The sequence below is a fragment of the Triticum urartu genome, chromosome 5A, assembly GCF_056163025.1.
Source record: "Triticum urartu cultivar PI428250 chromosome 5A, HENAU_Tu73, whole genome shotgun sequence".
NCBI classification, from domain to species: domain Eukaryota; kingdom Viridiplantae; phylum Streptophyta; class Magnoliopsida; order Poales; family Poaceae; genus Triticum; species Triticum urartu.
The window spans coordinates 565,145,855-565,290,033 of record NC_141877.1 but is presented as its reverse complement, the minus strand read 5'-3'; the positions used below and the strand labels follow the sequence as shown (position 1 = coordinate 565,290,033).

At 48.8% G+C, this 144,179-nt stretch overlaps 1 protein-coding gene across 1 annotated transcript; it reads left to right on the top strand.

The window, feature by feature from the left end:
* Positions 1-25,539: 25,539 nt before the first annotated feature.
* On the top strand, positions 25,540-109,765 carry LOC147972903 (uncharacterized). Its single transcript, XM_087524499.1, has 2 exons — positions 25,540-26,529; positions 109,259-109,765. The coding sequence occupies exons 1-2, from the start codon at positions 25,540-25,542 to the stop codon at positions 109,763-109,765; spliced, it is 1,497 nt and encodes a 498-aa protein (XP_087380625.1).
* Positions 109,766-144,179: the final 34,414 nt, after the last annotated feature.

Genomic DNA, 144,179 nt, shown 5'->3' with positions numbered 1-144,179 from the left:
AACTTGAGTTGAAAGTCTCTATCCCTAGAAAACTCTATGATGAGTGGGAACCAACTATCAAAATTAAAATTAAAGATCATGAGTTTTATGCTTTGTGTGATTTGGGTGCTAGTGTCTCCACTATCCCCAAAACTTTGTGTGATTTGCTAGATTTCCGCGATCTTGATGATTGCTCTCTAAACTTGCATCTTGCGGATTCCACTATTAAGAAACTATGGGAAGAATTAATGATGTTCTTATTGTTGCAAATAGGAATTATGTGCCCGTAGATTTCATTGTTCTTGATATAGATTGCAATCCTTCTTGCACTATTATTCTTGGTAGACCTTTCCTTAGAACGGTTGGTGCGATTATTGATATGAAGGAAGGGAATATTAGATTCCAATTTCCATTAAAAAAGGGCATGAAACACTTTCCAAGAAAGAAAATAAAATTGCCATATGAAACCATCATGAGAGCCACTTATGGATTGCCTTCCAAAGATGGCAATACCTAGATCTATCCTCGCTTTTATGCCTAGTTAGGGGCGTTAAACGATAGCGCTTGTTGGGAGGCAACCCAATTTTTTTTTGTTTTTTGTTTTTTTCTTCTGTTAGGGAATAAATAACCCATCTAACCTATGTTTGGATGTGGTTTTGTGTTTTAATTAGTGTTTGTGCCAAGCTAGACCTATTGGATCTTCTTGGATGATAGTTATTTGATCTTGCTGTAATTTCCAGAAACTTTGCGTTCAGTGCCCGAATTACTAAAAATCATCAGAACGTGATAAAATACTGATTCCAATTGCTGCTGATCAATAAACAAATTTTCTAGGTCTTCTAATTTTGGTAGATGTTTTGGAGTTCCAGAAGTTTGCGTTAGTTACAGATTACTACAGACTGTTCTGTTTTTGACAGATTCTGTTTTTCGTGTGTTGTTTGCTTATTTTGATGAATCTATGGTTAGTGAAATATTTTATAATAGAGAAGTTGGAATACAGTAGGTTTAACACCAAAATAAACAAAGAATGAGTTCATTACAGTACCTGGAAGTGGTTTTATGTTTTCTTTCTCTAACGGAGCTCACGAGATTTCTATTGAGTTTTGTGTTGTGAAGTTTTCAAGTTTTGGGAGAGTTCTTTTGATGGATTATGGAACAAGGAGTGGAAAGAGCCTAAGATTTTGGATGCCCATGGCACCCCCAAGATAATCCAAGGGCACCAAAAAGTCAAAGCTTGGGGATGCCCCGGAAGGCATCCCCTCTTTCGTCCACTTCCATCGGTAATTTACGTGGAGCTATATTTTTATTCACCAACATGATATGTGTTTTGCTTGGAGCGTCTTGTATTATTTGTGTCTTTGTTTGTTAGTATGCTACAATCATCCTTGATGTACACACCTTTTGAGAGAGCCATACTTGAATTGAAATTTGATAGAATACTCTATGTGCTTCACTTATATCTTTTGAGCTATGTAGTTTTGCTCTACGTGCTTCACTTATATCTTTTGAGCGTTATAATTTTGCTCTATGTGCTTCACTTAGATATTTTAGAGCACGGTGGTGGTTTGTTTTAAAGAAACTATTGATCTCTCATGCTTCACTTAAATTATTTTGAGAGTCTTAATAGCATGGTAATTTGCTTAATATAAATATGCTTGGTGTTCAAGATATGTGAAATTTTCTTTTGAGTGCATTGAATACTAAGAGAAGATTGAAGCATGATAATTGTTTTGAGATATGGAGGTGATAATATTAGAGTTATGCTAGTTTAGTATTTGTGAGTTTAAAGAATACTTGTGTTAAAGTTTGTGATTCCCGTAGCATGCACGTATGGTGAACCGTTATGTGATGAAGTCGGAGCATAATTTATTTATTGATTGTCTTCCTTATGAGTGGCGGTCGGGGACGAGCGATGGTCTTTTCCTACCAATCTATGCCCCTAGGAGCATGCGCGTAATACTTTGCTTTGATAACTTCTAGATTTTTCCAATAAGTATATCAGTTCTTTATGACTAATGTTGAGTCCATGGATTATATATGCACTTTTTCCCATACTTCCACCATTGCTAGCCTCTCTAATACCGCGCACCTTTTGCCGGTATCATACACCCACCATATACCTTCCTCAAAACAGCCACCATACCTACCTATCATGGCATTTCCATAGCCATTCTGAGATATATTGCCATGCAACTTTCCACCGTTCCGTTTATTATGACACACTCCATCATTGTCATATAGCTAGCATGATCATGTAGTTGACATCGTATTTGTGGCAAAGCCACCATTCATAATTCTTTCATACGTGTCACTCTTGATTCATTGCATATCCCGGTACACCGCCGGAGGCATTCATATAGAGTCATATTTGTTCTAAGTATCGAGTTGTAATTGTTGAGTTGTAAGAAACATAAAAGTGTGATGATCATCATTTTCTAGAGCATTGTCCCAAGTGAGGAAAGGATGATGGAGACTATGATTCCCCCATAAGTCGGGATGAGACTCCGGACGAAAAAAAAGAGGCCATAAAAGAGAGAGAGAGAGAAAAGGCCCAAATAAAAAAAATGAGAGAAAAAGAGAGAAGGGACAATGTTACTATCCTTTTACCACACTTGTGCTTCAAAGTAGCACCATGATCTTCATGATAGCGAGTCTCTCATTATGTCACTTTCATATACTAGTGGGAATTTTTCATTGTAGAACTTGGCTTGTATATTCCAATGATGGGCTTCCTCAAATTACCCTAGGTCTTCGTGAGCAAGCGAGTTGGATGCACACCCACTTAGTTTCTTTTGATGAGCTTTCATATACTTATAGCTCTAGTGCATCCGTTGCATGGAAATCCCTACTCACTCACATTGATATCTATTGATGGGCCTCTCCATAGCCCGTTGATACACCTAGTTGATGTGAGACTATCTTCCCCTCTTTTTGTCTTCTCCACAACCACCCTTCTATTCCACATAGTGCTATGTCCATGGCGCACACTCATGTATTTTTTTGGACAGAAAGACTGTATGGGAACCCCCTATAGTATAATTGGTGCAACAAACCCAACTTGCAAGTACCATGCCTTGAACCTGGGTGGGTGGGAAGGCATCAGCCCCTTCCCACCACTAGGCTACGCCTTAGTCTGCAAAAGAGGGGTATTGCGTGAAGATTGAAAAAGTTTTGAAAATTTAGAGTATGAAACAATTGCTTGGCTTGTCATTGGGGTTGTGCATGATTTAAATACTTTGTGTGGTGAAGATAGAGCATAGCCAGACTATATGATTTTGTAGGGATAACTTTCTTTGGCGATGTTATTTTGAGAAGACATAACTACTTTATTAGTATGCTTGAAGTGTTATTATTCTTTATGTCAATATGAACTTTTGTCTTCAATCTTTCTAATCTGAATATCCATACCACAATTAAGGAATTTTGTATTGAAATTATGCCAAGTAGCACTCTGCATCAAAAATTCTCTTTTTATCATTTACCTACTCGAGGACGAGCAGGAATTAAGCTTGGGGATGCCTGATACGTCTCCAACGTATGTACAATTTTTGATTGCTCCATGCTATATTATCTACTGTTTTGGACTATATTGGGCTTTATTTTCCACTTTTATATTATTTTTGGGACTAACCTATTAGCCGGAGGCCCAGCCCAGAATTGCTGTTTTTTTTGCCTATTTCAGTGTTTCGAAGATACATAATATCAAACGGAGTCCAAACAGAAAAATCCTTTTTGGAACGTGATTTTCTTCTCGGATAAGACCCAGGAGACTTGGACCCTACTCCAAGAAGTACCGGAGGCGGTCACGAGGGTAAGGAGTGCCCCCCCTACAGGGCGCGCCCCCTACCTCGTGGGCCCCTCGGTGCTCCACCGACGTACTCCTTCCTCCTATATATACCCACGTACCCCCAAATGATCAAAACAGGAGCCAAAAACCTAATTCCACCGCCACAACTTTCTGTATCCACGAGATCCCATCTTGGGGCCTGTTCCGGAGCTCCACCGGAGAGGGCCGTCATCACGGAGGGCTTCTACATCATCATAGCCCCTCCGATGAAGTGTGAGTAGTTTACCTCAGAGGTTCGGGTCCATAGTTAGTAGCTAGGTGGCTTCTTCTCTCTTTTTGGATCTCAATACAATGTTCTCCCCCTCTCTTGTGGAGATCTATTCGATGTAATCTTCTTATTTTGCGGTGTGCTTGTTGAGACCGATGAATTGTGGGTTTATGATCAAGTCTATCTATGAACAATATTTGAATCTTCTCTGAATTCTTTTATGTATGATTGGTTATCTTTGCAAGTCTCTTCGAATTATCCGTTTGGTTTGGCCAACTAGATTGGTAGTTCTTGCCATGGGAGAAGTGCTTAGCTTTGGGTTCGATCTTGCGGTGTTATTTCCCAGTGACAGAAGGGGCAGCAAGACACGTATTGTATCGTTGCCATCGAGGATAACAAGCTGGGGTTTATTTCATATTGCATGAATTTATCTCTCTACATCATGTCATCTTGCTTAAAGAGTTACTCTGTTTTTAACTTAATACTCTAGATGCATGCTGAATAGCGGTCGATGAGTGGAGTAATAGTAGTAGATGCAGAATCATTTCGATCTACTTGTCACGGACGTGATGCCTATATACATGATCATGCCTAGATATTCTCATAACTATGCTCAATTCTGTAATTTGCTCAACAGTAATTTGTTCACCCACCGTAGAAAACTTATGCTCTCGAGAGAAGCCACTAGTGAAACCTATGGCCCCCGGGTCTATTCTCATCATATCAATCTCCATTACTTTAGTCTTGTTTTGTTTTTACTTTGCCTTTTACTTTTCACTTTGCATCTTTATATCAAAAATACCCCGCTTCAGGATGGGTTAGCTCTGACGCTTCGATTTGGGTGGCGCTGGTCCAGGCCTCGACGGCTTGCGATGAGGAGAAACAGGTCGTTCTTGAGGTGAAGGCTGCTCGTGACGCAGCCCTGGGGGAGGCGGTCGACGCCCATGGTCACCGCAAGGCGCTGGAGGACGAGCTGCAAGGCCTGTGGGACCAGCTCGCGAAAGAGGCCCGCCTTCGCCAAGAGCAGGAAGAAGGCGTGAAGGCTCGCGAGGCGGCCGTCAAGGAGAGGGAGGCCAAGCTCAGGAAGCACCGCGACCGCCTAGGCGCGCTGGAGCAGGAGTTGAGGGCGAGGAAGGCCGAGCTGCACGACAAGGCCCTGGTTCTTGCTGAGGACCGCGTGGCCTTCACGGAGACGGAGGCGAAGGCTCGCTCCTCGCTGAGGACGCTTTACGACAGCGGCCTGGAGAGTCCGCTGGCTGGCGCCGAGGACGGCCCCGCCAAGCTGCTTCCCTTCCTGGTTCGTGCTCTCGAAGATGTCGCCCTTGGCCTTGGCCCCACGGCTGAGGCTGAGGCGCGTGTCCTGTCTTCTGACGCGGGTTCTCACCCACATCTACCTTCGCGATCCCGGCGTCGACCTCGACAGCCTGCTGGAGCCAGTAAGCGGCGAGCGTGCCGCTGCCGCTGCCGAGGCCATGAAGGATCGCGCGGAGGCTTTGCTGGGGAAGTTCCGGGCCTTCAGCACCAAACCGGAGCAAGGCGCTGCCGACCCCACTGCTCCGTAAGGCGAACCCATTCCGCGCTGCTCCTCCACCGACAAGTGACTCCGTCATGGCTCCTGTCCTGCCTTTAATTCCTGCACATGTATCATGCCTTGGGGAGGCGTTTAAACTTGCGTTTGGCATTGAGATAACAGTGTGGACTGTAACATTTGCTTTTGAATTCCTCGAAATTTGTGCTTTTCCTTCCTACTTGCTTATGTTCTACGCCGGTAGAGCTCGGCCCCGCGCATACCTCACCCAGCGTTAGTCCCGACCGGAAACCAGGACGGGGCCAAGGAGTGAGGGGCTGCGTGACAAGTTAGGCTCCTGAGTCGCGATGCTCAAGGGTCCCCCTTGGCGCACGAACGGCAAGTAGGAAGGTGTGAAGTGGGTGGATCTACCGTTCTACGTCTGCAGAGCCCGGCCGCGCGCATACCTCACCCAGCGTTAGTCCCGACCGGAAACCAGGACGGGGCCAAGGAGTGAGGGGCTACACGACCAGTTAGGCTCCTGAGTCACGATGCTCAGGAGTCCCCCTTGGCGCACGAACAACAAGTAGGGAGGTGTGAAGTGGGTGGATCTACCGTTCTACATCTGCAGAGCCCGGACGCGAGCATACCTCACCCAGCGTCAGTCCCGACCGGAAACCAGGACGGGGCCAAGGAGTGAGGGGCTACACGACCAGTTAGGCTCCTGAGTCGCGATGCTCAGGAGTCCCCCTTGACGCCCAAATGGCCTTCGTACCTTGGCTCTGCTCAGGGAGAGACACGCGACGAACCAGGCCCCGGGGGGGGGGGGGGAGGGGGGCGGCTGGGCGGCGTGCATCTGGGCGTGACCCAGTCGCAGCCCCCGTGCCCAGCCCCCTCGCGCGGCACTCCCGAGGGGAGGTGTTGTGATGAGGCTAGACACTGAGCTCTGGGCTCCCTGAGGTTGATGCGGCCCGGGGGCCACCCTCAGTTGTTTATCACCAGCGCGGAGCATAGCGCTTCCGTATGTGTACGGGCATAGCCGCTCCTCGGCAGTGTCGTCAGCCAGCGCGGAGCATGGTGCTTCCACTGGTACGTGGGAGGGGGGCCCCTTCGGGAGGAGCCCCCGGGGCGTGTACAGCCCCGCCCTGACACGTGGCTGGCACGGTAGGGCCTGGCGAGGTGTATCTGGGCACCCGTGAGCCAGTGCGGGACTCACGGGGCCCTACCTCTAGGCGGGTTCCGCCTGGCACTGGGCCTTATCTTGTGATGTGTCCCTGCAAATTCGATTAGATGTCGGCACTCTACGTCCTCGGGTCCCGGCCCTCGAGCTGGTCTCAGCCGTCGCTGGTATGCCAGGTCGCGATGTCGTGGACAAGGCCAGAGGGTGAGGGCTGGAGAGCCAATAAGAGCCCTGAGTCGCGATGCTCAGGTACCCCCCCCTTTAATGTGCAAGTGGTCGGCATGGAGAATAAGAGGTGGCGTGGACCGGCATCAAATAATCAAGCATGATGGGTATAACGCATAACCGGGAATAAGCGCAAATGGGACACACGCCGCTGGGTCTGGCCCGAGCGACTTGGGGATCATGCAGCCCGAGGCGCGCCCCCAATAAGGTAAGCTAACAACATGAAATGAAAGGGATACATGCCGCAGGGATGGACCCACGCGGCCTGGAATAATGCAGCCCTGGGGGGCGCTCCCAGCTGGAAGTGAAACTTGAAAGATGTCACCTGATGACGTTGAGGACGAAGGGGTGTTGGTGTAGCAGACTCGGTGGGCTGCGGAAGCCGATCCTCACGAGCCCCCCAGGCCCGGGGGCCTCGGGAGGCTCGGGAGGTGCTGGCGGCTCCCCACGGACCATCTCCATCTCCGCCAGGGCTGCGGAACGCCTGGCCTCTTGTGCCTCAATGATGCCCCTCATGAGGCGCTGGTACGTGGCAGCCGCGTTCGGCAAGCCGTAAGGCATGCGAACATAGCTGTGGGGTGGACCTCCGCAGCGCCCCGCACGCGAGGGCCAGAGGCGCTCCAGGGAGGCGACTCGGTTGAGCCCTGGTATGTCGATGCAGACGCGCAACCCACCATCCTCGTCTGGATGGGGAGCCACTGCTGGTAGACGGCGGCCGCCTTTCATGACTCTTGACTCCTGTAGCTCCTGAATGGCCTTGCTGATGAACTCCTGAGGGTCTGGCTCTGCTTTCCTTACTCCTTCTTGAGGGAAACGTGCTTCGAAACACGCCTCCATGTGGTGCCCAAGCGCCTCCCTCGTGACCCTAGCCAGGTCGGTGGCCCTCCAGGGGAGAGCCCCCGAGCCCTGCCTGAGGAGGGCGCCGGGCGCGCTTTCCTATGCGATGGAAGGAGGTTCCCCCTGGGTAGGCACGGGCCCTGAGGGGCCTGCTTCCTGAGGAGCCGGGCCGGACGATGTCTTCTTCTTGGGGGCGGTCTCGGGAAGCCTCCTGCTTCCGCGATCCGGGTCTTCCAGTGACGCGGCCTGAAAGGCTCGTTCCAGGGAACACACCGCATCCTTCTCTTCACAGGGCACCGTGATGACTCCGCCATTTCCTGGCATCTTGAGGACGTTGTAGCCGTGGTGAGTTACGGCCATGAACTTGGCCAGCTCTAGGTACCCGAGGATGGCATTGTACGGCAGGCGGATGTGAGCGACGTCGAAGTCGATGAGCTCGGTGCGGTAGTTGTCGCGTGCCGCGAAGGTGACAGGGAGGCGGACCTGCCCTATCGGGAGCGTGGAGCCGTCGGTGACTCCGGAGAAAGGCTTGGTTGGCTGAAGCTGGCTGTAGGGCACTTAGAGATTGTTGAATGTTTCCATGGACAGGACGCTGAGCCCTGGCCTGCCATCGATGAGGGTCCTGGTGACCACCACGTTGCTGACGATTGGGGAACAAAGCATCGGGAGGACTCCGCCTGTAGCCACACACTTGAGCTGATCTGCTGAGCTGAACGTGATGGCGCACGCCGACCACCTGAGAGGGCGCGTGGCTTCGAGCTTGGGGAGGACTGCATTCACTTCGCGGGTGAACTGCTTGAAGATGTGTTGAGAGGCTGGGGCTTGAGCCCCGCCCAAGATGCAGGCGATTGCGCGCGGCTCCTGGAAGCCCCCAGCCTCCTCGTCCTGGTGTCGGTCCTCGTTTCTCCTTGGTTGCGGCGGCAGCGGAGGGAGGCTTGCGTTGCCTTGCGGGCGATCCTCACGAGGCCGACCCCTCCAGTCTCCCTCGCGAGGCGGGTCTTGCCAGCGATCCACGTGAGGTTGATCGCGCCACCCTTGGCGCGGGCCACGGTCTTCCCAGCGTCCTGCGTTCCTTCCTCCTCCTCGACCGTAACCCCGGTCACCGCGGTCGGGGCGACGGCCGATCCTTCCTTCTCACATGGCTCGGAGCTCTTGACATTCGTTGGTGTTGTGGGTGTGGAGGTCGTGGTACACACAGTACCAGCTGCCCTTGGAAGGTTCGGGCTGATCTCTGCCCCGCTTGGTGTCTGGTTCTGCCGCAAGCACGGCAGCCCCCTTGCGCTTCACATCCTTGGCCTTGGGCATCTTCTCTTCCGGGTCTGCGGCAGGCAGCTCGAGGAGGGAGAGACGCCCTTCCTCTGCCCTGGCGCACTTGGTTGCCAAGTTGAACAGCTCCAAAGAAGTGCACAGGTCTTCATGCATCGCCAGCTCCTCCTTCATCTTGACATCGCGCATGCCGTCGGAGAAGGCTGAGATGATGGCCTCCTCAGTCACCCTGGGAATCTTGAGGTGTGTGTTGTTGAAGTGCTGGATGTACTTCTGCAGGGTCTCCCCGGGTTGTTGCTTGATGCGGCGCATGTCGCTCACGGCGGGTGGCTGGTCGCGAGTACCTTGGAAGTTGGCGATGAAGCGGGTGTGCATCTCGTCCCAGGAGGAGATCATGCCTGGAGCCAGGTTCAGGAGCCAGGTGCGGGCCCTGTCCTTGAGCGCCATGGGAAACCAGTTTGCCATGACCTTCTCGTCTCCGTTGGCAGCTTCGACGCCCAGCTCGTAGAGCTGGAGGAACTCCGCAGGGTCAGCCGTGCCGTCGTAGCGAGGAGGCAGGTCTGGCTTGAACTTGCCGGGCCACGTGACACTGCGTAGCTTGGCGGTGAAGGCACGGCAGCCTGCTGTGGCCACGGGAGGTCTTGGGTGACGGAGAGCTTGGTCTTGCATGTCCCCACGCGCTGCAGCTGGGTCTTGACGAGCGGGAGCAGGAGCATGGTCGCGACGTGCTGGAGCAGGGAGCGCCTGTGCAGCTTCTTGCGGGGGAGGGACTTCCTGGCAGCTCTGCTCTTGCCGCGCTGGCACCTGACGGAGCGGGTTCCGCCCATGGGCCACGCGCCTTGGATCCGTGGCGCCTTCTTGAGGAGGAGGCGGCCGGGGCGCCGCCGGAGCTTCGTCGCGCGCGCGGGGCGAGGTGCGGTGCAGTGAAACGGACGGCGCAGGAGAGCCCCCTGTGGCACGGACGAGCTCGGCGACGCGGTCGAGCCATTCTTCGTAGACGTCGTTGACGGGGCGATAGAGTAGGAGCTCATTTGCCACGATGAGCGCAGCTCGAGCCTCCATGGGTCTGCGGAGCGCGCGGGACGAAGAACCGGCTGGGGGGAGCGAGGGAGTTGCGGTGCGGCCATCTTGCCGCACGGACGGATGCTGAGACGATGCTTGCTGCTCGTCCCCCGCCGGGCCGGTGGTGGCGTTGACGGCAGGTTACGGGGAACGGTGTGGACGCCCGCCGACAGGAGCCATCTGGGCGACACGGGAAGCGAGAGCGGCCCGGCGCTCGGCGCAGGCCCGACGAGCGTCGGACATGGCTGCGATGGTCGGAGGAGAATGGGGCGGTGGAAGACGAATTGCGGCGCACCCCTACCTGGCGCGCCAAATGTCGGATTTCGGGTTTCGGCAGACCCTTGAGGTTCGAACACTGGGGTGCGCGTGGAGATTTCACTTCCTACCTACCTGCACCCCTCCGCCTCGCCAAAATCTAAGCTATGGAAAGAACAACACAAGGGACACAGGATTTATACTGGTTCAGGCCACCGTTGTGGTGTAATACCCTACTCCAGTTTCTGGTGTGGTGGATTGCCTCTTGGGCTGATGATGATGAATGATATAAGGAAGAACAGCCTCACGAGGGTCTGTTATTGGCTTGGGCGATGAACTGCTGGGAGGAGTTCAGCCACCCTTCTCTCTCTCTCTCTCTCTCTCTGATCGAACCCCTTCTCTCAATCCTTCCGAACCCCCTCTTCTAAAAAACCCTCTTCTCAACTCCCCTTGCTCTGTGTGTGGCTGGTCCTATTTATAGAGGCCCTGGTCGTCTTCCCAAATATCGAGCGGGAAGGGAGCCAACAATGGCGGGCTAATGTGAAGGGGGACATCTAGTACTAGCTACCCTAACAGAAGCAGTCTTCGCCTGCACAAAGCTCTAGTGGTGACGCCGTCCTGGGCTCCACGATGACCTCTGTCTTGCAGTCTTCCTGGTCTTGGTCTTGTTGCACCGAAATGGCAACCTTTGCCTGATGCCTCGGTACTCCGCGGCTGCGCTTGCCCCCTTTGCACCAAAGAGAAAAGGAGGACACTGCGTGGGATGGCACCCGCCTGGCACCCTTGGTCGTCATGGCTTGCGTCACGGGCACCTCGTGAAGTACCCCGCCTTGATCTCTCCGCCCCCTCGCAAACCAGCCTGATGAGGCCGTGCCTGAGGAAGCTCCGTGTCGTCCGCCCCGCGAGGCTTGGCCCCTCGCGAGGGTCTTGGGTCTGTGTTGATGAAGATGGGCCGTGTTGGGCCCCCCTTTGAGCCACGCCGCAGGCAGGCAAGTCTGGGGACCCCCGTTCCCAGAACGCCGATAGGCCCACCATGTCCAGCTCCCAGATAGCAAAGGGCCAACTGAGGGGGGTTGTTTTGAGTGCAGAAGCCGGCAAGTGTTGCCTGGAGCTGAAACGTTGGCATCCGTTGCACTTCTTGACCAAGTCCTTGGCGTCGTCCAAAGCAGTCGGCCAGAAGAAAATGTGGTGGAAAGCTTTGGCGATAAGGGATCTAGAGGCCGCATGGTGGCTGCACTCGCCTTGATGAATATCTTTGAGGATTGCTCTGCCCTTCTCTAGCTCTACGCAGCGCTGGAACACGCCAGCCACGCTGCGCCTGACAAGCTCTCTATTTACTATCGTGTAAGCTGCTGCCCGGCGTTGCACCTGCCGGGCCAAAATTTCGTCGGCTGGTAGCTCTCCGCTCACCAGGAAGTTAAGTATGGTTTGCGCCCATGATGGTGCTTCGATCACTGTCATCACGGCCACTAGTACCAGGGAGGTTGGGTTGGGAGGCAGGTTGGAGCCGGTCGCCGCTTGCTCATTGTTGAAGTCCCCGGGCCGCCTGCCGCAGCCCCGGGTCGGGAGTAATTCCTGCAAGCCCCGAGTCGCCTGCCAAGTTCCCCGGGCCGCCTGCTGCAGCCCTCAGGCTGGGTGCGACTACCGCAGTCCCCGAGCCGCCTGCCGAAGTCCCCGGGCCGGCTGCAGTCCCCAGGCCGGATCCCACTGTTCCGGGAGCAGCCGGCACAAAGATGGACTTTGATTCCGGTGAAGGCTTGATAGACGGCTTGTGGAGGCACTGGAGGGGGACACCGGATGGTATTGCTAGCCGGGTGGAGCCAATCCGTGCCAGGGCATCTGCTTGCTCGTTGTCGGCCGTGGAACATGAAGGAACTCACACCCGTCAAAATATCCGCTGATCCGCAGGACGAGGAAGCGGTAGCTCGCCATGTTTGCATCCTTGGTGTCCCAGTCACCAGATGACTGCTGGACCACCAAGTCCGAGTCGTCGTAGCAGAGCACTCGGCGGATGCCAATTTCTTTGGCAGTCGGAGCCTGTGGATGAGTGCTTCGTACTCAGCCACGTTGTTGGAGGCGGCAAAGTTAAATTGCAACGTGTACTTGAGCTTATCGCCTTTGGGAGAGGTGAGGACGATGCCGGCTCCCAGACCGGTGCGCATCTTCAAGCCATCAAAGTGCATCCACCAATGAGTGGAGTCCGACGCTGGCGGCAGGTACTGGGTCTTGGCCCAGTCGACGAGGAAGTCGGCCAGTGCTTGGGACTTGATGGCGGTGCGGGGCTGGTAGAGGATGGTTTAAGGAGCCATCTTGATGGCCCACTTCGCCACCCAGCTCGATGCATCTCTGTTGCCTATGATCTCGGCAAGTGGAGCGGTGCAGACGACCGTGATGGAGTGCTCTCGGAAATATTGCTTGAGCTTCTTGGCGGCAAAGTACACGTTGTAGCACATCTTATGGTAGTGGGGGTAATTCTGCTTGGTGGCGGACAATACTTCACTCAGATAGTAGACGAGCCTTTGGATCGGCTGACACTACAAAAAAAAGACACTTCCGTGATGATACGTGTTTGTCACAGTAGGTAACGTTTTCTGTCATGCATGTACATCCATGAAAAATTTATGACAGAATGAAGATAGTCATACCTGTGCTGTCGTAGAAGTGTTCCATGACATTACCAAAATTATCATTATGGAAGTGTCCACTTCCATGACGATAAATCGCGCATCATAGAAGTGCTTTCGTCAAGGGTGACCAACACGTGGCATCCACCATAACGACTCGCCGTTAAGTTATCGGGTCCGGTTTTGGTTCCGATAACCCGTTAACAGCCTGGACCAATGGTGATTTTCCACGTGTAAAATTCTCATTGGCCGAAGGAAACACGTGTCTGCTCCTCGGTGGGCCAAATGTCGCCCGTCCATTGGAGGAGACATGCCTATGATACGTCGACACGTGGCAGGGCCCAACAGAGGCCCATATAGGTTAAAAAGGCCGGCCCAGTCAAAGGCCCGTAGTACTTACTCAGGTACTAGTGGGCCAGCCCAATAACGACATGTTTAATAAAGGCCCATTTATGGCCCGAAGCCAGATCTGGCCCGTTAATTGTTCGCCAAATATTTGGGCCCAATTACAGCCCAGTGAATTTCAGCCTGTTAGAGGCCCGATGTAGACATGGACCCATTTCAGCACGGTGTGTCTTTCAGCCTGGGAATGGCCTGTGCTGCCCATGGGCCATATATGGTCCAATGCGACATTCGGCCCACTAACGGCCAGTGATAAAGGTAGCAACAGTTCAGCCCAACATGACTTTGGGCCTATTAAAGGCCTGTCGTATAATTCGGCCCGTTGATGCACGTACTAAGCTTTTGGCCCCTTAAAGGCCCATGTTATCAGTGGGCCAACTAAGGCCCAAGTTATGTTTCGGCCTAGTAATGGCCTGTCATATAACTGGGCCAAAAAAGGCCCGGTCTACATTTCAGCCTACTGAAGGCCCGTCGACGACTAGTGAAAATTGAGGCCGAACATGCATTTTGGCCTGCTAAAGGCCCATGGTTTCTTCTGGGTCGTAACAGGCTAGTAGAATATTCAGCCTGTTAAAGGCCCAATGCTACCTGGGCCAATCTAAGCGCTGGGTCCACAAGAGGCCCAACTAAAATTTGGGCTGAATATAGGCCGGAGTAAGTTGTGGGCCTGGCGCAAAGTGTGAAGGCCCCAATGGTCATTCGGGCCCAAGAAGGATGCAGGCCGGCCCAATTGTGTCCCGTTAAAAACTAGGCCCGTTAGAGGCGAATGTTTCGGCCCGGTCGACTACATTAGATTTTTTTTCAGAAAGCGAATGATGTCAGTAACTAGCAGGAATTAAGAACAAATGTACTCTATACAATAAATAAATTACGACATAGTAACTTAGAATAAACCTACACTATACAATAAAATATTTATGGTATATTACATCCACTGGGCAACGAAGTTCACCACCAGTGATCATAAAGCGCAACAAAGAAGCGGATTACAAAAACTGGGCACCATTGCAACGTAACAAAATAATATTGAACCAAGACCACTTCCAAGACAGTTCAAGAAAGGTTAGCCTTGCGCGGGAACTGCTGCGCAAGCTACTAAGCAAGACTGTGAGACTGGCCTAGCATGTCGGTCATAGCTTCCAGGTGTAGCTGTTTAGCAATGAGGTTCTCATTGGTGTTCTCTGCAATCTTTCTTAACGATAGGACTTCAAGTCGAAGTTGAGTTGCAGAATACCTTTCTGCTAGAATTTGGGACTGAAGAAGTAGAACTGATTCAGATAGCGAATTCTGTGAGCTTGTTTGACTGCTAGTCTCAAATAACTTGAACACTACATCAAGACAAGACTTTGGGGTTGTCTCGCTATCTTCAAGATGTTTTTCCTTCTTTGCTGCAATATATGTTGGGTTTGTCTCACAGCCTTCAACAGACTTATGCATGCCATCAGGCATATCACCCTGAAACAAGCAGAGAGATGACAGGTTTTCCACGTGTTTAAACAAAGATGATAAGTGTGCTGTCAATTCCATCCAATTTCAAATTAGAAAATAAAGAGTAAGTTCAAAATATCAATAGCATAATCTGGCATTGTTCATATTGTGGGGAGCTTCACCACACTATTGGATTACCATGTCAACATAACAAGCATAGATGAAGGGCAAAGACAATCATTGTATCTATTTTGGTTAATGTGCATGGCATGTTGTTCATATCATCAGCCACATCAGTAAGATAAAACAGGAGATGACAAGGTGCAAAGGTGGGCTGCTTCACCACACACTGGATTATAGATCCACAAAAACAAGCATACATATAGGGAGTAGTATTGAGTAATGTGCATGGTATGAATAAGGAATTTGGTTTTACAAGTAAAACTTGGAAATTACGGTTCTTACGAACATGCATTTTGATAGAAACAACAAACTAAACAGCAGTAAGCGATAGGGAGTATGAGCAAATTAAACAGCAGTTGAGGATAAAGGCTTTAGAAGGACTGACTTACATTAACAGTTAACACCGACTTTATAATGCCCTTGTCCATGTCAAGGGAAGGATAACTCAAGAATTTCAGCACAAAATCTTCTTCATAAGCATTGCATGTACTCTACATTTTGTAGAGAGTAATTATAGATATGATAATACTGGAAGGGATAGAGGATAATGAAGATAAGATGCAGATTCATGCTACATAATCAACTACCAATCCCTGGAAGTACAAGCGTTACAGGACAAAATGTACTGACAAGACCAATGGGCTGCACTTCTACACTGGCATTGTCTGTGTATTCAACTTTTTGGTAAGATTAAATATAGATCTGATATCTTTTAGTAAATGGTGGGCAAGGGAGATAAGATGCAGAATGCTACACAATGAACCAATCCCTCTTCCCATAATATAAGAGTGTTTTGAACACTGGTGTACTGTACAAAACATTCTTATATTATGGGACGGAGGGAGTAGCTGTTAATGTAAGTATAGTGATAGACGATGTTTAGTCCTTACAAGAGGACTACAGTGCTAAACCTCTTCAAAAGCATTGGGTTGATTCTAAATTTATGTAAGAGTCCATACTGATCTTATAATGTCCACCAAATGGACGATAACGAGGCTAACATGTGCAGTGACGCTACATAATCAAACAACTATGAAAGTAAGTATGGTCATACAGGGCAAGAGGTACTCACAAGAGCAATGCGGTGTGCAGTATAGTTGCGAGATTCTGTGGTCCCTTGAGAATGAATGTTCTTCTGCTAAAAGTTTTCGTACAAGTGAGATGTTAAGGAAAATGCAGAAATGTAGTTCAAATTGTGATGTGATATCTGTCGGATAAATGTAGCACGAGAGACTTTATAGAAATTTCGTTTAGAGGCTTGCCATCGAAGTGCGCTTGCCTCAGGTAGGAACGATACATCATCAACGAGTGCTTGAAAAGCGCAACCAACCCTTGCTCGTCTTGACAATCCAGTTTGGTCCTCGCCTATTTAAAAGAATGTAATCTTGTGTCTTCTGTCAGCAGAAACATATGCAGTAGTTACCATGAATAACATTAGTACATTACTTACGCGTAAGTTGCGGAGGAAAACTGGACATTGTTTTGTGTCTGCGGTATAATATTTCCATGAAGGAAAGATGCTCACAAAGTTCCTGACAACAATATAAGCTTCATCTTCTAAATTGGGAAGAAATGGAACAGGGGTCCTATTTGCTGCAATTGGGGCTCTCTCTGCTTTGAAAAGGGATTTGGCAACTAGATTTGGTGTATTCTTTGCTGGAATGGGGGTTTTGCGTCCTAGTGCTGGTGTTATGTCAACTGGCATCATCATACTATTTGCTGCAGTTGGGGTCTGCTAAGTTGGGGCATCAGAAATGACCAGTGTAGTAGGGCTAGAGTCTACTAGAGTTGGGGTGTTTTGTCGGTCAGGTGATATTGCACCTACACCTAATGGGCTATTTGATTTATCAGGTGTCACTACCTTTTCCAAATACTTGCGAGATTCTGTGGTCCCTTGAGAATGAATATTCTTCTGCTAACAGTTTTCGTACAAGTGAGATGTTAAGGAAAATGCAGAAATGTAGTTCAAATTGTGATGTGATATCATAGACACTACCTTACGCTGCAGACGAGACCAATGTGTGACAAGATTATTCCAGTCACTGTCGGATAAACGTAGCATGAGAGACTTTACAGAAATTTCATTTAGAGGCTTGCCATCGAAGTGCGCTTGCCTCAGGTAGGAACGATACATCATCAACGAGTGCTTGAAAAGCGCAACCAACCCTTGCTCGTCTTGACAATCCGGTTTGGTCCTCGCCTATTTAAAAGAATGTAATCTTGTGTCTTCTGTGAGCAGAAACATATGCAGTAATTACCATGAATAACATTAGTACATTACTTACGCGTAAGTTGCGGAGGAAAACTGGAAATTGTTCTGTGTCTGCGGTATAATATTTCCATGAAGGAAAGATGCGCACAAAGTTCCTGACAACAATATAAGCTTCGTATTCTAAATTGGGAAGAAATGGAACAGGGGTCCTATTTGCTGCAATTGGGGCTCTCTCTGGTTTGTAAAGGGATTTAGCAACTGAATTTGGTGCACTCTTTTCTGGAATGGGGGTTTTGCGTCCTAGAGCTGGTGTTATGTCAACTGGCATCATCATATTGTTTGCTGTAGTTGGGTCTGCTGAGTTGGGGCATCAGAAATGACCAGTGTAGTAGGGCTAGAGTCTGCTAGAGTTGGGGTGTTATGTGGGTCAGGTGTCACTACCTTTTCCAAATACTTTGCTTGTGCTCCTCCGTGATCAGCAATCGCCCTCTTCCTTTTGAACGTTTGATACACAAGAACAACATTTGAATGGATAAATATGGTATGATGACAGATGGAATATGTACTGAAAAAGGATAGGCAGGGCGTATTCACATACACGATGTGTAAACTAAGCTAATGGCAGTGCAACAAAGTAGAAGCAATGCAGAGCATCAGTTGCAAGATATGTGCGACCAATATAACCTTGGAAAGTTAGAGCAAGCACCTTGATGGGTGAATAAGATAGGGCATCTGCCTCTGACTCCTCCACTAGGGAGCTACATTGACTTAGGTCTCCCTCTAGCTCAGAATCACTATTAGGATCATATTCTGAGCATGAATCTGTAGGTGGAGAGCGTTTGGATTGCATTGCATCCAGACTTGATTTCAGTCCTGTAATGCCAAGTTTGACAGCCATGGCATTGTTCTGCTTTATTCTTTTCATGCGCGCAAGCTCATAAGCATTATGAAGCTATTCAGAATCTGAGATTCATGAAAACATAAAAAATAGTTAGATTATCTATGGAATGCATTGCGAATTCAACTCGAAGAGTGTCTCCCTATAAACCCCTGCATATGCATAGTTCACCCCCCAACCGTGCTGACCAGACCACACACAGAAATACAAACCTCTTGTGTCTCTATAACAAGCAGACACACATTTCAAAACTGAATTAGGAACATTAGAATCATATCAAATTCGTATTTGAACAAATAAACTAAGGAATTATCAATTGCATAATGTTTAGCTTCAAGGGTGGAGTGCTAGTAGTGCGACACAAAGCAAGTAGGCAAATTGTATTCCATGTAAAAGATCGTAGTCTATGTAAAAGCTGGAAATGACACTTTTTTCTATACAATGCAGTCTCGTTGCCCACACATGATGGAAGAGATAACACAGAGAAATATTATTCACTCATGTCTACGGTTCCAGTATTTTGAAACAGGGTGGTCCACCCTAAAAGAATATTGACAACAAATATGACAAGGCAAGCATAGATGTAGTGAATCAATCATTTACTTGTGAGCTTACTAGGACAGGTATGCAGAATTGTAACTGTAGTAAGAGATCGTCCAAAATCTGAATCAAGAAGTTTGTCTAGCACTTATTGTTTGCAACTAATCGACGTGAATAATTGGATATGATACCGAATGAGTAAGAAAGACAAGTAAAATTGTCAATAAACCTGGCCTGTAGTAGTAATCTGGGTCAATGTCACTTCGACCAACAATCCAAAATGACTAGTGTTTGTTCCTAGGGCTGGAATTTGAAACCCTGTGAACTTTACAGGTACTAAAGATTACTGAAATACATCTGAACCATTAAGTGTAGGTAGCACTAAGCACACAACAAACCCTAATGACAGTCCTGCCTAATGAGTAATGAATCAATTAGAAAATGGGTGATGAGGAGTGGCTGTTGAGTGTTGAGGACGTATCTCAGGATAAATCGGGTTGGCTTAGTGGGTGCTACACGCCTGAGCCCTGAATGGACTGGGAAGGTAGGCACGGTGGCGCGCCCGGGCAGTGGTGACGCTGTTGGGCGAGCGGCTCCTGACCTCCTGTTAGTCCGGCGTCTCCTCTTAGAGTCACGCCGTCTGGGGACGGCAAGTCGCCGGCGAGGCAGGCGGCTGGAGGCGAGTAGATATTGGAAGCGCGCAGCAGAACAGAGGGGAATCGGGGCCTGGGCCAACCCAAAATCACAAGGTGGGCTGTAGCCCACCGTGGGCACCCTGTAGAGATACACACCTGAGCGCGAACATGCATTTTCAAAACTAAATTAGGAACATTTAGCTGACCAATTAAATGACTCTGTTTTAATAATATCACATTTGTATTTCAACAACTAAGCTTGTTTAGCTTGATGGGTGGAGCAGTGCTATTATGACACATATAGTGATCATAAAAGGGGGAAACCCTAAGCATTTTTTGAGCAAAAGAGGGCTTCCCCTCCGATTTCTATTAAAGAAACCACCACGGACCAACACGATCAATTAAACCCTAAGCATTATCAATTAAACCCTATTATGATTGTGCCATGGCAGATTTAAAGCTGCAAACCGGGGAAATGCTATTTAGCATCCATTGTTTGCTTCGAACTAAGAACTAAATTCTAAGAGCTGAACAGAAAGTACAGTAACCAAGTTACGATCTATTTTCTGGTTGAGATAAAAAAGTTGTGGAGATATGAAGTACCACCTCTCTTGTGGTGCCGTGTAGGCATCAGGGGTGCGATGGCTGTTGGTGGCGCTGAAGCAGATCTCCGACGGTAGATGGGTGCATCGAGGGATAAGTCCCATTGCGGTGGAAGAGAAGGTCGTGTGAGCGACCCTAACAAAGAGGACAATGGCGTCGATGAAGCGAGAGGACGTGATGCAAGGCTCTTGGTCCGTCGCCATGGATGAGAAACGTCCATCTCTAGCAGTGGACGACACGGTCTTGGTAGGCGCTCTGGCATGGTGGAGGACGGTGGCGATGGATGGTGTGGAGGACGGCGGTGATGGATGGGGTGGAGGACGGCGGCGATGGATGGGGTGGCGGACGGAGGAGGCTGGTGTGGGGATGGTGTTCTAGCGCGGACGGTGTATGCATGGGAAAATGGAGGGAGAGGTATGGGGAACCATGTTTTTGGGAGGCGCCTGTCTAAAATATGGGAAAGTTATGAACTTAGCCCCTATTTAAAATTTGGACGTCTCGTCGGTTAGGGATAGGACGGTAATCTCGCATCTCGCCAATATTTGCCCAGAGCGATTTCGGGCAAGGAGAGGGTGTTTTGGCGCCCATGGTTGGCGCCCACGGTGTATGAATGGGGCTGACAGGTAGGGCAGTTGTGTCATGTCTGAGTGAAGTTACAAACCTTCCCCTATTGAAAATATTTGCCTACATGGATTTTGGCCGAGTCGAGTTTGTTTTTCCGCCCACCGTGTATGAATGGGGAAATGGAGGGAGAAACAGAGGTCTTTCGGACGATCTTGAATCAAATGTGTTTTGCCACCAATGTTTGGCGCCCACCATGTCGGAATGGGCTTAGAGGCAGTCGTGTCACGTCTAATTGAAGTTACTAACCTACCCCTATTGAAAGTAGTGGAATCGGGCTGATGGATTGTCCGTGTAATGGGTAGATAGTAATTTCCATCTCCCAAACACTTGGCTGCAGGCAGCCGACGTGGTTGTGGACATTTTGCCGCTTCTTTCAATTTTTGGGACAATAAGCATCCATGTTTACCCTGGCAACTAAATTCGAATCCATTTTGTATTCCTATACGCATCTTTATAAATCATTCTATGTGCTTTTATATATCTTCAAAAGCACGACAAAGATGTATTCCAGTGTCATATATGAATATGATTTACAAATGTCGATACTCAAATTCAGAAGCTAGAATCCAGTTTAAGGTGAATTCGAATATTTGGAACACTTTATGTCCAACTCAAATGTCACACGCAGCATAATGTGTACCCCCATTTAGATATGTACAAAAGCGATGTATCAAGATTCAAATACCGAGTCATTCGACCAAGAATGTACATAACTAACAAACATGTAAACACTTATAGAGTATATGGATCAATAATATCAACTAACATACATAAGCTAGGCCGCTGTACTTTTTTGCTAGAACAACATCCTTTTTTAGCGAAGCTACTACAACATCTTGGCCCTTTCCAATGCGTGCCACTTATGGTCCATCTACACTAACATTATTGCTGAATGCACATTCAGTCCAATTGGCATATTTGTAGGTCTGGCACAACAATCAAAATGAAATGTCTCCGAGTCTTATCAATTAATACAGACTTGTGCTCAAATAAAATTACAAACCAAAAAACAAAAAACAATTATTACATGATTTCTAAAACAAATGGTTTTATTGATTACATGAACAAACAACACAAAGATTATTCGACGATGGAAAGAACATTACACCTATGATTTACCAAGTGGGAATTTAATTTCCTTTTTTCCTTCAGGACCTTAACAATGTGGTCAGTCTCAGCTTGCTTCGTTTTGAAGTCCACCAAATAGTTAATGGTTGTCTTGAGTACTCCTTGTGATTGTGTTGTTTTCTTCCTCAACATGTCAACTTCATCTCTAAGTGCAGAAGCAGAATCTCTTTCTACCACTAGTTTAGCCTCTAGAGCATCATCAGTTGGCAATTCATGATGCATGATTGGGCCGGTGCCACTACTGTGGGATGATACAACGTCCATGAGGACCTCGCTCTTTGATCTTGGGCTAACCTGTTTTGCCCTTAAAGTTCCGATTGGATTCCAAAAAGTTGAAGTTAGCAAAACATCTCAACTGGGAGTTATAATAGAAAACGAGTTAAACAAACAAGGAATTAAAGAGTTTCAATTGGATGCTGAAAAGTAGTTATTAACATCATTGTAACCGGTTGTTGCAGCAGCAAAGTAGTTAAACAAACAAGTTTTGCAAAAGGTACCTGATGTGGCATTGGAGTTTCTGATGGATCCTGAAAAGTTGAGCAGTCAGTAACGTGATTAGAGCAACCAGTTGCAGCAGCAAAGCAGTTAAACAAACAAGTTTGCAAAAGGAACCTGTTGTGGCATTGGAGTTTCTCTTGGATCCTGAAAAGTTGAGTAGTCAGTAACTTGATTAGAGCAACAAGTTACAGCAGCAAACCTGTTACACAAATATATTTTTGAAAATGTAACTGTTGTGCAATTGGACTTCCAATTCGATCCTAAAAACTTGAAGTTGGTAAGATGATTACAGCAACAAGTTACAACAGCAAACCAGGTAAACAAGGAAGTTTCTAAAAACATACTTGTTGTGCCAACGGAGTTTCAGTTCGATCCTGCAAACTTGAATGTTAGCAATGAATAAATAAAATTTTGCAAGAGCCATAAGAAAGTAACAGCAAACTAGTAAAATTAACCGGTTTTGGCAACGTATTTAATTACACATGAGCTAGTAAAACTAACAAGTTCTTGGCAACGTATTAAAGTAACAAGTCGATACCGTTTACAAGCAACACAGACATCTGAAAATTTCTTTGATGTAAGCAAAATGATTCCAACACATATATAAGTTAAAAAGACGGTGTCCCTCATATAAACCTGACAGTTGTCTATCTATGAAGATGCAAATATTATTACTGCTACAAGTGATAACCGCAGACCATTTAAACAAACAGGGTATCAGAACGTAAATTACACATGAATTCTGCTGCACCGTAGAAGTACATATGACCAACTATCTACATGCTTAAGTAGCTATTTAAGTTCAGGCAAATAGGTAATTCTTACCAGTAAGTATCAAACAAATAGATAGGCACAGTCTATAATAGGATTAACATGCTATGGCATTATGTAATCAGTAGCAAACTAAATTAAGCCAAGAACGTAATTGAACAATTTTGCAATAAGTGGCTAACTAAAATTCCGAGAAGCAGATAACTGAACTTACGCTAGCTCTTTGTACAGGCACACTGCAACTTATTTTTCGCTTACAAGGTTTTACGAAGGAGTTCATGGCATCAATTGCTTGGATACGCAGTCCCAATACTTCTTTCTTCCCACACTGCATTGGTAAGTCGAATGGTTAATCTGGTAAGATGGTGCGTCCTTGATATGTTATATGAGGACGTGTAGTCAGACTAGTAGGAGCCATACACATCACACTGGATTTTACTGTATATTTCATGCGATTACATTTCGCATATCGAGATCTAAGCAATCTACAATAGGATGAAAAGACTGGCATCCTTTACATTATTGGCGAACTCAATTCATAGAAACAAGCAATTCAACCATTCTATGGGTAAATCAAAAGCGCCACTGGAATATTTTTGGTGGGCATCTCCATAGCCCATTGATTAGCCTCGTTGATGTGAGACTTTCTCCTTTTTTGTCTTCTCCACATAACCCCCCTCATTATATTCTATTCCACCCATAGTGCTATGTCCCTAGCTCGCGCTCATATATTGCATGAAAGTTTATAGGTTTGAGATTACTAAAGTATGAAACAATTGCTTGGCTTGTCATCGGGGTTGTGCATGATGAGAGCATTCTTGTGTGACGAAAATGAAACATGACTAAATCATATGATTTTGTAGGGATGAACTGTCGGGGGTTTGGCGCGACATATGCCAACAGATGGCTTATCATGGTGGGGGCGAGTAGAACGTTGCCGGTGCCTGGAAACAAGATGAGGCGAAGACATGCACGCCGGCGAATCTTACCCAGCCTCGGGGCTCTCCGGGGAGATAATACCCCTACTGCTGCTCTGCGGGGTCTCCGCATGATCACTATGGCCAAGTGTTTACACGGTTGCTCCTTGAGCTGTTTCTGGTGGTAGAAGAGGGCAAGGCTAGCTCTCTCCTTCTATCTGGTATGGTCTAGAACTACTAGGATCCAACCCCTTGCATGGGTGCCCTGGGGGGTTTATATAGGCCTACCCCCAGGGGTACAATGGTAATTCGACTGGGCGCGGGCCCCGCCGTCAGTGCCTCCGACCTCTGACTTCTCCGCCGACTGGTGGGCCCCGCCGACTGGTCTGGTACGGAGCCGACAGGCCGCGTCCGCCGCGGGCGGGTCTTGCCGCCCGCTGACTACTTTAGCCGTGCTTCTGATGACGCAGGCTTGGTCATGGGGTCGTGGCAACAGCCCCGCCGCCTGGCGGGCAATCATTATGGCCACTCCCCATCTCATCTTGATTAATGGCGCGTGGGCCCCGGGGGAGGGCTCGGCCGACTCCCCCGGGCCGACTCCCGACGGGTCCGCCTGGCGGTTCTCCCGCCGTCTCCCGAGGTCTTGCTGACTGGTGGGCCCCGCTGCCTCCAGGCCGTACAGGCAAGCCGTCGTGGGAGCAGGACTTGGTACTGTGGTGCTGATGTCAGGGCCGGCCGGGCAACAGTGCCACGCCGCACGGAGATCTTCCCGGGTACGGCATGCTGTGGCCATGCCTGCCCTTGGTAAGGGGCGGGGAGTGGGCTTCACTGTAGACACGCCCCCGCCCCGTCCCCTTCGATGAGGTCATGGTTTGTTGGAGTCGCCGGCCGACTCCCCAAAGTCGGCTTCTCTGGAAGTCGTCCCTGGGACTCGGCCGTGAGCGGGCAGTCGGTCGCCCTGCCGTCGACTCCTCAGGAGGCGGCTCTTCGCCCCGGGGTCTTGAGGGGTGCAGCCTGCCCCGATGTCTTGAAAGGTTATGGGACTCGGCTTGGCCTACCCGTGGCCCATTACTCCGACAGTAGTCCCCGAAGCTGGTGAGGCGCCGCGGACGATCGGCTGAGAAGCCTCAGCAGTTTCTCTTTCCGGGTGCTCAATAGATGGTCTTGATTGACTTCTGCCGGGCTGACTAGAAGGAATCGGTCTTGCTCAACTCGGATTCACTTGATTCCGGCTCGCTCAGCATCTCGAACGCCGCGGCGGGATTTAAGCGGTGTGCTAGCTAAGCCTCCAGGCCGCCGCCCGTTCTTGGCCTGTTACGCAAGGGCACGTGGCTAGGCCGTCCTGCCAGCCCACGCGCGTGACGGAATAGGCCCATAGGCGGGGCCCGCCACTACCGCGCCTCGGCGTCCGAGCGGATTCGCTGCGGCCCCGGTGGACGGTTGGGATTCCCGTGGAGTTACTGCGTGCAGTAACTTTACGTGGATCGTGGGGGTCATGGGGTTGTGGGCGCAGTAAATCCCCACGTCCGCTCCCTCGGCTTCGCAGCCCACGGGGCTATAAGTAGGGGGAAGAGGGGGGCACGCGCGCCCCTCCTTCCCACTACCCCTCGCTCTCTTCCTCCTTGCTGCTCCTCGCTCTCCTCCTTCCTCTGCTCTTCTTTGCTCCGCCGCACGCCCAAGCTCCGGCGAACGCCGCGGTGACAGCTCGCGATGAGGTCTTCCTCCACTGCCGCGCCTCCCCCAGTGCGTTCCGACACCTGGGACGGTTCTGAAGTTCATGAAGACCACATTGAGTTCCTCCGCCGGACCCGTCGGCTTCCCGATGAGGATCACGTGCAGGTGCGTCTCGCGCCGGAGCGGGAGATTTCCCCCGCCCCGCAGGAGGGCGAGCGGGTCATCTTCCGCTCGCACTGCCTGCGCGGGCTGGGGCTGCCAGCGAGCAGCTTTTTCCAGTCTTTCTTGGAGTTCTACGGCCTCCAGCCGCACCACCTCACCCCCAACACAATGGTGCTGCTGTCCGCCTTCGTGGCCTTGTGCGAAGGCTTCCTCGGAGTCCTACCCACCCTTGAGCTCTGGGGGGAGTTCTTCTTCTCCAAGCTCGGCACCCAGGCCGCAGGCATGCCGGCTCAATGCGGCGCCTTCATCGCCATGCGAAGGTCAGGAGCCGACAACCCCTTCCCCTCCATCTCACTGATAAAGTCGGTGAAGATGTGGCAGAGATCCTACTTCTACGTCAGGAACGTCGCCACGAGGGGCGACTGGGTCAACCTGCCGGCTTTCGAAGCCGGCCCGCCGGCTGGGAGACTGCCCAACTGGTCGTACCGGGCCAGGTCGCTGACGCCTGCGGGAGCCGGCGCCATCACGCGACTCCAAGTGCTGACGGAGTTGGAGGGTTTGACTGGTCCGGACCTGCTAGCCGCCTTCGTTTCGTGCCGAGTTCTCCCACTCCAAGGCCGCCCTCACATGATATGCCAGATGAGTGGGCACCGCGACCCGAGTCGGATGTGCACCAAGGACATGCCTCACGAAGAGGTGGCCCTCATGGTGAACTACCTCTCGGACAGCAAGCTCCCGGAGGACTGGCGATTCGGCAAGGAGCCGTACTCCCGCGCCAACCCCCCGCCCGTGGTGAGTAGCCTTTCTTTTCTTTCTTTAGATTGTCATGTTCTTGCCGGGTTTTGTTTTGACCAGTCGGCTTTGGTTAGAATCCCCTTCTTCACCCACCAGCCGGCACCTCGGGGCCGGCCCGTGAGTTCGTCGCCGACTGGGTGGAGAGCGACGTCAACGACCCCGATCTGGGGGCGGCGGCTCTGGAAGACGACGCCGAGGGAGGAGGAGGGACAACAGGCGACTTCAGGCCCTCGGCTACCTTCGCCGACTGGCCTGAAGACAACGCCGAGGGAGAAGTTACCCCTCGCCATCAGCCAGGAGCCAGCCAGCCTGGCGCGGGCTCTTCTGCCGTGCCGGGCGCTCCAGGCGGTGGGAAGAAGCGCAGGGCCGCGCCGACTTTGTTCAGCAGTCGGCCGAAGAAGCCCAAGGGCTCGGCTGCGGGGACCTGGCGGGACGAGGCAGCCGCGAAGGCCAACCACTTCCGTAAGGAAGTGCAGAAGCCGCCGTTGGTCTCCGTGTAAGTATTCTGTCTTCAAAGTTTTATTCTTTCTTCGCGATTTGTCTGAGTCTCTGCTTGCCCCTCTTTCTTCAGGGCTCCCCTCTCTCTTGAGCGGGTCGCCGCCACCTCCGTCATGGGGTCAGCGGAGACGTCCGCCACCACTCGACGGATTGACCCCGCTGCTGACCTCCGGGAGGCGATGGAGCGGAATGCGCAGGAGAGGCGCAACAAAGAAGAGGCCCTCCACCTGGAGAAGGCGGAGGCCGACAGGGCGGAGGCCTCCGCTAAGAAAAAACTAGCGGAGGCCGAAGCCGCCGCCGCGGCAAAGCAGCAGGCTAAGGAAGTCGTACGCCGCCAGTCAGCCTTGCTCGTCACCCCGCTGAACTCTACGCCGCCGCCTCCGGAGTTCACGGGGCCAACTAGAGAAGCCGGCAGGGAGAACCTCGTCGAGGAGAGGGAAGGCGGCGACCCGTCTACTCCGGATGCGAACGTTCCGCCACCGCCTCCGCCGCCGTCTAAAGGCGCGCAAGGCGAGAAGCCAGCGGACCCTCCGGTGCCGCCGACCGAAGACGAGGCCGTGGCGAGGCTACTCCTCCAAGTCAGCTCGCCAACGCGCCGTTGTCTGGAGAAGGCGACTTCGGCACCCCACCCCCTGGAAGCCGGCACCGCTAGCTCGGCGGCCCCAGACGTCGAAGCGACAAGCGCCGCACCTGTTTGGTGGGTGCGAGGAGGCGGCACAGGGCCGCTGAACCAGGCGCTCCTGGACGTCCAGGGAAAGCTCCGTGCTGAGGGAGACGCTCTCCAGAGTTGCACCAAGGTGTTCCTAGCGTCGCGGGCAGCCGTCTGGGTATGTTTTTTTTCCTTTGGTCTTTGTTTTCTTGCTCCTCTCTCTGGGGGCGCGCCAGCACACCCACTGGGTGTAGTCCCCGAGTTTTGGGCCGGCTGCTGAGCAGGCGGCCCGGAACTCCAATTGATGAACTTCTGGGTACTAACTTTGTCTGAAATGCTTGTCGCAGGATTACCACAACCTCCGCGTCACTGCCTTCAACCGTAACGTTGAAGAGCTGGGCAAGCGGACCGCCGACTTGGCGGAGAGCCGGAGTAAGTCCCCCTTTTTTTTCTCTGCGGGGGCACGCTAGCGCACCCGCGGGCTGTAGTCCCCGAGATTCGGGCCGGCTGCTGAGCAGCCGGGCCGGATCTCCCCGGCGACCTACTTTATTGACGACTATTGTCTTTCTTCCTTTCCTTCAGGAGCCAACGCTGCTCTTCAACAGCAGCTGAGCGAAGCCAACTCCGCCCTGCGCGCCAAAAGGGAGGAGTGCAGCACGCTCGCCATAGAGCGTGATCTGCTGGCCACTCAGTTGGCAGAGCAGAAGGAGCTGCTTGTGAAGTCGCAGAGGGAGGTGGAGGAGACGGAAACCGCCCTCTTGGCTGAGTTCGCGAGCGAGCGCTGCTCCTGGTCTGACAAGGAGGCGCTGCTGTCCTCCGGCTTCCATGAGATTGAAGACATCATTGATGGTGAGCCTCTTTATTTTCTTTCTTCGAGCTGCCGACTTAGATCATGCCGACTCCTGGTTTTTGACTTGCTTCTTCGTTTCTTCATGTCTGTGCAGACTTCTTCCCTGGGCAGTCACAGGCCGCCATCCAAGCCATCGAGGCTGACCGTGAAGGTCAGAGGGCGGAGGGCGCAGAGATCGCCGCCGATGCCACCCGAACGCTTGACGAGCACATCCTGAGCATCGAGGCTCGCCTCCGGCCGGCTCACCGGATGCTGCGCTGGCTCCAGCGCGTCGGTGCCCAGGAGATTGCCGCCCTTTGGCCGGATATGCAGTCTCCGTGCACCCCCAGCCTGACGGCCAACTGGCTGGAGGTCGCGGCTGGTCGTCTTGAGGCCTGGAAGGGCTCTTCGGCCCGGGCTGGAGCGCGTCGGGCCTTGGAGTTCGTCAAGGCATGGTACCCGGGGCTGGATCTAGACCGGTTGGCCACACTTCGGTCGGAGGCCCAGCCAGAGCTGGCGGCTGCGGAAGATGCCCTCATCAAACGTGTTGCGGCGCTCGCCGAGTACACCGACACCAGCATCTTCGTCCCCGAGCGGTCTGAAGACGGCGAGGAGGTACTGTCGGAGTGGTTTGGGATGAACCCAGACTACGGCGAAGACTCGGCGGAGGTGATTGGCTCCAGCGTCGAGGAGGAGGACGAGGCGGAGGATGGGGGCGTGGCGGAGGCACCAGAAGGCGCAGCAGACGGCCAGCCTCAGCCCGACCACGCCTCCAGCAACGAGCCGCGTGCGACCGAGTCGACTACCGCCGGAGGTGATCAAGCTGAGACTAGCTAGCCGGCTGCCCCGACGCCTGACGCTGGCGCCTCCTCCAACCCTCCGAATCCGTCTGCTGCCTCCTGAGCTGCCGCTGTATCTTTTATTTTATCTGCTTCAGTAGTCTTTGAAGAACTTGTTAATTCGCACAATTCCACCCGCGGGGTGTATTTTGAACCTCTACTCGACAATTCGGCCAAGGGCCTATGTTATGTAAATATATATATATATATATATATATCTTTTCTTGCTCATTGTTCTTTTGGCTTTTTTCCTTTGCCGCTTTCTCTTAGTTGCCTGCCTTGCCAGTCGGACAGCCGCTCTGCGGACTGTTGCTGGATCAAGTGCTAGGCTACTTTGGGAAAGCAAGTACTTAGCCGATTTCAAGAGATTTTTTTTGAGCAAGTTGGATAGGAGTCGGCAGTTCGACTATCCGAGAGTCGGTTTGCGAGAAAGGCTGGAGGCCATCTTGAGCTATGTTTTATGCTTTGAGTCCTTAGCCATTTTTCATGCGAGTGCCCATTCTACCTTAGTGCTGCCCACCGTACAGTCGCTCTGCGAGCTGCGGCTTCTGACAGGAGACGGTTTAGGCATTTACACACTACTTATACGACTGCAGGAAGCATTTCATAGTGCAAGGCGGCAAGTCCCCGGGTCAAGTTGTCGGGCCCGGTGCCAAACGGCATGACGAAGAGTAACATACTTGTAGGCATAATTTTTATCATACAGACAAAAGAGGGCAGTCCCCGAGCTCGTCTCGGGGGGCCCGTAGTCTTGGTACTTTAATACAAAAGGTAGCGTGGTACATACTGCATCAACTGTAAAATCTTCGGAGGAGATTTGCATTCCATGGCCGCTCTGTCTCCTTGCCGGAGTCGTCCCTCTTGCGTGCTCGGGGCTTCTGAGCGTCGATCAGGTAGTAGGAATCATTGCCCAGTACTTTGCTGATGATGAAAGGGCCTTCCCAAGGCGCCGACAGCATGTGCTGGCCGGCTGTTCGCTGGATCAGCCGGAGCACAGGGTCGCCTTCTTGGAAAGATCTTGGCCTGACCTTCCTGTTGTGGTATGGGCGCAGGCTCTGCTGGTAGATGCTGGACCAGCTGAGTGCCAACAGCCGGCCCTCTTCCAGCAGATTGACGTTGTCTTGTCGTGCTTCTTCTGCTTCCTCCTCGGTGTACATGGTGACTCGTGGGGAGTCAAACTCTATGTCCGTTGGGATGACGGCTTCGACACCGTAGACGAGGAAGAAGGGCGTGAAGCCGGTTGACTTGTTTAGAGTCGTGCGCAGACTCCAGAGGACGGCTGGCAGCTCGTCGAGCCAGCAGCCAGCCGAGCACTCCAAAGGCTCGATCAACCGAGGCTTGATGCCGGACAGGATGAGGCTGTTTGCTCGCTCCACTTGGCCGTTTGACTGCGGATGGGCGACGGACGCTAGGTCCAGTCGGATGCCCTGTGTTGCGTAGAAACGGGCCAGGGCGCCTTTGGCAAAATTTGTGCCGTTGTCGGTGATGATGCTGTGTGGTATGCCATACCGAATTGTGATATCGGTGATGAAGGTCACGGCAGTCGGACGGTTCAGTTTCTTAATTAACTTCGCTTCCACCCACTTGGTGAACTTGTCCACAGCGACAAGTAGGTGAGTTAAACCACCTCATGCTGTCTTGAATGGTCCCACCATGTCTAGACCCCAAACTGCGAAAGGCCAGGCAATGGGGATGGTCATGAGCGCAGAAGCCGACTGGTCCGGCTTGGAGCTGAACTCCTGGCACCCTTTGCATTTTTGGACCAACTCCTTGGCCTCTTCCAAGGCAGTCGGCCAAAAGGAACCGTGCCGAAAGGCTTTGGCGACGAGTGCTCTTGAAGCCGCATGGTGGCCGCACTCGCCTTGATGGATGACTTTGAGAATCGCCTAGCCTTGCTCTGGCTCTACGCAGCGCTGGTAGACACCAGTGACGCTGCGCCTGACCAGCTCTCTGATGACTATGGTATAGGCTTCCGCCCGGCGTTGTACTTGCCAAGCTGAGGTCTCATCAGTTGGTAGCTCTTTGTTCACCAGGAATTTGAGGATGGGCTGGGCCCATGAGGGTGCCGCTATTTCTTTGACTACCAGAACTGTGACCTGGACGAGGGTGGCTGGGCTGGGAGGCGGCGGGTTGGAGTCAACAGCCGCTTGCTGGGTTGATGAAGTCCCCAGGCCGACTGGCGCGGTCCTTGGGCCGAGTTCTGGAATCTTCGAGCCCGCCACCGCAGTCCCCGGGCCGGGCTCGACTGTGGCGGCTTTGGTGTCATCCGCCAAAGTCCCCGTTCCGTTTGCCGGAGCTCTGGGGTCGGATCCACTGTCTTCGGGAGGAGCCGGCACAAAAATGGAGTCTGATTCTGGTGAAGGCTTGACAGACGGCTTGAGGAGGCGTTGAAGGGCGACGCCAGATGGTATCGCTTGGCGGGTAGAGCCGATTCGTGCCAAGGCGTCTGCTTGGTCATTGTCGTTTCTTGGCACATGGAGGAACTAGCACCCTTCGAAATACCCGCTGAGTTGCTGCACGAGGAAACGGTAGCTCGCCATGTTTGCATCTTTCGCGTCCCAGTCACCAGATGACTGCTGGACCACTAAATCCGAGTCGCCATAACACAAGATCCGGCGGATGCCAAGTTCTTTGGCAAGCCGGACCTCGTGAATGAGCGCCTCGTACTCGGCAACGTTGTTGGAGGCGGCAAAACGGATTTGCAGTGCATATTTGAGCTTGTCGCCTTTAGGAGAGGTGAGGACGATGCCGGCTCCCAAGCTGGTGCGCATCTTGGAGCCGTCGAAGTGCATTCGCCAATGGGTGGAGTCAGGCGCTGGAGGCAGGTATTGGGTCTCGGCCCAGTCGACAAGGAAGTCGGCCAGCGCTTGTGATTTGATAGCGGTGTCGGGCTGGTAGTAGATGGTTTAAGGAGCCAGCTCTATGGCCCACTTTGCCACTCGACTAGAGGCATCTCGGCTACCGATGATCTCGGCAAGTGGGGCCGTGCAGACCACTGTGATTGGATGCTCTTGAAAGTAAGGCTTCACTTTCTTGGCAGCAAAGTGTACACCATAGCACATCTTCTGGTAGTGGGGGTAGTTCTGCTTGGAGGTCGACAATACCTCGCTCAGGTAATATACTGGTCTCTGGATAGGCAGCGCCTTGCCTTCCTCCTTGCGCTCCACTACCATCACTGTGCTGACTACTCGGCTGGTAGCGGCGATGTACAGGAGCATAGGTTCCTTGGGAGTCGGAGCCGCCAGGACGGGTGGAGTAGTCAGCATCTTCTTCAACTGGTGAAAAGCTTCGTCCGCCTTATGGTTCCACTCGAAAAAAGTGGTCTTCTTCATGAGTTGGTATAAGGGGATAGCTTTCTCGCCCAGCCGACTGATGAATCGGCTGATGGACGCTAAGCAGCCGATGAACCTCTGCACATCCAGTAGTCGGCTGGGTACCTCCATTCTCTCGATGGCCTTGATTTTTACTGGGTTGCATTCTATGCCGCGTTCAGAGACCAGGAAACCTAGCAGCTGGCCGGCTGGTACTCCAAAGACACACTTCTCGGGGTTGAGCTTGATCTGGAACCGGCGCAGGTTCTCAAAGGTCTCCTTGAGGTCTTCCAGCAGTGTTCCATGCTTTTCCGTCTTCACAACCACGTCGTCGACGTAAACGTGGGCGTTCCGGCCGAGCTGCTTGAGGAGACACTTCTGCATGCAACGCTGAAAGGTGGCGCCGGCATTCCTCAAGCCGAACGTCATGGTGAGGTAGCAGAATTCTCCAAACGGCGTGATGAAGGCGGTCTTCAATCTGTTAGCCGGGTTCAGCTTGATCTGGTGATATCCTGAGTATGCATCCAAGAAACTCAACAGCTCGCATTCGGCTGTGGAGTCTATCACCTGATCAATTCTTGGCAGAGCAAACGGGTCCTTGGGGGAGGCCTTGTTGAGGCTCGTGTAGTCAATACACATTCACCACTTCTTGTTCTTCTTTAGTACCAGGACCGGATTTGCCAGCCACTCCGGAAAGAAAACTTCCATAATGAAGCCGGCTGCTAGGAGTCGGGCTATCTCTTGCTTGTTCTTCTTTAGTACTAGGACCGGATTTGCCAGCCACTCCGGAAAGAAAACTTCCATAATGAAGCCGGCTGCTAGGAGTTGGGCTATCTCTTCTCCGACAACTCTTCTCTTCTCTTGTGATAAGCGGCGCAGGGGCTGCCTGACCGGCTTTGCATTAGATCGCACATGTAACTTGTGCTCGGCGAAATCCGTCGGTACACCTGGCATGTCTTTGTGGGACCATGCGAAGATGTCCCGATTCTCACGGAGGAAATCGACGAGCTCGCCTTCCTATTTGCTGTCGAGGTTCGCACCTATGACAACATACCTCTCCGGGTGCTCCGGATCCAAGGGTATCTTCTTTGTCTCTTTGGCCGGCTTGAACGAACCTTCGGCTTCCGACTCCTTCAGGTCGGGCGATATCTCCGGCTGCTTGCCGGCCATCGCCACAACTCGTTCAAGGAGTCGCTTCTCGGCTGCGATCACCAGGGACTCGGCCAGCCGACTGCTCTCGGTCGCGCAAGCGGACGACTTCCGGTAGTCGCCGGCCACAGTCAAAATTCCCCTGGAACTGGGCATCTTCATCTTGAGGTAGGCGTAGTGGGGGACCGCCATGAACTTGGCCAAGGCGGGTCGGCCAAGTAGCGCATGGTATGGGCTCTCAAGGTCCACCACCTCAAACCAAACAGACTCTCTTGGGAAGTGATCCTTGTCCCCAAAGAGGACGTCCATCAGGATCTTGCCGATTGGTGAGCAGGAAAGCCCAGGAACAATGCCGTGGAACACAGTCCGGCTGTTCTGAAGTTGTCTTTGCTTGATTCCTAACTTCTCCATGGTGTCCTTGTATAGGATATTGATGATGCAGCCCCCGTCTATCAGAACTCGCGAGAAACGCGTGGCCCATTTGTCTGTAGCAAAGGTGGCGTCCAGGACCAAGGCGTAGGAGCCCGGACTCGGCATCACTTCTGGGTAGTCAGCCCTGCTCCAGCTGATGGGCTTCTCAAACCAGTGCATGAACTCTGGCGTCTCTAAGGCTACTGCGTTCACCTCTTGTCGCTGCAGCCGCCTGCTGCGTCGATCATCAGCCACACTGGTGAACACCACATAGGCTCCATGCTCTTCAGGGCATTCGTCTTGTACTGCGCCGACTGGCCTGACTGCCAGCTGTTGGGGTGGAGGCGGAGGCGGCTGCCCAGCAGGCGGGGGTGGTAGGAGGCCGTCTCCCTTGGCGATCCTGGTGAGCCAGTGGCACTTCCGGGTGGTGGATTCGACGGCTTCGCACCACTGTGGAACTTGCAAGGTCCACCCAAGGTCTGCTCATAGGAGAAGGCCGGCAACCAGTTTGGCTTGCCGCCTTTCTGTCGCTTGGGCGGAGGTTGCTCTTCTGGCTGCTGGGCATCAACGGTCGCAACTTGCCGGCTGCCGGAAGCCGGCTGCGGGGCCTTGCGCTTGTTGTCGCCCTGCTGTTGTTGCCGGCCGGCATCTGCCGCCGGAGTTCTTGGAGCCTGAGGAGCTACTTTGCCAGTCGTGCTGATTTGAATTTCCTCCTTCATCGAGGAGTCGGCCATGGCGTACTTGTCCGCTATGATCAGCAGCTCGTCGAGGGTTTCTGGCTCGTCGCAGAGGAGCTTGTGCTTAAGGAGGGTGCCTTCTTGGCACCCGGCTGTGAAGTACTCGATGGCCTGCACCTCGTGCACGCCCTCGCAGGAATTCCGGAGCTCAGCCCAACGCATGAGGTAGTCGCGAGTCGACTCGTCAGGACCTTGTACGCACAAGGAGAGCTGACGAGGCTTGGGAGGACGCTTGTACGTGCTGGTGAAGTTGCGTATGAACGCTTCAGTGAAGTCGACCCAGCTGTTGATGCTGCGGGGCTTTAGGCTATTCAGCCATGTCCGGGCCGTGCCCTGGAGCATGAGCGGAACGTACTTTACGGTGACACGCTTGTTGCCGTTTGCTATGCAGACAGCCGTGGAGTAGTCGACTAGCCAGTCTTCCGGCTTCACGGAGCCGGTATACTTGGGCGTGTCTCTTGGGAGAGTGAACCCTCTGGGAAAGGGCTCGTCCCGAATGCGAGGCCCGAAACAAGGCGGACCCAGCTCGTCTTCTTCTTCCAGCGCCAGGGACCGGTGAAGTCGGTCGATCCGGTGGCGGGCGTCATTCTCTCCAACTCCCTCTCGGCGGCCAAGGCAGTCATCGAGAGTCGGATGGTCAACAGGCGGCGGGGACACTCACCTCTCCTTGCAGGCGGACAGTTGTCCTGTCGTTCCACTACTCTCGGGCGGCCATCTTGGTCGCGCTCTATGGTAATGCGAGTCCGACTGTGGCTGACAGTCGGCTCCTTGTACTTTCTTCCTCGGGCGCTGCCAGTCGGCGTCCGAGACGTCGCACCTTGATCTCGATGCGGGTCGTCGTTTGGCCGCTGCGGCGCCTCCGTGCGGCAGCCGGCCTCATTCTGCGCGGCGGCCGCAAAGAGGAGCCGCTAGACTTGCTCCATCATGAGGCGGCGTTCTTCGCCCTCGAAATTGTCCAGCTCATCCGCCGCTGCCTGGGCGGCTCGGATGTTCTCCGCCGGTGTAGCGTACACGGGGCGGATAGCCCCAAATAGGCTGGCGATGGCTACGCCGCGCTGCTGGACCGCGCCAAGGCGGCTGGGCCCTGCCGGGGCCGGCGAGCCGCCAACGGTGCGATCCATCCCCCGCTGGTAAGCTTCTGACAAGCGTCTCATGCTGGCCAGCTTCTTCGCGCCTTCAACGAGCCGAAGGCAGTGCGCTTCTAGCTTCTCTGCGTCAGCACCTTCCGGAATGGGCGCAGCTTGGTCTTGCAGCGCCGCGCCGAGTGAGTCGGGCGCTCCTCCGCCAGGGAACTTGTCATGACTGATGACTAGCACCTCAGTGACGGTGCTTCCATCGCTCTCTGCGTGGGGGAGAGGTTCGTCATAGACCACCACGCTGGTGGGGAACGCGTCGATCGACGCGGTGTCGGAGTCGACCAGCATCGGGTCGATGGAGCCTACGGACTCCAAGTCTATGGCGGGCTCGCTGGAAACGTGGAGTTGATCGAGGAGGCCCGCGAGGAGGTTCTCGATGCCGCCCGCGCCTGCGTCGGACGCAGGTTCGTCGAAGAGGCGGACCTCGCTGACAAGTTCAGCCAAGGAGCTAGCTGCGCAGGCGATCTCAATGCCGCGCAGCGCGTCGATGCAAACTTCGCCTGGCGTGCCTGGCTGGCTGCGCTCGCCAGGGAGGAAAAGGGTACCCATCCAGAACAGATTTCCGGACGGCGGTACACCAGGCCCCATGGTGGGCGCCAAATGTCGGGGTTTGGTGCGACATATGCCAACGGATGGCTTATCATGGTGGGGGCGAGTAGAACGTCGTCGGTGCCTGGAAACGGGATGAGGCGAAGACATGCACACCGACAAATCTTACCTAGCTTCGGGGCTCTCCGGGGAGATAATACCCCTACTGCTGCTCTGCGCGGTCTCCGCATGATCACTATGGCCAAGTGCCGGGGTACTAATCCACGAGCACCTATGGGACCGGCGGACCGAGTCCCTTGCGGTTCGGCGGGGGCGAGGGTCGCACGAAGAGCGGATCGAGGCGAAGCACACGAGCAGTTTACCCAGGTTCGGGCCGCATGGATGCGTAAAACCCTACTCCTGCTTTGTGGTTTGTATTGAGTTCTTGCTCGGGAGCGCGGAGTGCTATAGTACACCCCAGCAGCTAACGAGACCGAGCGTGAGTCTTCCCCCCTCCCCCTCTACGTTGCGCATGGGCCTCCTTTTATATGCTCAAGGGGTCACCGACAGGTGGCAACGTAGACAAGGGTAAAAATGGAAAGGTGCTGCGGTTGGTACAGCTACCTGCTACAGTGTATCATACCTAACCCTGACGGCAGGGGACAACGGCATTAAATGCCCGTCTGCGTCGCCTAAATAGTGTAAAAGGGACCGTCAGGGACGCCACCGCTCACCATGATGGCAATCTTGTCAGTGCCGCCTGCCACCGCGCACTGCCGGCTGCACAGCTTCCCGCCACGTACGCCTGGAAGGGTCCCAGAGCGACACGTTGGTGGATGTGCTGGAGCGCGGACACAGAGAAGTGGCTTGCCGTGGCAAGCGCCTTGCCGCAGTCGTTGTCTTGTCGCGCCCGGGAACTTGTCGGTCACCGGGCCTTGCCGGGACGCGTGGCGCGTCGCGGCATGTTCCTTGAGATGCCTTGGTTGGCCTTCCCGGCAAGCTCCTCTTGCCGGGGTCTTGTCTCCTTGGCTTGGATACTTTGTTCTTGAATGGCTCCAAAGGAACCACGGAGGACCTTGGCGGTCACCCGGCAAGCCTTGCCGCGGGATGCTGCGACTGCCCGTGCACAAGTTCGGGATACTAGGGTACCCCTACTCTAGTACACCGACAGGAGCCCCCGGGCCTGGGCCATACACGGTGCCGAGCGCTGTTGGGCCAGGCCCAAAACAGGGCACGGGCACGCGCGGCCTGGGTTACGCCGTATCTCTCCCCATATCCACCGCGCCCTCCCCGAACGGCACGCGTTGAATGCGGCGTCGTGGGAGAGATCGTGGGTGGTTTCTTTATTCAGAAAGGCGGAACGTCCGCCCCCTTCCTCTTTATAAGCACGGGAAACAGGGGTAGTTCGCCCATTCGCCAGTTGCTACTCCAATCTCGGAAACCTCCGCCGCTCCCTTGTCTTCCCAAAGCTGAAAGAGAGCAGCGCCCCGCCCCCCATCGCCACCAGCACCACCAACGCCGTCGACCTCCTCCACCACTTCCGCCATGGCTCCGAGAGCCGACAAAGGGAAGGTTGTGAACTCGACTGAGGCGCAGCGGCTTGCGGCGCTGCGGAAGGAGCGGGCAATCTTCCCCCCCAAGCTCGTCGCGAGGGAGCTGAGGGAGAATTACTACCTCTTGCCGTGCGTGAGCAGAAATTTGGCGGAGCCCTTAAGCAAGCAGAGGATGCTGCCGCAGTTGCCGAGGCCGCCAAGAAGGAGCTGGAGATGAAGGTGGCGCAGCTGGAGGCCGATCTCAAGGCGAGTGGTGAAGAGCTTAGCGCCGCCAAGGACTCCAACGCAGATCTTGAGTTGAAGCTGACCACTTTGACCAAGACGCTGGACGGCGCTAGGGAGCAGGAGGTGGCCTTGAAGGAGGAGATCAAGGACGACAAGGTGCTGCTGGCGAGTGCTGCCGCCGCCCAGAATGCTTTTAGGGAGAATGTGGAGCGCTGGACGGAGGGTCTCGTGAATGCTGCCGCAGATATCGACAGGGAGCTGGCGCAGCTGGGGGTGGAGGATCTCGGGTATCCCTCTGATGAGAACCTCCAACCCAGCGCCAAGCTCACCTTGTTCTTTAAAGGCGTGGCGACGGCCCTCCAGCGGCTCCGGGAGAAGACCCCAAAGCAGCTGGCCGACGAATCGCGCAAGATCTACGCGGGAGCTCTTCAAAAGGTGTTGGTGAAGGTGGCCTTCCGCAACCCGGGCCTCAACCTCACCAACGTCCTCAAGACCTTGCCGCCGGATGCTGATCTGGAGGCGCTCAACAACCGCACCCATTGTGGACAAGGTGAGCGGGATCAAGAGGATTGAGGGCGATCGCGTAGACTAGGCCGCCCATTTTCTTCTTTTCTTGTCACTGCTGGTCATGTTATGAGAACAATCTGTTAGAGCTGCGACAAGCTACCTTGTAATATAACTCTATTCTGGGTAATGATTGCAATGTTATTCCCTTTACTTGATTCCTCCCTTTGTATGTTTTTGCCCTACGCTTTTAGGGAACTTGCCGGTGCAGGCACCTTAGCTGCGAGTGCTGAGTGCGGGACGTCAGCAGCCTGCTGGCGGTGCCGCTACCGACAAGAAACCTTGTCGCAACTAGTCGCAGCTCACTTAAGTTGTTGAGCGGACTCGAAAAAAGGTAAGGGCGCAACTAGCTACGAGTTGGTTCCTCCGCGCACAGGTTTTCCATACAAAGTGCGGTCGTTCAAGGGAGATAACTTAAAAAATTTAAAAAATCTGATTGCTCAAACTTTGGCAACTTAGCTTTTCTGTTGTTTGCTTCCCGGTAAGGCGAAACTTTCTTGAACGACGCCCGGTCCATACCATTATCTTCTCCTTTCCCCCCGGCAAACTTGTGGGCGAGGGAACCTTCCTTTCCTTGAGAAAAAAGAAAGAGGAGAAAATAAAGATATGGAGCCTTACGGCTTGTTATTACTTACCGGGGAGTAGGTGCTGCACAAAATATCAGATCTCATATGCAAAAAATAGAAATCATGAAATTGACAAGATGTGCGGAGCACATGAGCTTTACTTATGCACGGGGTCTGCGCCCGGCTTTGTACAAAGGATTACATGCAACAGCGTCAAGACTTGTACAAAAGGTGGTTGCCGGAAAAGGTTCCGGCAACCGCGCCTTACGGGAAAAACTTACGAAGATGCTCAATGTTCCAGGAATTGCTCACCGGAATGCTATCTTCGGTCTCAAGGCGGACAGCGCCAGGCCTAGTGACTCGTTTCACCCGGTAAGGGCCTTCCCACTTCGGCGTCAACTTGTTTGAATTCTTGGCGGACTGAACACGCTGAAGAACAAGGTCGCCTTCCTCGAGACTTCTGGCGTTAACTTTGCGGCTATGGTAGCGGCGCAAAGCTTGCTGGTAGCGAGCAGCTCGTACAGCAGCCTGAAGACGGTCTTCCTCAAGGAGTAGCCCGTCATCTTGTCGCAGCTGCTCTTGCTCAAGCTCATCATAAGCGAGCACTCGAGGTGACCCGTATACGAGTTCCATGGGGAGAACTGCCTCTGCTCCATAGACTAGAGCGAAAGGTGTCTGGCCAGTGGCTCGATTTGGCGTCGTCCTGATCGACCAAAGAACCACCGGCAGCTCCTCGATCCAGTTTCTTCCGCACTTGTGCAGCCTGTCAAAAGTCCTGGTCTTGAGCCCACGCAGCACTTCAGCATTTGCCCTCTCCGCTTGACCGTTGCTTCTCGGGTGAGCAACAAAAGCGAAGCAGACCTTGGCGCCAAGATCTTGGACGTACTGCATGAAGGTGTGGCTCGTGAATTGCGTACCATTGTCGATGATTATCCTGTTAGGGATCCCGAAGCGGCAAACAATCGACCTGAAGAACTTGACTGCTGACTGTGCTGTCACCTTCCTCACTGCTTCCACTTCCGGCCACTTTGTGAACTTGTCGATTGCAACGTACAAGTACTCAAAGCCCTCGACTGCTCGGGGAAAGGGGCCGAGGATGTCGAGCCCCCAGACCAAAAATGGCCAGGATAAAGGGATCGTCTGGAGAGCTTGAGCTGGTTGGTGTATCTGCATGGAATGGAACCGGCACGCTTCACACTTGGTTACTTGTGCAGTTGCATCCTGGAGGGCTGTCGGCCAAAAGAAACCTTGCCGGAATGCTTTGCCGGCAAGTGCTCTTGCGCCAATGTGGTGACCACATATGCCTCCATGTATCTCTACCAACAGCTTTTGTCCGTCTTCCCGGCGAATACACTTCAATTTCACACCGTTGAGTCTTCTTCTGTACAGTGTGTTGTCGACAAACTGGTACATACTTGACTGCCGGGCTACTCTTTCCGCTTCTTCTTGCTCTTCGGGAAGTTCTCCTGTCTGAAGGAAACGGACAATCTGCTGTGCCCATGCTGGAGCTTGTGGCTCGACAACAAGGACTAAAGGCAAATCTGCTGCTACGGGAACATCCGCTTCTACGGTGAGAAGCTGCGGTTCTGCCGGAGCTTGACGTTCCCCGGCAAGCTTGCCGGAGCAAAACTTGTCGGGAGCTTCTGCTTCAACGGAAGAAACCCTAGGGCTTGCCGGAGCAGACTGCTCCTCAGCGCTCTTGGCGTTGATCTTGGGGACCTTTTTGGCGGCGGCTTCGGGAAGCTCTGCCGGAAAATAGTCACCAGAAATCAACTTCCTCTTCTTGCTCTGTCCAGTTGATGGCGTTACAGACGGTTGAGTCAGCTTGAGCACAAAGATCCCTGGTTCCACAGGTAACTTAAGTGCGGCGCACTTTGATAGGCCATCGGCAATGGCGTTCTGAGCTCTTGGAACATGCTCCATCTGTAGGCCGTCAAAGTGCTCTTCTAGCTTTCTCACTTCGTCGACGTAGGCTTCCATCAACGGACTCTGATAGCTCTTGTTCACTTGGCGGACGACAAGCTGCGAGTCACCCCTGACAATGAGCTTCTTGATCCCAAGGTCTGCCGCGATCCTGAGACCGGCAAGCAAGCCTTCATACTCTGCAGTATTGTTTGTTGCTTGCTCCTTGGGAAAGTGCATCTGGACTACGTACTTGAGGTGCTCTCCGGTGGGTGCGACAAGTAGCATGCCAGCACCGGCGCCTTGCAGCGAAAAGGCACCATCAAAGTACATCAGCCACTCTTTGCTTGCTTCCTCGACGGGGATGCTCGTTTCTGGAATTTCTTCATCTGGTGTTGGCGTCCATTCTGCTATGAATTCTGCCAATGCTCTGCTTTAGATAGTTGAAGTACTCTCAAACTTGAGGCCAAAGCTTGACAGTTCCAGTGCCCACTCAACAATCCTGCCTATCGCTTCTGGATTCTGTAGTATCCTCTTCGGCGGAAAACGAGTGACAACTGTGATCTCATGTGCTTGGAAGTAATGGCGCAGCTTTCTCGAGGCCATGAGAAGGCCGAAAAGCAATTTCTACATGCCAGAGTACCTTGACCTAGCCCCCTGCAGAAGGGAGCTGACAAAGTAAACTGGGCGCTGTACCATTCTCTTCTGTATCTCCTCGCGCGTCTGCGCAGATCCATCCTTGTCGGGACCAGAGCTTGTCAGGGAAGCCCCCTGCTTGTCGCTAGATGCGCCTGCCGTGGTTGCTAGCTCGTCATCTGCCTCCCTCTCTGCTACTAACGCAGTACTAACCACTTGATTGGTTGCCGCTATATACAGCAGCAACTTCTCTTGTGGCTTAGGTGTGACAAGTGTTGGAGGGGAGGACAGGTATCTCTTCAAGTCTTGCAGCGCAGCCTCCGCTTCCGGAGTCCATTTCATTGGACCTTCCTTTTTCAATATTTTGAAAAACGGCAGGGCGCGCTCAGCAGACCTAGAGATAAACCTGCTGAGAGCAGCCACGCAACCGGCAAGTCTTTGTACATCCTTGACGCGCTTTGGTGCTTCAATCTACTCAATCGCCTTGATCTTGTTGGGATTGGCTTCAATTCCCCGCTGAGACACGAAGAACCCGAGAAGCTTGCCAGAGGGGACTCCAAACACACACTTCTCGGGGTTGAGCTTGAGGCTGATCTTGCGCAGATTTGCAAAGGTCTCGTCTAAATCTTGAATCAGAGTTGCCTTGTCCTTGCTCTTGACCACTATGTCATCCATGTAGGCTTCCACATTTCTGTGTATTTGTGGCTCAAGAGCGACATGGACTACCCTTGCAAATGTTGAACCAGCATTTTTTAAACCAAAAGGCATCCGTATGAAACAGTACATGCCACATGGAGTGATGAATGTGGTCTTCTCCTCATCCTCTTCTGCCATGAAGATCTGATGGTATCCTGAGTATGCGTCAAGAAATGAAAGCAAGTCACATCCGGCCGTGGAGTCGACAATCTGGTCAATGCGCGGCAAAGGAAATGGGTCTTTGGGACAAGCTTTGTTAACATCGGTAAAGTCGATACAAAGTCTCCATTTCCCATTCGCCTTGCGCACGACTACAGGATTGGCCAACCACGTGGGATGGAGCACTCCTCTAACAAGGCCTACTGCTTCCAACTTCTTGATCTCTTCTGCGATGAATTCTTGGCGCTCCACTGCTTGCTTCCTGACCTTCTGCTTGACGGGCCGCGCATGAGGACAAACGGCAAGATGGTGCTCAATTACTTTCCTGGGAACACCGGGGATGTCAGACGGTTGCCACGCAAACACGTCGACGTTCGCCCGCAGGAAAGCAATGAGCGTGCTTTCCTATTTAGGGTCGAGAGTGGCACTGATGGTGAAGGTACCACCAGTGTCCTCCTCCTTGGCGGACACCTTCTTGGTCTCTGGCGGAGCTACCATTGTCTTCTTACACTTGCCGGTGGAGCTCGATGGTGCGTCCTCGACGGTAGCGCAACACTCCGAAGAGGTGCGTTTGCTGCCAAATGTTACTGGCAACGTGACCTTCCCCTTCGGCTTGCTCCTTCCCGGGTTGATTCCTTGGAATGTGCCGGTCTCTTCAAGCTCGCTGTCAGGGATCTGGAGTTTGTGGAGTACAGCGGAGGAGATCAGGTTCAAGCCGGCCCCACCGTCAACTAGCATCTTAGTGACCTTGAGGTTGCGGATAGTTGGTGAAACCAACATCGGCAAGCACCCGACCGCAGTTGTGCGATCAGGGTGGTCCTCAATATCAAAGATGATAGGCGTGCTGGACCATTTCAGAAGCTTGCGTGACTCGACAGGTGGTTCCGCCGCGTTGACTTCCCGCACCCACTGCTTGAGTTGGCGGTGCGAAGTATGCAGAGAAGCACCGCCGTCAACGCACAAGACCTCTGTGGCATTCTGGAACTCCTGCTCACTGGTCTCGACACCATCCATGTCTTCGTCGTCGTCGTCATCTTCATCCTTGTTGCGGCCGCGGGGAGGTCTGTCTCCTTGCCGCTGCTTGGCCTTGCCACGGCGTCCTCCCCGGCCGGCACGCTTCCTGCCGGATTCTCCAGCGCCTCCTTGGGCCCTCTCCTTGTCGCGTTGCTCGTATTCAGCCTTTTGCTGCTGGAAAAGCTGCTCAACCTTCTTGCAGCTCTGGAGGTCATGGCCTTTGGTGCGGTGGATCTTGCAGTACTGCTTGTCGGTGCCGTCCTGCTTGTCGGCGAGGATATGGAGTTGTCCGGCAAGTGCATGAGCCAGGACCTGACGTTGGGCTTGAGCACCAGCGGGAAGTAGTTGGCAAGGATCTTGTCGTCCCGCCCCCCGGCAGCCTGCACCGCAATGGTGTAGATGCTGAGGAACTCCAACGGATGCGACTTGCCGTCGTACTTCTCTGGTATGTCTGGCTTGAAATTCTTCGTGCTGGGCCACTAGACTAGCCGCAGCTCACGAGTAAACGCAGGGCAACCTACCACGTACGGCAAGTCGCCTGGTTCCCCTGGCGCATGCATGTCGACAGAGGGCCTAGCGCGCTGGTCCGATTGACGTCGCGCTTCTCTTCGGCGCTCGATGCGAGTACGATCGTCTTCTTGCTGTCGTTCGTGAAGAACTTGGCGCTGATTGCGATGAGCTCGTGGATCTGATGACGTGGTGGAGTCGCTGTCGAGGTGGATCCGGCGAGTCGGCGATCTTGGCCTTCGGGGCGGAGAGTGCACAGTGGTTGCACCCCCACCGGTCTTGTCGCCACCGGCTCGTGCCTGGCTGACTTGCCGCGGCTGCAACGTGCTCGGCTGCCGTTGAGTGTCGCCGTTGGCGAAGCCGATGAGACTCTGAATGGTGGCCCTCCATTCGTCAATCTTGCCTGCCGTTGGAGGGTAGTCCAGGAGCAGTTGAGCTCGTGCCAAAGCTTCTGCTGTAGTGGCGGGTGGCGGTGGCGAACGGTGCGAGGAGCGGGATATGCTCGGACTTCTAACTACGTTAGAAGGAGCAGTATCCCGTCCAGGCGACCGTGCCTCACTCGTGCCAGCATGTTGGCGTTCATGCTGCTCTTGAACACTCCGAGATCCACCAGCTCGATCTTGGTCCAGCAAACGCATGGTACCGTGAGTACCATGACGCTGCCGGTCTCGCGCCTCCTGAGATGGGCGCGGTGCATGTACGGACGCCGAGGTCTTGGAGTGCGCCCGGTCATTGTGGGAGCCGGCTACGCCACCGATGGGCAACGCAGCCTTGTCCTTGGACCTGGCAGCACCGTGAGCTCCCTCGTCGACGCCCGTTCTTCCGCCGGCGTCTGCCCCATCAGCCGTTTGCTCCGGCGGTGGTGGGTTCGGCGCGGACGGAGCAGCCGCCTCCGAAGCCTTCTTCTTCGGCGGCATGTCGATGAAGATGATGAAGATCTGGCTCGTGTGAACGCCGGATCTGGTTCACACAACCTCGAGCCCCCCTACCTGGCGCGCCAAAGATGCCGGGGGACTAATCCACGAGCACCTATGGGACCGGCGGACCGAGTCCCTTTCGGTTCGGCGGGGGCGAGGGTCGCGCGAAGAGCGGATCGAGGCGAAGCACACGAGCAGTTTACCTAGGTTCAGGCCGCACGGATGTGTAAAACCCTACTCCTGCTTTGTGGTTTGTATTGAGTTCTTTCTCGGGAGCGCGGAGTGCTACAATACAACCCCAGCAGCTAACGAGACCGAGCGTGAGTATTCCCCCCTCCCCCTCTACGTTGAGCATGGGCCTCCTTTTATATGCTCAAGGGGTCACCGACAGGTGGCAACGTAGACAAGGGTAAAAATGGAAAGGTGCTGCGGTTGGTATAGCTACCTACTACAGTGTATCATACCTAACCCTGACGGCAGGGGACAAGGGCATTAAATGCCCGTCTGCGTCGCCTAAACAGTGCAAAAGGGACCGTCAGGGACGCCAACGCTCGCCACGATGGCAATCTTGTCAGCGCCGCCTGCCACGCGCACCGCCGGCTGCACAGCTTCCCGCCATGTATGCCTGGAAGGGTCCCAGAGCGACACGTTGGTGGATGTGCTGGAGCACGGACACAGAGAGGTGGCTTGCCGCGGCAAGCGCCTTGCCGCAGTCGTTGTCTTGTCGCGCCCGGGAGCTTGTCGGTCACCGGGCCTTGCCGGGACGCGTGGCGCGTCGCGGCAAGTTCCTTGAGATGCCTTGGTTGGCCTTCCAGGCAAGCTCCTCTTGCCGGGGTCTTGTCTCCTTGGCTTGGATACTTTGTTCTTGAATGGCTCCAAAGGAACCACAGAGGACCTTGGCGGTCACCCGGCAAGCCTTGCCGCGGGATGCTGCAACTGCCCATGCACAAGTTCGGGATACTAGGGAACCCCTACTCTAGTACACCGACACCAAGTGTTTACACGGTTGCTCCTTGAGTTGTTTCTGGTGGTAGAAGAGGGCAAGGCTAGCTCTCTCCTTCTATCTGGTATGGTCTAGAACTACTGGGATCCAACCCCTTGCATGGGTGCCCTGGGGGGTTTATATAGGCCTACCCCCCAGGGGTACAATGGTAATTCGACTGGGCGCGGGCCCCGCCGTCAGTGCCTCCGACCTCTGACTTCTCCGCCGACTGTTGGGGCCCGCCGACTGGTGGGCCCCGCCGACTGGTCTGGTACGGAGCCGACAGGCCGCGTCCGCCGCGGGCGGGCCTTGCCGGCCACTGATTACTATAGCCGTGCTTCTGATGACGCAGGCTTAGTCATGGGGTCGTGGCAACAGCCCCGCCGCCTGGCGGGCGATCACTGTGGCCACTCCCCATCTCATCTTGATTAATGGCGCGTGGGCCTCGGGGGAGGGCTCGGCCGACTCCCCCGGGCCGACTCCCGACGGGTCCGACTGGTGGTTCTCCCGCCGTCTCCCGAGGTCTCGCTGACTGGTGGGCCCCGCTGCCTCCAGGCCGTATAGACAAGCCGTCGTGGGAGCAGGACTTGGTACTGTGGTGCTGATGTCAGGGCCGGCCGGGCAACAGTGCCATGCCGCACGGAGATCTTCCCGGGTACGGCGTGCTGTGGCCATGCCTGCCCTTGGTAAGGGGCGGGGAGTGGGCTTCACTGTAGCCATGCCCCCGCCCCGTCCCCTTCGATGAGGTCATGGTTTGTTGGAGTCGTCGGCCGACTCCCCAAAGCTGGCTTCTCTGGAAGTCGTCCCTGGGACTTGGCCATGAGCGGGCAGTCGGCCGCCCTGCCGTCGACTCCTCAGGAGGCGGCTCTTCGCCCCGGGATCTTGAGGGGCGCAGCCTGCCCGGATGTCTTGAAAGGTTATGGGACTCGGCTTGGCCTACCCGTGGACCATTACTCCGACATGAACTTTCTTTGGCCATGTTATTTTGAGAAGACATAATTGCTTAGTTAGTATGCTCGAAGTATTATTATTTTTATGTCAATATGAACTTTTGTCTTGAATCTTTCAGATCTGAATATTCATACCACAATTAAGAAGAATTACCTTAAAATTATGCCAAATAGCACTCCGCATCAAAAATTCTGTTTTTATCATTTACCTACTCGAGGATGAGCATGAATTAAGCTTGGGGATGCTTGATACGTCTCCAACGTATCTATAATTTTTGATTGCTCCATGCTATATTATCTATTGTTTTGGACATTATTGGGCTTTATTATCCACTTTTATATTATTTTTGGTACTAACCTATTAACCGGAGGCCCAACCCAGAATTGCTGTTTTTTGCCTGTTTTAGGGTTTCGAAGAAAAGGAATATCAAACGGACTCCAAACGGAATGAAACCTTCGGGAACGTGATTTTCTCACCGAATACAACTCAGGAGACTTGGACCCTACGGCAAGCCAACTAACAGGAGGCCACGAGGTCGGGGGGCGCGCCTGCCCCCCCCAAGCGCGCCCTCCACCCTCGTGGGCCCCCTATTGCTCCACCGACATACTCCTTCCTCATATATATATATATATATATATATATATATCCACGTACCCCCAAACGATCAAATACGGAGCCAAAACCCTAATTCCACCGTCGTAACTTTCTGTATCCACGAGATCCCATCTTGGGGCCTGTTCCGGAGCTCCGCTGGAGGGGGCATCGATCACGGAGGGCTTCTACATCAACACCATAGCCTCTCCGATGAAGTGTGAGTAGTTTACTTCAGACCTACGGGTCCATAGTTAGTAGCTAGATGGCTTCTTCTCTCTTTTTGGATCTCAATACAATGTTCTCCCCCTCTCTTGTGGAGATCTATTCGATGTAATCTTCTTTTTGCGGTGTGTTTGTTGAGACCGATGAATTGTGGGTTTATGATCAAGTCTATCTATGAATAATATTTGAATCTTCTCTGAATTCTTTTATGTATGATTGGTTATCTTTGCAAGTCTCTTCGAATTATCAGTTTGGTTTGGCCTACTAGATTGATCTTTCTTGCAATGGGAGAAGTGCTTAGTTTTGGGTTCAATCTTGCGGTGTCCTTTCCCGGTGACAGTAAGGGCAGCAAGGCACATATTGTATTGTTGCCATCGAGGATAACAAGATGGGGTTTTATTCATATTGCATGAGTCTATCCCTCTACATCATGTCATCTTGCTTAAGGCATTACTCTGTTTTTAACTTAATACTCTAGATGCATGCTGGATAGTGGTCGATGAGTGGAGTAATAGTAGTAGATGCAGGCAGGAGTTGGTCTACTTGTATCGGACGTGATGCCTATATACATGATCATACCTAGATATTCTCATAACTATGCTCAATTATGTCAATTTCTCAACAGTAATTTGTTCACCCGCCGTAGAATACTTATGCTCTCGAGAGAAGCCACTAGTGAAACCTATGGCCCCCGGGTCTATCTTTATCATATCAATCTCCTACTAATTAGTTATTTACTTTGCTATTTACTTTGCCTTTATTTTACTTTGCATCTTTATCATAAAAATACCAAAAATATTATCTTTATCATATCTATCAGATCTCACTCTCGTAAGTGGCCCTATAGGGATTGACAACCCCTATTTGCGTTGGTTGCGAGGATTTATTTGTTTGTGTAGGTACGAGGGACTTGTGTGTAGCCTCCTGCTGGATTGATACCTTGGTTCTCAAAAATTGAGGGAAATACTTACGCTACTTTGCTGCATCATCCTTTCCTCTTCGGGGAAAACCAACGCAGTGCTAAAAGAGGCAGCAGCAGCGGCGGCAGCACGGGCATGGCATCGAGCTTGTGCAAACGGATAGTCACAGCTTGGAAGAGTAGTGTGCGCAACGAGCAGGTACATCACATCCCTGATTATATCTAATTCAACTGTTCAATTTCTGGCCAATAGTTAAAGCTGACGGTGTTGTAAAGCTGCTTGTATGTAGGGAATCTATGAGAAAATGAAACCAATTTCTGTTTATTGTCCTTGAACTGACTGAATCAATACTGAACTGACTGAATCTTATGTATCTAATCAAGTTTCCGGTGCAAACATACAAGCTCATGTTGTCCTTGAGCCTAAAGTGTCTAATGAACAGACTGCTAATGAAGGATTTGATGCAAACATTTTACATGCTCCTGGTGATGAACATATAGTGTCTAATGAGGGATCTAATGCAAGTATTTTGCAAGCTCCCATTGAAGGATTTACTGTCTAATGATGATCTGCTATGTTGAAAGAGACATAGAGATTTGCAGACATTGATGACAAGCAAATAATAGTACGTTTTCATGGCTTGAGGAAACATCGAGGCCATCTACCAGAAAGTCCCCGTATCATGACAACTTAGCATAAATACTTTTCTAATATGTTGTTTGAAACTATTGGCATACTTGTGCAGGATAGATATATTGATATGCAGTTTGTGCACTGGTTATAGGTGCAATTACACTTCGATATTTTCAGCCAGAGAACGAATAATTCAAGCAGGTACAGACAATGTTAGTAGTCCTTGTACACCATGTTGCATTTCTCTGTTTTTTGGTGGTTGCATCATTTAGTGTTTTATAATCTGAACTACTTTGGATCATTAGCTGGTTTTCAAAGTGCATGTAGCTTCACATTTCTCAAGTTATGTTGATTTCCGGAGTGCAAGTGTCTTCGTATTTTTTAAGTTAAATGTTCGCCCTGGTAACTTGAATTCGTGGATCCACCACTGCACAAAAATCATACACGCATGCCAGTGCGAATTAAATGAAATGCAGGGACTTACGCTAGCTCGTTATACAGGCTCACTGCAGCTCTGCTTGCGCTTCGGGTGTTCCACGTACAAGTCCATGTTACCACTTTCTTGGATGTGCAGGCCTTGTGCTCCTTGCATTCCAATCTGCATTTTTGACACAGCGAATGATTGATCAAATAAGAGGAATTGACCCTGCTGTTGTACCGGAGGACAAATACTTACAAGGTTATACGGGTGTGTAGGATGTGTACTAGATCCTGTAGCGCCGTCATACTTTGCTAAAAATGGTTTTTCTTGGTTCAGATGATATCTACAGAAGAAATAAGAGTTAAAGTCAGAGTTCCATAGGCGTGTAAGCTAAGAGAGCAGTGAAAGGATATCCGAACATCATCGGAAAAGTGCACAAGGGAGTGATGTGTGGATACCTAGTTCGGGCAGGCGTTTGGGCATGCTCGCCTAGCTAGAGTGCGGGTCACTTCAGAGCCATTGAGGGTGATGCGCTGGCGTTGGCTGGCCGCGCACGGATGCAGATCTTGTGTGGCAGCGGATCGCTATGATGCGGTGGACAAGACCGTTGGTGAAGCCCCAACAGCTTCGGGGGCGGAGGTGCGATGATGTGCTCGGTGAAGTAGCCCCGGTGGGGTGGGAGACGGCATCGGTGAAGCACACCTGATGCGGTGGAAGTCGGTGTATGTGAGGCACGTCGGATGCGGCGGCCGATGTTGTCGGTGGACTACCCGGTGCGGTGGACGAGGGCGTAGATGAGGTAGCTCCGGTGCGGTGGTGAAGCGCGACCGTCGTCTTCGTCGTCGTCGTCCGACATAGAGGTGGGGAAAGAGACGAGACGAGGGGCGATTCGAACTTTGCTTGGGTTGGCGGCGAATTGGGGATTTGAGCAATCTGGGCACAAAAGGGGACGGTGGAGAAGGGAGATTTTGTAGGGCTGGAATTGGGGCCGCCAGATATTTCAATACGAAACGTGGAAGCGCGAACTTCTTTTGTTGTCATCCTTTTGGGGGGGGGGGGGGTAGTCTATAGAGGGGGTGGGTGGCTGGGTGCTAAGCATCCGTACGACACACGCGACCACCACTACACGACCTTGGTCTGCCTGGTGCGCCTACATTTGAGAGGAGATTTGGGAATGCAAACGAATCTTCTTTCATTTGCAAACGAATCTGTATGTATTACCATGCCCATGTTTTCCTTGCAAATAATTAGTCATTCGAAACAAGATACTATAAATTAATTAATGAGGAGTTATTTGAAAAAAATGAAAGGTATCCACGGTATCCATGCAAATGTCGATTAGAGTGTGTGTCACATAATTAGTTATTTCAATTAGAGTGTGTGTCACATAGCGATCTCCAATTTTAACGTGGATTTCGCATTTCACTGTATCCACGCTACCTTTTTAATACAAATTCATATGTATATGATGAACACCATGGTAGTGAGAAAACTTTTGGATGTATTCAAACATATGACCTACAAAAATAGCACAACAATCGAGTCAATGTCAACTTTTCCAAACCTAGTATGGCACGAATTCGAAATAATTACCCATATGCATGGTCCTCAGTTCAAATCTTACAATGTACACCGAATTGAAACATCGATATTAAGTCTAGTACTATCTACATTCAAATGTTATTTTTATCCCCCCCCTCGGCACACATGCTACATACTTCCTGTATCGGTCAATCTACCTCTCCTAACCATCTTAGAAAGCTATCGGTTCCGACACACATTCATTCTTTCTCTTCATGTTTCGATCTCTAACTCTCTCAACTATACAACCCCCTTTTTCCACTCTGTTACCAAATGTATTTACCTCACACACCCGCCATTGCACCCCATGCCGAGCTCTCTCTCTCTCTCCCTCTCCCTCCCTCCCACCCTCTCTCGCTAGATACATGCATTGCCTATCTAGCCCCCAATCTCTCGTGCGCACGCATGCACGTTGTCTATCTAGGTCACTCCCCCGAGACCGTCTCACTCTTTCTTTCGCACGGTGGGCCACACTCGCTCAATCTCGCTCTCTTTATCTGAGTCTCGATGAACCTCGTTTTCTTTCACACACAAATGATATATCTCCTTGTTAGGGCCTCGATCGACACACTTTATACTTTCTCACGCAGATTGTCTACCTGTAACATCCCAAAATTCTAAATTTTGGAATGTTATATGAAATAAATAGTTTTGATTGATTGTTTGATTTGTGGTGTGGTTGCTTGATTGCAATTGAGTGAAATTTGAAACTTTTGAAAGTTAAATGAGAGGGAATAAAAGGACTTTCCCAAACTTTCACTTTGCATTTTGATCTCCATGAATTGAAATTCTTTTCATCACAAAACCCTGGGGAGAAGATGACATGACTTCTTCCATTTAAATAAATGTAAGGGGTTTTGAAAAGATTTGAATTTTTATTTGGAAATATTTTTTCAGTTCAGAAACTTTAAGCAACTCAATGATTTCCATGAGAGAAGATAAAATGACTTCTTCAAATCATATGAAATATGAGTTGGGAGTATAAAAGAATCAAATTGAAAGTCCCTTTTGAAACTATTCTCATTTTGGAGTTATTTGGATTTTATTCAAATATTTTTATCTAGAAATAAAATATATGGAAATTAGGGTAAACTGATTCCCTACATTAGAAAATTTGAGAGAAATGAATTTGAATTTATTTTGGTATTTTTAAAATGATTTTTATGAGGATTTATTGCAGTGGTAGCACTGTTTGCTTTATTTTATTATTTTTTAAATTTATTTGCCACTGAAAATATGTTCACCATTTAGAAAATCTTTTTCTTAAAATTTTCATATATAATATGCCTTTGTACAATTTTATTTTATTTTCGTTATTCAGTTTTTCCTTTCTGATTCTATTAAAAAATGCATGTGCGCATGAAACTAACTGTCACCGACATGCGCAGCATAGTGGCATCGGGCGCCCCATTATTTTATTTTTTTTTCTTCTCTCCTACATGGGCCAGGCCCAACCAGCCATTTTTCATTTTGACCAAATATTGTTTTAAAAAACTACAGCTCGTGGGGCCGGGCCGAACTTTTAGCCCATGATCTTTCTCAAATTTCATCTACGTACGTATATGTTTAGTCCCACATTGCCTAGCTTTTGATCCCTAAACCTTTTTTCACCTATAAATATAGAATCATAAAGCCTCCAAAAATCATGCGATTCGGGTTAAATCAATATTTTGGTTTGACTAGATTTATTAAAAAAAAATATTTTTCTCCTCTCCGTCGGGACTTTTGGTCTCCTCTCTCCGAAGTCTTCTTTTCTCTACCTTATAAAGGTATCTTTTTTTCTTTTTATACTTTTGTAGTTTATTATTTCTAAAGTGGTACGGTAGAATAATTAGATTTTCAATTAGTCTTTGTATTTATACATTAGACCTAAAATTCTTTTAGCGTAGCTATTTTTCTTCTGTAAAACAACTTGGTCCTGATTTTTTAAATAGCCATAACTTTTTCGGATATCTAATTCGGTGTCGAGGCTCATCTGCTCCTGCTCAGAAACAAAATCAAAATAAATACTAGAAAAATTCCAAAAAAAATTGTGTGATGGATAATTTGTCCCGTGAGGTCCGCTCCAAATGTCAACTTATTTGGACATCTGAGTAGATCTCGGCAAAAAAGACAAATCGGGTTAGAACAGTGCGTGAACAGTGAACATTTTTACAGACCTCGATTTTGTCTTTTTTGCCGAGAGCTGCTCAGATGCTCAAATGAGTTGAAATTTGGAGCAGACCTCACGCGTCAAATTATCTACTACCAAATTTTTTTTTTGAATTTTTCTAGTATTTATTTTGATTTTTTTTCTGAGCGTGGGTGCAGATGAGCTCGGGAGCCAAAACTCCGCGTCCTAACTTTTACTCATTCATCCAAATTAGATGAGACCAGCGCATATAGTTTTGTCTTGTTTTCACCTATCTAGTGAATGTGTCACATCAACTTTTTGAAATTTTCAAATTTCAAAATTTGTTCAGATTCATATTCAAACTTCTTTTGATCATAACTTGAGTTTCATAACTCCGATTTAGTTGATTCTTTTTGCAAATCAAAGCTCTGGACCTAAACTTTCTGATAAGACCAAATCCACCCAATTTTGGTACTGTTAGAAATTGTTTTCTGTTGCAGGAGTTAATTGCTTGTTTTCGAAGTTTTCTAAAGTCTTTTCTTTGATTCTTTTGCATGAGTGCTTATGTATGCAATTGCTTATTCACGATAGATTGAATGGAGTGTGACGTGTAGAACTATCAGGAGTTATGAGTGCGAATCATCTTCATCAACAGTACAAGGCAAGTTCACACTTTGATCATACTTTTCATACCCAGTTTTATGCATTAGTTTTACCCTCAAACATTGCATGAGTAGGATTGATAACATGTGGGTATTAGGAAATAGTTGATGAGGTAGGAACCTATTGTCTTGCATTTCAAACCCAGGGTGCTACTACGTTATGCTTATACTGCTATGCTATGCTTGTAGATGTGGATTGGTTTGTGAGATTCATGAAAGATGTGAGAGTTATTTATATCTAAGGGTTAACTTAAGGTGGCTACTTTAATACACATCTGGGTGGAATGGTTGGGGCACCCTGGAGCACCCAGTGGTTTGCCCGGGCACCTAGAGAACCCAGTGCTTGCCCAAGGGAATCCCGGAGTACCCGTGTGATCACCCTATGGAATGCCAACCAGGTTCAAAGGGATCATAAGATTATTCATGCTAGAAACTTCTATGTGCAGCCACAAGCCATTATGGGCTCTAGCATAGTTGAGTATGTTGTGTGACCTCTTTCAGTTGTAGGCTAGCAAATGTAGGGGATTGTAGGTGTACCGGCCTATCTATCGGTTAAGGGGACCTCTTCGGAAAGACTGTGTTTCGATCATCCATTTTTCAAACATCATGTAGTGCAAGAAATACAACGGAGGAGATTGAGTCTTGTGGGTAAAAGTGCGCAAACCTCTGCAGAGTGTACAGACTAATCATGGTTAGCTGTGTCCCCGGTTATGGACATCTTGACTATCTGGTACTTGAATTATTGGTTTGATCTCATCACTTTAGTTAATAAATTTGAGAGGTTAAAATTGTTATTTTGGGATTGAGTTGGAGGAAACTTCTCAATAATTTTTCAACCAACTTTGTAGTTAAATAAAATACATTCCTTTGTTGTAGGGAAAATTAGCTTTATGAAAAATTAAACTTTGAGCCTCCACCAGCCCAATATGCATATAGATATAGCCATTCTCATTTTTACCCTATGGTGTGGATTTGCCAGTACATTCAATGTACTGACCCTTTGTGGCTGCAACATCTCATGTTGTTGGGTTATCTTACGACGAGTAAGTGATACGTTAGGGTTACGATTTCTACACTCAACTTTGTCGTTGGTGTTGATGGGAATCCACAACCTTGTTGTTACTTCTGCTATTTGGATTGAGGTAATAGTATTTACGTTACTTTATACATGTGATTTACCTCTGTTATAAATCCTTGAGTACTGTGTGTGTCAGCATACCGATCCAGGGATGACACTTAAGCATGGAGACTTGATCCATTAGGGTCGGGTCGCTACAAGATGGTATCTGAGCACATGTTGACTGTAGGACGTGAGCCCTAGAAACTGGCAAGCCCGTATGAGAGATTTTCTCTAAAACCTTATTTTCAAAAAGATCTTCTACCTCTCTTCTTTTCTGAGCTTTATCAAATATTCCCTTTTAGTTAGACTATTCCCCTTTCCCCTTTTGACCATACGAACATTCGACTGATGAGATCACTCCAAGAAGTACAAGATATCAGACAACTAAAACCACTTTGGAATGAAGAGGATTTTACCGAGCATTATAATAACGAAACTACGACGGTTGAAGACTCCGAAGACTAGGAGAATTTGAAGGCTCTGGCGAATTTCCAGATTAGTATCACCTAGGAAGGCTACCCCTATGGAACTTATTAGACTATTGAAGTTGTCAAAATACCCAAGATCAAGGTGTGTCGGAGAAAGACTGGAACATGGAGCGTTAAAACTCAAAGTTTTGTCAAGAAAACACTAAGGCAGGAGATATCAACTATGGACTGATAGCTCATGGCAGAGACATGGGCATAGACACAACTATCCCTAATGTTATCACCCGCTTATGCTATTTGTCACCGTGCTGAGTTAAGCATGCATTTCTTCGAAAGGATTGGATGAAAAAGGGCTAATGGAGCAGCTATCAGCAAAAGACGAAGTTTTAACCTTAGCTGGTGTATCACAAGGATCTGGAGTATTACATCAAGAATTTTAAGATGGACCTTCAGGAAGCTGTATTTGATAAGGAAACAGTTCATGAAGAACTTAGGACCCAAAAGCTGAAAGTAGCCAAGCTGGAGGAGCAAAACCTCGAGATACCGTAGATTCGTCAGGAACTGAAGGACAGTAGGACCATGGTTCATGACAAGGAAGTTGAAACCCAAAAGTTTGGAACGCAATTCCAGAAATATTAAAGGACGCCACGAGAGACTTCACATCAATAGAGTTGATCTGGCAAAAGAACTTGAAGAGGACAAGCACGATCGGAAGTAGCCATCGGATACATGAGCAAGACTTGAAGAGTTTGGTGACTTTGAAGATTTTTTGACCTTTAGAAGACCAAACCCCAGTTATACACTTACGTTAGATGCGGCGATTGTGAGCTGTCAATTGTTTTTTTCGACAGCCACAAATAAAATCTGTCTTTTCAAAACTATTGTTTGTATTGTGTGTATCTCTCTCTCACCCCAAAACCCATGGACCCAATAGAGAATGAATGGAGGTGAACTCACATTTCCGAGACCGATAAGTCAATTGGAGACGGACCGATGGATTCAGAACATGGAGGATCACATGAAGAATAACCCTATAGCCGGAAAGGATATGACTCAGCATGCTCTTCAGTGCTTTGAAAGAGGTGCTACTACTTGGTGGAGGATGTACCAAACCATCAATGGATGGCAAGGAGTAACCACTTCGGATGAATTTAAGTTGACTCTGCTAAAGTCTCGTCTTGTGTCCCGGAAGTTGAAGCCTTATGGAAATGATGTGAAGAAACGTTGTGCATGCAAGCTTTGTGGAGAAATAGGACACAACCATAACAAACACAAGGATGAATGCCCTCATTGTGTAGAAAGTCACCCAGATGAAGAATGCTCAACTAGGCAGATTACTTGTTTCTTGTGTGAAGGGACTACTCACTACTCTGCTCAGTGTCACATTTACCACGTGGTTCAAAGAACCATCCAACAGAAGAAAGAAGCAATGAAAGGAGCCCTCATGGAAATTTTAGAAGAACCAGTGATGAAGGAAGAGGTGGAGGACATGCCCAAAGCAGAACCAATTAAACCATGCACCAAGTCGTGCTATTCATGTGGAGAAGAAGGACACATCTCCCAAAATTGTCTGAATGGAGATCTAGTAGAATTCCCGACAGAGGAAGTAGAGTATGACCCACAGAAATAGAAGCCCTGATTGGAACAGAAAAATCCAGGAAGAGAAATAGATTGGATTCCAGGAAGGACCTGAGTCATATCACCTATTTCAGGTGCAAGGAGTCAGGGCACTACTTCAGCGGTTGCCCAAAAAGGAAGCCGAGGACCCAAGGAGGCTTTGAAATCACAAGGAAACCTCGAGACTTGTCAGAAGTGATATGTTTCCATTGTAATGAAGTGGGGCACTTTGCCAGAGATTGTCCCAAAGAGAAGGAGGCTTGTGCTAAATATTTGAGTCTGTGAGAAATATAGTAGTAGTAGTGGGAACAATTCTTTTATATTGAGGTGTTGAGTTGAGACATGTAATGGAAATGCAGGAGATTGTAATAATTTGAGAATCAATAAAGTTAGCATCGTTGGTACTGATTTGGATTTTATGAGTAGTTACTCTATGAAGAAAGATTTTGACCATTTTCGAGGATATGAGAAATATGGTCTATGGAAGATTTTTGCATTTTAAGGGTGATAGTACCCTGTGAGGACACTTGACCTCTGGAAAGGATATGATATTCCACGGAGTGGACTTCGCACAAAATAAGTATGAGTTTTATCTCGATATGTGGGATATCCCAAGAGTATGAAGGGATGAAGTACTATTGGAATATAAAGGATGTATAATGTTGGTAATATGGAGCAATTGTAACGCCGTGATGAGTCTGGGTAATCACGTCTTAGTTTGGTACCAATAGAAGGAAGGGAGACACTACAATTGGATGGATTTAAGAAATGCTAGGAAGCTGGATGTTGGAATAATGATCAATTGCCTGATGATGATTTCAAGTTTGCAAGTGATGAGATGGGCCATAACCCACAGGCCCCAGGACCTGCCAAGAAGTAAGCACACTCTTGCTGAAGGAAAAACTCTGGAAGAAGATACGACTTTATCAATAGACGATCTTATAGGAGTAACGCAAAACCTGAGAGTTGTGAAGGAACAGTAGATGTTTCTTTGGCTTGCAGAATCAATGGATTTTTTCCGAACCCAGTTCGTGGACAAGAGAAATTCTGCAATGCTTGTGAGGATGACCGAGTGTTAGAATACGAGATTCGCTAAACCATATACAAGGTAATGCTTTGGGTGTGGGATGGATTGATCACCATACTGACTTACTCTTTTTATTCGCCTTACTATATGAGATGGTAAATCTGAGTGACTTGCCCATAGTAGAGAGACGACAATCAAAACCTTGTTTGAACCTTAGAATGGTATGACAATTTTCCCTTATACAAGGCAGTTTTTGCCAACCGTAGGTCATACAGTGAGCTTCAACCCAGACCCATTTCCTGCAGGAGAAACCATAAATGGTTGACCACCATGAGATGTCGATAGTTGTTTAGTATTGGCGCCAGACCCGTCAGCTAAGAAGACCCAGTCACAGAAGAACCTTACCAAGATGAACGGACACAAGAATTGAGGAAAAACGTTATGCCACTACTGGAAGGTCCCAGAGAAGAAATTATCCTGAAGATCTGAGAGGATAGACATTTTCAATGAAAAGGAGGAAGTATATGAGTTTTGATGGAACCATAACCATGCCTCTAAGGGTGGTAGCACCCCAGACCCCCTCCTGCGACAATCTATGGATTTTGAGGAGACCACCAAACCCTAACCTATTTCTTGCTAGCCTCTTCGAATCTTGATGACGAGATTCATTTTAGGGTGGTAGGTTTGTAACAGCCCAAAATTCTAAATTTTGGAATGTTATATTAAATAAATAGTTTTGATTGATTGTTTGATTTGTGGTGTGGTTGCTTGAGTGCAATTGAGTGAAATTTGAAACTTTTGAAAGTTAAATGGGAGGGAATAAAAGGACTTTCCCAAACTTTCACTTTGCATTTTGATCTCCATGAATTCAAATTCTTTTCATCACAAAACCCTGGAGAGAAGATGACATGTCTTCTTCCATTTAAATAAATGTAAGGGGTTTTGAAAAGATTTGAATTTTATTTGGAAATATTTTTTCAATTTAGAAACTTTAAGCAACTCAATGATTATCATGAGATAAGATAAAATGACTTCTTCAAATCATATGAAATATGAGTTGGGAGTATAAAAGAATCAAATTGAAAGTCCCTTTTGAAATTATTCTCATTTTGGAGTTATTTGGATTTTATTCAAATTATTTTTATCCAAAAATAAGATATATGGAAATTAGGGTAAAATGATTACCTGCATTATAAAATTGGAGAGAAATAAATTTGAATTTATTTTGGTATTTTAAAATGATTTTTATGAGGTTTTATTGCAGTAGTAGCACTGTTTGCTTTATTTTATTTATTGTGAAAATTATTTGCCGCTAAAAATATGTTCATCATTTAGAAAAATCTTTTTCAGAAAATTTTGATATATAATATGCCTATGTATAATTTTATTTTATTTTCGTTATTCACTTTTTCCTTTTCTGATTCTATTAAAAAACTGCACGTGCGCCTGGAATTAACTGTCGCCAGCATGTGCAGCATAGTGGCATCGGGTGCCCCATCATATTATTTTTTTTGTCTCCTACATGGGCCAGGCCCAGCCAGCCATTTTTTTCACTTTGACCGAATATTGTTTAAAAAAAACTAGCGCACGGGCGGGCCGAAGTTTTAGCTCATAATCTTTTTCAAATTTCATCTATGTACGTATATGTTTACACCCACATTGCCTAGCCTTTAAGACATAAACCTCTTTTCCATGTATAAATATAGACCCATAGAGCCTTCAAAAATTATTTGATTCGGGTAAATCAAAATTTTGATTTGACTAGATTTATTAAAGAAAAATATTTTTTCCTCTCTCCGAAGTCGTCTTTTCTCTACCTTATAAAGGTATATTTCTTCGTTGTTTCTTTTTATACTTTTGTAGTTTATTATTTCTAAAATAGTATGGTAGTATAATTAGATTATCAATTAGTCTTTGTATTTATACATTAGACCTAAAATTCTTTTAGCCGTAGCTATTTTTCTTTCGTAAAACAGCTTGGCCCTGATATTTCAAATAGCCATAACTTTTTACTCATTCATCTAAATTGGATGAAACCAGCGCCTCTAGTTTTGTCTTGTTTTCACCTATCCAGTGAACCTGTCACATCAACTTTTTGAAATTTTCAAATTTCGAAATTTGTTCAGATTCATATTCAAATTTCTTTTGATCATAACTTGAGTTTCATAACTCCGATTTAGTTGATTCTTTTTTCAAATTGAAGCTCTTGACCTAAAATTTCTAATAAGACCAAATCCTCCCAAATTTGGCACTGTTAGAATTGTTTTATGTTGCAAGAGTTAATTGCTTGTTTTCAAAGTTTTCCGAAGTCTTTTCTTCGATTCTTTTGCATGAGTGCTTATGTATGCAATTGCTTGCTCACGATAGGTTGAATGGAGTGTGACGAGTAAAACTATCAGGAGTTATGAGTGCGAATCATCTTCATCAACAGTACAAGGCAAGTTCACACTTCGATCATACTTTTCATACCCAGTTTTATGCATTAGTTTTACCCTCAAACATTGCATGAGTAGGATTGATAACACGTGGGTATTGAGAAGTAGTTGATGAGGTAGGAACCTATTGTCTTGCATTTCAATCCCAGGGTGTTACTACATTATGCTTTTACTGCTATGCTATGGTCATAGACGTGGATTGGTTTGTGAGATTCATGAAAGATGTGAGAGTTATTTATATCTAAGGGTTAACTTAAGGTGGCTACTTTAATACACATCTAGGTGGAATGGTTGGGGCACCCTGGAGCACCCAGTGGTTTGCCCGGGAACATGGAGAACCCAGTGCTTGCCCAAGGGAATCCTGGAATACCCGTGTGATCACCCTATGGAATGCCACCCAGGCTTCAGTGGTAGGCTAGCAGATGTAGGGAATTGTACGTGTACCGGCCTATCTATCTATCGGTTAAGGGGACCTCTTCGGAAAGACTATGTCTCGATCATCCGTTTCTCAAACATCATGTAGTGCGAGAAATACAACGGAGGAGATCGAGTCTTGTGGGGAAAGTGCGCAAACCTCTGCAGAGTGTACAAACTAATCATGGTTAGCCGTGTCGCCGGTTATGGACATCTTGAGTATCTGGTACTTGAATTATTGGTTTGATCTCGTCACTTTAGTTAAGAAATTTGAGGGGTTAAAATTGTTATTTTGGGATTGAGTTGGAGGAGCCTTCTCAATAATTTTCAACCAACTTTGTTGTTAAATAAAATATATTCCTTTATTGTAGGAAAAAATTAACTTTATGCAAAATTAAACTTTGAGCCTCCACCAGCCAAATATGCATATAGATATGGCCATTCTCATTTTTATCCTATGGTGTGAATTTGCCAGTACATTCAATGTACTGACCCTTTGTGGCTGCAACGTCTCATGTTGTAGGATTATCTTACAACGAGTAACTGATACGTTAGGGTTATGATTTCTACACTCAACTTTGCCTTTGGTGTTGATGGGAATCCACAACCTTGTTGTTACTTCCGCTATTTGGATTGAGGTAATAGTATTTATGTTACTTTATACATGTGATTACCTCTGTTATAAATTCTTGAGTACTGTGTGTGTCAGCATACCGATCCAGGGATGACACTTAAGCACAGAGACTTGATCCATTCGGGTCGGGTCGCTACACTATCTAGGCCAGTCCATCCAACCCGCCCCCACTCTTTTGACCTCATGGTGGGCCACGCTCGCTCAATTTCTCTCTCTCTCCCTCCCTCTCTGTGTGTGTGTGTCTCTTTGTATGTCTCGATTGACCTCGCTCTTTCTCGAACACAAACGATATATCTCCATGTTTGAGCCTAATTTGACATATTCATATTGTATACTCTCTCATGCACATTGTCTATCTAGGTCACTCTCTCCAAACCATATCACTCTTTCGATCGCACGACGACCCACACTCGCTCAATCTCTCTCCCTTTATATATGTAATCGATTGACCTTGCTTCCTCCCACACACAAAATATATGTACATGTTTGTGATTGGATCATCTCTCAAGCTCTATCTTACAGTGCCGACCCTTCCCAAAAGCTCAATCGGACAATATCTCTTCAGAGGATATATATCTTTTTAATGAATGTCGGACCACACTCACTTTGTCCTCTATCTACATGTCTCTCGATTAATCTCGCTTTCTCACGCCGTATCTTCCACACATTGAAGCTACCTCTCCATCCCTCACAAAGCCGGAGCTATTTACATTGTGAGGGGGACTCCAACCTTGGATTAATTTGTGTAGGCATTTATTCCGGTGGTAGATTATATTTTCATAGCATTCGGCCTACAACTACTCCAAACACCATTGCAACCCCCGCACCTCCCCCAATTGATTTCCTTCTGGTTCGGTCATCGCTCTCTCGCACGTCTTTTCTCGCCTTCAACATCGCACCATGGTATTACTGCAAAAAAGTCTGATTATTACAAATAAGCTACAAAACTACACACCGAAAGTCCACTTGGAATGGAACAAATTTCGACCCATAAATTAAAGTGCCACAAACTACACACCGAGGGGCCCACCTGTCATGAAGCAAATTTGGACCCATATACAAATTTAAAAATAAAGGACGAGGATCGAACATGCGACCAGGCCCTTCAAGCCGCACGTCAATAGGCAACATACGTAGAAGAACAATGTTTGTTTTACCCCCCTTTGTTCATATAATGTTTTTATATTACCACAGCCTATTTAATGGATAACATGTAATATTATTTTTAGTACATTAGTGGGACTGATACGTCTCCAACGTATCTATAATTTTTGATTGGTCCATGCTATATTATATTCTGTTTTGGACATTATTGGGCCTTATTATACACTTTTATATTATTTTTGGGACTAACCTATTAACCAGAGGCCTAGCCCAGAATTGCTGTTTTTTTGCCTATTTCAGAGTTTCGTAGAAAAAGAATATCAAACGGAGTCCAAACGGAATGAAACCTTCGGGAACGTGATTTTCGGAACGAACGTGATCCAGAGGACTTGGACCCTACGTCAAGACATCAACCAGGAGGCCACGAGGTAGGGGGCGCGCCTACCCCCCTGGGCGCGCCCTCCACCCTCGTGGGCCCCCTTTTGCTCCACCGACGTACTCCTTCATCCTATATATACCTACGTACCCCCAAACTACCAGATACGGAGCCAAAACCCTAATTCCACCGCCGTAACTTTATGTATCCATGAGATCCCAACTTTGGGCCTTTTCCGGAGCTCTGCCGGAGGGGGCATCGATCACGGAGGGCTTCTACATCAACACCATAGCCTCTCCGATGAAGTGTGAGTAGTTTACTTCAAACCTTCGGGTCCATAGTTATTAGCTAGATGGCTTCTTCTCTCTTTTTGGATCTCAATACAAAGTTCCCCCCTCTCTTGTGGAGATCTATTCGATGTAATCTTCTTTTGCGGTGTGTTTGTTGAGACTGATGAATTGTGGGTTTATGATCAAGTTTATGTATGAACAATATTTGAATCTTCTCTGAATTCTTTTATGCATGATTGGTTATCTTTGCAAGTCTCTTCGAATTATCAGTTTGGTTTGGCCTACTAGATTGATCTTTCTTGCAATGGGAGAAGTGCTTAGCTTTGGGTTCAATCTTGCGGTGTCCTTTCCCAGTGACAGTAGGGGCAGCAAGGCACGTATTGTATTGTTGCCATCGAGGATAACAAGATGGGGTTTATTTCATATTGCATGAGTTTATCCCTCTACATCATGGCATCTTGCTTAACGCGTTACTCTGTTCTTATGAACTTAATACTCTAGATGCATGTTGGATAGCGGTCGATGGTGGAGTAATAGTAGTAGATGCAGGCATGAGTTGGTCTACTTGTCTCGGACGTGATGCCTATATAGATGATCATACCTAGATATTCTCAGAACTATGCTCAATTCTGTCAATTGCTCAACAGTAATTTGTTTACCCACCGTGAATACTTATGCTCTTGAGAGAAGCCACTGGTGAAACCTATGGCCCCCGGGTCTATCTTCCATCATATTAATCTTCCAATACTTAGTTATTTCCTTTGCCATTTATTTTACTTTGCATCTTTATCATAAAAATACAAATATATTATCTTATCATATCTATCAGATCTCACTCTCGTAAGTGACCGTGTAGGGATTGACAACCCCTTATCGCGTTGATTGAGAGGATTTATTTGTTTGTGTAGGTGCGAGGGACTCGTGCGTGGCCTCCTACTGGATTGATACCTTGGTTCTCAAAAACTGAGGGAAATACTTATGCTACTTTGCTGCATCACCCTTTCCTCTTCAAGGAAAAACCAACGCATTGCTCAAGAGGTAGCAAGAAGTATTTCTAGCACCGTTGTCGGCGAGGTCTATGCAAAAGTCAACACACCAAGTACCCATCACAAACCCTTATCTCCCACCTTACATTATTTGCCATTTTCCTCTCGTTTTCCTCTCCCCCACTTCACCCTTGTCGTTTTATTCGCCCTCTCTGTTCCATTTGCCTCTTTTTGCTCGTCTCTCGTTTGCTCGTGTGTTGGATTGCTTGCTTGTCATGACGGCTCAAGATAATACTAAATTGTGTGACTTTACCAATACCAACAACAATGATTTCCTTAGCACTCCGATTGCTCCTCTTACCGATACTGAATCTTGTGAAATCAATGCTGCTTTGTTGAATCTTGTCATGAAAGATCAATTCACCAGCCTTCCTAGTGAAGATGCCGCTACCCATCTGAATAGCTTCGTTGATTTATGTGATATGCAAAAGAAGAAAGATGTGGATAATGACATTGTTAAATAGAAGCTATTCCCTTTTTCGCTTAGAGGTCGTGCTAAAGCTTGGTTTTCGTCTTTGCCTAAAAATAGTATTGATTCGTGGAATAAGTGCAAAGATGCTTTTATCTCTAAGTATTTTCCTCCTGCTAACATCATCTCTCTTAGAAAAGATATTATGAATTTTAAGCAACTTGATCATGAACATGTTGCACCAGCTAGGGAGAGGATGAAATTAATGATACGTAATTGCCCTATGCATGGTTTGAATTTGTGGATGATTATACAAAAAAATTATGCCGGATTGAATTTTGCTTCTAGAAATCTTTTAGATTCGGCTGCGGGAGGCACTTTTATGGAAATCACTTTAGGAGAAGCTACTAAACTCCTAGATAATATTATGGTTAATTATTCTCAATGGCACACTGAAAGATCTACTAAAAAAGTGCATGCGATAGAAGATATTAATGTTTTGAGTGGAAAGATGGATGAACTTATGAAATTATTTGCTAATAAAAGTGTTTCTTCTGATCCTAATGATATGCCTATGTCTACTTTGATTGAGAATAATAATGAATCTATGGATGTGAATTTTGTTGGTAGGAATAATTTTGGTAACAACGCGTATAGAGGAAACTTTAATCCTAGGACATATCCTAGTAATTCCTCTAATAATTATGGTAATTCCTACAACAATTATTATGGAAATTATAATAAGATGCCCTCTGATTTTGAAACTAATATTAAAGAATTTATTACTTCGCAAAAGAATTTCAATCCTTTGATTGAAGAAAAATTGCTTAAGATTGATGAGTTGGCTAGGAACGTTGATAGAATTTCTCTTGATGTTGATTCTTTGAAACTTAGATGTAATCCACCTAAGCATGATATCAATGACTCTCTCAAAGCCAGGAAAATTTCCATTGATGAGTGCAAAGAAAGAATCGCTAGGATGCATGCTATGAAAGATTGCTTTATAAAAGCGTGTTCTTCTAGTTTCCATGATAATAAAGATGAAGATCTAAAAGTTATTGATGTGTCCCCTATTAAATATTTGTTTTGAAATATGAATCTTGATAATGATGGGACTGAATATGATCCACCTTTACCTAGACGGCGTTCCAAAAATTCGGAGTCTTTAGATCTTGATGCTAAAATTGTTAAAAGTGGGATTGAAGAGATCAAAACTTTAGATATTAATGAACCCACTATTTTGGATTTCAAGGAATTTAATTATGATAATTTCTCTTTGATAGATTGTATTTCCTTGTTGCAATCCGTGCTAAATTCTCCACATGCTTATAGCCAAAATAAAGCTTTTACTAAACATATCGTTGATGCTTTGATGCAATCTTATGAAGAAAAACTTGAGTTGGAAGTTTCAATCCCTAGAAAACTTTATGATGAGTGGGAATATACTATTAAAATTAAAATTAAAGATCATGAATGCTATGCTTTGTATGATCTGGGTGCTAGTGTTTCCACGATTCCAAAGACTTTGTGTGATTTGTTAGGTTTCCGTGATTTTGATGATTGCTCTTTAAACTTGCACCTTGCGGAATCCACCATTAAGAAACCTCTGGGGAAGAATTAATGATGTTCTTATTGTTGCAAATAGGAACTATGTGCCCATATATTTTATTGTTGTTGATATCGATTGCAATCCTTCATGTCCTATTATTCTTGGTAGACCTTTCCTTAGAACGATCGGTGCAATTATTGATATGAAGGAAGGAAATATTAGACTCCAATTTCCATTAAAGAAAGGCATGGAACACTTCCCTAGAAATAAAATTAAATTACCTTATGAATCTATTATGAGAGCCACTTATGGATTGCCTACCAAAGATGGCAATACCTAGATCTACCCTTGCTTTTTATGCCTAGCTAGGGGCATTAAATGATAGCGCTTGTTGGGCGGCAACCCAATTTTATTTTTATTCCTTGATTTTTGCTCCTATTTAGTATAAATAATTTATCTAGCCTCTGTTTTGGTTGTGTTTTTTTGTTAAATTAGTGTTTGCGCCAAGTAGAACCGTTGGGAAGACTTGGGGAAAGTCTTTTTAATCTTGCTGTAAAAAACAGAAACTTTAGTGCTCATGAGAACTACTGCCATTTTATTTGGAAAGTGATATTTAGTTAATTCTTTCTGCAGATGATTAATAGATAAATTCCTCATGTCCAGCAATTTCTTTTAGAATTTTTGGGGTTCCAGATCTTGCGTTAGCTACAGATTACTACATACTGATCTGTTTTTGACAGATTCTGTTTTTCGTGTGTTGTTTGCTTATTTTAATATATCTATGGCTAGTAAAATAGTTTATAAACCATAGAGAAGTTGTAATGCATTAGGTTTAACACCAATATAAATAAAGAATGAGTTCATTACATGTGGCGACCCGACCCGAATGGATCAAGTGCTCTGTGCTCCGGTGTCATCCCTGGATCAGTAATGCTGACACCACACAGTACATCGAAGGATTTATAGCAGGGTGGCAATCACACACTTATTACATCGTTGTCTCAAAGAGAACTTAATACAATAAAAATGGCTTAAGGCCATCTAATAACGATAACAGCGGAAGACTCAGAAGATAAATGGGTCCATCAACTCCAACGGCATCACTGAGTATAGAACCACGACCTAAAAGCACCTTACTCGTCGTCTGAAAAGTCTGCAACATGAGAAGTTGCAGCCTGAAAATGGGTCAGCACATGGAATATGCTGGCAATGTAACACATAGAGAGTAATGGAATGAAACAGCTATACTATATGCATATATGGCTGGTGGAAAGCTCTATGGTTACAGTTTTGCGTAAAGCCAGTTTTTTCCCTACTGCAAAGGAATAAATTTATTTAACTATCATGGTAGTTGTTAAATATCGAGAATGGTTGACAGCATTCCAATCCCAATTAAGTGAACAATTAAAACCCAACAACATTAATTATAAGTAACATGATGAGATTCACATGATATTCAAGTACTAGATACTCAAGTTGTCCATAACCGAGGACACGGCTAATCATGATTAGGTTGTACACTCTGCAGAGGTTTGCGCACTTTTCCCCACATGACTCGATCGCCTCCGTTTGTTTTCTCACACTACATGGTGTTTGAGAAACGGATGACCGAGACATAGTCTTTCAAAAGTGCTAGCACCTTACATGTGGGGTAGACCGTACCACCTACAACCCCTACATCTGCTAGTCCACCCCGTAAGAGTTCGCACAACTTAGTCAACTATGCCAGAGCCCATAGTAGCATGTGGCTGCACACGGAAGTTTCTAGCATGAATTATCTTATGATCCCTTTGAGCCTGGGTGGCGGTCCAAAATAAAACAGGCAAGTCCTGATAGACATCAGGTGCCTCAATCCACCCAGATGTGTGTTTAAGTGGCCGCCTTAGATAAACCATTAAAATTATCAACTCACATCTGTCATGGATATCACTCACCCAATCCACGTCTACTAGCATAGCATGGCATAATAAGCAAACGTAGAAGTAACTCCCAAAGGTTTCATAATAATACAGGTGATAGGTACTACCTCATCTACTTCCCAACCCACAATTTAATTAGATCCTAATCATGCAATGTGAGAGGATTGATTTAATGCAATAAAACATAGGTTGTAGAAAAGGTATGATCAAAGTGTTACTTGCCTTGCTGATGATCTGCGAGACCTAGGGTTTCGAAGTAACAAGCGGCGCAATCCGGGTGATGTATCGCAGACAAACAACAAGCACACAATAAGTACTCATCTAATGCACAGGTAAAACTCGAACAAGAGAACGAACCAGAGAGTTCAACTTAAGAACTCCGGTTGCAAAGAAAGAACGAACCGAACAAAGAAACGGAAAACAAACGGCGGAAGAAAACAACTCGGTTCTAGCAAGTTGAAACTAGGTCAAATTTTTACTGGGGCAAAACTTGTTCAAGTTGATTAGACGGAACGGCGGTTTCGAAACGAAACTCCAGGCGCTTGAATCACCTGATTCCGATAAACGAGCGGGAAGAAAGACTAGAACGAAGATCGGATCTGAGATCACGATCACGGAATAAATCCGACGAAAACAAAGAGACGAACGGTTAAACGAATGGGCGTCGTTAACCGAGAAAAATCGGTGATCAAGTTCGTTGACACGAACGGTCCGAAAGAAGAACGAAAACCGATCTAGGGTTTTCGGAAAAGAAAACTGAAACAAAGAACGAAAGAAAACCGGAACGGTTAAGAAAGAACCGGAACGGTTTAGAAGAAAAACTGAACCGAGGGGAGAAAAAGAGAAGCGGCGCGGGACAACCTCGGCGAGGCTCCAACGAACGGCGGCGACGGCGGCTATAGGGCGGCGGCGGCTATAGGGCGGCGGCGGCAGGTGAGGGGCGCGGGGTGGGGCACGGCTAAGGAGGAGAGGGGCTTGGGACTGATGTGAGGAGAGGGGGGGGAGGTTTGGGGTGTATTTATATAGGTGGGGGGGATTACTTGGGGTAGGGGGCAAGCAAAAGAGGGAAAACAAAACAAGGAAAGGGGGGGCTAACCGGCCTAGAGTCCCTCTGGGACTCGGCCTAGAGCGAGGGAGGCGGCGGCCTGGCGCTGCGCCTGGCGCGCGCTGGCTGGGGAGGCGGCCGGCTGGCTGGGCCTTTGGCCCGGCTGGCCTTGGTCTCTTTTTTTTTACTGGATTCGCGCGCAGAAAAACAAAAGAAAACTAAACTAAACGAACTCCAAAATTACTAAAGTAAATTTTCCCCGACTCCTAAAAATGAGTCGAACAAAATGAACTTTACTCCGGACCTAGAATGCAATTTTTTGAAAACGCGCATTTTCCCTATCCAAATAAAAGCAAACAAAACTCTGGCAAAACCAAAATTGGATTTATTCATTAAATCTGCATTTTTCCTAAGTTTGGGAAAAGTCATATTATTTCCCTCTCTCATATTTTGATATTGGAAAAATAATTGAAGATGAAATAAATAAATCAAATGATCCTCTTTTCCAAAATTTGAGAAAGCTCTCAAATTCGAAAATAACGAAATCTCCAACTCTCTCCGAAGGTCCTTGAGTTGCGTGAAATTTCTAGGATCGACCAAAATGCAAGAAAATATGATATGCATGATGATCTAATGTTTAACATTCCAAATTGAAAATTTGGGATGTTACAAACCTACCCCCCTTAAGATGAATCTCGCCCTCGAGATTCAGGTTGGCTAGAAAATAGGTGAGGGTGGTCCTTGAGCAAATCTTCTTCTCTTTCCCAGGTGGCTTCATCCTCTGAGTGGTGGTTCCACTGAACTTTGCAAAACTTGATAACTTTGCTGCGGGTAACTCTAATGGCATAATCGAGAATCTTGACTGGCTTCTCCTCATACGTTAAGTCATCCTTCAACTGAATCGCTTTGAGTGGCATGGTATCTCTTAGTGGTACCTCCGCCATCTCGGCATGACATTTCTTCAGCTGAGAAACATGGAATACATCATGAACTCCTGACAGCTCCTCTGGTAATTCCAACTTATAAGCGACTTCTCCCATACGTTGCAAGATCTTATACGGTCCAATGAAACGCGGTGCTAACTTTCCCTTAACTCCAAAGCGCTTAACTCCTCGAAGTGGGGATACTCGAAGATAAACCCTGTCTCCGGTTTCGTAAACTGTCTCCTTGCATTTAGAATCTGCGTAGCTCTTCTGCCTGGACTGGGCTACCTTGAGCCTATCGCGAATCAACTTAACTTTCCGTTCAGACTCCTTAATCAAATCTGGTCCAAAGAATTGACGGTCTCCAACTTCGTCCCATGACAACGGTGTCCTGCACCTCCTTCCGTATAAAGCTTCGAAAGGTGCCATCTTCAAACTGGTTTGGTAATTGTTGTTATAAGAAAACTCCGCATATGGCAAGTTATCGTCCCAGCTAGATCCATAATCTAGTGCACAAGCTCTCAACATATCTTCCAAAATCTGATTGACTCTCTCGGTCTGTCCATCTATCTGCGGATGAAAAGCTGTGCTGAACTCTAGTCTGTTTCCTAAAGTTTCATGCAACTGATTCCTAAACTTTGAGGTAAATTGGGTTCCTCTATCTGATACGATGCTCCTCGGAACTCCATGCAAACAAATGATCCTAGTCATGTATATCTTTGCCAACTTAGCACTGGTGTAGGTGGTCTTAACTGGAATGAAATGTGCTACCTTCGTCAAACGATCAACTACTACCCATATCGAGTCATAGCCTGATTTTGTCCTGGGTAGTCCTATGATAAAATCCACGCCTATCTTCTCCCACTTCCATTCGGGTATCGGCAATGGTTGTAACAGTCCTGCTGGCTTCTGATGCTCTGCCTTTACTCTCTGACAAACGTCACAAACTGCTACATATGCTGCAATATCCTTCTTCATTCCGGTCCACCAGAATGTTTCCTTCAAATCCAAATACATCTTGGTATTCCCAGGGTGAATCAAATACGGTGAATCATGTGCCTCTTGCAAAATCAACTTCCTGATCTCCGGGTCATTGGGCACATAAACACGGTCCTCAAACCATAGGGTATCGTGCTCATCCTCACGAAATCCCTTTGCTTTTCCTTTGCTCATTCTCTCTTTTATAGAAGCAATCTCCTTGTCAGATTTCTGAGCTTCTCTGATCTTATCCATCAATGTTGGCTGAATCTCCAATGCTGCTACATAGCCTCTCGGAACTATTTCCAAACATAGCTCACGAAGGTTTTCTGCTAACTCCTTTGGTACTTCTCCCGTCACTAGGGTGTTGACATGGCTCTTACGGCTCAATGCGTCAGCTACCACATTAGCTTTTCCGGGATGGTAATGCAATCTCATGTCATAATCCTTGATGAGCTCCAACCATCTCCTTTGTCTGAGGCTCAACTCCTTCTGCGTGAAAATGTACTTCAAACTCTTGTGATCCGTGTACACCTCACAATGATTTCCAATGAGGAAATGTCTCCATGTTTTCAATGCATGCACTACGGCTGCTAACTCCAAATCATGCGTGGCATAATTCAACTCATGAGGCTTCAGTTGCCGTGAAGCATACGAAACAACTCTCCCTTCCTACATAAGCACTGCTCCAAGTCCTCGACGTGAAGCGTCGCAATACACCTCATAATACTTGGTCTGATCTGGCAAAATCAATACTGGTGAGGTAACCAAGCATTTCTTCAACTCCTGGAAACTAGCCTCACACTCCTCAGTCCAATTGAACTTAGTATCCTTCTTCAACAATTCAGTCATAGGCTTTGCAATCTTTGAAAAGTTCTCAATGAATCTCCGGTAGTATCCTGCGAGTCCAAGAAAACTCCGGATCTCTCCAACTGTCGTTGGTGCTTCCCATTCGGTTACGGTCTCAACCTTTGTGGGGTCAACTGCTATACCTTCTCCGGGTATAACGTGTCCGAGGAATCCAACTTCCTTCAACCAAAACTCACATTTGCTGAATTTGGCGTATAACTGATGTTCCCTTAGCTTCTCCAAAACCAAACGCAAATGTTCCTTATGCTCCTCTTCATTCTTTGAAAAAATCAGAATGTCATCAATGAACACTACGACGAACTTATCCAAAACTCCATAAACACTTTGTTCATCAGGTTCATAAAATAGGCAGGTGCGTTAGTCAATCGAAATGACATAACGGTATACTCGTACAATCCATATCTCATGGTGAATGCTGTCTTAGGTATGTCCTGCTCTCGAATCTTCAGCTGATGGTATCCTGATCGCAAATCGATCTTGGAAAACACTTTAGCTCCTTGCAAGCGATCAAACAGATCGTTGATCATTGGCAGTGGGTACTTGTTCTTGATGGTTACTTCATTCAATCCCCGATAATCTACAACCATCCTTAATGATCCATCCTTCTTTTCCACTAGAAGTACGGGTGATCCCCAAGGCGTAGAACTTGGGCGAATGTAACCTTCATCCAATAACTCCTTAATCTGATTCTTAATTTCCACCAAATCCTTTGCTGGCATCCGGTATGGTCGCTTCGATATTGGGCCAGTACCTGGCAATAACTCAATCAAAAACTCAATGTCTCTATCCGGTGGCATGCCTAGTAATTCCTCAGGAAATACATCTGGAAAATCCTTCACCACCGGTACTTCTTCTTGCACAACTCCTGTTAGGCAGTTTACTTGTGTCCTGTTTGGCACATGCCGGGATACATACTTGATCCTTCTTCCTTCGGGTGTGGTAAGCAAAATTGACTTACTAGCGCAATCGATGTTTCCTCCATACATCGACAACCAATCCATGCCTAATATCACATCCAAACCTTGAGATTACAATACTATTAGGTCTGAGGGAAACACATAGTTACCAATCCTTAATGGTAACCGCTCACACCATCGTCTAGCCATAAACTCTGCTCCTGGTGAGCTTACTAACATGGGTGACCTAAGGGCTTGGGTTGGCAGGTTATATTTATCCACAAATCCCCTTGATATGTATGAATGCGATGCACCAATATCAAAAAGAACGAGTGCCGTAAATGACTTAACCAGAAACTTACCGATTACTACATCAGGCTGATCTTCAACCTCCTCCAAATTAATGTGGTTCACCTGTCCCCTATTGAAAGGGTTCGGCTTCTTCCCAGAGCTTCCATTGCCATTTCCATTCTGGCCTTCGGGACATTCATTGGCATAATGTCTGGTCTTGGAACACTTGAAACAGGTGACTTGACTCAGGTCTCTCTTGGTTGGGGTCGATGGGGTGGTCCGGTTCTGGCCGTTGCTTCCTCCATTACCATTACCATTCTTGTGGCCATTATGGTTGTGCGAGCTACCTCCTCCATGGGTATGCTAAAGCTGAAATCCCAGTTTAGGGGTAAAACGGGGCTTCTGCTGGGCTCCAGAGTTATACTTCCCCTGTCCATACTTCCTCTTACGGTTCTCAATCTGCTGCTTCTTCCCTTCAATCATGATGGCACGATCTACCAACTCCTGGTAGTTGTTGAAACTCGCTACCATCAACTGCATGCTTAGCTCATCATTTAGTCCTTCCAGAAACTTCTCCTGCTTAGCTGCATCCGTAGCAACGTCATCTGGGGCATAACATGCTAACTTGCTGAAGTCGTCAACGTACTGGCCAACTGTCCTTCCTCCTTGGCGTAAGTTGCGAAACTCACGCTTCTTCATGGCCATAGCTCCTGCTGAGACATGGGTAGTGCAGAAAGCTTGCTGAAACTGATCCCATGTGATAGTGTCAACTGGGTAAGTGGCTGTGAAATTCTCCCACCATGCTGTCGCGGGTCCGTCAAGCTGGTGAGCGGCAAACTTCACTTTCTCACCATCCGTGCATCCTGCAGTGGTCAACTCCCTTCCTATCTTGCGGAGCCAATCGTCTACTACTATTGGCTCGGTGCTACTGGAAAACACCGGCGGGTTCAGCCTAAGGAAACGGGCTAAGTGGTCAACGGGTGGTGGTGGTGGTGGGTTGTTGTTGTTGTTCTGCTGGTTCTGGACTAACATCTGCATCAATTGATTCTACTGCTGGATCAACTGAGTGAGCTCCGGTGGAAATCCATTGTCACGTCTCGGAGGCATCTGAGGGTTTAGAAAAGACGAGAATTAAGAATAGAGTGAGGTCTAAAGGGAAAACACTACCCCAATGCACATGAGCAAATGCACACAAAATCACTTCATTCAATCAAACAAGGGCTTACAATCGGTCTAAAACTATCGCAAAAGTGTTCGAACTATTGTGTTTACATGGGGGAATACTACTACTATCTGGTGGTCATATAGAAATTTGAACCGGTGGAAGACTCCATGATATCTGCTCCAGCTTCGTCTTCAAAGTCGGGTTCACTTGGATCCGAATCGGTGTCATCGATGATGATGTAGTTGTCCGGACATGCGACGTACTCGTCGTCCTCCTTGGATGCTAACTTCCTCTTGAGTTCTTCAATCTCCTGCTTAAGATCGCCATTGTGTATCGCTAGAGCTACGATCTCGTCCATGTAGTCCTTGCGCGTAGACTTCAGTTCTCCTTCTAGCTCGATGATCCTTGCCTTCGCATTCTTCAACTCTATCATATCATTGCACATCTGGTTCTCGTGGCGTCGAATGTGCTGGTTTAACTCCTGGATGAAAGATGCAATGGATCTATCCTTCTTGGTGCTGACTAACTCCCATTGTTCATCTCGGCGTCCGCAGATCTGGTAGATAGTGTCCTTGAGGTCTTCTTGGTAAACTTCTCCAATGCGTCCTATGGTGATATGAGCTCCATGCTCTTTCCCAGACTCCAGGTTGGTGCATTGAAAACACTATCTATGGGCTTCGTGATTGGTGCAAATGTCCTTCCCGAAACGTGATCTTGAATCTTCCAGCGCTCCTCTTTAGGCAGAGTGGCGTTGAAGGTTCCCGTGAAGCTTGGTAATCCAATGTTCAGGTACTTGGTGACTTCCTTCAAGTGAAATCCAAAAGGTGTGCCTTCATCCGGTTGGGCATACTTAATCTTCGCGTTCGTCATCCTAAAAGAGTAGAAAAGATGAGGAGTTAGAAAATGAGAAGAGAATGGTGATCTATGCCTTTAGCTTAGTGGTCGTGTCCTACAGTCAGCATGTGCTCTGATACCATCTCTGTAGCGACCTGACCCGAATGGATCAAGTGCTCTGTGCTCCGGTGTCATCCCTGGATCAGTAATGCTGACACCACATAGTACATCGAAGGATTTATAGCAGAGTGGCAATCACACACTTATTGCATCGTTGTCTCAAACAGAACTTAATACAATAAAAATGGCTTAAGGCCATCTAATAACGATAACAGCGGAAGACTCGGAAGATAAATGGGTCCATCAACTCCAATGGCATCACTGAGTATAGAACCATGACCTAAAAGCACCTTACTCGTCGTCTGAAAAGTCTACAACATCAGAAGTTGCAGCCCGAAAACGGGTCAGCACATGGAATATGCTGGCAGTGTAACACATAGAGAGTAATGGAATGAAACGGCTATACTATATGCATATATGGCTGGTGGAAAGCTCTATGGTTACAGTTTTGCGTAAAGCCAGTTTTTTCCCTACTGCAAAGGAATAAATTTATTTAACTATCATGGTAGTTGTTAAACATCGAGAATGGTTGACAGCATTCCGATCCCAATTAACTGAGCAATTAAAACCCAACAACATTAATTATAAGTAACGTGATGAGATTCACATGATATTCAAGTACTAGATACTCAAGTTGTCCATAACCGGGGACACGGCTAATCATGATTAGTTCGTACACTCCACAGAGGTTTGCGCACTTTTCCCCACATGACTCGATCGCCTCCGTTTGTTTTCTCGCACTACATGGTGTTTGAGAAACGGATGACCGAGACATAGTCTTTCAAAAGCGCTAGCACCTTACATGTGGGGTAGACCGTACCACCTACAACCCCTACATCTGCTAGTCCACCCCGTAAGAGTCCGCACAACTTAGTCAACTATGCCAGAGCCCGTAGTAGCATGTGGCTGCACACGGAAGTTTCTAGCATGAATTATCTTATGATCCCTTTGAGCCTGGGTGGCGGTCCAAAATAAAACAGGCAAGTCCTGATAGACATCAGGTGCCTCAATCCACCCAGATGTGTGTTTAAATGGCCACCTTAGATAAACCATTAAAATTATCAACTAACATCTGTCATGGATATCACTCACCCAATCCACGTCTACTAGCATAGCATGGCATAATAAGCAAACGTAGAAGTAACTCCCAAAGGTTTCATAATAATACAGGTGATAGGTACTACCTCATCTACTTCCCAACCCACAATTTAATTAGATCCTAATCATGCAATGTGAGAGGATTGATCTAATGCAATAAAACATGGGTTGTAGAAAAGGTATGATCAAAGTGTTACTTGCCTTGCTGATGATCCGCGAGACCTAGGGTTTCGAAGTAACAAGAGGCGCAATCCGGGTGATCTATCACAGACAAACAACAAGCACACAATAAGTACTCATCTAATGCACAGGTAAAACTCGAACAAGAGAACGAACCAGAGAGTTCAACTTAAGAACTCTGGTTGCAAAGAAAGAATGAACCGAACAAAGAAACGGAAAACAAACGGCGGAAGAAAACAACTCGGTTCTAGCAAGTTGAAACTAGGTCAAATTTTTACCAGGGCAAAACTTGTTCAAGTTGATTAGACGGAACGGCGGTTTCGAAACGAAACTCCAGGCGCTTGAATCACCTGATTCCGATAAACGAGCGGGAAGAAAGACTAGAACGAAGATCGGATCTGAGATCACGATCGCAGAATAAATCCGATGAAAAGAAAGAGACGAATGGTTAAACGAACGGGCGTCGTTAACCGGGAAAAATCGGTGATCACGTTCGTTGAGACGAACGGTCCGAAAGAAGAATGAAAACCGATCTAGGGTTTTCGGAAAAGAAAACCGAAACAAAGAACGAAAGAAAACCGGAATGGTTAAGAAAGAACCGGAACGGTTTAGAAGAAAAACTGAACCGAGGGGAGAAAAAGAGACGCGGTGCGGGACAACCTCGGCGAGGCTCTGGCGAACGGCGGCGACGGCGGCTATAGGGCGGCAGCGGCAGGTGAGGGGCGCGGGGTGGGGCGCGGCTAAGGAGGAGAGGGGCTTGGGATTGATGTGAGGAGAGGGGGGGTTTGGGGTGTATTTATATAGGTGGGGGGGATTACTTGGCGTAGGGGGCAAGCAAAAGAGGGAAAACAAAACAAGGAAAGGGGGGGCTAACCAGCCTAGAGTCCCTCTGGGACTCGGCCTAGAGCGAGGGAGGCGGCGGCCTAGCGCTGCGCCTGGCGCGCGCGCTGGCTGGGGAGGCGGCCGGCTGGCTGGGCCTTTGGCCCGGCTGGCCTTGGTCTCTTTTTTTTGACTGGATTCGCGCGCAGAAAAACAAAAGAAAACTAAACTAAATGAACTCCAAAATTACTAAAGTAAATTTTCCCCGACTCCTAAAAATGAGTCGAACAAAATGAACTTTACTCCGGACCTAGAATGCAATTTTTTGAAAACGCGCATTTTCCCTATCCAAATAAAAGCAAACAAAACTCCGGCAAAACCAAAATTGGATTTATTCATTAAATCTTCATTTTTCCTAAGTTTGGGAAAAGTCATATTATTTCCCTCTCTCATATTTTGTTATTGGAAAAATAATTGAAGATGAAATAAATAAATCAAATGATCCTCTTTTCCAAAATTTGAGAAAGCTCTCAAATACGAAAATAACGAAATCTCCAACTCTCTCCGAAGGTCCTTGAGTTGCGTGAAATTTCTAGGATCGACCAAAATGCAAGAAAATATGATATGCATGATGATCTAATGTATAACATTCCAAATTGAAAATTTGGGATGTTACATTACAGTACCTTGAAGTGGTGTTTTGTTTTCTTTCGCTAACGAAGCTCATGAGATTTTCTACTTTAAGTTTTGTGTTGTGAAGTTTTCATGTTTTGGGTGAAAGATTTGATGGATTATGGAACAAGGAGTGGCAAGAGCCTAAGCTTGGGGATTCCCATGGCACCCCAAGATAATATAAGGACACCTAAAAGCCAAAGCTCGGTGACGCCCTGGAAGGCATCCCCTCTTTCGTCTACTTCCATTGGTAACTTTACTTGGAGCTATATTTTTATTCACCATATGATATGTGTTTTGCTTGGAGCGTCTTGTATGATTTGAGTCTTTGCTTTTTAGTTTACCACAATCATCCTTGCTGTACACACCTTTTGAGAGAGAGACACATGATTCGGAAATTATTAGAATACTCTATGTGCTTCACTTATATCTTTTGAGATATATAGTTTTTGCTCTAGTACTTCAGTTATATCTTTTAGAGCACAGTGGTGGTTTTGTTTTATAGAAACTATTATTCTCTCATGCTTAACTTAGATTATTTTGAGAGTCTTAAATAGAATGGTAATTTACTTAAATAATCCTAATATGCTAGGTATTCAAGACTACACTACAAAAAAATACACTTCCGTGATGATACGTGTTTGTCACAGTAGGTTGCTTTTTTTGTCATGCATGTACATCCATGACAAATTTATGATAGAATCAAGCTAGTCATACATGTGATGTCATAGAAGTGTTCCATGACATTACCAAAATTATCATCACGGAAGTGTCCACTTCCATGATGATAAATCGCGCGTCACAGAAGTGCCTTCGTCAAGGGTGACCGACACGTGGCATCCACCGTAACGGAACGGTGTTAAGCTATCGGGTCGCGTTTTGGATCCGATAACCCATTAACAGCCCTGACCAATGGGAAATTTCCACGTGTAAAATTCTTATTGGCCGGACGAAACACATGTTAGCTCGTCAGTGGGTCAGATAGGCGCCTATGATACGTCGACACGTGGCACGACCCAACAGAGGCCCATTCCTGTGAAAAGGCCGACCCGTTTGACTTGGTCAAAAGCTGGCGGGCCGGCCCATGGAAAGCCTGTTAACGACCTGTTCGCATATAGCCCATTTACAGCCCGCTAACCCAAGGCCCGTTACGCCCTATCCGAATTAGGCCCAGTAGCGTCATCTGGGCCATCTAATATGATTCCAGCCCGTTTTCACTTCTGGCCCATGTATGGCCCATGACGTCTTTTGGCCCATATGAGGGCCTATGTAACTCTTGGCCTATTAATGGCCCATGGTGAAACTGGCCCGTAATGAACAGTGTATCACTTTATACCCATTAATGGCCCGTTATTCCATTGGGCCGTTTCCAGCCCATGTTATCTTTTGGCCTTCTCAGAGCCCATTTATTCTTGGGCTCATTTCCAGCATTCGTTTACTTATGGCCCGTTGCTGTCATTTTCTACTTGTGGGCCAAATTCAGCCCGTGGTTACAGTCGGCCCATTTGTGGTCCGTTAATACGTTGGGCCGTTTTCATAGCGTCATCAGATACGGCCTATTAACGATGGCCCGTTACGGTCGTCCCATGAACGGACGATTCCAACTCTAGACTGTTTACGGCCATAATGCAGCCTGTTATTGGCCCATGTTTGGCCAATCGATCATACGGCCTGTATAAGGCCCATTGATGATACGGCCCGTAGAAGGCCTACTGTTTCTATGGCCCTTAAAAGGCCCACTGTTTCTACGGCCCGTAGGAGGCCCAGTGTCACTACAGTAAATATTAGCCCATGGTTATTGTGGCCTAGTTTTAAAAAATAGGTTATTGCAGCCACTAGTTAACCGTGGAAAAAGAACTGCAATGACTACAAGCAAACAAATAAACAAGACAACAAGGAAATAAATAAGCAAGCAACTAACGCTAGGCTATCACGGCTATTACACATATTACATTCACTGGGCATCAAAGTTCGCCACCAGTGCAAATATAGGGAACAAAGCAGCATATCATATACACTGGCCATCAAAATTGGCCACCAGTGCAAATAAACACGGTAGCAAAACAAGAGCATAACTGAAACAACTTCAGAAGAGCTCAAGAAATGTTATCCTGGGTATCCACCATGCTGGAAATAAGCTTAGCAAGGTGATTAGCTTTGTCCTGTTTGGCGCTAAAATCCTCCAACGCTTGCTGTTGCACCAGAAAGTATGCATCTGAATGCTCCAGGGACTTCCGCAGTCCTTCCGCTTCTTGTCGCAGCACAGCTGATCGATGTCTTTCAGCTTGTAGTTGAGACTCAAGAAACTGAACTGATTCAGACAGTGAGTTTGAATAGCTTGTGCAAGCTGTAGTGGCTAGTAACTCCAACAATAAACCAAGACAGGATGTGTCACTATCCCGAACCTTATCTGCATTACTTCCTTTACCGTTGCTTAATAAGGCACTCTTCCCCAATATTCTGTCAGCATTCTAAAAGAAGAAACAAGCAGACACATAACAAGTTTAGCATGTACTACTATATGAAACTCATTTCGGTGAACCAGTTCATTAGTAAGGTGGACATGATTAAACTACCAAGTCTTCTATTGCCAAGCACTAGTACACAATAAAAACATCAAACAAACATATATCTATGTCCTATGGTAGCAATGGAATCTTAAATTAGAATAGTTGTTCTTCAGGTTTAGGCACTTGTTCTACATGAACAGAGTACAGTAAAACGCAAGAATATAATACTTAAAAATAGAAAATGAGCTCATAGACCTTACCACATTCTTGGTTCGGGACCAGTACAGAACAAGGCGTACCCGGTCATCGTCCAATAAATGTGTCTCAGGAGAACGTAAAGGAATTTGATGAGTTTGTTTGCTGGTGAAGTACGTTTTCTTCAGGTAATTCTGATACTGCCACCAAGCATTCTTGAAGATAGCAGAGGTATTAGCACAGGTTACCTCATCCTGAGTTTCCAAATCGGTCCTTCTCTATAGGGAAAAATGGGAAATTTTGCTGTATTATAACCATCATGGAGGTAGGATGTATGGGACGAAGCAAAGTAATTGCCATGAATAACATTACTTACACATAACTCCTGGACAAACACCTGCAACTGGCATTTTCCTTCATCTTCAGTATAATATTTCCAAGATGGGAAGATATGCACATACGATTTAACAACATCAAATGTGATAGATGCTAAACTACGACTAACTGGTTGTGCTTCCTCCACAGGAATAGGCGTACTAACTGGTGGAGTTGGGGTTTGCCGTGATAGTACTGGCCCTTTGGGCACTGGAGCTGCCTTAATAACTACTCTTGTTTGGGAGCTCTGTGGTGGAGATGGTGCTGTGTCAACAGGAACTGGGTTACTATCGGCTGGGGTTGGGGTTAGATTGGGTGAAGCTGGTTCTCTGTCCATCGTAGTAGGGGTACAATCTGCGAGAGTTTGGGTTATGTGTGGTAGGGCTGGTTCTTGTGCATGTACAACCGGGGTGCTATCTCCACCAAGAGGTAGCACTGTTTTATTTGAAGACCGTGTTTTTAGTCCGCTAGATACTGGCATCACCCGCTCCAATTCAAATGGCTGATAAACAGGAAACATAGTTGAATGTACAGACATTGTATGAGAGACAGATGCAATAGATAGTGTGGAAAAAAGAGGGCATGAAATAGTTGACATGTATATTGTTTAACTAAAACGGATAGCATGACATAATTTCACATATATGATGTCTATCTAAACTGGATAGCATAGCATAACATAATTCAAAGATACGATGAATAACTAAACAGGATCGCATGACATAATTCACCTACATGTTATCTAAGTAATCAGGATCGCATCATTTAATTCACATATGTGATTTATATGCTAAACAGAGAGCATTCGATATGATGTCTGAACTAAGAACATGGTGTTGAATATTGTGTATATGATGTCTAAACTATGCAATGCAAGACACTGTATGCATGATATGAACATTATAACCGTGCCAAGTTAGAGCATACACCTCAGTGGGGGAATAGGACTGGTCATCTGTCTCTGAATCCATCTCTGAGGAGCTATCGGGACCCAACAAGAGATCTGCTTCGACAGGTAGCACTGTCTACTCTGAAGGCCTTGTTTTCACTCTAGATTTTTCCATCTCCCACCCAAATGGTTGATTCACAGGAAGAGTAGTTTAATGTACAAACATTGTCGACAAATGGAAATGTAATGAAGAAAAGGAAGGGCAAGATATCATTCAAATATATGATGCCTGGTTAAACAAGATGGCATTGCACATTTCACATATATTATGGCTGGCTAAAAGACATGAGACTGCATAATTCCCATATATGATATAGAAACTAAACAGGTGGCATTACAGAACATGTCTAAACTAAGCAGATGACATATATGATGTCAAAAGTAGGCACTGCAAGGCAACATATGCATGATATGACTAACATCATCATGCCAAGGTAGAGCAAACACCTTGGGGGGTAAATAGGAGTGGTCAGCGGTGTCCAAATCCGCCTCAGAATAGATATCTTCCTCTGGATTACAATCTGGAGAGGGGTGGGGAGGGTTTTCCATTGAACCCACCATGGAGCGATGTCTACATCACATTGTATTGCCGCGCAAAACTCTTCTCTTTTTCTCTACATGTTCAACATGACTGTGTACAATATCTGGCATGCATACGAAAAAAATATGGTGAGATTATGTAAGGAGAGCATGCAGAAATTTAGAGTGATGGTAACAACCAGTGGATCGATCTTTTTCCGTTGAACCAAAATAGCCCTAATGGATCGACGTGAATGTATAGTAATAAGTGATGCAACAAGTGTACAACCTCTTTGCCGTCGCCGTGTCGACCTCAGCATCATTGGTTGGTCGCTGAAGCAGTTGAGGCAGAGGTGGCTGTCAGAGGTGTGGAGGAAGATCTGAGGAATCTGTAGACGGCGTCCGTGGCACTTCTTTGTTGTGATGGATCGTTCTATCGTTGGAGCAGCTCCGGTGAGCCGTAAGACGTCAAGGCTGAAGCAGCACAAGACAGCCATCATCAATCTCAAGTGGGATTCTAATAGCATCTCCAATGGATGATGTAAAATGGATGTAAAATTAACATCACCAAAAACCACCTAACTAAAACAGATGAGGTGAAAACTGTTGACTCTGAACTTAACTGTCGAAACTGAAATTTACTATGGAATCTGAATGCTACTGTCGAAACTGAACGCAATGGTAGCAGAGAGGCACTTGACATGTAGTTTAGGGAGGGCCTGCAGTTCATCTTCAACCTGCACCCCCCTGAGCCGCCAGCCACCATCGGCCGAACCGCCGGCCCCAGCGCCGCCTCGCCGCCCCGAAACAACTCGCCACGGCCGCCCCGGCCAGCCCTCCAGGCCCCCCGCCCCACCCCTGAACCCTAAGATAGATAATGGGGTACCTCTCCGGCAAGCCCCCGTCCCCGCCGCGGGTGGTTCTTCCTTAACTCCGGCGAGCCCCCCAACCCCTGAAAATCGACTGACCCAAAGTCGATTCAGTCGACTGAAGTGTGGCTTAATCGGAGCAGAGCAGCAGCATGAGCGAGGGGGAGAGCAGCAGCAGTAGCTGGGCGAGCGAGCGATCGAGTGAGAGCCGGAGCAGCAGCAGCAGATCCGGCTGGTATGGACGCAGCCGCCGAAGGGGCCTCGCACTGGGGGAGAGCCGCCGTGGAGATGTCGCCCGCGGTGCCGGCTTCAAGGTAGCCGCTCCATGGGGGTGCGGGATGGTGCACCGTCGGCGCCGAGAGGTCGAGTTAAGGAGAAGGTGCGATGCGATGACTGTACAACCTCTTTGGTGGCACCGAGTAGGCCTCGGCTTCATCAGAGGAGTCGGTGAGGATGCTGCGGTTCCGGTGGAGCTGGTTAAGGCGGCGTTGTGGGGATGGAGCAGCCGCGAGAGACGAGGCAATCGTCGGAGCAGCTCCTTGGAGGTGGAGGACAGGGCGGCTGAACCGGCGGGACGGTGAGATTGATGACGAATCCTCATCCGGGGAGGTGGACGAGGGACATCGAGCTGTTGCGGTGGACGATGTCGTCGGGGAAGAGGCTCCGGCTGGGCAGCGGTAATGTGGCGGACGGAGGAGGGTGGGGTTTTGCGACTGGAGCAGAGAGGTTATGGCGGCCTGGGATTTCAAATGGCGAAAAGGGGGTGATGGGAGGGGTGAAGCATGACTTAGGAACGCGCTTGTCCAAAATGTAAGGTGTGTTACAAAAGTACCCCCCACCGATTTGAACTAGCGGCGCTTTCGGCTCAGGGTTAGAAGGGGGATTTCGCGTGTCGGGATTTGCCAGCTGGAGGGAGTTTTCGCGCGCGTTGTAATTTCGGGATAGCAAGGCGCGGGTTGTGAAGGCGCCAGTTTTGGGAGCACGATATCTGAATTTTCAGGATATAACAAGACGCGGGTTGAATTTCAGGGAAAAGCCTAACGTGTCGTAATATTGTACTTGTACGTACCAAATCAATTCGCACTTCCCTCAACCAAAAAGAAAACGAAAAAAATAAAACTATTCACACCACACAAAGAGAGAGTCTTGCCCCGTTTTACTATACAAATGCTATTCAAAGCTACTCCCTCCTTCCATCTATATAGGGCCTAATGCGTTTGTCGATGCTAACTTTGACCAAATATTAGAGCAATGATATATGACATGCAACTTACACAAAGCACACCGTTAAATTCGTCTGTGAAAGGTTGATATATTTTTCACATTGTGCATGTCATGTATGTTGGAAATATGCCCTAGAGGCAATAATAAATTGGTTATTATTATATTTCCTTGTTCATGATAATCGTTTATTATCCATGCTAGAATTGTATTGATAGGAAACTCAGATACATGTGTGGATACATAGACAACACCACGTCCCTAGTAAGCCTCTAGTTGACTAGCTCGTTGATCAATAGATGGTTACGGTTTCCTGACCATGGACATTGGATGTCGTTGATAACGGGATCACATCATTAGGAGAATGATGTGATGGACAAGACCCAATCCTAAGCCTGGCACAAGATCGTGTAGTTCGTTTGCTAAAACTTTTCTAATGTCAAGTATCATTTCCTTAGACAATGAGATTGTGCAACTCCCGGATACCGTAGGAGTGCTTTGGGTGTGCCAAACGTCACAACGTAACTGGGTGGCTATAAAGGTACACTACAGGTATCTCCGAAAGTGTCTGTTGGGTTGGCACGAATCGAGACTGGGATTTGTCACTCCGTGTAAACACAGAGGTATCTCTGGGCCCACTCGGTAGGACATCATCATAATGTGCACAATGTGACCAAGGAGTTGATCATGGGATGATGTGTTACGGAACAAGTAAAGAGACTTGCCGGTAATGAGATTGAACAAGGTATAGGGATACCGACGATCGAATCTCGGGCAAGTATCGTACCGATAGACAAAGGGAATTGAATACAAGATTGACTGAATCCTTGACATCGTGGTTCATCCGATGAGATCATCGTGGAACATGTGGGAGCCAATATGTGTATCCAGATCCCGCTATTGGTTATTGGCCGGAGAGGTGTCTCGGTCATTTCTACATGGTTCCCGAACCCGTAGGGTCTACATACTTAAGGTTCGGTGACGCTAGAGTTGTTATGGGAAATAGTATGTGGTTACCGAAGGTAGTTCGGAGTCCCGGATGAGATCACGGACATCACGAGGAGTTCCGGAATGGTCCGACGGTGAAGATCGATATATTGGACGAAGGGTATTGGAGTCCGGAAGTGTTCCGGGGGTATCAGGCTATGGCCAGCATGACCGAAAGGTGTTTCGGGAGCCCCGGCAAGTGTTGGAGGGCCTCATGGGCCAAAGGGGAAGGGGCAAACCAGCCCACTAAGGGGTGGTGCGCCCCCCACACCCTTTCCCACGTTACATGGGGAGGTGGGGCGCCTCCATCTGGCTTGGGAGGCAAGCCTCCACCTGCTTGGCTTGGGGGACAAGTCTCCCTAGGATTTTCCCTAGGGAGATCCAATCTGCCTGGCCGCCTCCCCCTAGGGCGCCTCCGCTTCTCCCCTTGCCCCTATATATAGTGGAGGGGTGGGAGGGCAGCCGCACCTCTTTCCCTGGCGCAGCCCTCCCTCCTCCAACTCTTCCTCCTCCGTAGAGCTTGGCGAAGCCCTGCAGGAATACCACAAGCTCCACCACCACGCCGTCGTGCTGCTGGAGTTCTCCCTCAACTTCGCATCTCCCCTTGCAGGATCAAGAAGGAGGAGACGTCCCCGGTCTATACGTGTGTTGAACGCGGAGGCGCCGTTGTTCGGCGCTTAGATCGGAATCAACCGCGATCTGAATCGTTACGAGTACGACTCCTTCATCCACGTTCTTGCAACGCTTCCGCTTAGCGATCTACAAGGGTATGTAGATGCACTCTCCTTCCCCTCATTGCTAGATTACTCCATAGATTGATCTTGGTGATGCGTAGAAAATTTTAAATTTCTGCTACGATTCCCAACAGTGGCATCATGAGCTAGGTCTATGCGTAGTTTCTATGCACGAGTAGAACACAAAGCAATTATGGGCGTCGATATTGCCAATTTGCTTGCCGTTACTAGTCTTATCTTGATTCGGCGGCATCGTGGGATGAAGCGGCCCGGACCGACCTTACATGTATGCTTACGTGGGACTGGTTCCACCGACTGACATGCACTAGTTGCATAAGGTGGCTAGCGGGTGTCTGTCTCTCCCACTTTAGTCGGATCGGATTCGATGAAATGAGTCCTTATGAAGGGTAAATAGATATTGGCATATCACGTTGCGGTTTTGGCGTAGGTAAGAAACGTTCTTGCTAGAAACCTATAGCAGCCACGTAAAAACTTGCAACAACAATTAGATTACGTCTAACTTGTTTTTGCAGCATATGCCTTGTGATGTGATATGGCCAAAAGGACGTGATGAATGATATATGTGATGTATGAGATTGATCATGTTCTTATAATAGGAATCACGACTTGCATGTCGATGAGTATGACAACCGGCAGGAGCCATAGGAGTTGTCTTAATTTATTTATGACCTGCGTGTCAACATAAACGTCATGTAATTACTTTACTTTATTGCTAAAGCGTTAGCCATAGTAGTAGAAGTAATAGATGACGAGACAACTTCAAGAAGACACGATGATGGAGATCATGATGATGGAGATCATGGTGTCATGCCGGTGACAACGATGATCATGGAGCCCTGAAGATGGAGATCATAAGGAGCAAAATGATATTGGCCATATCATGTCACTATTTGATTGCATGTGATGTTTATCATGTTTTACATCTTATTTTCTTAGAACAACGGTAGCTTAAATAAGATGATCCCTCACTAAAATTTCAAGAAAGTGTTCCCCCTAACTGTGCACCGTTGCGAAGGTTCGTTGTTTCGAAGCACCACGTGATGATCGGGTGTGATAGATTCTAACGATCGAATACAACGGGTGTAAGCCAGATTTACACACGCAATACACTTAGGTTGACTTGACAAGCCTAGCATGTACAGACATGGCCTCGGAACACGGAAGACCGAAAGGTCGAACATGAGTCGTATAGAAGATACGATCAACATGACATGTTCACCGTTGATGACTAGTCCGTCTCACCTGATGATCGGACATGGCCTAGTCGATTCGGATCATGTTTCACTTAGATGACTAGAGGGATGTCTATCTAAGTGGGAGTTCATTAAATAATTTGATTAGATGAACTCAATTATCATGAACATAGTCTAAATTGTCTTTGCAAATATGTTGTAGATAAATAGCTCATGTTGTAGCTCCCTGTTTCAATACGTTCCTAGAGAAAGATTAAGTTGAAAGATATTGTAAGCAATGATGCGGACTAGGTCCATAGTCCGAGGAGTGTCCTCACTGCTACACAGAAGGCTTACGTCTTTGATGCACCGCTTAATGTGCAAACCCCTACAACGTCGTCTGTGGATGTTGTGAACACCTGACAGACACATCATGATGACTATTTGATAGTTTAGTGCACCATACTTTACGGCTTAGAATCAGGATTCCAATGACGTTTTAAATGCCATAGAACATATGAGATGTTCCAAGAGCTGAAATTGGAATTTCAGGCTCATGCCCGTGTTGAGAGGTGTAAGACCTCTGACAAGTTCTTTTTGCCAGCAAGATGGAGGAGAATAGCTCAGCTAGTGAGCATGTGCTCAGAATGTCTGGGTGCTACAATCACTTAAATCAAGTGGGAGTTAAACTTCCAGATAAGATAGTGATTGATAGAGTTCTCTAGCCACTATCACTAAGCTACTAGATCTTCGTGATGAACTATGACATGCAAGGAATGGAGTTGATCCCGGAGCTGTTCGCGGTGCTTAAGACCGCAAAAGGTAGAAATCAAGAAGAGCATCAAGTGTTGATGGTTTAACAAGACCACTGGTTTCAAGAAGGGCAAGGGCTAAAAGGGAAACTTCATGCATGGCAAACCAGTTGCCGCTCCAGTGAAGGAACCCAAGGTTGAACCCAAACCCGAGACTAAGTGCTTCTATTGTAAGGGGAACGGTCACTGGTAGCGGAATTACCCCAAATGCATGGTAGATAAGAAGGCTGGCAACTTCAACAAAGTATATATGTGTTATTAATGTGTACCTCACTAGTACTCCTGGTAGCACCTGGGTATTGGATACCGGTTCAGTTGCTATTATTGGTGACTTGAAGCAAAAGCTACGGACTAAACGGAGACTGGCTAAGGGCGAGGTGACGATGTGTGTTGGAAGTGTTTCCAAAGTTGATGAGATCACCATCGCACACTCCATCTGCCTTCGGGATTAGTATTGAACCTAGATACATGTTATCAGGTGTCTACGTTGAGCATGAATATGATTAGATCATGTTCATTGCAATACGGTCATTCATTTAAGTTAGAGAATAATGGTTATTCCGTTTTACATGAATGATACCTTTCATGGTCATGCACCCTATGTGAATGGTTCATTGAATCTCGGTCGTGGTAATACACATGTTCACGCCAAAAGATGTAGAGTTAATAATGATAGTACCACTTTCTCGTGGCACTGCCGCTTAAGTCATATTGGCGTAAGATGCATGAAGAAACTCCATGTCGATGGATGTTTGGAGTCACTTGATTTTGAATCGCTTGACACATGCGAGCCATGCCTCATGGGCAGGATGACTAAGACCCCATTTTCAGGTACAATGAAACGGGCAAGTGACTTGTTGGAGATCATGCATGCTGATGCGTGTGATCCAATGAGAATTGAAGCGTGCAGTGGATATCGCTATTTTCTCATCTTCACTGACGATTTGAGTAGATATAGGTATATCTACTTAATCAAGCACAAGTCTGAAACGTTTGAAAAGCTCAAGCGATTTCAGAGTGAAGTTAAGAATCATCATAACAATAAGATCATGTTCCTACGATCTGATCAAAAGGGGATTTTCTGAGTTATGAGTTTGGCAATCACTTAAGACATTGTGGAATTGTTTCACAGTTGAAGCCACCTGGAACACCACAAGGTAATGGTGTATCCGGACGTCGTAATCGAACACTATGAGATATGGTGCGATCTATGATGTCTCTTACCAATCTACCGTTTTCATTTTGAGGTTATGCGTTAGAGACAGCTGCATTCACTTTAGATAGTACACCATCTAAGTCCGTTGAGACGACGTCGTATGAACATTGGTTTGGCAAGAAACCAAAGTTGTCATTTCTTAATGCTTGGGGCTGCGATGCTTAAGGCTTCAGCCGGAGAAGCTCGAACCCAAAGCGGACAAACACATCTTCATAGGATACCCAAAGGTGACAGTAGGGTATACCTTCTATCTTAGATCCGAGGGCAAATTGTTTGTCACTAAGAACGGTTCCTTTCTCGAGAAGGAGTTTCTCTTGAAAGAATTGAGTGGGAGGAAGGTAGAACTTGATGAGGTTGTCGAACCTTTACTTCAACCAGAGAGTGATGCAACACAGAAAGATGTTTTCTGTGGCGCCTACGTCTGTTGTAGAGGAAGTTAATGATAGTGATCATGAAGCTTCGGATCAAGTTGCTATCGAACCTCGTAGGTCGACAAGGATATGTACTACTCCTGAGTGGTACAGTAATCCTGTCTTAGATATCATGTTGTTAGACAACAATGAACCTACGAGCTATGGAGAAGCGATGGTGGGCCCGTATTCCGACAAATGGTTAGAAGCCATGAAATCCAAGATAGGATCCATGTATCAGAACAAAGTATGGACTTTGGTGGACTTGGCCGATGATCGGCAAGCCATTGATAACAAATGGATCTTTAAGAAGAAGACAGACATGGACGGTAATGTTACCGTCTATGAAGTGCGACTTGTGGGAAAGAGTCTTTTCACAAGTTCAAGGAGTTGACTACGATGAGAATTTCTCGCCCGTAGCGATGCTTAAGTCCGTCGGAATCATGTTAGCATTAGCTGTATTTTTCGATTATGAAATCTGACAGATGGATGCCAAAACAAGTTTTCTTACCAGTTTCCGTAAGAAAAGTTTGTATGTGATACAATAAAAGGTTTTGTCGATCCTAAGGATGCTAAAAGGTATGCTTGCTCCAGCAATCCTTCTATGGACTAGAGCAAGCATCTCGGAATCAGAATACATGCTTTGATGGAGTGATCAAAGCTTTTAGGTTTATACCATGTTTGCTAGAAACTTGTATTTACAAGAAAGTGAGTGGGAGCACTACAACATTTCTGATACGTATATGTGAATGACATATTGTAAGATCCGAAATAATGTAGAATTTCTGGAAAGAATAAACGGTTGTTTGCAGAGTGTTTTTCAAAGGAAGACCTGGATAAAGCTGCTTACAAATTGGGCATCAAGATCTATAGAGATAGATCAAGACGCCTAATGATACTTTGAAAGAATGCACACCTTGACATGTTTTTGAAGGAGTTCAAAATAGATCAGTCAAAGAAGGGGTTCTTACCTGAGTTGTATGGTGTGAAGTTGAGTAAGACTCAAAGATTGACCACGGCAGAAGAAAGAGGAAGGACGAAGGTCGTCCCCTATGCTCTTGTCATAGGCTCTATACGGTATGCCATGCTGAGTACCGCACCTGATGTGTGCCTTGCCACATGTCTGGCAAGAAGGTACAAAGGTGATCTAGGACTGGATCACTAGATAGTAGTCAAAATTATCCTTAGAGGAATAAGGAAATGTTTCTCGGTTATGGAGGTGATAAAGAGTTCGACATAAAGAGTTACGTCGATGCAAGCTTAACACCTATCCGGATAGCTCTGAGTAGAGATACCGGATACGTACAATGGAGCAATAATTTGGAATAGCTCCAAGTGGAATGTGGTAGCAGCATCTACGATATAAAGTTTTGCGAAATACATAGGGATCTTAATATGGCAAGACCCGTTGACTACAACCTCTCTCACAAGCATAACATGATCAAACCCAGAACTGTTTGAGTGTTTATCACATAGTGATGTGAACTAGATCATTGAGTCTAGTAGAATCTTGGATGTTGGTCACATGATGATGTGACCTGTGAGTGTTAATCACATGGAGATGTGAACTAGATTATTGACTCTAGTGCAAGTGGGAGACTGTTGGAAATATGCCTGTCGGATTTCGGGTTCCGGCAGACCCTTGAGGTTCGAACACTGGGGTGCGCATGGAGATTTCGCCTCCTACCTTCCTGCACCCCTCCGCCACGCTAGGACCAAAGCTATGAAAAGAACAACACAAGGGACACAGGGTTTATACTGGTTCGGGCCACCGTTGTGGCGTAATACCCTACTCCACTGTGTGGTGTGTGGATTGCCTCTTGGGCTGATGATGACGAACAATTCAAGGAAGAACAGCCTCGCGAGGGTCTATTCTTGGCTGGGGCGATGAACTGTAGGGAGGAGTTCAGCCACCTTTCTCTCTCTCTTTCTCTCTGCTTCTACCCTCTCTAACGAGCCTCTTTCTTCCTACCACCCAAAAAACCTCCCTTTTGCTCTGTGGGTGGCTGGTCCTATTTATAGAGGCCCTGGTCCTCTTCCCAAATATTGAGCGGGAAGGGAGCCAACAATGGCGGGCTAATTTGAAAGGGGACAGCAAGTATCAGCTATCCTGACAAAAGTAGTCTTCGCCTGCGCAAAGCTCTGGTGATGACGCCGTCTTGGGCTCCATGGTAACCTCCGTCTCGTAGTCCTCCTGGTCTTGGTCTCGTTGCACCGAAATGGCAACCTTTGCCTGATGCCTCGGTACTCCGCGGCTGCGCTTGCCCCCTTTGCACCAAAGAGAAAAGGAGGACGCTGCGCGGGCTGGCACCCGCCTGGCGCCCTGAGTCGTCATGGCTTGCGTCATGGACACCTCACGAGGTACCCCGCCTTGATCTCTCCGCCTCCTCATGAGCCACCCTGACGAGGCCGTGCCTGAGGAAGCTCCGTGTCGTCCGCCCCGCGAGGCTTGGCCCCTCGCGAGGGTCTTGAGTTTGTGTTGGTGAAGACGGGCCGTGCTGGGCCCCCCTTTGAGCCACGCCACAGGCCGCAGGCAGGCAAGTCTGGGGACCCCCGTTCCCAGAACATCGACAATAGCTCCCGGGCCCAAGGCGCGCCCGGACTTGGTCGTGCAGGGAGGCGGAAGGGCGAGAGCGAAGCGCCGTGGGCCCTAACAGCCTGCGGCCTTGGGCGCCGCGTGGCCGTTGACTGGACGTGGGTGCCTTAGCAGCCGCGCGAGTTGATAAGGGAGTGGCGTACGCCTAGGCCCTTCTTCTTGCTTCCCCCGGTTGCTGTTCAGATCCCCTTTCCTGCGCTTCTCCTTCCTTCCTCTGAAATCTCCAGATCTGCTCTGACCGTGCGACCCAGGAAGCCATGGCGCCTCGCCAGCCCCCGGCCGCAGCTTGGTACTCATGTGCCCTGGACCCGCCGAATGTGTCGGAGGCGAGCCTTGCCCGGTTGTGCCAGATAGAGATGGCGCGAGGCATCGATGGGGCGAAGGTGTTCAAGGCCGGCTCCGCCACCCTTGAGGGCCAGAGGAGCACCTTCTATCCACTCTTCGTAAGTGCCATTGTTACTGGCCTGGTGCCTCCCTTCTCCGAGTTCTTCTTCTCTGTCCTCCGCCATTACAAACTGCAGGCTCTGCATCTCCATCCCAACTCCGTCCTTCTCCTCGCGATCTTTGCTTGTTATTGCGAGGCCCACGTTGGGGTGCAGCCCTCGGTGGCCTTGCTGCGCCACTACTTCTCCCTCTGGACCTCTCGCGGTCCTGCTTCCGCGTGCGCGAGCTTCGTCGCGTACGGTGGCGCCATTGCCATCTCGAACTCTGGGAAGAGGATTGAGGGCTTCAGGAGCAAGTGGTTCTTAGTGGACGCTGAGCGGATCCATCCTCGGCTGATCTTGCCCACCGAGCAGCCCACGAGCTCCAGCAACTGGGGTCGAGCTGAGCTCACGGATCCCCGCGTGAAGATGGTGTTGGAGAAGATGGACGCGGATCTGAGGCCGGCCGACATGGCGGCGGCGAAGTTGACCGGCGCGTCGTTGCTGAGGGAGTTCCTGGAGCACCAGCTGGCTCCGCTTCGGCAGTACTCGCTTCCAATGTGGAGGCCCCGTCCGAGCCCCGCGGCCTGGGCCGACGGAGACTTGGCTGCGGTTCTCCAATCTCTGGTCGGGGGCAATGTGGCGAGGTTGGAGGGCACTCCTACGCCCTTGTTACTCCGCGACGACTGGGAGAAGGTGGTGAAGTCCATGCCCGTCTTCAACGGGGAAGGGCCCATGCCCTTGTAGGCTCCCGAGGGACCGGTGGACGTGCCCTCCGGCGACTCCAGCGAAGAGGAAGAAGGAGGGGAGCGTGGAAAAGGGCCTGACTCCGAGGCGACTGACGGAGAGTCGAGGGCTCCCCTCCCCCGGTGCAGGTCCCGCGTTCTCCGCCTCTCTCTGAACGATGACGACGAGGATGACGATGAAGACGACGATGAGCAGGACGGCGGGAGCTCGCCCCCGATCCCGAAGAAGGACAGGACCGGGCTGATCTCCCGCGGGTCTCCCCCGGCCCCGGGGCGAACCGCAGACGCACCTTCCGCCTCCAAGCTTCCCGAGGTTGACCCTTCCAGCCGGCTTTCAAGCTTCAAGTTTGGCCGGAGGCCGCTTGAGCTCACTGGCAACGACCCGTAAGCATTTGATTCTTGTCTTTATCTCTTGCTCTGCTTCTGAGGCTTGACGTCCGCATCTTTGGATACGTTGGCGCCCGCAGCAAAGAAGTCAAAGGGGGCTCCTGAGGTTCCGTTCGTGACATCGCCCCTGAAGGAGGGTGAGCGCGACGCGCAAGCTTCTCCCGCCCGGTCGTCCTCGCATGGTCTGACTGAGCCGGCTGGGTCGAGCTCAGCCCCCACGGCCCAAGTGGCTCCCGAGGTGCCCCCGTTTGCCGCCGCTGCTACAGCTGTCGGGGCGCGGCAGACTCCGCCTCAGGATGCTGTGGCCGTGCTGCCGCCTTCTCCTCCCACTCCACCGGCTGCTATCTTCCCGACTCCTTCCACCGTTCTGGACCGCGCTGTTGCTGAGCTGGACCAGCTGCGGCAGGATCTTCTCGGTGCCGACCCTCGCCTGGTGGTCGGGCGCTTGGAGCTGGTTTTTGGATGGGTTCGCTCCGACGCTTCGATTCGGGCGCCGCTGGTCAGGCCTCGACGGCATGCGACAAGGAGAAGCAGGCCGTCCTTGAGGCGAAGGCTGCTCGCGATGAGCCATGGGAGAGTTGGTCGACGTCCGTGGTCACTGCAAGGTGCTGGAGGACGAGCTGTAGGGCCTACGGGATCAGCTCGCGAAAGAGGTTCGCCTTCGCCAAGAGCAGGAAGAAGGCGTGAAGGCTCGCGAGGCGGCTGTCGAGGGCCGGGAGGCCAATCTCAAGAAACGCCGCGGCCGCCTAGGCGCGCTGGAGCAGGAATTGGGGGCGACGAAGGCCGAGCTGGACGGCAAGGCCTTGGTCCTCGCCGAAGACCGCGCGGCCTTCACGGAGCTGGAGGCGAAGGCTCGCTCCTCGCTGAGGACGCTTTACGACAGCGGCCTGGAGAGCCCGGTAGCCGGCGCCGAGGACGGCCCCGCCAAGCTGCTTCCCTTCTTGGTCCACGCTCTTGAAGATGTCGCCCTTGGCATCGGCCCCACGGCCAAGGCCGAGGCGCATGTTCTGTCTTCTGCAGCACTGACGCGGGTTCTCACCCACATCCACCTTCGCGATCCCGGGTTCGACCTCGACAGCCTGCTGGAGCCCGTGAGGGGCAAGCGTGCGGCGGCTGCTGCCGAGGCCATGAAGGGTCGCGCAGAGGCTCTGCTGGGGAAGTTCCGGGCCTTCAGCACCAAGCCGGGCCAAGGCGTTGCCGACCCCGCTGCTCCTTGAGGCGAACCCACGCTGCGCTGCTCCCCCGCCGCCAAGTGACTCCATCATGGCTCCTGTCCTCCTTTTAATTCCTGCACATGTATCATGCCTCGGGGAGGCGTTTAAACTTGCGCCTGATATTGGGATAACAGTGTGGAATGCAATATTTGCTTTAGAATTCCTTTGAAATTTGTGTTTTCCTTCCTACTTGCTTACGTTCTACGCCGGCAGAGCCCGGCCCCGCGCATACCTCGCCCAGCAATAGCCCCGACCGGAAACCAGGACGGGACCAAGGAGTGAGGGGCTACGTGACAAGTTAGGCTCCTGAGTCGCGATGCTCAGGAGTCCCCCTTAGCGCACGAACAGCAAGTAGAGAGGTGTGATGTGGGTGGATCCTCCGTCCTACGTCTGCAGAGCCCGACCCCGCGCGTCCCTCACCCAGCAATAGCCCCGATCTGAAACCAGGACGGGACCAAGGAGTGAGGGGCTACGTGACCAGTTAGGCTCCTGAGTCGCGATGCTCGGGAGTCCCCCTTGACGCTCAAACGGCCTTCATACCTTGGCTCCGCTCGGGGAGAGGCGCGCGACGAACCAGGCCCGTGGGGACCTGGCTGGGCGGCGTGCGTCTGGGCGTGACCCTGGCGCAGCCCCCGTGCCCAGCCCCCTTGCGCGGCACTCCCGAGGGGAGGCGTTGCGATGAGGCTAGACACTGAGCACTGGGCTCCCTGAGGTTGATGCGGCCCAGAGGCCACCCTCAGTTTTTTATCACCAGCGCGGAGCATAGCGCTTCCGTATGAGTACGGGCATAACTGCTCCTCGTCAGTGTCGTTAGCCGGCACGGAGCATGGTGCTTCCACTGGTGCGTGGGAGGGGGCCCCCCTCCGGGAGGAGCCCCCGGGGCGTGTACAGCCCCGCCCTGACACGTGGCTGGCACGGTAGAGCCTGGCGAGGTGTATCTGGGCACCCGTGAGCCAGCGCGGGACTCATGGGGCCCTACCTCTAGGCGGGTTGCGCCTGGCACTGGGCCTTATCTTGTGTTGTGTCCCTGCAAGTTCGGTTAGATGCCTGCACTCTACGTCCTCGGGTCCCAGCCCTCAAGCTGGTCTCAGCCGTCGCCGGTATTATAGGTCGCGATGCCGTGGTCAAGGCCAGAGGGTGAGGGCTGGAGAGCCAGTAAGAGCCCTGAGTCACGATGCTCAGGTACCCCCCTTTAACGTGCAAGTGGTCAACATGGAGAAGAGGAGGCGCCACGGACCTGCATCAAATAATCAAGCATGGCAGTTCTAAAGCATAACCGGAAATGAACACAAAAGGGGTACGTGCCGCCGAGCCTGGCCGAGCGGCTTGGCGATCATGCAGCCCGAGGGGCGCCCCCAACTAGGTAAGCTAACGACGCGAAATAAAAGGGATACACGCCGCAGGGATGGACCCACGCGGCCTAGGAATAACGCAGCCCTGGGGGCGCTCCCAGCGGGAAGTGAAACTTGAAAGATGTCACCTGATGACGCTGAAGACGAAGGGGCGTTGGTGTAGCCGGCTCGGTGGGCTGCGGAAGCCGATCCTCATGAGCCCCCAGGCCTAGGGGCCTTGGGAGGCTCCGGAGGCGCTGGCGGTTCCTCGCGGGCCATCTTCATCTCCGCCAGGGCTGCGAAGCACCTAGCCTCTTGTGCCTCCGTGATGCCCCTCATGAGGCGCTGGTACGCGTCAGCCGCGCTCGGCAAGCCGTAAGGCATGCGAACGTAACTGTGGGGTGGACCTCCGTAGCGCCCCACTCGCGAGGGCCAGAGGCACTCCAGGGAGGTGACTTGGTTGAGCCCTGGTACGTCGACGCAGACGCACAGCCCGCCATCCTCGCCTGGATGGGGAGCCATTGTCGGTAGGCGGCGGGCGCCTCTCATGACTCTGGACTCCTGTAGCTCCTAAATGGCCTAGCTGATGAACTCCTGTGGGTCTGGATCTCCTTGCCTTGCTCCTTCTTGAGGGAAACGTACTTCGAAACACGCCTCCATGTGGTGCCCTAGCGCCTCCCTCGTGACCCTTGCTAGGTCGGTGGCCCTCCAGGGGAGAGCCCCTGAGCCCTACCTGAGGAGGGCGCCGGGCGCGCTTTCCTATGCGATGGAAGGAGGTTCCCCCTGGGCAGGCATGGGCCCAGAGGGGCCTACCTCCTGAGGGGCCAGGCCGGACGATGTCTTCTTCTTCTTGGGGGTGGCATCGGGAAGCCTCCTGCTTCCGCGATCCGGGTCTTCCAGTGATCCGGCCTGAAAGGCTCGCTCCAGGGAACACACTGCGTCCTTCTCTTCACAGGGCACCGTGATGACTCCGCCGCTTCCTGGCATCTTGAGGACGTTGTAGCCGTGGTGAGTCACGGCCATGAACTTGGCCAGCGCCGGGTACCCGAGGATGGCATTGTACGGCAGGCGGATGTGTGCGACGTCGAAGTCGATGAGCTCGGTGTGGTAGTTGTCGCGTGCCCCGAAGGTGACAGGGAGGCGGACCTGCCTGATCGGGACCGTGGAGCCGTCGGTGATACCGGAGAAGGGCTTGGTTGGCTGAAGCTGGCTGTAGGGCACTTGGAGGTTGTTGAACGTCTCTACGGACAGGACGTTGAGCCCTGCCCCGCCATTGATGAGGGTCTTGGTGACCACCACGTTGCTGATGATTGGGTAACAAAGCATCGGGAGGACTCCGGCTGTAGCCGCACACTTGAGTTGATCTGCTGAGCTGAAGGTGACGGCGCACGCCGACCACCTGAGAGGGCGCGTGGCTTCGAGCCTGGGGAGGGCTGCATTCACTTCGCGGGCGAACTGCTTGAAGATGCGCTGAGAGGCTGGGGCCTGAGCTCCGCCCAGGATGCAGGCGATCGCGCGCGGCTCCTGGAAGCCCCCAGCCTCCTCGTCCTGATGGCGGTCCTTGTTTCTCCTTGGCTGCGGCGACAGCGGTGGGAGGCCTGCGTTGCCTTGCAGGCGATCCTCGCGAGGCTGATCCCTCCAGCCTCCCTCACGAGGTGGGTCATGCCAGCGATCCTCACGAGGTTGGTCGCGCCACCCCTGGTGGGGGCCATGGTCTTCCCAGCGCCCTGCGTTCCTTCCTCCTCCTCGGCCGTATCCCAGGTCACCACGGTCAGGGCGACGGCCGATCCTTCCTTCACGCACGGCTCGGAGTTCTTGGCATTCGCTGGTGTTGTGGGTGTGGAGGTCATGGTACACGCAGTACCGGCTTCCCTTGGGAGGTTCGGGCTGATTTCTGCCCTGCTTGGTGTCTAGTTCTGCCGCGAGCACGGCAGCCCCCTTGCGCTTCACTTCCTTGGCCTTGAGCTTCTTCTCTTCTAGGTCTGCGGCAGGCAGCTCAAGGAGGGAGAGACGCCCTTCCTTAGCCCTGGCGCACTTGTTCGCCAAGTTGAACAGCTCCAAAGAAGTGCACAGGTCTTCATGCTTCGCCAGCTCCTCCTTCATCTTGACGTCGCGCACGCCGTCGGAGAAGGCTGAGATGAAGCGCTGGATGTACTTCTGCAGGGTCTCCCCGGGTTGTTGCTTGACGCGGCGCATGTCGCTCACGGCGGGTGGCCGGTCGCGAGTACCTTGGAAGTTGGCGATGAAGCGGGTGCGCATCTCTTCCCAGGAGGAGATTGTGCCTGAAGCCAGGTTCAGGAGCTAGGTGCGGGCCCCGTCCTTGAGCGCCATGGGAAACCAGTTCGCCATGAACTTCTCGTCTCCGTTGGCAGCTTCGATGCCCAGCTCGTAGAGCTGGAGGAACTCCGCCGGGTCGGCCGTGCCGTCATAGCGAGGAGGCAGGTCCGGCTTGAACTTGCCTGGCCACGCGACGCTGCGCAGCTCGGTGGTGTAGGCGCGGCAGCCTGCCATGGCCACGGGAGGCCTTGGGTGATGGAGAGCCTGGTCTTGCATGTCCCCACGCGCCGGAGCAGGAGGATGGTCGCGACGTGCTGGAGCAGGGAGCGCCCGGGCAGCTTCTGGCGGGCGAGGGACTTCTTGGCAGCTCTGCTCATGACGCGTTGGCACCTGACAGAGCGGGTTCCGCCCAGGGGCCACGCGCCTTGGAGCCATGGCGTCTTCTTGGGGAGGAGGCGGCCGGGGCGCCGCCGGAGCCTCGTCGCCCGCGCGGGGCGGGGTGCGGTGCAGCGGAACGGACGGCGCGAAAGAACCCCCTGCAGCGCGGACGAGCTCGGCGACGCGGCCGAGCCATTCTTCGTAAACGTCGTCGACGGGACGGTAGCGCAGGAGCTCGTTCGCCGCGATGAGTGCAGCCCGAGCCTCAATGGGCGCGCGGAGCGCGCGGGACGAAGATCCAGCTGGGGCGAGCGAGGGAGTCGCTGTGCGGCCGTCTTGGCACACGGATGGATGCTGAGACGATGCTTGCTGCTTGTCCCCCGCCGGACCGGTGGCGGCGTTGATGGCAGGTGACGGGGAACAGTGAGGACGCCCGCCGATAGGGGCTTTCTGGGTGACGCGGGAAGCGAGGGCGGCCCGGCGCTCCGTGCGGGCCCGACGTGCGTCAGACATGAGCGTGATTTCGGAGGAGAGCGGGGCGGTGGAAGACGAATTCCGACGCACCCCTACCTGGCGCGCCAAATGTCGGATTTTGGGTTCTAGCAGACCCTTGAGGTTCGAACACTGGGGTGCGCGCAGAGATTTCACCTCCTACCTTCCTGCACCCCTCCGCCACACTAGGATCAAAGCTATGAAAAGAACAACACAAGGGACACAGGGCTTATACTGGTTCGGGCCACCGTTGTGGCGTAATACCCTACTCCAGTGTGTGGTGTGTGGATTGCCTCTTGGGCTGATGATGACGAACAATACAAGGAAGAATAGCCTCGCGAGGGTCTATTCTTCGCTGGGGCGATGAACTGTAGGGAGGAGTTCAGCCACCTTTCTCTCTCTCTCTCTTTCTCTCTGCTTCTAGCCTCTCTAACGAGCCTCTTTCTTCCTACCACCCAAAAAACCTCCCTTTTGCTCTGTGGGTGGCTGGTCCTATTTATAGAGGCCCTGGTCCTCTTCCCAAATATTGAGCGGGAAGGGAGCCAACAATGGCGGGCTAATTTGAAAGGGGACAGCAAGTATCAGCTATCCTGACAAAAGTAGTCTTCGCCTGCGCAAAGCTGTGGTGATGACGCCGTCTTGGGCTCCATGGTAACCTCCATCTCGTAGTCCTCCTGGTCTTGGTCTCGTTGACCGAAATGGAAACCTTTGCCTGATGCACCAAAGAGGAAAGGAGGACGCTGCACGGGCTGGCACCCGCCTGGCGCCCTGAGTCGTCATGGCTTGCGTCACGGACACCTCGCGAGGTACCCCACCTTGATCTCTCTGCCTCCTCGTGAGCCAGCCTGACGAGGCCGTGCCTGAGGAAGCTCCGTGTCATCCGCCCCGCGAGGCTTGGCCCCTCGCGAGGGTCTTGAGTTTGTGTTGGTGAAGACGGGCCGTGCTGGGCCCCCGTTGAGCCACGCCGTAGGTCGCAGGCAGGCAAGTCTGGGGACCCCCGTTCCCAGAACGCCGACAATACCCTAGAGGCAATAATAAATTGGTTATTATTATATTTCCTTGTTCATGATAATTGTTTATTATCCATGCTAGAATTGTATTGATAGGAAACTCAGATACATGTGTGGATACATAGACAACACCATGTCCCTAGTAAGCCTCTAGTTGACTAGCTCGTTGATCAATAGATGGTTACGGTTTCCTGACCATGGACATTGGATGTCGTTGATAACGGGATCACATCATTAGGAGAATGATGTGATGGACAAGACCCAATCCTAAGCCTAGCACAAGATCGTGTAGTTCGTTTGCTAAAGCTTTTCTAATGTCAAGTATCATTTCCTTAGACCATGAGATTGTGCAACTCCCGGATACCGTAGGAGTGCTTTGGGTGTGCCAAACGTCACAACGTAACTGGGTGGATATAAAGGTACACTACAGGTATCTCCAAAAGTGTCTGTTGAGTTCGCACGAATCGAGACTGGGATTTGTCACTCCGTGTAAACGGAGAGGTATCTCAAGGCCCACTCGGTAGGACATCATCATAATGTGCACAATGTGACCAAGGAGTTGATCATGGGATGATGTGTTACGGAATGAGTAAAGAGACTTGCCGGTAACGAGAATGAACAAGGTATAGGGATACCGACGATCGAATCTCGGGCAAGTATCGTACCGATAGACAAAGGGAATTGAATACGGGATTGACTGAATCCTTGACATCGTGGTTCATCCGATGAGATCATCATGGAACATGTGGGAGCCAATATGGGTATCCAGATCCCGCTATTGGTTATTGGCCGGAGGGGTATCTCGGTCATGTCTGTATGGTTCCCGAACCCGTAGGGTCTACACACGTAAGGTTTGGTGACGCTAGAGTTGTTATGGGAAATAGTATGTGGTTACCGAAGGTAGTTCGGAGTCCCGGATGAGATCCCGGACATCACGAGGAGTTCTGGAATGGTCCGACGGTGAAGATCGATATATTGGACGAAGGGTATTGGAGTCCGGAAGTGTTCCGGGCGTATCAGGCTATGGCCAGCATGACCGAAAGGTGTTTCGGGAGCCCCGGCAAGTGTTGGAGGGCCTCATGGGCCAAAGGGGAAGGGGCAAACCAGCCCACTAAGGGGTGGTGCGCCCCCCACACCCTTTCCCACGTTACATGGGGAGGTGGGGCGCCTCCACCTGGCTTGGGAGGCAAGCCTCCACCTGCTTGGCTTGGGGGACAAGTCTCCCTAAGATTTTCCCTAGGGAGATCCAATCTGCCTGGCCGCCGCCCCCTAGGGAAAACCCTAGGGCGCCTCCCCTTCTCCCCTTGCCCCTATATATAGTGGAGGGGTGGGAGGGCAGCCGCACCTCTTTCCCTGGCGCAGCCCTCCCTCCTCCAACTCTTCCTCCTCCTCCGTAGAGCTTGGCGAAGACCTGCAGGAATACCACAAGCTCCACCACCACGCCGTCGTGCTGCTAGAGTTCTCCCTCAACTTCGCCTCTCCCCTTGCTGGATCAAGAAGGAGGAACGTTCCCGGGCTGTACGTGTGTTGAACGCAGAGGCGCCGTTGTTCGGCGCTTAGATCGGAATCAACCGCGATCTGAATCGCTATGAGTACGACTCCTTCATCCACGTTCTTGCAACGCTTCAGCTTAGCGATCTACAAGGGTATGTAGATGCACTCTCCTTCCCCTCGTTGCTAGATTACTCCTTAGATTGATCTTGGTGATGCGTAGAAAATTTTAAATTTCTGCTACGAATCCCAACAATGTACTATTAATCTTGTCAATAGTCAAAGGCGGTCTTAAAAATCTCATTACGCCCTATGTAGATGGAAGGAGGGAGTATGAATCCATGTTATGTCTGATTAAATTTTTTCGCTTGTTGTATAATGCATGTAACCTAATCATACCAACATTTTAGTGCATTCCAAATGTCTATACTACCGCTGCAATTCGAACTAAATTTGAATTCGTTTCTCTATTTCAATAAGAATCTACAATCATGATTGTTGCCAACTTCAACCATCAAAGTTTCCTTGCTATCCGCCAGATAGAAATCAGATGGCCTATAATGCAGGATGGCAGGCACACCATCATCAACAACTCCGTTTTTTTATAAGAGTAGAGATAAAATATATTAAATGTAGTATACCATGTTCATAACCACACCATGTTTATCACCGTTATATATATTCACACATCCGTCGGTTTTAAACACTATGATAAATTCTTCAAATATCCGAATTCGCTTTTTATAATGAAGTATATATGATCTCTATTCGTCTTTTACACCCACACAACCCTCTTATCTTTGTAGCTAGCGCTAACTTCCTCTTGTGCATGCACACGCCCGCATCCCTCTCACCCTCCCTCAGCATTCTCTAGCTCCATCGCGCAAATTCGTGTTTTCACTTCAGGTCGTTCACCCACGGTGTGTGTAGGCCCCCAGCTCCTTCTTTATGGCACACATCGATCGATATGCCTCTCTAGCCAGATGTGCCTAGCACAAACACAAGCTTCCCCTCTTCTCTTGTCACCATCCATGCCTCACTCCCACCACTCTTTTCATCGTTCTCGTACTCGCACACTCCTCCCCCTCGATATAGTATGCCTCTCGTACCACCTCCTACATGCATCCCTCTCTCTATCCTTCTCCTCGTGCCTCATTTTCTTCGAACACACACATGCATGTATACAGATCGATCTCCCAAGATATACCTAGATCGACTTTAACTACCCCCCACCGATCGATGTACCTCACAAGTTATGTCTCTCCTTTCTCTTACAAAGGGTGATTGATCTTCCTCTGTAGTTACTTCTGCTTACCACAGCCACTTCGTCCCCCCTCATCATTCGTGCATGCCTCCTGACCCGTCTCTCACACGCACGTGCACAGGCAACAAGCAGCCATCTCCTCTCTTATTGATATTGCGGGCGTGCCCTCCGTTTGTCTAGCAAGCCTATCCCACCATTTGTTAGAAGCAACTCCACTACCACCCCCTCCAACACTCTAGCTCTGCCTCTCTCCCAACCTTATTCGTCTCCTGCACATATGCATGGATGTCGATCGATCTCCCTTAATACATGAGGCAGATCGATCTCCTTAATACATGAGGTAGGCCTCTCTCCTCCTCCACACATATACCAGCCATTGTACCTCTATAGTTAATTGGGCCTCCCTCTTCCCCCACCACACAACGATAGTCGAGCGCTGCAGGTAGGTATCCATGCCACAGAGACAAACTGCACATGTCCCATCTCACATTCCAGTAGGCCAGCCACTCTATATCTTTGACGTGGGCACACACAAATTCGATGGCACTCTTTATCGATCGCGCGTGCACACACACACACATCATCCCTCTCTTTGATTCTATAGACACCTCAAGCCGATGATACCTCCACTCTCTTCTCGTGGATCGCCCCTCTATATATATGTTATATCCAGGACTCTATTTCACACACATTGCATATGTTAAATTTTTTGATTAACCCCCCCCCCCAAACAAACTCTCAAGAACCCACACACTATATCTCTCTAGGTTTGTATCTCTCTCACACAACCCCATGTAGGTGGTGTACGTATACAAGAAGAGAATAGGTGCACCGTGCATGTACTCACGCTTCGTGCCCAGCCACACCCACGCGGGTACACGGTGGAGCTCATTTCTTTATGAAATGGCAGCCCACGTGCTAATTTGAATGCCTATAGCAGTTATTTACCTAGGGAGGTCGTGTACCACGCGTGCACGAAACAAAGTTCGACTTGACGCGTTGCCACGTTATTTTTAAATAAAGTTATAGCGCTCAATGGCACGTACACAGAATATAAAACGATTTTTATGGAGGAAAAGGTAGTCCGCTCTTCAGAGTATCTCACACAAGGCTCCGGTGGCGTCTCTCTCTCTCACCATTGGTCACTGATCCGGCCGCATCCCGTCCGCCGGGGGAAAGGGAGTGCGGTGGCCTCTCTCTCTCACCGTTGGTCACTGATCCGGCTGCATCTCGTCCGCCAGGGGAAAGGGAGTGCGGTGGCCTCTCTCTCTCACCATTGCTCACTGATTCGGCCGCATCCTGTCCGCCGGGGGAAAGGAAGCAAGTGCATCGTTTCTCCGTTCGACGGTGCCGAGGCAGCATGTCCCGATCTGCGGTACATGCCGTTCTCTCTGACCAAGCTCCGGAGCGGCAGGGCCTACGCCACCTGCTCGCAGATTCCGCCCGCCGCCGCTCACCTAGTTACATCCCGACGACCTCCAGGTATCCCCTCCGGCCTTGCTCCACTGCCTATTTTCCCACGTCGCTGCATGTGGATCTTCCATAGTTCTTTGCCCAAAACGTAGCTCGTGCGGCGTACTTTCCATATTGCATTCTCGTCCTCACACCATTCTAGACAAACACAACCGTGTTGTTATCTTCCCTTAGGACAAGGAATATGCTTCTTTTTTGGTCGTCGCACGTGTCATCAACTGTTATTGGCCAGTAATTGTTTCCTTTATACCTCTTTTTTGCAAACAGGGCTATCCATTTCACCTCATTGCTATTGCGACCTTTTGGTGAACTGCACAAATCACTTTTTTCTTAAGAGTGTTTTGTGCAGTTGTACTAAAATGTCACACGGGCAACGTCTCTACATTTCAGCGCGACTGCACAAAGGGAGATTGGTTTTGCTCTATCCTCCTCATCCAACTCTGAGCCTAATCTTCTCCAACTAGTTAGTCTTAAGAGAGACCGCAAAGGTGACCGGCTTCTATTTGTGTGTTTATTGTTTCATCAGCAGTCCTCTATTATCGTAATCACACTTGATATCTTTGGAATAGGGACGCTCAGCTCTATTTTAGTGGAACTGCACAAAATGATCAGAATGTTGCATGCTCCAGACAGCTACTTTTTTTCCCAACATGCCTTGTTGATTTAGACAGAGCTGGGGGGACGTTGCTGCCAATGAAAGCATGGATCAATTTTAATTTAACAGCTTCTCACAACTTTGTCTTCAGTTGTGATGTAATTATTAGCTCTGATCTGCTAATAATTGACATGCATTAGCAAGGAAGTTAGTTTCTTATTGTTTCCGAAAGAGCATCGATGGCAAGACACGCGAAACAAAAGTTGAAAGCTCAGACCATTGTGCAATTTCATGTCGCTGGAAAATTATTTGTATAGTACGTCAATTATGTAAACAAATGATGGAAGCTTGATAGCATTGCCAGAAGCCTCTTCATCATCCGGGTCCATGTGCCATGCACGAAATTATACTCCTTCGTTCCTAAATATTTGTCTTTTTACAAATTTCAAACGGGCATATTTTAGAGTGTAGATTCACTCATTTTGCTTCGTATGTGTACTCCCTCCGTTCCTAAATATTCTATTTGTCTTAACAGAGATTTCAACATATTTTAGAAAGACAAATACTCTGGAGTATATTTAAGAACCGAGGGGGTAGTGCACAACCGCATGGGAGACTCAACCCGGTCGTTGCGCCGCATTAATAGTGAGTAATGAGTAGTCAAATCATAAGCCCCACCTTTCCCACTATAAGTTGCTCTGAAGAAGCAACCATCAATACGCTCTTCTTTGATTCCGCTCATACTACTCCATCCGTCACTGTTTATACAGCGCGCTTCAGAAAAAAGAAAAAAAATCTATGGGACCAAGGCGACTAGCGATCGGCCTAAAAAATAGCATTGGTAGTTATAGCATGGCGTCCATTACTAGAGGGAATAATGCGTACACACATTCATGCAGTGCTTCCACCCCGAGTACACACATGCATGCACTCCGTAGTAGTACAGTACATGGAGTGAAAATTGTGGACTTGATTGCGGTTACCACGCCCTAATTAATTGAGCATTAAACCAAACGCGTCTAAAGTCTCTCTGGTGGTGGAAATGCATTGAGAGAAATGCATCATAATGAAGTGTGCCCTGTAAACTGTGACAGAGGGTGGAGTAGTATGAAGGTGCAAAACCAAGTACGCGTACTAGTACTGCACATGGCTCTTCGCCCCTTCGTGAAGTCGAACAACGATGGTACTCCGCATGTTGGGTACTACAGTGTATGCCTCTGATAATCTGACACCGAATGGACTGATGCATGTCCACCGAGGGTAGGTTGCATTAGTCAAAAGGCGTAAGCGAGCTTCACCTTGTCCTGCAAGCTTCTCCTCGTTCTGCGAGTTGACGGGACACACCAAAAAGTAGTGCTAGTCCATACTCCCTCCTTTCCGATTAATATGGCTTAATCTTTTTTGCGGGTAAATGAGAGAGCTTTATTCATATATAAGCATTCTTAGGACGATCAGCCAAGACACTGGTCACTAGGAAGCCAAAAAAAGTAGGAAGCAAGGTGTTTCATCAAGCCAGCTCTCGGCCACATTCAAAGTGCAGCAAGCACGGTTCGCACGAAGATGCGCCGCAAGGTTTGCTGACCTGTTTACATGCTGAATAACAAAAAAAGAGGAAATATTACTGAGCGCTACTATTTGTAACAGGATATGAGCCAGAATTAAGCGAGAATTGTGGCGAGTGTTCCATGCAATCAACTTCCATTATCACATGCAAGAACCCTCGAAGAGAACCAAATGTGTTGAGGATTGCTTTATCACATTTTAAAATTATAATAAGAGTGTAGACGCTCCTCCATCTGGTTCCTAGTAGTATAGTGTAGTATGCTTCTGGCAATCTGACACTGAATTAACTGTTGCACGTCCACCGCCTGAGCGAGGGAGAGCTTGCATTAGTCAGAAGTGTCTCCTTGTCCTGCGAGCCACCGCGCGCAAGCTTCTCCCGTCCTGCAACCTTCTCCTCGTTCGGCAAGTTGACGGGACATAGCAAAGTAATGCTAGTCCATGCTGCCTCCTCTCCGGCTAACATGGCTTAATTTCAAACGAGATAAATACACTGTCTATCACTGTATATTTGTAAAAATACGGTCAGTGGACTTCATAATACGCAAATTGCACTCAATATATATATTTTTCGGTGTTCATATGGTCACTAGCTCACCTTGACTGAGTATGTGTGTGCATGCATGTGTAGGTTGAGCACTTGAGCTTCACCGTGTGTGTTCCTCGTGTGGTCGGACATGCATGCATTAGGGTGTCGCGCGCGTTTTTGCGTCCATGTGTACGTGTGACTGTTGCATACACGTAGGGGGAGTACATGTAGGGGCCACTTGTAACGCCCCGAGACTGATGTGCCAGGTGTCTTCCAGTCATTCGCTGTTGTTGCCTTGTCATTGCTTGCGTGTCATGCATCACATATCATGTCATCATGTGCATTTCATTTGCATACATGTTCGTGTCATGCATCCGAGCATTTTCCCCGTTGTCTGTTTTGCAATCCGGCGCTCCTATGTCACCCGGTGTCCCATTCTACCTCTTTTCGTGTGCGGGCATTAAACGTTTTCGGATTGGACCGAGACTTGCCATGCGGCCTTGGTTTACTACCGGTAGACCGCCTGTCAAGATTCGCACCATTTGGACTTTGTCTGATACTCCAATAGTTAACCGAGGGACCGAAAAGGCCTCATATGTGTTGCAGCCCAACACCCCTCCAAAGTGGCCCAAAACCCACCAAAACCTCCTCCATCATCTCGGTCATTCGATCATGATCGCGTGGCCGAAAACCGCACCTCATTTGGACTCACCTAGGTCCCTCTACCTATAAATATGTGCACCCCGTCAAAATTCGCGAACGAAACCCTAGATCCATCGTCCCCGCGCTGCCGGACATGTCCGCCCGGTGGCCGGACACGTCCGCCGCCTCCCGCGCCCTATCCACAGCTGCCACCTGTCCTCCACCGCCTCTCCACAGCGCCGGCCCGCGGTACCCATCCGGGGCCCGAGCGAGCCCATCCCGCCGCGGCCGCGGCCCGAGCGCCTCCTCCCGCGTCTCCCTCGCCACGCCGTCTCCGTCGCAGGCGTTGACCGCCCTGCGCCACCGCCCAGCCGCCCGATCGCCGGCGCCGCCTTCACCGGAGCTCACCATCGCCGCTCGCGTTCCCTGAGCGCCGCCGCCACGCCCGCGATTCTGGGACCCTCCGCCGCCCACGCGCCTCGGCCTCCAGCGCTGCTGCATCGCTGGAGTTTCACCCGGGGTACCACCGCCGCCGCGACGCCATGGCCGGTGAGCACCCCGTCGCCCCTGCCTGGTGACCAGGAGCTCCTCCGCCCCTGCCGTGACCGGATCCGGGGCCCTCGCGGCCGGATCCGCCCGTTCCCCGCCTCCGCGCACCTCCCCGGTGGCTCCCCCACCCTCCGGCAGCCTTCTCCCTCTTCTCCGGCAAGGATTCCGGCGATCCTCGATTTCCGCGCCGGATGAACCCTAGATCTGGAGGTGATAAATTTTTCTAAGTCCTGAAATTTTCAGATTCATATGCCTCTTTTCATCATGTCATAACTCATCATCTGTGGCTCCGATTCATGTGTGTAGCATATCAAAATGTTCGTCTCGACGAGTACATAATTTCATCTCATTGCATCATTTTCATTTGAGCTCATCTTGATTCCCAAAATGTCGTTGGAAGAGGGCTATGTGATGGATTTGTCAGATCTATTTCAGCAAATGGCATTTGTCATTTTTTCCATGATTAATGTGTGCATGGTATGACCCTGAGCTCTACATGTGTTTCGTTATATGCCATGCCATCTTTACAGAAGTGCTCGCCATGTATTTTTGTGGTATTTGTGGCGACTATCACAAGCTTGCAAAGTAGCGTAAACGGTAATGCTGATTTCAGGGACTTAGAATTTCACCAAGTCCTTGTCCTGATTTTGTTGTTATGCCATATGTTCATGTTGTTTCCTAGTGATCCGTGTCTCTTTTGAGGATGATCGGTAAGGATGTTTTGTTAACATTGTGGTGCTCTATCCATCCATGTCTTTGTTTGCATTTATGGAGCAGCCTAGCTTGAGTCAATCGAGCTCTACTTTTGCTATAAAATGTTCCTGGCAGATTGTTAACATGGTTAGCGATTTTGCCGAGCTTATTGTTGTTGATCCATGCATGCTATGTTGTTGTTCTTGCCATGTCTAGCTCCTATGCCATGTATTCTTGATGGGTGTATGTTTATTGTGTCATGCCATGCTTTGTAGTGAGTGCATCGAGCTCGTAAACATGCCTACTTGTTATCTGTTTTGCATGCTCCAGTTTTTCACAAAGTCTGAATCTGTTTATGTTTTTGAAATGTTCACATGCTTGCAATTGCATTTTCTGATCCCTTTTGGCTCAAGGTCACTAAGGGACTTTTGTTAAGTGCTTTGAGTAGCTTCATGCCATGCCTTTCTTTGCCATGATATGTTCCTGTAGCATGTAGTTTTCATGCTCTAAAAATTGCTACCTGATGATAAATTCCAGACTTGTGTTAATTTCACTATGTCTGAAAACCTGTTATCTTTTGCACTTTTGCCATGCTTGTTTGAACCTGTTAATGGATGAATTAGCCGTATCTCATTGTTCATCTTTTGTCAAGCATCTTGAGTGGATCCCTACCATGTATCTTGTTGTCATGTTTGAGTGCTGTAGCATATTTATCTTGTTGCATTTAGATGGCTACTTGCTGTTTATCGCAGACCGGTGCCATATTTGTTTTGCTTGCCATTTCCAAACCGTGCATCTGATTCCGTGATCTTTATATCAATTTCAACCAAAATCATCTCACCTTTACAGTGGCACTCTTGGATTTCCATGTTGAGGCCAGGTTCAATCATTCGTTTCCAAATCATGCATATGCATCACATACCGCATCCCGCATATCATACCATGTTCATGTGTTGGTTGTTTACTATGTTGTGTGCTTCTTTCCGGTGTTGCTTCTTCGGGTGGGTTCCGTTAACGTCGCGTTTGTGAGGACCCGTTCGACTACGTCCGTATGTTGTCTTCATGGACTCGTTCTTCTTCCTTGCAGGATTTAGGCAAGATTACCATACCCTCGAAATCACTTCTATCTTTGCTTGCTAGTTGCTTGCTCTTTTGCTATGCCTATGTTGCGATACCTACCACTTGCTTATCATGCCTCCTATATTGTTGAACCAAGCCTCTAACCCACCTTGTCCCAGCAAACCGTTGTTTGGCTATGTTACCGCTTTGCTCAGCCCCTCTTATAGCGTTGTTAGTTGCAGTAGAAGATTGGAGTTTGTTCCATGTTGGAACATGGATATTATTGTTGCGATATCACAATATCTCTTATTTAATTAATGCATCTATATACTTGGTAAAGGGTGGAAGGCTCGGCCCTATGCCTGGTGTTTTTTTCCACTCTTGCCGCCCTAGTTTCCGTCATATCAGTGTTATGTTCCCGGATTTTGCGTTCCTTACGCGGTTGGGTTATAATGGGAACCCCTTGACAGTTCGCCTTGAATAAAACTCCTCCAGCAATGTCCAACATTGGTTTTACTAGTCACCACCTATCCTCTTTTTCCCTTGGGTTCTGCAGACTCAAGGATCATCATTATTTTAACCCCCCCCCGGGCCAGTGCTCCTCTGAGTGTTGGTCCAAACTAGAGCCCCTTGCAGCGCCACCTCGGGGAAACTCGAGGGCTGGTTTTAGTTGTACGGATTGCTCATCTGAGTGTGCTCTGAGAAAGAGATATGTGCAGCTCCTATCAGGATTTGTTAGCACGTTCGGGTGGTGTTGCTGGACTTGTTTTACCATTGTCGAGGATGTCTTGTAACCTAGATGCCGAGTCTGATCGGGATGTGTCGGTGTCAAAACTGGCGGATCTCGGGTAGGGGGTCCCGAACTGTGCGTCTAGGCCGGATGGTAACAAGAGGCAGGGGACACGAAGTATTACCCAGGTTCGGGCCCTCTCGATGGAGGTAAAACCCTACGTCCTACTTGATTAATATTGATGATATGGGTATTACAAGAGTTGATCTACCACGAGATCAAAGAGGCTAAACCCTAGAAGCTAGCCTATGGTATGATTGTTGATGTGTATGTTGTCCTACGGACTAAAACCCTCCGGTTTATATAGACACCGGAGAGGGTTAGGGTTACATAGAGTCGGTTACAATGGTTGGAGATCTGAACATCCGTATCGCCAAGCATGCCTTCCACGCCAAGGAAAGTCCCTTCCGGACACGGGACGGAGTCTTCAATCTTGTATCTTCATAGTCCAGGAGTCCGGCTGAAGGTATAGTTCGGCTATCCGAACACCCCCTAATCCAGGACTCCCTCAGTAGCCCCTGAACCAGGCTTCAATGACGACGAGTCCGGGGCGCAAATTGTCTTCGGCATTGCAAGGCGGGTTCCTCCTCCAAGTACTTCATAGAAGGTTTTGAACACAAAGATAGTGTCCGGCTCTGCAAAATAAGTTTCCACATATTGCCATAGAGAGAATAATAATATTAACACAAATCTAATCCGCTGACGTATTCCGTGGTGCGACACGCCACGGCCAAGCCTTTATCCATTTAATTATCCCACCTCAGCGCGTTGTGCGAGGCGGTTTCCTTGGCACCTCTTGTTGAAGCAGAGATCGTGTCCCCTCATTTCGGGATTCTCATCAATACGGGCATGGGTAACCCAACCGCACCTTTGATTATGGCACTTGGAGATAAGCAAGTTTTACCAGGTTGGTGGGGACACATAAGAGCGTCAACCCATATAAGGGGATAAGGATCCACCTTTTCACCCACGCCTTCTACCTCCTCTGCCTATCCATTCTTGTGCACTCGAGCTCCAGAGCCCAAGTCCACTACCACCTCGACCTTCTCCAGTCATGTCCGGAGCGGGAGGCACGTGGATGGTCTCCTCCATCACGGACGACACATAAAAAAGCTGAGGAAGGCCGGATATCTGGCCAGCGACATCGCGCACCGACTCCTCGAGAAGGGGCAGCTCATCCCCACTCCTAGGCCCCATGAGAGGGTGGTATTTCTCCCCCATTTCCTCCGCGGACTGGGCTTCCCTCTGCATCCATTTGTCCGGGGGCTCATGTTCTACTACGGCCTGGATTTCCAGGATCTGGCCCTGAACTTCGTCCTCAACATCTCGGCGTTTATCGTCATGTGCGAGGCTTTCCTACGCATTCGCCCTCATTTTGGCTTATGGCTAAAGACCTTCAACGTCAAGCCGAAGGTGGTGCACGGCAGCCAGGCGGAGTGCGGCGGTGCCATGGTTGGAAAGATGGCCAACGTCCTGTGGCTCGAGGGCTCCTTTGTGGAGACCCTGAAGGGGTGGCAATCGGGGTGGTTTTACATCACCGAGCCGTGCGACCCCGAATGGGTCGCAGCCCCGAGTTTCGGTCCGGACCCCCTACGCGGCTCACCTCCTGGAAGGAGACCGGCCTGTTGTGGGGTAAAAAAGGAGAGCTAACCGGACTCCAAACATGCATCCAAACCCTGGTGTACAAGAAGCTCAAGCTTGTCAACGTAGTCCAGGTTATGCTCATCCGCCTGATCCTCCCGTGTCAACGACAGGCCTTCCACCTGTGGGAGTTCGACCCGGCGCAACATCAAACTCTAAACAGGCTCTTTGACATGACGTACGAAGATGCCTGGAGGATGCTTTTCAAGGGCGCCGAGGCTCCCACATCCGCTGTCGAGGATCGCGGATTCAGTACTCAGCATCACGCTGATGCGGTAAGCTGTTTTTGTCCTTTTACAGGGTATCAGTTTTTTCATAGTTTGACTCTATGCGGGATCTAAGTTCCCTTATCTTTGATAGGATTGGGTGGCGACGTCCGGACAGATCAACTGTCCGGCTCCTTTGCCCGAAGGCCCAGCGGACGCTCGCTTGGCGAAGATGCTGGTTCTGGCGCTCTATGTGGTGCCAGAGAAGAAGGCCACGAAAAGGGCCACGGGGACTCGAAAGAGTGCCCGGCGCCAGGAGGTGTCGGTTTGGTCATCCGACGGTCCCGAAGCGCCTTCCTCTCATGAAGACGAGGAGGAAGAAGAAGAGACCTCTCCCCCTCCAGCGGGAGGAGAGAAGAAAAGGAAGGCCGCCCTCTCTGAGGAGGTCGGAGGGTCCAAGATGGGGAAAACCCTTCCTCCGGACTGCTCCACCGACGCCGCCGACGACGAAGAGGAGTAGCAGCCTAGGGTCAAGCCCCTGGCGAAATTGTAAGTGTCCGGATACTGGAGTAATTCATAGTATTCGTTTTTTGCACAGCTTTCCCTTATGTTGAATATGTTTATGCGGCCCACCCAAAGACCGGCTCGACGCATCGTCGAGCGGCTCACTGGACCCGTCAGAGGTGAACTCACTTCCGTCGGCTTCATCACCCTGCCCTGCGGACGACACCGAAGTGTTGTCCCAACAGGTTCCAAGCCGGGAGGAGGTGGTCCTGGAGGCGCCGCAAGGCGACCTCCCGGACTCCAGGAGTAAAGGGGATGAAACCCCCTAGGGCTCTAAGTCCGGCTTAAGGCCGGACACAGCTCCGGAATCTTCAAGGGTTCCAGAGTCCGGCGGGCGACCCCCTTCCAAAAGGAGCAAGCCTACCGTGCCAGTGACCTCCGTCCAACCGGAGGCGCCGGACAATATGTTGGAGGCGCTCCAAGGTGCCTCCATCGACGAGGGGCACCACACTATTATGAGTGCGGTGATCCAGAAGGTTCAGTCCGCCAAAAGCGGACTGACTGAAGCTTGTACAAGCCTTTTAACAGGCTTTGAGGTAAGTAAAGAATGTTCAAATAATGTTACTGCATAGAAAGTAGCCCCTGATGCTCTGTTGGGCGTTCGGGAAGAAAAGCCGAATAGAGGATCAAAGAATTCGCAGGAGTCTAACAAAAGGAGTCAATATTCGTATGCAGGCTTCTCTGCTAGTGTCCGCTGCACTGACTGCGGAAGTGGACGTGCTGAAGCAGAGTCTCGAGAAGTCCGAGCAAGAGCTCTGGCCTGCCAAGAAGCAGCTCGAGGAGAAGGAAGGTAAGAAATACCCTGTTTGAATATGTATATAAAAAAGGTGCAATTGCAAAAAATGACAGGATTGACATGGCTATTGTAGGGGCCACGTCTGAGGTGGAAACCCATAAGCAAGCGCTGCTCGAGGCTGAGAAGAGTGCGGCCGTGGAGCGCACCGAGCGGGAGAGGTATGAGGCTGAGGTTGGCAAGGTGCGGCAAGAGCTCCAGGTTCTCATGAAGAAATATGAGAGTTTGGATCTTGACTCGAAGATGCGAGCGTCCGAGCTCGCGACAGCTATAGAAAATGCCAAGTCTGCCAAGGCCGAGTCCCAGAAGACCCTCCAGGAGTTGGATGAGGTGAAGAAGATTGCGGCGAGTAAGGCATTCTTTATGCAAAGCAAACACATAGACGTGAGTTACCTGTTACTTACCCGAATCCGGAGCTCTCCAAGAGCGTTCGCAGATCTTCCCCGGAGTGTATCCGATGCCGCCGCATTCTATCGAGCCGAGGAGGGCAGCTCGACGGAGAAGGTGTTCTGGTCTCAGTACACTGAGGCCGGACACCCCGTGCCCCTGAGCAACCAGCTGAAGCAACTGGTCGAGCTCCACAAGGCGGCCGAACAGGCCAAGAAGGGCCTCCTAGTTCGGCTGTGGCCTGGAGAGGCTCTGCCTGGTAGCTATTTCGGGCTGGTGCGGCGGCTGGTGGAGGCCTGTCCGAGGCTTGAAGACATCAGGCGCTCCGTCTGCATTGAAGGTGCCCGTAGGGCCCTTGCCCGTGCTAAGGTGCACTGGGGCAAGCTGGATGCGGAGAAGCTTGTGAAGGACGGGCCACCGCCGGGGAAAGAGCATTGCAAGCCCGAGAATTATTATAAGGATGTTCTGAAGGGTGCCTGCCTTGTTGCGGATGAATGTACCAAGGATGTATTTTTTGAGTAAAACCCGCTCGTGTTATCCTATGCGCTGAAAACTTGTTCATATGCGCTAAGCAATGCTTCTTGAATTTAAAATATTACCTTCTGTGCGGCTGTTTATCAATACTGAGAGATTGCGAGTCGTCGGCTTCTGCCCCCGTGCCGCTAGTGCTGGGGCGTTCGGGGATAAACCTGGGCGCTCTTTTTCCCATATTTGGGTCCTTCGAGGGAGGCGCTCAGCCCAACGAACGAGGCAATCAGACTATAATGCGTGAACACTCTCACTTAGCCATAGAATTCTATAATTTTAAATTTCGGCGAAGCCCCTAGAATTCGGAAGACCGATTTCAGGGCGCTATCCACGCCTTGGCCGGACAGAGCTGACTCCTCGCCCGAAGCGGCATAAGTCTTTAGGGACTGGAAAAAACCTCTCGAACAGCGACCAGCTCTCGCTTCATCATGACAGTCAGTTTTAGCTTTCTCCACTGAGGTGCTCGGCCCAGCTCAACTGGGGCACAATCGCAGTGGTTCTTCTAGTGCTACCTTAGCCGATATAGCGGAATGTAAGGCAGCAAAACATAGGAGCCGGGCAAACCCAACTATTGACCCAAGATCTGATTCGGAGCCGATGCATATAATGCTATAAGTTTGGGGTGCCGCACTTGTTAAAGTGTTCGGACTTCTCACACCATGTTAAGGGGTACTGAAGCCCCTGGCGTATTTTGGCCGTACCAAAGTGTACGGGTGCAACATGTCATTAAGGAACATATATATATATATATTAAAAAAGGTAATGCAAAAAATAGACAAAAGCTATGCATTGTTCATTAAAATAGCTGCGATCAAAGCAGAACGATACAAGTGATGTGATAAACGAAAAGTTGGACTATTTAACATGTCTGCTTCAGGGGCAAGCTCTGGGATATTATGCGAAACAGGTATACTGCTTGTGATAGAGACCACCTGAGATTTCCGTAATGCGGCATGGCTTGTCTGCTTCCCTGGTCCTTGCATCGTTTGTGCCGCAATTGAACTACCGAACAAGCCTTCCGAAGAGTAGAGTCCTGGAAGTAAGAGAAAAGTATAAAAAAGGTCGGCAGCCCCTGGTGCGGTTTAAGCCGTGTTTTGGGCGTGCCATGATGGTGCCCCTCCCCCTATGCCCATGGTATTTCTAGAGCGTAGTTATGTACGCGAAGTACTGGCGTCGCCTTTTTGCGGGGGTTGGGGTTGGGGTCGCATTGCTACGCCTGCTCGGAACGTGCCAGGCGGTCTTGTTGTAGGTTACTCCGGGCGCGCTTGACTGTGTCCGAACGTTTAATGGCCGGACTGGAGAACTGCCTGGAGAGGCTGCTTTGTACTTTCGCTGCAAGGGCCGCCGTGTGCTCCTCCGTTCGGAGGGAGCGTTCGGTGTTTCCATTGACCGTAATTACCCCTCGAGGGCCTGGCATCTTGAGCTTAAGGTATGCGTAGTGCGGGACCACATTGAACTTGGCGAATGCGGTTCGCCCGAGCAGTGCTTGGTAGCCACTTCGGAACGAGACTATGTCGAAGATTAACTCCTCGCTTCAGAAATTATCTGGAGATCCGTAGACCACTGCAAGTGTGACTGAGCCTGTACGGCTGGCCTCTACACCTGGTATTACGCCTTTAAAGGTCGTTTTGGTTGGCTTAATCCTCGAGGGATCTATGCCCATTTTCCGCACTGTATCCTGGTAAAGCAGGTTCAGGCTACTGCCGCCGTCCATAAGGACTCTAGTGAGATGAAATCCGTCAATAATTGGGTTGAGAACCAATGCGGCGAATCCGCCATGACAGATGCTAGTGGGATGGTCTCTTCGATCAAAGGTGATCTGGCAGGAGGACCATGGGTTGAACTTTGGGGCGACTGGCTCTACCGCGTATACGTCCCTTAACGCGCGCTTCCGCTCCCTCTTGGGGACGTGGGTGGCGTATATCATGTTCACCGTCCGCACTTGTGGGGGAAAACCCTTCTGTCCATTGTTGTTCGTTGGACGGGGCTCCTCATCATCATCTCTATGCAACCCCTTGTCTTCATTGTCGGCGTTTAATCTGCTTGCCTGCTTGAACACCCAACAGTCCCTATCGGTGTGATTGGCCGGCTTTTCGGGGGTGCCATGTATTTGGCACAAGCGGTCAAGTATTCGGTCCAAGCTGGACGGGCCCCTAGGATTCCTTTTGAATGACTTTTTCCACTGACCAGATTTAGAGCCTCTGAATCCGGCATTAACTGCCATATCCTTAGCATTGTCTCCATTAATGCGGCGCTTCTGCTGGTTGCGACGTGACCTGCCACTAATGTCCCTGGTGTCCGAACGACCAGGGTTCTTGGTCATATTGTTGCTACGAGCAAGCCAGCTGTCTTCTCCCGTGCAAAAGCGGGTCATGAGTGCCATGAGTGCTGCCATAGATTTCGGCTTCTCCTGTCCTAGGTGCCGGGAAAGCCACTCGTCACGGATATTATGCTTGAAGGCTGCTAAGGCCTCTATGTCTGGACAGTCGCGTATTTTATTTTTCTTTGTTAGGAACCGTGTCTAGAATTGCCTGGCCGATTCGTCTAGCTCTTGAATTACGTGGCTTAGGTCATCAGCGTCTGGGGGTCGCACATAAGTGCCCTGGAAATTGTCGAGGAATGCAGCTTCCAGGTCCTCCCAACAACTGATTGACCCTGTTGGCAGGCTGTTAAGCCACTGCCGGGCTGGTCCTTTAAGCTTGAGTGGGAGGTATTTGATGGCGTGGAAATCATCGCCTCGGGCCATGTGGACATGAAGGAGATAATCCTCGATCCATACCACGGGATCTGTTGAGCCATCATATGATTCGATGTTTACGGGTTTGAAACCCTCGGGGATTTGATGATCCATTATTTCGTCTGTGAAGCACAATGGGTGTGCGGCGCCTCTGTACTGGGCGATATCATGACGTACCTCCAATGAGCTTTGTCTACTGTGTTCGGCCCTGCCGAATTTGTGGCTGGCGTGACGGTTATCATCTCGAGCCGTGGGGCGCCTACGCGATCCGTAGATCGATCTTGTTTGCCTTTCCTTGTCCTCCAACATGTCTCGTAAGTATGGCGCATATTCCTGTGCCTTGGTACGGGGTGCGGCTTGGGTGGAGGACCATGAGGCCTCTTTGTCGCGGCCATGAGGTGGCCTGTCAGCCATGTCGAGTGCTTCCTCCTCTAATCGGGGTAGCAACCTACGCTTCGGGTAGCACTTGGAGGGGCATTTAGGTTTATGCTCTTCGGCCGCAAGGACTTCAGTCCATCTATCGACTAGCCGATCTTGATCAGCTTTAAGCTGTTGGTGTTTTTTCTTGAGGCTTCTTGCCGTGGCCATAAGCCTGCATTGAAAACTCTCTTGTTCGACGGGATCCTCTGGCACGGCGAATTCATCGTCGTCGAGGCTTGCCTCGTCTTCGGAGGGAGGCATACAATTATCGTCCGCGACCTCTCTGTCGGCCGCTCTCTCATGAGGGCTGGTTTCTCCATGCTCCTGTGCTAAATCTTGCTCGGGGGGATGCTCTTCGGCGCTTTCCGGGGTATTATTATCTCCCGTGCTGGAATCGCCATTTTTGTGTTGGCGGGATTTTGAGCGGCGCCGCTGACGTCGGCGCTTTTGCTGTTTCTTGGAGGGGTCATCCTCCGCTGTTCCATCGCCCTCTCCCGCTTTTGGGGTGTCCACCATGTATATGTCATATGACGAGGTGGCTTTGCAGGGCCTAGTAGGCACTGGTTCTTCATCATCTCCTTCATCGGCGTCCACACCGTCGATGTCTTCGGAGTCGAAGTCGAGCATGTCGGTTAAGTTGTCGACAGTGCCTACAAAGTGGGTGGTGGGTGGGTTTTGAATTTCTTCATCGTCCGTACCCCAACCTTGCTGACCGTAGTTCGGCTAGGGCTCTTCTGACAAAGAGAGAGACTTTAGTGATTTCAGGATATCGCCGAAAGGAGAGTGCTGAAAGACGTCTGCGGCCGTGAACTCCATGATCGGCGGCTAATCGGATTCGCTTGGCAGGGGTGCGGAGGGTTCGGAGTCCGGAGAAGAATCCGGCTCCATGGAGTCACGAGTCTTGCAGAGTACGGGGCTGGTGTTCGGCTCAGCCGCCGTTGGGATCGCAGCCCCCGAGGTGGCATCCAACCGCCCTCCTCAATCAGCGCGGTCGGCTCCGAACTAGTGGTCGGAGCCGATGCGGGTGCGGCCTCCAGGGCACTGTTCGGCGGCAGAGCTAGATCATGCTCGTCGTGACAGTGCGGCACGCTCGGCAGTGGTTCGAATCTGTCGAAGATCAAGTCCCCGCGGATGTCGGTCATGTAGTTTAAACTTCCGAATCTGACCTGTCGGCCAGGGGCGTAGCTTTCGACCTGCTCTAGATGGCCGAGTGAATCGGCCCGTAGTGCGAAGCCGCCAAAGACGAAGATCTTTCCGGGGAGGAAGGTCTCACCCTGGACTGCATCGCCATTGATGATCGTAGGAGCCATCGGGCCTGACGGTGACGGCACAGGGGAACTCTCAATGAAAGCACCAATGTCGGTGTCAAAACCGCCGGATCTCGGGTAGGGGGTCCCGAACTGTGCGTCTAGGCCGGATGGTAACAGGACGCAGGGGACACGAAGTTTTACCCAGGTTCGGGCCCTCTCGATGGAGGTAAAACCCTACTCCCTGCTTGATTAATATTGATGATATGGGTATTACAAGAGTTGATCTACCACGAGATCAGAGAGGCTAAACCCTAGAAGCTAGCCTATGGTATGATTGTTGATGTGTATGTTGTCCTACGGACTAAAACCCTCCGGTTTATATAGACACCGGAGAGGGTTAGGGTTACATAGAGTCAGTTACAATGGTAGGAGATCCGAACATCTGTATCGCCAAGCTTGCCTTCCACGCCAAGGAAAGTCCCTTCCAGACACGGGACGGAGTCTTCAATCTTGTATCTTCATAGTCCAGGAGTCCGGCTGAAGGTATAGTTCGGCTATCCGAACACCGCCTAATCCAGGACTCCCTCAGGATGTCTTGGGAGAAGGAATATCCTTCGTTGACTGTGAGAGCTTGTGATGGGCTAAGTTGGGACACCCCTGCAGGGATTTGAACTTTCGAAAGCCGTGCCCGCGGTTATGGGCAGATGGGAATTTGTTGATGTCCGGTTGTAGAAAACCTGAAGTTGACCTTAATTAAAATGCATCAACCGTGTGTGTTACCGTGATGGTCTCTTCTTGGTGGAGTCCGGGAAGTGAGCCCGGTGTTGGAGTTATGCTTGATGTAGGTTGTTCTAGGATCACTTCTTGATCATAGTTGTTCGACCGTGCCTTGTCTTCTCTTCTCGCTCTCATTTGCGTATGTTTTCCACCGTATATGCTAGTCGCTTGCTGCAGCTGCACCTCGTACCTTTTACCTTACCCATAAGCTTAAATAGTCTTCATCACGAGGGTGTGAGATTGCTGAGTCTCCGTGACTCACAGATACTTCCAAAACCAGTTTGCAGGTGCCGTTGGACCGTGCAGTTGACGCAACCAAGCTCAAGGAGGAGCTCGATGAAGATCTTGTCCTTTGTGTTGTTTCGTTCTAGTTGATCAGTAGTGGAGTCTAGTTGGGGTCGATCAGGGATCTGTGTAGCTTTTGGGGTAGTATTCTTTCATTTTGGTTCCATAGTCGGACCTTGATTGTATCTGGATGATGTAATGCTTTATTCATGTAATTATGTGAAGTGGCGATTGTAAGCCAATTATGTATCTCTTTCCCTTATGTATTACATGGATTGTGTGAATATTACCTCACTTGCGACATTGCTTTCAATGCAGTTATGCCTCTAAGTCGTGCTTCGAGACGTGGGAGATATAGCCGCATCGAGGGCATTACAAGTTGGTATCAGAGCCTTCCCCGACCTTAGGAGCCCCCTGCTTGATTGAATCGCCGGCGTTATTGAGTCTAGAAATGTTTTGAGTCATTTAGGAATTATATGTATCGGAGAGTTTAGGAATTCTTTTTACTCCTCAATCCCTTCGTCGCTCTGGTGAGGCATCCTGACGTAGAGTTTTGACTCTTCTCTTCTCAAATTTCACTAAAAAAAATTTAGGATCACGCGGGTATCTTGGAATCGTTCCGATGGTTTTGTGACGAGAACATTGTTCTTGGTGCCTCCTGACATTTAGGGGTTGTGGCAGTGTCCTGGGGAGTTGAGCTCCGAGGTGTTGTCGTCACAATTTTATAGTTGAGATTCTGGAATACCTGAGATTAGTTTCGCCGACATTGAAAATCTCTTTTATGCAGTTGTTGGTGAGATAACCTCGATGCCACCCAGTACTGGGGCGGGAGTTCGGGAGTATTGCCATAACTCATATAACGGATGCTTTTCGAAGGTTGAGGTAGACGATTTCCGAAGGTTTCTTGGTTATGTGTTGAAGGATGGATACAGCTGGATGTAGGATTTGCTAGAATTGGGTGAGATATTATGCTTCCCCTGTATCCCCAACACCTGATTGCATAACCGGAAAATTTCAGGAGTTTATAAGTGGGAATTCAAGTAGCTCTTAGGATATCTTTTCGACAGATGTATGATATGAAATCGGGGTTCGACGTCTAGTGGTCCGCCTATTCACGGTTGGTATTACAGTGGTCTCGTTGTGTCTTAAAGAGTCCTTGGCTATGCCGACTCAGGGACGCTTCGTATGTCATGTGCACTGCCTTGTACATGATGGTGCTGTACGATCGAGCCCGTGTAGGCCCCACCACGAAAACTTCGGACGAAATCTCTATCATATGTTTGTTCCGGCTTATTCTGCAAGCCAATCCTTTGTTTTGTTTTGAGTTGTGGTATTTGAGTTGCTTCAATGTCAAGTGTTGGTTCCATAACTTTCCTAAACGGTGTTTCTCATACTCCGATGTGAATACTAATCCTTCTCGATCATCGAGTCTGTCATGTAAATACTTTTCACCGGTGTGCTTCTCTTCAAGTGGATCCGACCATTTCAACATCTGCAAGATCAACTCCAAGTCTTCTCAACGTTGTTTGTTTCATCCGTCCCAAGTTACCTTTGTTTTTCCCGCCCACCCTCCCTTTTTCTTCGAGGACTCAGAATTTTTACTCAACTATCCTTTTATTGATGGGAAGTCTCTCCATTCCTTTCCATCAATGTTCTTACCCGGTGATTCTCATGAAGATTCTAACAGAGCCTCAAGTTCATCACTCTTCACTCGTTTTCTTCTCCGGTGGATTCAATTCAAGCCTTGGTATTGAGCTTAGTCCTTTCATTTTGCCCAATGTTTTTCTTATGCCGGTGCACCTCTTAATCATCCACTTCTTGCTATTCAATTATTCTGGAGTGCTCAAGATATCTCGAAGATTCGTGTTTCCACTCTACATTCGTTCAAACTCTTTCGAGGTTGTTATCTCATTCAAGCCATTTACATCAACCTATGCAATCTCTCTTTTGAATCGTTCTATGATATTTCTTTTGAGTGGGCCCTAACCCATAGGTCTTTTTCCAGGATCTTACCTGACTCTTCTTATTTTCCCGGAACTATCCTCAAATTCTTTTTCAAAGTTTGACGTAAGAATGATTGTCATCAGTCTTATGTTTTTCTCCAAGATCTTTCAAATTCTTTTCATCGTTGGCTCAACATTTCCATTCTTCATTCCAGTGTGTCTAAATAATTCATGGTGGTGTTTCCCATCGTCATTCTCGGATTTTGAAGACCGAAGAAGAGTTTCTCTTTAATCTTGCTCCATTCTCTTCAAGATTCGTGATTCTAGCTTGTTGCCATCCTCTCATAATTATTTTCGATTGTGGGAATTCTTTTCACCTATCCGGAGCAATTCAAGAGTTTTTCAGTTTGTTTATCCGAAGGCCATCATTCCGGGATTATCCATTTCAGCTTTCAGCTCTCGTTCTTCAAAAATCTTACCGGTGCTTCGTTCAAGTTTTCTCTAATCAATTCGCGATCTCTTCGTTCATTTGCTAATTCTTACCGGTGTCTCACCCCTTTTACTTCGTTCGTTTTCAATTCTTACGGTGGTTCGTTAAAGACCTCTCTTCCTTGGTTATCATATCAATTCATTCGTTCTTTCAAATCCTACCGGTGGTTCGGGGAAGACCGTCTTAAGTTTGCTCCATATCCCTCTTAATCTTTTCTACGAGAATAAGTAATAGGTCAAATCCGTTGATTGTCATCAATTTAATTGGTGAAGGATGAGCATAATGTAATTCTTATTCTTGTTTCATCGAGTGAATTCAATTCCCTATTTCGGAGGCTCATCAAATTTTTGATCTAATTTGTTCTTTTTTTTCTGGAGTTCCAAGCTCTCGCAATTATATCATCACGGAGATACATCTAAATCATTGCGAGGATTCACCTTGTGTTTTCAACTTCTTTTTCCTTCTATTTGATCATTCTTTTGTTTAACGGAGTTCTTCATGGAGGCTCTACATGATGGGTCATCAAGGATTTAATTCCTTCTCGAAGTGTTCATCGAGATTCTTTTCAGAGGAGCTCAAGCATTCTTCATCTTGCAATCCGGGGTGCAATTCTTTCTACCATATTATTGGAGGTGGTATTATGTCATTCTTGATAATTTGGTTTCATGTTTCATGATTCACATGTTGTTAGGAATGAGGTATTTTAAATCCATCAATCTCTTCTTTGGAATTATCTTGGGTTATATTTCACCTAAAGCCTTCCCTAAGGATTGTTGCGATTTATGGTGCTCATAAATGACCCAAGTTGTTCATCTATCCTCCCGGTGTCATAGCTTTCTCGTCTCCTTGTTCTTATCAATCCAATTCTTTTCCCGTGAGTGGAAGGTTGTCACCTCATAATTTGAGATGTATTCCTTAAGACCATATCAAGCTTATTCTTTTCGTTGTTGGTTTTCTAACAACATCGTGCGACCCTTCTCTTTAAAATGCTTTTCAAGCTCATCGAAGGTAGAAGATGTTGTTTTCTTCTCCGTTCTTTTGTTCCGACGATCCAACTTCTATTTTTTCATTCCGGAGGCATTGTGATGTTGCTCTCTTCAACCCTTCTTCTTATTTTTTTGTCAGTACCTTATTCTTTTCATGCTTATCCATTTAACCGGAGTGTTGTGCCATTTTGCTCATGCTCTTTCATTTTATCAAGTCTTCATCTCTTTTCAACCGAAGTGCTACCCGAATCGGTTCTTTCTTTTTCCTCTTTCTTAACGGAGTGCTTTCAACTTTGTTCTTCGCTGTTGCTTTCTTTCTTTCATTTTTTGCTCACCTTTTCAAGGTTCTTTGGTCTCACTCGTGTGTCAAAGAAGCAACTTAGTTTTACCTATCCTCTTTCTCTTCCGTTGTCCCTTCGGTGCCATTCTAGATCTCGGGACGAGATCCTCTCGTAGTGGTGGAGTGTTGTAACGCCCCGAGACCGATGTGCCAGGTGTCTTCCAGTCATTCGCTGTTGTTTCCTTGTCATTGCTTGTGTGTCATGCATCACATATCATGTCATCATGTGCATTTCATTTGCATACATGTTCGTCTCATGCATCCGAGCATTTTCCCCGTTGTCCGTTTTGCAATCCGACGCTCCTATGTCACCCGGTGTCCCTTTCTACCTCTTTTTGTGTGCGGGTGTTAAACATTTTCGGATTGGACCGAGAATTGTCATGCGGCCTTGGTTTCCTACCGGTAGACCGCCTGTCAAGTTTCGCGCCATTTGGACTTCGTGTGATACTCCAACGGTTAACCGAGGGACCGAAAAGGCCTCGTATGTGTTGCAGCCCAACACCCCCCAAAGTGGCCCAAAACCCACCTAAACCTCCTCCATCATCTCGGTCGTTCGATCACGATCGCGTGGCCGAAAACCGCACCTCATTTGAACTCTCCTAGCTCCCTCTACCTATAAATATGTGCACCCCGTCAAAATTCACGGACGAAACCCTAGATCCATCGTCCCCACGCCGCCGGACATGTCCGCCCAGTGGCCGGACACGTCCGATGCCTCCCGCGCCCTATCCGCAGCTGCCACCTGTCCTCCGCCGCCGTCTCCACCACGCCGGCCCGCGGAGCCCATCCGGGGCCTGCGCGAGCCCATCCCGCCACCGCCGCGGCCCGAGCGCCTGCTCCCGCGTCTCCCTTGCCGTGCCACCTCCGTCGCCGGTGTTGACCGCCCTGTGCCGCCGCCCAGCTGCCCGTTCGCCGGCGCCACCTTCACCGGAGCTCGCCATCGCGGCTCGCGTTCCCTGAGCGCCGCCGCCACGCCCGCGACGCTGGGACCCTCCGCCGCCCGTGCGCCTCGGCCTCCAGCGTTGCAGCGTCACCGGAGTTTCACCTGGGCTACCCCCGCCGTCGCGACGTCATGGCCGGCGAGCACCCCGTCGCCCCTGCCCGGTGACCAGGAGCTCCTCCGCCCGTGCCGTGACCGGATCCGGGGCCCTCGCGGCCGGATCCGCCCGTTCCACGCCTCCCCGCACCTCCCCGGTGGCTCCCTCACCCTCCGGCAGCCTTCTCCCTCTTCTCCAGCTAGGATTCCGGCGATCCTCGATTTCTGCGCCGGATGAACCCTAGATCTAGAGGTGATAAATTCGTCTAAGTCCTGAAATTTTCAGATTCATATGCCTCTTTTCATCATGTCATAACTCATAATCCGTGGCTCCGATTCATGTGTGTAGCATATCAAAATGTTCGTGTCGATGAGTACATAATTTCATCTCATTGTACCATTTTCATTTGAGCTCATCTTGATTCCCGAAATGTCGTTGGAAGAGGGCTATGTGATGGATTTGTCAGATCTGTTTCAGCAAATGGCATTTGTCATTTTTGCCATGATTAATGTGTGCATGCTATGACCCTGAGCTCTACATGTGTTTTGTTATATGCCATGCCATCTTTACAGAGGTGCTCGCCATGTATTTTTGTGGTATTTGTGGTGACTAGCACAAGCTTGCAAAGTAGCGTAATCGGTAATGCTGATTTCAGGGACTTAGAATTTCACCAAGTCCTTGTCCTGATTTTGGTGTTATGCCATATGTTCATGTTGTTTCCTAGTGATCCGTGCCTCTTTTGAGGATGATCAGTAAGGATGTTTTGTTAACATTGTGGTGCTCTATCCATCCATGTCTTTTTTTGCATTTATGGAGTAGCCTAGCTTGAGTCAATCGAGCTCTACTTTTGCTATAAAATGTTCCTGGCAGATTGTTAACATGGTTAGCGATTTTGCCGAGCTTATTGTTGTTGATCCGTGCATGCTATGTTGTTGTTCTTGCCATGTCTAGCTCTTATGCCATGTATTCTTGATGGGTGTATGTTTATTGTGTCATGCCATGCTTTGTAGTGAGTGCATCGAGCTCGTAAACATGCCTACTTGTTATCTGTTTTGCATGCTCTAGTTTTTCACAAAGTCTGAATCTGTTTATGTTTTTGCCATGTTCACATGCTTGCAATTGCATTTTCTGATCCCTTTTGGCTCAAGGTCACTAAGGGACTTTTGTTAAGTGATTTGAGTAGGTTCATTCCATGCCTTGCTTTGCCATGATATGTTCTTGTAGCATGTAGTTTTCATGCTCTAAAAATTGCTACCTGATGATAAATTCCAGACTTGTGTTAATGGATGAATTAGCCGTAGCTCAGTGTTCATATTTTGTCAAGCATCTTGAGTGGATCCTTGCCATGTATCTTGTTGTCATGTTTGAGTGCTGTAGCATATTTATCTTGTTGCATTTAGATGGCTACTTGCTGTTTATCGCAGACCGGTGCCATATTTGTTTTGCTTGCCATTTCCAAACCGTGCATCCGATTCCGGTGATCTTTATATCGATTTCAACCGAAATCATCTCACCTTTCCAGTGGCACTCTTGGATTTCCAAGTTGAGGCCAGGTTCATTCATTCCTTTCCAAATCATGCATATGCATCACATACCGCATCCCGCATATCATACCATGTTCATGTGTTGGTTGTTTACTATGTTGTGTGCTTCATTCCGGTGTTGCTTCTTCGGGTTGGTTCCTCTAACGTCGCGTTTGTGAGGACCCGTTCGACTATGTCCGTATGTTGTCTTCATGGACTCGTTCTTCTTCCTTGCGGGATTTCAGGCAAGATGACCATACCCTCGAAATCACTTCTATCTTTGCTTGCTAGTTGCTCGCTCTTTTGCTAGGCCTATGCTGCGATACCTACCACTTGCTTAGCATGCCTCCTATATTTTTGAACCAAGCCTCTAACCCACCTTGTCCTAGCAAACCATTGTTTGGCTATGTTACCGCTTTGCTCAGCCCCTCTTATAGCGTTGTTAGTTGCAGGTGAAGATTGGAGTTTGTTCCATGTTGGAACATGGATATTATTGTTTGGATATCACAATATCTCTTATTTAATTAATGCATCTATATACCTGGTAAAGGGTGGAAGGCTCGGCCCTATGCCTGGTGTTTTGTTCCACTCTTGCCGCCCTAGTTTCCGTCAAATCGGTGTTATGTTCCCGGATTTTGCGTTCCTTACGCGGTTGGGTTATAATGGGAACCCCTTGATAGTTTGCCTTGAATAGAACTCCTCCAGCAATGCCCAACATTGGTTTTACCAGTCGCCACCTAGCCTATTTTTCCCGTGGGTTCTGCAGACTCAAGGGTAATCATTATTTTACCCTCCCCCCCGGGCCAGTGCTCCTCTGAGTGTTGGTCCAAACTAGATCCCCTTGCAGCGCCACCTCCGGGAAACTCGAGGGCTGGTTTTAATTGTACGGATTGCTCATCTGAGTGTGCCCTAAGAACGAGATATGTGCAGCTCCTATCGGGATTTGTCGGCACATTCGGGCGGTGTTGCTGGACTTGTTTTACCATTGTCGAGGATGTCTTGTAACCTGGATGCCGAGTCTGATCGGGATGTCTTGGGAGAAGGAATATCCTTCGTTGATCATGAGAGCTTGTGATGGGCTAAGTTGGGACACCCCTGCAGGGATTTGAAATTTTGAAATCCGTGCCCGCGGTTATGGGCATATGGGAATTTGTTAATGTTCGGTTGTAGAAAACCTGAAGTTGACCTTAATTAAAATGCATCAACCACGTGTGTTACCGTGATGGTCTCTTCTCGGTGGAGTCCGGGAAGTGAACACAGTGTTGGAGTTATGCTTGACGTAGGTTGTTCTAGGATCACTTCTTGATCATAGTTGTTCGACCATGCCTTGCCTTCTCTTCTCGCTCTCATTTGCGTATGTTAGCCACCATATATGTTAGTCGCTTGCTGCAGCCCCACCTCATACCTTTTACCTTACCCATAAGCTTAAATAGTCTTGATCGCGAGGGTGTGAGATTGCTGAGTCCCTGTGACTCACAGATACTTCCAAAACCAGTTTGCAGGTGCCGTTGGACCGTGCAGTTGACGCAACCAAGCTCAAGGAGGAGCTCGATGAAGATCTTGTCCTTTATGTTGTTTCGTTCTAGTTGATCAGTAGTGGAGCCCAGTTGGGGTCGATCGCGGATCTGTGTAGGTTTTGGGGTAGTCTTCTTTCATTTTGGTTCCATAGTCGGACCTTGAATGTATCTGGATGATGTAATGCTTTATTCATGTAATTGTGTGAAGTGGCGATTGTAAGCCAATTATGTATCTCTTTCCCTTATGTATTACATGGGTTGTGTGAAGATTACCTCACTTGCGACATAGCTTTCAATGCGGTTATGCCTCTAAGTCGTGCTTCGACACGTGGGAGATATAGCCGCATCGAGGGCATTACACCACTAAGGAGTAGTCAAATCACACAGTAAGTTAGTCGGAAAAAGCAACCATCATTTCACTCTTGAATGACACGTACGCAATATAAAATGGTTGATATGGAGAGAAAAAGAAAACCACTATATATAAACTAGCAAGAGCCTAAGCTACAAGCCTGCTTGCTTAGGTTGCTCTCTTCACAAGCATAGAACGACGGGCCTGATCCCGCAGCTGGGGGAAGGGAACAATGTTCTGCGTAGACGCGGTCGACATCGGCGAGGGAGAAAACCCATAGTCGGTGCGTCCCAATCGGGGGTCACCACGGTATGGGCCGATGCCGCGTCCCAACCGCCCTTCTAGCTACAGCCCGACGTCCCAGGTAGTCCATCTTCCTTTTGGAGCCGGCTTGCTCCACTGCCGTAGCTCCATCTCCATGTTGATCTTTCTCTACTTCTACCGGCTTCTACTTGTGATGAGTTTATGTCTCATGAGCTAGTGCCAGTACTATTATTCTAATCACACTTCTTCAATATAAAAAAGCATCGTATGATCCGAGGGTGCCAGTCGTCTTTCCTTCGACAGGTTCTACCTGGCCAGGAAATTAAATCATGTTTAGGGTTTAGGGTTTAAGTCGTAGTGACCCCATCAGTAGTTTTTCTTTCATACACGCTCTCACAACCTTTTTCTTTAGTTGTGAAGTAAATATTGGCTATGATCTGTGAATCATTGAGATGCATCAGCATGCGTGTTAGTTTTCCTTTGTATTTGATGGAATATTGTAACGGGGAAACCTTGGAATATGAATGAAAATGGAGTGGAAAAGTTTCTGTTTTTCCGGAGAAAAAATGGAAACGGAGAGAAACCAACGTTTTGTTTCGTTGGATCGCACCATCGAGCAAAACCAATGTTTAAATCACGTATGTCGTGTTCGTGTCTCACACAGTCACTCGGCATGCCACTCACCGCAAACCGAGTAGTATACCATAACTTTCCCAACTGTTTGTCGATGGATCGCGCCATGGAGTACTAGCACTACTGGAAGAGATTGACGAGTTGGGGGAGGACAGCTAGCTGTAGCACGGACTCCCAAGAACTTTTTACATGCATGTTGTAGCCGGCTATTGCGAACTATGAACGCGGAGCAGCCGCGTGCACCCGGAAGCGGCGCGGGTGACGCTCTCTCGGCCGGCGCGCCGCTTCAATGCCGACGCCAGTGAGAGGTCGTGTCCGCTCTAGCCGGGCATGAATGCGGCACTGACCGTTTCGGGCGGGAAGCACGCGCGGGTGATGAAGAGGGTTCGGGTTGGTCAGGACCGGCCGTGGCAGCGGTCCGGGCGTGCGCAAACAAGAGATGTTGTATGTTAATATTGCTGCGTATATATTTAACAACGTAAATAATGTGCCAGTTGGACAAATATGATTGGAGATGGAGATATATAAGCGGGAGCCTCAGCGCTTGTTCGCTAGGGTTTGCACTCTCCAGACGCTCGCCGCACTACATATATGTTACACGCAGGAGGCTCAGCGTTCATTTGCTAGGGTTTGCTATATTCACAGTCTCTCACCCTTTCTTCACCAGATCTAAACAAGACTGCGTTGGCCTCTTGTCTCTCTCCCCCCCTCAGAGCTGGTGAAGGAGGCGTCCGTATCCCGTCGCACCGGGAAGGGGAGGAGGTGCAGCATTCACTCTATCGCCTTCGGTGAGGGAGGCAATCCACTGCCGGCTGCGCTATTCTCTTTCACCCAGCACCTGTGCGGGAGGGCCACCGACCCCTTCTTCCTCGCTGCCGTACATAGTGTGGGCAGATCCGGCCTCCCGCCGCACGCCTTGCCACATCCGGATGGCCCTAAGGTATAAGTTTCTTTGAAACCGTCGTTGCTCTAGCTGCATGTGGATCTTTTTCGATCTGTAGTCGAATCTAGGTCTTGGTTCAAAGAGGAAAGAAGGGTGCGGTGGGCTGGAGCAAGAATCTCGGACATGGTTCAATGAGGAAAGGAGGGGCGGAAAGTAGTATAGACTGGCTATCCAGCCGCTTTGTAGGTCGAAAAGGGAAAAAGGGGGTAACCCAATACACACATCTGTAAGGAACCGATCTCTTTGTTGAAAAGGGAAAGAAACTGGGGGTCGGGTAGTTTGTGCACGACTAGATTTGTTGTCCTCACATAGGAAGAAGGTTCAAAGAGAACAAATATGGGACCAGCGCATATATGTTGCTTGGCTACATACTCTGTATCACCCATTTATACGTGTGGATGCACATGGTGCTGGCATGTCCCATGCAGCTATTTTGCTGTTGTTAATCTAAGAATGCCGCCGGAAAATTGAAGCAATGCCACTGTTAAAAGTAAATTACATTTTTTAACGAATGTTGTTTCAAGAGAATGTCTCTGTTAATATGAATCAATGCAACCGTTTTAAATAAATGTTGAATTGAAGCTATTGTATTGCTGTCTTTTACCATTAAGTAGGGAACAAAAATGGGACCAACCCAGACATAATGCTTGTTGCTTTGTTACAACAAATTCAGCATCACCCCCTTTATAAGCCAGTAATTGATGCCACTCTCAGAATTAACTACTGATCTGTTTTAAGAGAATTTCTCTGTTAATATGAATCAATGCCACCATTTTAGAAATGCTACTGTCCTATACTTTGTTTTCCATCAAGTTAAGGTAGATGCTTCTTTTTGTGGCCGCATGTTTCCTCCTCTTTTATTGGCCAGTAATTGTTTTCTTTTTTGCTTCTTAAAACAGGGATATCTATTCAACTTGTTGCTATAGAAAACTTAAATGTCACACCGGCAACTTTGCTTGATTTCAGTGCAACTGCACAAAACGAGATTGGATTTCCTATTCGTGTTGGCAGATTTGTATTTTATCGTTGTTGGTCTCATGAAAGGTCAGTACATGCCTTCATTCACATGATTGTGCAGTGTGCTTTGAGATGCTGTGCTACTTGTATTGGTACTGTTTTAAATAAATGATGAATTGAAGCTATTGTATTGCTATCTTTTCCCATTAAGTAGTGAACAAAAATGGGACCAACCCAGACATGATGCTTGTTGCTTTGTTACAACAAATTCAGCATCACCCCCTTTATAAGCAAGTAATTGATGCCACTCTCAGAATTAAATACTGAATCTTATTTCAGAATTGCAACACTTGTTAGGGATTGGCGGGATTACCATTTTTGTGGCCGCATGTTTCATCCTCCTTTATTAGCCAGTAATTGATTCCTTTTTTGCCTCTATTTAAACAGGGATATCTATTCAACTTGTTGCTATTGCGAAATTTTGCTTCGCTACGTGAAACACTTTGCTTGATTTCAGTGCAACTGCACAAAACGAGATTGGATTTCCTATTCGTGTTGGCAGATTTGTATTTTATCGTTGTTGGTCTCATGAAAGGTCAGTACAGGCCTTCATTCACATGATTGTGCAGTGTGCTTTGAGATGTTGTGCTACTTGTATTGGTACTGTTTTAAATAAATGTTGAATTGAAGCTATTGTATTGCTGTCTTTTCCCATTAAGTAGTGAAACAAAATGGGACCAACCCAGACATGATGCTTATTGCTTTGTTACAACAAATTCAGCATCACCCCCTTTATAAGCCAGTAATTGATGCCACTCTCATAATTAACTACTGAATCTTATTTCAAAACTGCAACACTTGTTAGGGATTGGCTGGATTACCATTTTTGTGGCCGCATGTTTCATCCTCCTTTATTGGCCAGTAATTGATTCCTTTTTTGCCTCTGTTAAAACAGGGATATCTTTTCAACTTGTTGCTATTGCGACATTTTGCTTCGCTTAATTTTTGTTGAACTGCACAAAATGAGACCGGATTTCCATATATGTGTTGAGATCTTCCTCACGAGTTGTTTCAAATCTTGGTCTTGAATGGTCAGTACCGACCTTACTCCGAATTAACTACTGAATCTTAGTTCAAAACTGCAAACACTTGTTAGGGATCGGCAGGAGTACCATTTCTGTTAGGGATCGGCCGGAGTACATGTTTAAGAAATGTATTGTTCAGATAATGTCTCTGTTATTATATATCAGTTACAGACTTACGGTGTTTTACAAATGGTACTATCATGCTTTGTAGTTATTTTTACATGTTTAACCAAGGTATTGTTAAGATAATGTCTCTGTTGAAATGAATCAGTCACATTGTTTCAGAAATGACACTTTTCTACTTTTTTGTTCTTTATACATCTTGAAACAAGGCATTATTAAGATAATGTCTCAGTTAATATGAATGAATCACACTGATTGAGAATTGCTACTCTCCTGCTTTGTTTCCCATTAAGATAAGGTAGATCAGTAGATGTTTTTCTTCTGGGAGTACAAGTCATCAACCGTTATTTCTCAGTAATTGTTTCCCTTATACCTTTTGTTGCTTACAGGGATATCAAAATTAAAGCTCGGTTTTATTCCGACTTTGATTTTAGTTCAACTGCACAAAAGGAGCCAATGTGTCCAAGGCAAACTGCTGCATTACTGGGTCCAGTTGGTCGTTCCACTTTGCAGAAAGAAGCAGTCATTGTTTGCGCTACATTACAGAAGGAATGACTGAGAAGCTTTACAGAGTATTATTAGACACCGGTGACATGACTAGTCTGCAGAGACCATTGGCAATTTAACAACACGTGGAGTGCCTCCACGATCATAGGCATTACATATTTTGAATGGGAAAAGCTTGTCAAAGTTTAATCATTGATGTTAGCAAGAAGCGACAAGACTCCACGATCATAGGCATTACATATTTTGAATGGGAAAAGCTTGTCAAAGTTTAATCATTGATGTTAGCAAAAAGCGACAGGACTCCACGATCATAGGCATTACATATTTTGAATGGGAAAAGATTCTCAAAGTTTAATCATTGATGTTAGCAAGAAGACGTTAGTTTAATATATTGGAATTGGAAAACCTTGTCAAAATTTGCTCATTGATGTTAGCCAGAAGCATCGAGTGTTTTTTCCTATTCCTGTGTTCAGTTTAGAAGTAGATAGTTACTCTGCTGAGATATTCCTGTGTTAAGAGTTTGTTCTGAATATTGTCTATGTAATGCCAGGCCTTGTGTTTGATTGCAAAGTTGAGCTTGGAATGTTGTGGCATGCGGCATCACGAGCTGTTCACCGTGCCTCCTGAGAATAATGCTTCGTATCATTTTGCATGCCGATCTAATGACAGTGATTTGCTTGTTAAGAAGATCATCCTCTTCTGTTGTTTCCGTGCTTAAGAAGTTCATCGTCTGATGTTTCATTCATAGCCTATGCGACAAGTCGGGTTGGTTAGACGTGAAACCATATGATCTTCCGACCAACTCATGATATTAGGCCGTGATTGGATCGTCGTTTTCCAACCAAAACTGCTTGTAAAACTGACGCTTGTAAATTAAAGCAGATGGTCTCGGGCGAAGGCGTTTGGTTGGTCGATTTCGACTAGTAAAATATCGGAAGTACTTGACACACAATAAAAATGTTGAACGACACTCGGACGATTGCTAATCCAGTCATTAGCTGTTGTTTCAGCCTTGCCCATGGATGGCATGATACGCACGTCGTGCATGTATCGTCTGGTAATGTCGTCCATATAGCAGTGCTCGTAAAATATACACTGGTCTCTCAAATTACACGTGTAACCCACCGGTTTTACTTACAGACCTCGGGCCATCGGTTTCATTACGCCTGTATTTTAGGCGTTGTTTTCGATGATGAGTAAATTACACTTGTATGTTAATACAGGTTTAAAATAAACCAGAGCTCCCAAGCGCGGCCTTACCGTTTCATGCCGTCTCAGTTTCTCGAAGGTGCTCATAGGTGTCCGATGATCCTGGCTTCCTGAATGAGTAGCGAGCGATGTATCAGACCATCCGTTGGGCCCGCGAGGCCCTCTCCGTTGTCCTTCGAGTTGTTGCGCTCGCCGTGGCGCCGAGCATTGTTAACATCGTCAATGAACATGAGGATTCAGGAGATGACTTTATTTTGACTGGACGACACTAGGGACCCACTAGGGCCATAGTCGTACGTACGCAAGTGCCTCCTTATTATGTACAACTATATTTTTTTTGCTTTCTCCTGGTTTCCTGACATCACGGTCCCACACCATTGTCAACCTATGTAGTCAATATAAACGAGAGAATTGCACAAGGTGCGGACGACAGCTGGGACCAAGCAGCTCGAGCAGTATTGAGGAGAGCAGGGTATTAACTGGGCGAGCTGTGGCCCGTCTAGCCCAGGCCAGATATCCAGCCCAGATACTAATTTTTTAAAGATGAAAATGGCTAGCCCGGCTATACGTCTTTTTGAGGAATACCCGCTGGGCTACAAATCTTTCCTAGGAGGGGTGCATTAGGCTTAATAGGAAATGGGCTTTAAAAATAATAAATGGGATGTAATTATAAAAACTGGGCAGTAACTATAAAAAATGCACCAAACACGAAATTAGTTTATAAAATATTATTTATGGATTTTGAAAATCTTAAATTTTCATTGTTGCGCGCGCAATGTTTCGTTAGATTTTTATGTAATACAAATTTATATTTAATCTGACTAGAAATTTCGGGATAAAAATATTTCGGAGCCCATCAAAATGTGGGAAATTTTATTGAATTCTGTCTTCAACGGTTGGTTGAAATTATTAATTATTGTCCTAGCTAGAAAATGGGCTATACTTTTAACAAACTGTAAATGGGCTGTTGTAAATTCCATTAGAATTCCAAAATGGGATGTACATTCTTACAAAACGTAAATGGGCTATAAGTTCTCTGCCACACACTTGTGGGCCTACTAAGTGACGCGTCCCCTAAAAAATAAGTTGACGTGTATGCAAGGCTTTGCCAACTTATTATAGTCAACACACGGTTCTAGCAGCAGTGGCCGTTGGATGTCTATCCAACGGATGTCGTGCATCTTCTTCAATTTCGGATATTCTTAGCTTCGGCCGCCCAAAAAATGATTCCTCCCCCTGACATATGGGGCGCACCATTTCGGAGGCTGACCTGTGGGCCAACTAAGTTGGAGCGTACCAAGGACTTTGTCAACTTAGTCAATAATAAACGTTTCTAGCTTCAGTGACCGTACGATGTCCATCCAACGGTCGTAGTGCTTCCTCAACCCCTGGTCTTCTTGGTCCAGCCGCCCAAAGCAGCGCCGGTCGTGTCGCCTGCTCCTGCCTCCCATGGCCGGCTGTGCTGCCGCGGAGGCCTCACCGCCCCCATAGTACTCCCACGGCTGGCCAGGCCATCCCTCCACTCACCCACACCCCCTGTTATTCTGCGGCGACGGCAGCCTCACACCGCAGCTGAACCAGTGAACCCTCGTACTCCTCTCCGCACGGGCTTCCACTGCTGCGTATTCCCCGGCTCCGGGTCGTCCCCTTCCTAGTCCTCGCCGTCATCCAGACCACCGCCCTAGTGCTCTCGGCGCAGCGTGGTCAACGTGGTCAATGACTGACTTCCAACGGAAGAGTACTATACGTGGAGAGGCTGACAGCTGGGTCCAGGCGGCCGCAAGGAAGTGCCTCCTTATTACGCGCAAAATAATTATTCCCCCACCTTACAGCAGGGACCCACCGGACGGGCCACCTTATTTCATGAAAAAACGTTGCCCCCCTGACTGCTCGGACCCACTGGATGGGCCAGCGTATTTCGTGAAAAAAACGTTCCCCCCGCTGTCAGCTCAGACCCATCGGAAGTGCCTCCTTATTACGCACAAAAAATGAATACTCCCCCTGCTAGCTGGGACCCACCATGGTGGGAGGCTGACTTGTGGGCCTACTAAGTTGACTGGGACGGGGGCCTTTGTCAACTTTAGTCAATATGAACAATTCTAGCTCCAATGACCGTACGATGTGCATCCAATAGCCGTAGTGCTTCTTCAACCTCTGGTCTTCTTGCTCCAGCCGCCCAAAGCAGCGCCGGTCGTGCCGTATGCTCCTGCCTCCCGTGGCCGGCTGTGATGCCGCGGAGGCCTCACCGCCCCGTACTACTCCCATCGCTGGCCAGGCCATCCCTCTACTCACCCACACCCCCTGTTATTTTGCGGCGACGGCAGCCTCACACCACAGCCGAACCAGTGAACCCTCGTACTCCTCTCCGTGCGGGCTTCCACTGCTGCGTCTTCCCCGGCTCTGCGTCATCCCCTTCCTAGGCCTCGCCGTCGTCCACTGCCCTGGTGCTCTCGGCGTGGCGTGGTTAACATGGTCAAGGAACGACTTCCATTGGACGTGGACTGTACGTGGAGAGGCTGACAGCTGGGTCCACGGCCACAGCAAGGAAGTGCCTCCTTATTATGCAGAAAATAATGTTTCCTCCACCTGACAACAGGGACCCATCGGACGGGCCACCGTATTTCGCGAAAAAAAGGTTTCCCCCCTGACTGCTGGGACCCACTGTTGGAAATATGCCCTAGATGCAATAATAAATTGGTTATTATTATATTTCCTTGTTCATGATAATTGTTTATTATCCATGCTAGAATTGTATTGATAGGAAACTCAGATACATGTATGGATACATAGACAACACCATGTCCCTAGTAAGCCTCTAGTTAACTAGCTCGTTGATCACTAGATGGTTACGGTTTCCTGACCATGGACATTGGATGTCGTTGATAACGGGATCACATCATTAGGAGAATGATGTGATGGACAAGACCCAATCCTAAGCCTAGCACAAAGATCGTGTAGTTCGTATGCTAAAGCTTTTCTAAATGTCAAGTATCATTTCCTTAGACCATGAGATTGTGCAACTCCCGGATACCGTAGGAATGCTTTGGGTGTGCCAAACGTCACAACGTAACTGGGTGGCTATAAAGGTGCACTACGGGTATCTCCGAAAGTGTCTGTTGGGTTGGCACGAATCGATACTGGGATTTGTCACTCCGTGTGACGGAGAGGTATCTCTGGGCCCACTCGGTAGGACATCATCATAATGTGCACAATGTGACCAAGGAGTTGATCACGGGATGATGTGTTATGGAACGAGTAAAGAGACTTGCCGGTAACGAGATTGAACAAGGTATAGGGATACCGACGATCGAATCTCGGGCAAGTACAATACCGCTGGACAAAGGGAATTGAATACGGGATTGATTGAATCCTCGACATCGTGGTTCATCCGATGAGATCATCGTGGAACATGTGGGAGCCAACATGGGTATCCAGATCCCGCTGTTGGTTATTGACCGGAGAGTCATCTCGGTCATGTCTGCATGTCTCCCGAACCCGTAGGGTCTACACACTTAAGGTTCGATGACGCTAGGGTTATAGGGAATAGATATACATGGTTATCGAATGTTGTTCGGAGTCCCGGATGAGATCCCGGACGTCACGAGGAGTTCCGGAATGGTCCGGAGCTAAAGATTTATATATGGGAAGTCCTGTTTTGGTCACCGGAAAAGTTTCGGGTTTTATCGGTAACGTACCGGGACCACCAAGAGGGTCCCGGGGGTCCACCAAGTGGGGCCACCGGCCCCGAAGGGCTGCATGGGCCAAGTGTGGGAGGGGACCAGCCCTAGGTGGGCTGGTGCGCCCCCCCCCCACAAGGGCCCAAGGCGCCTAAGGGGAGGAGGGGGGCAAACCCTAAGGGCAGATGGGCCTTAGGGCCCATGCCTGGTGCGTCTCCCTCTCCCCCTCCACCTGGCCGCCACCCAGATGGGATCTGGGGGCTGCCGCCACCCCTAGGGAGGGAACCCTAGGTGGGGGCGCAGCCCCTCCCCCCCCCCCTATATATACTTGAGGTTTGGGCTGCATGGGCCAAGTGTGGGAGGGGACCAGCCCTAGGTAGGCTGGTGCCCCCCCCCCCACAAGGGCCCAAGACGCCTAAGGGGAGGAGGGGGGGCAAACCCTAAGGGCAGATGGGCCTTAGGGCCCATGCCTAGTGCGTCTCCCTCTCCCCCTCCACCTGGCCGCCACCCAGATGGGATCTGGGGGCTGCCGCCACCCCTAGGGAGGGAACCCTAGGTGGGGGCGCAGCCCCTCCCCCCCTATATATACTTGAGGTTTGGGCTGCCCAAGACACATGAGTTCCTCTCCTTCTTGGCGCAGCCCTACCCCTCTCCCTCCTCGTCTCTTGCGGTGCTTGGCGAAGCCCTGCTAGAGTACCACGCTCCTCCACCACCACCACGCCGTTGTGCTGCTGCTGGATGGAGTCTTCCTCAACCTCTCCCTCTCTCCTTGCTGGATCAAGGCATGGGAGACGTCACCGGGCTGTACGTGTGTTGAACGCGGAGGTGCCGTCTGTTCGGCACTAGGATCTCCGGTGATTTGGATCACGACGAGTACGACTCCTTCAACCCCGTTCTCTTGAACGCTTCCGCTTAGCGATCTACAAGGGTATGTAGATGCACTCTCCTTCCCCTCGTTGCTGGTTTCTCCATAGATAGATCTTGGTGATGCGTAGAAAATTTTGAATTTCTGCTACGTTCCCCAACAGTGCCATCATGAGCTAGGTCTATTGCGTAGATTCTATGCACGAGTAGAACACAAAGTAGTTGTGGGCATTGGTTTTGTTCAATATGCTTACCGTTACTAGTCCAATCTTGTTTCGACGGTATTGTGGGATGAAGCGGCCCGGACCGACCTTACACGTACTCTTACGTGAGATAGGTTCCATCGACTGACATGCACTAGTTGCATAAGGTGGCTAGCGGGTGCCAGTCTCTCCCACTTTAGTCAGAACTGATTCGATGAAAAGGGTCCTTATGAAGGGTAAATAGCAATTGGCATATCACGTTGTGGTTTTGCGTAGGTAAGAAACGTTCTTGCTAGAAACCCATAGCAGCCACGTAAAACATGCAAACAACAATTAGAGGACGTCTAACTTGTTTTTGCAGGGTATGCCATGTGATGTGATATGGCCAAAAAGGATGTGATGAATGATATATGTGATGTATGAGATTGATCATGTTCTTGTAATAGGAATCATGACTTGCATGTCGATGAGTATGACAACCGGCAGGAGCCATAGGAGTTGTCTTAATTTATTTATGACCTGCGTGTCAACATAAACGTCATGTAATTACTTTACTTTATTGCTAACCGGTAGCCATCATAGTAGAAGTAATAAGTTGGCGAGACAACTTCATGGAGACACGATGATGGAGATCATGATGATGGAGATCATGGTGTCATGCCGGTGACGATGATGATCATGGAGCCCCGAAGATGGAGATAAAATGGAGCAAAATGATATTGGCCATATCATGTCACTTTTTGATTGCATGTGATGTTTATCATGTTTATGCATCTTATTTGCTTAGAAAAACGGTAGTAAATAAGATGCTCCCTCATTAAAATTTCAAGAAAGTGTTCCCCCTAACTGTGCACCATTGCGAAAGTTCGTCATTTCGAAGCACCACGTGATGATCGGGTGTGATAGATTCTAACGTTCACATACAACGGGAGTAAGAAAGATTTACACACGCGAAGCACTTAGGTTGACTTGACGAGCCTAGCATGTACAGACATGGCCTCGGAACACAAGAGACCGAAAGGTCGAGCATGAGTCGAAGATACGATCAACATGAAGATGTTCACCGATGATGACTAGTCCGTCTCACGTGATGATCGGACACGGCCTAGTTGACTCGGATCATGTTATCACTTAGATGACTAGAGGGATGTCTATCTGAGTGGGAGTTCATAAGATGAACTTAATTATCCTGAACATAGTCAAAAGGTCTTCGCAAATTATGTCGTAGCTCGTGCTTCAGTTCTACTATTTAGATATGTTCCTAGAGAAAATTTAGTTGAAAGATGATAGTAGCGATTATGCGGACAGTAGAAAGCTTATGTCCTTAATGCACCGCTCAGTGTGCTGAACCCCAAACGTCGTTTGTGGATGTTACGAACATCGGACATACACGTTTAGATAACTACGTGATAGTTCAGTTAAACGGTTTAGAGTTGAGGCACCAAAGACGTTTTTGAAACGTCGCGGGACATATGAGATGTTTCGAGGGCTGAAATTGGGATTTCAGGCTCGTGCCCACGTCAAGAGGTATAAGACCTCCGACGATTTTCTTAGCCTGCAAACTAAGGGAGAAAAGCTCAATCGTTGAGCTTGTGCTCAGATTGTCTGAGTACAACAATCACTTGAATCGAGTGAGAGTTGATCTTCCAGATAAGATAGTGATGTTTTTCCAAAGTCATTGCCACCAAGCTGCTAGAGCTTCGTGATGAACTATAACATATCAGGGATAGATATGATGATCCTTGAAATATTCGCGATGTTTGACACCGCGAAAGTAGAAATCAAGAAGGAGCATCAATTGTTGATGGTTAGTGAAACCACTAGTTTCAAGAAGGGCAAGGGCAAGAAGGGATACTTCATGAAACGGCAAATCAGCTGCTGCTCTAGTGGAGAAATCCAAGGTTGAACCCAAACCCGAGACTGAGTGCTTCTGTAATAAGGGAAATAGCCACTGGAGCAGAATTACCCTAGATACTTGGTAGATGAGAAGGCTGTCGATAGAAGTATATTGGATATACATTATGTTAATGTGTACTTTACTAGTACTCCTAGTAGCACCAGGGTATTAGATACCGGTTCGGTTGCTAAGTGTTAGTAACTCGAAATAAAAGCTACGGAATAAACGGAGACTAGGTAAAGGTGAGCTGACGATATGTGTTGGAAGTGTTTCCAATGTTGATATGATCAAGCATCGCATGCTCCCTCTACCATCGAGATTGGTGTTAAACCTAAATAATTGTTATTTGGTGTTTGCGTTAAGCATAGACATGATTGGATTATGTCTATCGCAATACGGTTATTCATTTAAAGAGAATAATAGTTACTCTGTTTATTTGAATAATACCTTCAATGGTCTTGCACCTAAAATGAATGGTTTACTGAATCTCGATTGTAGTGATACACATGCTCATGCCAAAAGATATAAGATAATAATGATATTACCACATACTTGTGGCACTGCAATTTGAGTCATATTGGTATAAAACGCATGAAGAAGCTCCATACAGATGGATCGTTTGGGCTCACTTGATTTTGAATCACTTGAGACATGCAAATAATACCGCATAGGCAAGATGACTGAAAGGCCTCATTTCCAGTAAGATGGAACTAGAAAGCAACTTGTTGGAAGTAATACATTTTGATGTGTGCAGTCCAATGAGTGTTGAGGCACACAGTGGTTATCGTTATGCTCTCACTTCACAGATGATTTGAGTAGATACTGAGTATATTTACTTGATGAAACACAAGTCTGAATTATTGAATGGTTCAAGTAATTTCAGAGTGAAGTTGAAAATCTTCGTCACAAGAGGATAAAATGTCTATGATATGATCATAGAAATGAATATCTGAGTTACAAGTTTGGCATACAAGAGAGACATTGTGGAGATTGTTTCACAACCAATACCGCCTGGAACACCATAGTGTGATGGTGTGTGAACATCGTAACTGCACCCTATTGGATATGGTGCATACCATGATGTCTCTTATCGAATTACCACTATTATTTATGGGTTAGGCATTAGAGACAACCGCACTCACTTTAATAGGGCACCATGTAATTCAGTTGAGATGACACCGTTTGAACTATGGTTTGGAGAAACCTAAGTTGTCGTTTCTTAAAAGTTTGGGGCTGCAATGCTTATGTGAAAAGTTTCAGGCTGATAAGCTCGAACCCAAAGCGGATAAATGCATCTTCATAGAGTACCCAAAACAGTTGGGTATACCTCCTGTCTCAGATCCGAAAGCAATAGGTATTGTTTCTAGAATCGGGTCCTTTCTCGAGGAAAAGTTTCTCTCGAAAGAATTGAGTGGGAGGATGGTGGAGACTTGATGAGGTTATTGAACCGTCACTTCAACCAGTGTATAGCGGGGCACAGGAAGTTGTTCCTGTGGTACCTACACCAATTGAAGTGGAAGCTTATGATAGTGATCATGAAACTTCGGATCAAGTCACTACCAAACCTTGTAGGACGACAAGGATGCGTACTAATTCAGAGTGGTACGTAATCCTGTCTTGGAAGTCATGTTGCTAGACAATAATGAACCTATGAGCTATGGAGAAGCGATGGTGGGCCCGAATTCCGAAAATTGGCTCGAGGCCATAAAATCCGAGAGAGGATCCATGTATGAAAACAAAGTGTAGACTTTGGAAGAACTGCTTGATGGTCATAAGGCTGTTGGGTACATACTGATTTTAAAAGAAAGACGGACAATGGTGGTAAGTATCACCATTAAGAAAGCTCGACTTGTCGTTAAGATGTTTTCCGACAAGTTCAAGGAGTTGACTACGATGAGACTTTCTCACTCGTAGCGATGCTAAGAGTCT

Excerpts from the sequence above, each read along its gene's own strand:
- LOC147972903 (XM_087524499.1), top strand. The coding sequence starts at position 25,540 with ATGAGGTCTTCCTCCACTGCCGCGCCTCCCCCAGTGCGTTCCGACACC. Across the intron at positions 26,530-109,258 it reads GTTTTGACCAGTCGGCTTTG|CGCCGGCCCGCGGTACCCAT; the intron begins GTTAGAATCCCC and ends GCCTCTCCACAG.